Source organism: Lepisma saccharinum, chromosome 8 (assembly GCF_977018435.1).
Source record: "Lepisma saccharinum chromosome 8, izLepSacc3.1, whole genome shotgun sequence".
In the NCBI taxonomy this organism is placed as follows: Eukaryota; Metazoa; Arthropoda; class Insecta; order Zygentoma; family Lepismatidae; genus Lepisma; species Lepisma saccharinum.
In genome coordinates this window covers 54,017,696-54,161,874 of record NC_139236.1, presented here as the reverse complement: position 1 = coordinate 54,161,874, position 144,179 = coordinate 54,017,696, and the positions used below count along the sequence as shown (strand labels likewise).

The window sequence follows — 144,179 nt, the reverse complement described above, 5'->3', positions numbered from 1 at the left end:
CATCCGGAGAAAAGGTTCCTGGAGTGTATTCAAATTCATCCGGAAAAAAGGTTCCTCGACCGATTTGAAATTCATACGGAAAAAAGGTTCCTCGACCGTATTTAAATTCATCCGGAAAAAAGGTTCCTCGACCGTATTTAAATTCATCCGGAGAAAAGGTTCCTGGAGCGTATTCAAATTCATCCGGAAAAAAGGTTCCTCGACCGTATTTAAATTCATCCGGAAAAAAGGTTCCTCGACCGTATTCAAATTCATCCGGAGAAAAGGTTCCTGGACCGTATTCAAATTCATCCGGAAAAAAGGTTCCTCGACCGTATTTAAATTCATCCGGAAAAAAGGTTCCTCGACCGTATTTAAATTCATCCGGAGAAAAGGTTCCTAGACCGTATTTAAATTCATCCGGAGAAAAGGTTCCTGGAGCGTATTCAAATTCATACGGAAAAAAGGTTCCTCGACCGTATTTAAATTTATCCGGAGAAAAGGTTCCTGGACCGTATTCAAATTCATCCGGAAAAAAGGTTCCTCGACCGTATTTAAATTCATCCGGAGAAAAGGTTCCTAGACCGTATTTAAATTCATCCGGAGAAAAGGTTCCTGGACCGTATTCAAATTCATCCGGAAAAAAGGTTCCTCGACCGTATTTAAATTCATCCGGAAAAAAGGTTCCTCGACCGTATTTAAATTCATCCGGAGAAAAGGTTCGTAGACCGTATTTAAATTCATCCGGAGAAAAGGTTCCTGGAGCGTATTCAAATTCATACGGAAAAAAGGTTCCTCGACCGTATTTAAATTTATCCGGAGAAAAGGTTCCTGGACCGTATTCAAATTCATCCGGAAAAAAGGTTCCTCGACCGTATTTAAATTCATCCGGAGAAAAGGTTCCTAGACCGTATTTAAATTCATCCGGAGAAAAGGTTCCTGGAGCGTATTCAAATTCATCCGGAAAAAAGGTTCCTCGACCGATTTGAAATTCATACGGAAAAAAGGTTCCTCGACCGTATTTAAATTCATCCGGAAAAGAGGTTCCTCGACCGTATTTAAATTCATCCGGAGAAAAGGTTCCTGGAGCGTATTCAAATTCATCCGGAAAAAAGGTTCCTCGACCGTATTTAAATTCATCCGGAAAAAAGGTTCCTCGACCGTATTCAAATTCATCCGGAGAAAAGGTTCCTGGACCGTATTCAAATTCATCCGGAAAAAAGGTTCCTCGACCGTATTTAAATTCATCCGGAAAAAAGGTTCCTCGACCGTATTTAAATTCATCCGGAGAAAAGGTTCCTAGACCGTATTTAAATTCATCCGGAGAAAAGGTTCCTGGAGCGTATTCAAATTCATACGGAAAAAAGGTTCCTCGACCGTATTTAAATTTATCCGGAGAAAAGGTTCCTGGACCGTATTCAAATTCATCCGGAAAAAAGGTTCCTCGACCGTATTTAAATTCATCCGGAGAAAAGGTTCCTAGACCGTATTTAAATTCATCCGGAGAAAAGGTTCCTGGAGCGTATTCAAATTCATCCGGAAAAAAGGTTCCTCGACCGATTTGAAATTCATACGGAAAAAAGGTTCCTCGACCGTATTTAAATTCATCCGGAAAAAAGGTTCTTCGACTGTATTTAAATTCATCTGGAGAAAAGGTTCCTGGACCGTATTCAAATTCATCCGGAAAAAAGGTTCCTCGACCGTATTTAAATTCATCCGGAAAAAAGGTTCCTCGACCGTATTTAAATTCATCCGGAGAAAAGGTTCCTAGACCGTATTTAAATTCATCCGGAGAAAAGGTTCCTGGAGCGTATTCAAATTCATACGGAAAAAAGGTTCCTGGACCGTATTCAAATTCATCCGGAAAAAAGGTTCCTCGACCGATTTGAAATTCATACGGAAAAAAGGTTCCTCGACCGTATTTAAATTCATCCGGAAAAAAGGTTCCTCGACCGTATTTAAATTCATCCGGAGAAAAGGTTCCTCGACCGTATTTACATTCATCCGGAGAAAAGGTTCCTCGACCGTATTTAAATTCATCCGGAGAAAAGGTTCCTCGACCGTATTTAAATTCATCCGGAAAAAAGGTTCCTCGACCGTACTCAAATTCATCCGGAGAAAAGGTTCCTGGACCGTATTCAAATTCATCCGGAAAAAAGGTTCCTCGACCGTATTTAAATTCATCCGGAAAAAAGGTTCCTCGACCGTATTTAAATTCATCCGGAGAAAAGGTTCCTAGACCGTATTTAAATTCATCCGGAGAAAAGGATCCTGGAGCGTATTCAAATTCATACGGAAAAAAGGTTCCTCGACCGTATTTAAATTTATCCGGAGAAAAGGTTCCTGGACCGTATTCAAATTCATCCGGAAAAAAGGTTCCTCGACCGTATTTAAATTCATCCGGAAAAAAGGTTCCTCGACCGTATTTAAATTCATCCGGAGAAAAGGTTCCTAGACCGTATTCAAATTCATCCGGAAAAAAGGTTCTTCGACTGTATTTAAATTCATCCGGAGAAAAGGTTCCTGGACCGTATTCAAATTCATCCGGAAAAAAGGTTCCTCGACCGTATTTAAATTCATCCGGAAAAAAGGTTCCTCGACCGTATTTAAATTCATCCGGAGAAAAGGTTCCTAGACTGTATTTAAATTCATCCGGAGAAAAGGTTCCTGGAGCGTATTCAAATTCATACGGAAAAAAGGTTCCTGGACCGTATTCAAATTCATCCGGAAAAAAGGTTCCTCGACCGATTTGAAATTCATACGGAAAAAAGGTTCCTCGACCGTATTTAAATTCATCCGGAAAAAAGGTTCCTCGACCGTATTTAAATTCATCCGGAGAAAAGGTTCCTAGACCGTATTTAAATTCATCCGGAGAAAAGGTTCCTGGAGCGTATTCAAATTCATCCGGAAAAAAGGTTCCTCGACCGTATTTAAATTCACCCGGAAAAAAGGTTCCTCGACCGTATTTAAATTCATCCGGAGAAAAGGTTCCTGGACCGTATTCAAATTCATCCGGAAAAAAGGTTCCTGGACCGTATTTAAATTCATACGGAAAAAAGGTTCCTCGACCGTATTCAAATTCATCCGGAGAAAAGGTTTCTGGACCGTATTCAAATTCATACGGAAAAAAGGTTCCTCGACCGTATTTAAATTCATACGGAAAAAAGGTTCCTCGACCGTATTCAAATTCATCCGGAGAAAAGGTTCCTGGACCGTATTCAAATTCATACGGAAAAAAGGTTCCTCGACCTTATTTAAATTCATACGGAAAAAAGGTTCCTCGACCGTATTTAAATTCATCCGGAGAAAAGGTTCCTGGAGCGTATTCAAATTCATACGGAAAAAAGGTTCCTCGACCGTATTTAAATTTATCCGGAGAAAAGGTTCCTGGACCGTATTCAAATTCATACGGAAAAAAGGTTCCTCGACCGTATTTAAATTCATCCGGAGAAAAGGTTCCTGGACCGTATTCAAATTCATCCGGAAAAAAGGTTCCCCGACCGATTTTAAATTCATACGGAAAAAAGGTTCCTCGACCGTATTTAAATTCATCCGGAGAAAAGGTTCCTTGAGCGTATTCAAATTCATACGGAAAAAAGGTTCCTCGACTGTATTTAAATTCATCCGGAGAAAAGGTTCCTGGACCGTATTCAAATTCATCCAGAAAAAAGGTTCCTCGACCGTATTTAAATTCATCCGGAAAAAAGGTTCCTCGACCGTATTTAAATTCATCCGGAGAAAAGGTTCCTGGAGCGTATTCAAATTCATACGGAAAAAAGGTTCCTCGACCGAATTTAAATTTATCCGGAGAAAAGGTTCCTGGACCGTATTCAAATTCATACGGAAAAAAGGTTCCTCGACCGTATTTAAATTCATCCGGAGAAAAGGTTCCTGGACCGTATTCAAATTCATACGGAAAAAAGGTTCCTCGACCGTATTTAAATTCATCCGGAAAAAAAGGTTCCTCGACCGTATTTAAATTCATACGGAAAAAAGGATCCTCGACCGTATTTAAATTCATCCGGAGAAAAGGTTCCTGGACCGTATTCAAATTCATCCGGAAAAAAGGTTCCTCGACCGTATTTAAATTCATCCGGAAAAAAGGTTCCTCGACCGTATTTAAATTCATCCGGAGAAAAGGTTCCTCGACCGTATTCAAATTCATCCGGAAAAAAGGTTTCTCGACCGTATTTAAATTCATCCGGAAAAAAGGTTCCTCGACCGTATTTAAATTCATACGGAAAAAAGGTTCCTCGACCGTATTTAAATTCATCCGGAGAAAAGGTTCCTGGAGCGTATTCAAATTCATACGGAAAAAAGGTTCCTCGACCGTATTCAAATTCATACGGAAAAAAGGTTCCTCGACCGTATTTAAATTCATCCGGAAAAAAGGTTCCTCGACCGTATTTAATTTCATCCGGAAAAATGGTTCCTCGACCGTATTTAAATTCATCCGGAAAAAAGGTTCCTCGACCGTATTTAAATTCATCCGGAGAAAAGGTTCCTCGACCGTATTCAAATTCATACGGAAAAAAGGTTCCTCGACCGTATTTAAATTCATCCGGAAAAAAAGGTTCCTCGACCGTATTTAAATTCATACGGAAAAAAGGATCCTCGACCGTATTTAAATTCATGCGGAGAAAAGGTTCCTGGACCGTATTCAAATTCATCCGGAAAAAAGGTTCCTCGACCGTATTTAAATTCATCCGGAAAAATGGTTCCTCGACCGTATTTAAATTCATCCGGAAAAAAGGTTCCTCGACCGTATTCCAATTCATACGGAAAAAAGGTTCCTCGACCATATTTAAATTCATCCGGAAAAAAAGGTTCCTCGACCGTATTTAAATTCATACGGAAAAAAGGATCCTCGACCGTATTTAAATTCATCCGGAGAAAAGGTTCCTGGACCGTATTCAAATTCATCCGGAAAAAAGGTTCCTCGACCGTATTTAAATTCATCCGGAAAAAAGGTTCCTCGACCGTATTTAAATTCATCCGGAGAAAAGGTTCCTCGAACGTATTCAAATTCATCCGGAAAAAAGGTTCCTCGACCGTATTTAAATTCATCCGGAAAAAAGGTTCCTCGACCGTATTTAAATTGATACGGAAAAAAGGTTCCTCGACCGTATTTAAATTCATCCGGAGAAAAGGTTCCTGGAGCGTATTCAAATTCATCCGGAAAAAAGGTTCCTCGACCGTATTCAAATTCATCCGGAAAAAAGGTTCCTGGACCGTATTCAAATTCATCCGGAAAAAAGGTTCCTCGACCGTATTTAAATTCATCCGGAAAAAAGGTTCCTCGACCGTATTTAAATTCATCCGGAGAAAAGGTTCCTGGAGCGTATTCAAATTCATACGGAAAAAAGGTTCCTCGACCGTATTTAAATTCATCCGGAGAAAAGGTTCCTGGACCGTATTCAAATTCATCCGGAAAAAAGGTTCCTCGACCGTATTTAAATTCATCCGGAAAAAAGGTTCCTCGACCGTATTTAAATTCATCCGGAAAAAAGGTTCCTCGACCGTATTTAAATTCATCCGGAAAAAAGGTTCCTCGACCGTATTTAAATTCATACGGAAAAAAGGTTCCTCGACCGTATTTAAATTCATACGGAGAAAAGGTTCCTGGAGCGTATTCAAATTCATACGGAAAAAAGGTTCCTTGACCGTATTCAAATTCATCCGGAAAAAAGGTTCCTGGACCGTATTCAAATTCATCCGGAAAAAAGGTTCCTCGACCGTATTTAAATTCATCCGGAAAAAAGGTTCCTCGACCGTATTTAAATTCATCTAGAGAAAAGGTTCCTCGACCGTATTTAAATTCATACGGAAAAAAGGTTCCTCGAACGTATTTAAATTTATCCGGAGAAAAGGTTCCTGGACCGTATTCAAATTCATACGGAAAAAAGGTTCCTCGACCGTATTTAAATTCATCCGGAAAAAAGGTTCCTCGACCGTATTTAAATTCATCCGGAGAAAAGGTTCCTGGAGCGTATTCAAATATATCCGGAAAAAAGGTTCCTCGACCGTATTTAAATTCATCCGGAAAAAAGGTTCCTCGACCGTATTCAAATTCATCCGGAGAAAAGGTTCCTGGACCGTATTCAAATTCATCCGGAAAAAAGGTTCCTCGACCGTATTTAAATTCATCCGGAAAAAAGGTTCCTCGACCGTATTTAAATTCATCCGGAGAAAAGGTTCCTAGACCGTATTTAAATTCATCCGGAGAAAAGGTTCCTGGAGCGTATTCAAATTCATACGGAAAAAAGGTTCCTCGACCGTATTTAAATTTATCCGGAGAAAAGGTTCCTGGACCGTATTCAAATTCATCCGGAAAAAAGGTTCCTCGACCGTATTTAAATTCATCCGGAGAAAAGGTTCCTAGACCGTATTTAAATTCATCCGGAGAAAAGGTTCCTGGAGCGTATTCAAATTCATCCGGAAAAAAGGTTCCTCGACCGATTTGAAATTCATACGGAAAAAAGGTTCCTCGACCGTATTTAAATTCATCCGGAAAAAAGGTTCTTCGACTGTATTTAAATTCATCCGGAGAAAAGGTTCCTGGACCGTATTCAAATTCATCCGGAAAAAAGGTTCCTCGACCGTATTTAAATTCATCCGGAAAAAAGGTTCCTCGACCGTATTTAAATTCATCCGGAGAAAAGGTTCCTAGACCGTATTTAAATTCATCCGGAGAAAAGGTTCCTGGAGCGTATTCAAATTCATACGGAAAAAAGGTTCCTGGACCGTATTCAAATTCATCCGGAAAAAAGGTTCCTCGACCGATTTGAAATTCATACGGTAAAAAGGTTCCTCGACCGTATTTAAATTCATCCGGAAAAAAGGTTCCTCGACCGTATTTAAATTCATCCGGAGAAAAGGTTCCTCGACCGTATTTAAATTCATCCGGAGAAAAGGTTCCTCGACCGTATTTAAATTCATCCGGAGAAAAGGTTCCTCGACCGTATTTAAATTCATCCGGAAAAAAGGTTCCTCGACCGTATTCAAATTCATCCGGAGAAAAGCTTCCTGGACCGTATTCAAATTCATCCGGAAAAAAGGTTCCTCGACCGTATTTAAATTCATCCGGAAAAAAGGTTCCTCGACCGTATTTAAATTCATCCGGAGAAAAGGTTCCTAGACCGTATTTAAATTCATCCGGAGAAAAGGTTCCTGGAGCGTATTCAAATTCATACGGAAAAAAGGTTCCTCGACCGTATTTAAATTTATCCGGAGAAAAGGTTCCTGGACCGTATTCAAATTCATCCGGAAAAAAGGTTCCTCGACCGTATTTAAATTCATCCGGAAAAAAGGTTCCTCGACCGTATTTAAATTCATCCGGAGAAAAGGTTCCTAGACCGTATTCAAATTCATCCGGAAAAAAGGTTCCTCGACCGTATTTAAATTCATCCGGAAAAAAGGTTCTTCGACTGTATTTAAATTCATCCGGAGAAAAGGTTCCTGGACCGTATTCAAATTCATCCGGAAAAAAGGTTCCTCGACCGTATTTAAATTCATCCGGAAAAAAGGTTCCTCGACCGTATTTAAATTCATCCGGAGAAAAGGTTCCTAGACCGTATTTAAATTCATCCGGAGAAAAGGTTCCTGGAGCGTATTCAAATTCATACGGAAAAAAGGTTCCTGGACCGTATTCAAATTCATCCGGAAAAAAGGTTCCTCGACCGATTTGAAATTCATACGGAAAAAAGGTTCCTCGACCGTATTTAAATTCATCCGGAAAAAAGGTTCCTCGACCGTATTTAAATTCATCCGGAGAAAAGGTTCCTAGACCGTATTCAAATTCATCCGGAAAAAAGGTTCCTCGACCGTATTTAAATTCATCCGGAAAAAAGGTTCCTCGACCGTATTTAAATTCATCCGGAGAAAAGGTTCCTGGACCGTATTCAAATTCATCCGGAAAAAAGGTTCCTCGACCGTATTTAAATTCATACGGAAAAAAGGTTCCTCGACCGTATTCAAATTCATCCGGAGAAAAGGTTCCTGGACCGTATTCAAATTCATACGGAAAAAAGGTTCCTCGACCGTATTTAAATTCATACGGAAAAAAGGTTCCTCGACCGTATTCAAATTCATCCGGAGAAAAGGTTCCTGGACCGTATTCAAATTCATACGGAAAAAAGGTTCCTCGACCTTATTTAAATTCATACGGAAAAAAGGTTCCTCGACCGTATTTAAATTCATCCGGAGAAAAGGTTCCTGGAGCGTATTCAAATTCATACGGAAAAAAGGTTCCTCGACCGTATTTAAATTTATCCGGAGAAAAGGTTCCTGGACCGTATTCAAATTCATACGGAAAAAAGGTTCCTCGACCGTATTTAAATTCATCCGGAGAAAAGGTTCCTGGACCGTATTCAAATTCATCCGGAAAAAAGGTTCCCCGATCGATTTTAAATTCATACGGAAAAAAGGTTCCTCGACCGTATTTAAATTCATCCGGAGAAAAGGTTCCTTGAGCGTATTCAAATTCATACGGAAAAAAGGTTCCTCGACCGTATTTAAATTCATCCGGAGAAAAGGTTCCTGGACCGTATTCAAATTCATCCAGAAAAAAGGTTCCTCGACCGTATTTAAATTCATCCGGAAAAAAGGTTCCTCGACCGTATTTAAATTCATCCGGAGAAAAGGTTCCTGGAGCGTATTCAAATTCATACGGAAAAAAGGTTCCTCGACCGAATTTAAATTTATCCGGAGAAAAGGTTCCTGGACCGTATTCAAATTCATACGGAAAAAAGGTTCCTCGACCGTATTTAAATTCATCCGGAGAAAAGGTTCCTGGACCGTATTCAAATTCATACGGAAAAAAGGTTCCTCGACCGTATTTAAATTCATCCGGAAAAAAAGGTTCCTCGACCGTATTTAAATTCATACGGAAAAAAGGATCTTCGACCGTATTTAAATTCATCCGGAGAAAAGGTTCCTGGACCGTATTCAAATTCATCCGGAAAAAAGGTTCCTCGACCGTATTTAAATTCATCCGGAAAAAAGGTTCCTCGACCGTATTTAAATTCATCCGGAGAAAAGGTTCCTCGACCGTATTCAAATTCATCCGGAAAAAAGGTTTCTCGACCGTATTTAAATTCATCCGGAAAAAAGGTTCCTCGAACGTATTTAAATTCATACGGAAAAAAGGTTCCTCGACCGTATTTAAATTCATCCGGAGAAAAGGTTCCTGGAGCGTATTCAAATTCATACGGAAAAAAGGTTCCTCGACCGTATTCAAATTCATACGGAAAAAAGGTTCCTCGACCGTATTTAAATTCATCCGGAAAAAAGGTTCCTCGACCGTATTTAAATTCATCCGGAAAAATGGTTCCTCGACCGTATTTAAATTCATCCGGAATAAAGGTTCCTCGACCGTATTTAAATTCATCCGGAGAAAAGGTTCCTCGACCGTATTCAAATTCATACGGAAAAAAGGTTCCTCGACCGTATTTAAATTCATCCGGAAAAAAAGGTTCCTCGACCGTATTTAAATTCATACGGAAAAAAGGATCCTCGACCGTATTTAAATTCATCCGGAGAAAAGGTTCCTGGACCGTATTCAAATTCATCCGGAAAAAAGGTTGCTCGACCGTATTTAAATTCATCCGGAAAAAAGGTTCCTCGACCGTATTTAAATTCATCCGGAAAAAAGGTTCCTCGACCGTATTCCAATTCATACGGAAAAAAGGTTCCTCGACCATATTTAAATTCATCCGGAAAAAAAGGTTCCTCGACCGTATTTAAATTCATACGGAAAAAAGGATCCTCGACCGTATTTAAATTCATCCGGAGAAAAGGTTCCTGGACCGTATTCAAATTCATCCGGAAAAAAGGTTCCTCGACCGTATTTAAATTCATCCGGAAAAAAGGTTCCTCGACCGTATTTAAATTCATCCGGAAAAAAGGTTCCTCGACCGTATTCAAATTCATCCGGAAAAAAGGTTCCTCGACCGTATTTAAATTCATCCTGAAAAAAGGTTCCTCGACCGTATTTAAATTCATGCGGAAAAAAGGTTCCTCGACCGTATTTAAATTCATCCGGAGAAAAGGTTCCTGGAGCGTATTCAAATTCATCCGGAAAAAAGGTTCCTCGACCGTATTCAAATTCATCCGGAAAAAAGGTTCCTGGACCGTATTCAAATTCATCCGGAAAAAAGGTTCCTCGACCGTATTTAAATTCATCCGGGAAAAAGGTTCCTCGACCGTATTTAAATTCATCCGGAGAAAAGGTTCCTGGAGCGTATTCAAATTCATACGGAAAAAAGGTTCCTCGACCGTATTTAAATTCATCCGGAGAAAAGGTTCCTGGACCGTATTCAAATTCATCCGGAAAAAAGGTTCCTCGACCGTATTTAAATTCATCCGGAAAAAAGGTTCCTCGACCGTATTTAAATTCATCCGGAAAAAAGGTTCCTCGACCGTATTTAAATTCATCCGGAAAAAAGGTTCCTCGACCGTATTTAAATTCATACGGAAAAAAGGTTCCTCGACCGTATTTAAATTCATACGGAGAAAAGGTTCCTGGAGCGTATTCAAATTCATACGGAAAAAAGGTTCCTTGACCGTATTCAAATTCATCCGGAAAAAAGGTTCCTGGACCGTATTCAAATTCATCCGGAAAAAAGGTTCCTCGACCGTATTTAAATTCATCCGGAAAAAAGGTTCCTCGACCGTATTTAAATTCATCCGGAGAAAAGGTTCCTCGACCGTATTTAAATTCATACGGAAAAAAGGTTCCTCGAACGTATTTAAATTTATCCGGAGAAAAGGTTCCTGGACCGTATTCAAATTCATACGGAAAAAAGGTTCCTCGACCGTATTTAAATTCATCCGGAGAAAAGGTTCCTGGACCGTATTCAAATTCATCCGGAAAAAAGGTTCCTCGACCGTATTTAAATTCATCCGGAAAAAAGGTTCCTCGACCGTATTTAAATTTATCCGGAGAAAAGGTTCCTCGACCGTATTTAAATTCATCCGGAAAAAAGGTTCCTCGACCGTATTTAAATTCATACGGAAAAAAGGTTCCTCGACCGTATTTAAATTCATCCGGAGAAAAGGTTCCTAGACCGTATTTAAATTCATCCGGAGAAAAGGTTCCTGGAGCGTATTCAAATTCATACGGAAAAAAATGTTCCTAGACCGTATTTAAATTGATTCGGAAAAATGATTTCTGGACCGAATTGAAATGCTTTACAGATAAAATGTTCTCTACGGTCCAGAACCCATTTACGCTTGCTGATTTTCTCTGCTGGACTGGAATTGAATTTATTTAAAATTTCTGGATCTTTAACAACCCTGGATCCAAGTATTCCTGGCGGATATAAATCTTCATGCCTGTCAGTGTCTCCTTGTCGCACGGGTTCGATCCTAGAAGGGCATTGCCACTGTGTGTCGCCCTAGTCGTTTCGACTAGATCGCACTTTCTATCTCAGGCTGATCTATGATCACGTTCCTTGTGCGAGAATCTTGAGATAGATAAGATGGGAGGAAAAAAAGCTGAGATAGATGATAGAAAGAGCCGAGAGAAGAAAGATAAGTGAAGCACAGCAAACAAGAGGGAGACTGCGCAAAGCAGGATTATGAAAAAAGTAATTCAACTGTTTTCTCTTCTAAAAATACATTAAAACATTACAAAAAATTAGTACAGGAATCAAGAGGAATACGGTGGTGAAACAGTCATCGTTTCTTGAATCCCTTAGGCAAACACTGGTAATTTATGACTTGCATATAATTCTTCCATCAGTCTTCTGTCGCAGAGAGAAATAAAGAACATAACTCCTGGGCATTCATTTCATAACTTGAGCATAAACTTCAACTCGAACGCACTTAACCAGAAATTATTTTTCAACCAGTGAAAGTTATTTTCTTGACGTCAGATGAACTTGATTGTAGTATTGTTTCTCGGTGACGAACATCCTTGTACTGCTAAGAAACGAAGCAATTGGAATTTTGATGAACGTGTATGTACAGTCACCAGCAATAGAAACGCCGTTGACTGGGTTTAATAGCAAATTTCCAATGATAACTTCTACCACCGCCTTAGAGTTAGGCAACACACATAATGCCTTGCAGAGAAGCGAGTATTTCAGGAGCTAGGTGTCCATTTTTCTTGCCGGTGACTGTACGAGTATTGCATGGCAATTTTCCATGACAATCTTCAATATTTTTCTCCTGTCCTCTACGTGTTTTTAAGATATGGATATTTACGTATGCTGGTGCAGCTGTTCTCAGCAGATTGATTGCTGCTTTTGTTTCAATTCTTGAAGCTCTCATTGCGTGAAACGAAGAGAAAAAACATGGAAAATTTCTTTGGCAATACGTATGCGTTACACTATACGTAGTCACTTCCCTATCGCAAACACAGTCCAGTCATTTCTTACACCAGAAATCCCCGTTCCTTTGAATTATGCATCAGTTCAATTGCAATCTTCCGTATAGTATAAATCCCTTTTAAACCAGCGGTCGGGCGTTTGAATCCCGGCGTGGACATGAATGTTATTTGTGAGTTATCTTCATTAATTTCATCATATCATCACTCATCTTCGCGATTAGTCAAAAGTGGCAGAAAAGCTAATTAAATCAAACCAATCAATCGATCAAATCCCTTTTGAAAAGTAACGTGTGCCAACGTTTTTACATATGAACCTGATCTGTACTTCTACAAAGGTTAGCTGTACAGTCAGCCCTATAAGTGTTTAGGGGGGTGACCTTTCGGAAAGGCAGCCAAATGCCAACACCCCTTCCTTACCCTCTGGAGAAACTGCATTGTTTTCAGGCTAAGGAGACTGACGACTGGAACTACAGCGTACATAAGGCTCCGTGGATTTTGAGTTCTGCCATGTAATGTTTGTGATGATGTAATTGTAATCTAATCACCACACACCCTCATCGTCGATGCCGGAGTGGTAACGTAGTAACGCCGTCGCCTAGTAAACAACAATTTCTGGGTTTGAAGGCACATTGCCCAATGTTTCGGATCTCTCTATAAACTGAAAGTCCATTGTATAAATTGTTCGTACCATATCCATTTTAATGTCTATTGTCAGTTTTAAGCTAAACGTAAACATAGGCTACTTGAAAATCATTTTTTTAAGGCTTTCTCCTTGTTTTACAAATAGTATCGCTTTGCTGAAATTTCTTTTCTACAGGCTGCTCATCTGAAATAAGGAGTCCCATCAATGCCTTTTGGTCATCCTTAAGAACAAATGCTCCCAAATAATGTACAGTCACCAGCAATAAAAATGGGACAACTAGATCCTGTACGGTGGTGGTAGAAGTTGCCTTTGAAAATTAAATATACTATTACAATCCACTTACCGCCGTAGTTAGGCAACACACATAACACGCCTTTCAGGGAAGCGAGTAGTGTTTCAGGATCTGGGTACCCATTTTTATTGCTGGTGACAATTAGTCGTGCCACACTAGACTTATTTTTGTCATATTTTGAGTGTAAAATGGTCAATGTTTAAGGTAGGATATTTTAAGTTCCACACAAATAACGAATCACTACATTCTTCTCCAATGTTCAAGGTTACAAGTATTTTGTTTGTTGTCTTCCCTCATAACATTTTTGTCAAGCTGCACAACTGTACGTACATGCAAATCCCAAGTAGCTTATATTTTCATGAACTGAATGTAAACACAATTTGGTAACAATCTTGTATATTCCAGGGCCATCGCCGTTGTTAACTAACAGCAACATCGCAAAAAATAGCGTTCGACTCTCCATTACATAAGAAAACGTAAGACATCAAATCTCAAAACCTGAAGTTGCTTTCACGATGCTGTAATGAGTTGCTGTGGCCATCAAGTATGCGTTAGCACGTACGTTCACAAATTCCTCAATCTTAACCTCAAAACGTGCGTTGTGCGCTACCTCAAACAGGCTAAAGAATCGATCCTTTAGTTTGTGTTTATCTCGTCTTGCAAATGCGTACTGATTTTTTTCAAAAATTAAATCCCCAACATGAAGATACACGAAGGATGTCATTGTACGTTCAACAAGTATAAACACTTTCACTGTGCATAGAGATTATCAAATATGTGTGTGTATATATGGCTATATACAGGGTGACCTGTAATTAGATGTATTCCCTGAAAGGGGTTAAAGTAGAGGCAATTTGCAATAAATTTGACCATATGAAACTCGTCCGAAAATTAGTAGTTTTCGAGATAATCGAATTTCTATTGTTTTTTTAAATGACAATTTTCCACATAAAAATGCGAATTGAGAAAGAACAGCTCATTGTATGGCACATATTTCAGCGTTTTCTGATAACTAGCAAACAAGTGGTTGGTTGGAAAAAAAAATTGTCCCAAATAACAATCACATGTAAGTAACGGGTGGGTCTAAACTTACAAGTGATGATAAAAATATGCACTCTTAGTTTACTTGGCAACGTATTAATAACAAAAATGATATGACACGAAGCGTACAAATTACTTAAATTACTTCCTTGTGTCATCAACTATCCAACAAGGTACAAATGTTGCTAACATTTACATTTGTGTACAAGAAATAATACTTCATTCATCTTCATGTGAATGAAATCAATGAACAATACAATTAAAGAACATTACACGTCTTGTTCAAAGTGGGCACCTCCGTTACGAATGCAGGCACGCAGGTTTTTACGGACATTTGTACCCTTAACTCGTGATGTGATGGTGTCCTTGATGTGTTGACCAGCTGTTAAGATCCTCTCCCTGAGCACTTGTTGCAAGTTTATCGGTGTCTTGTAAAGTAAGTCTTTCATGTGGCTCCAAATGTAAAAGTCGCAAGGCGTCAAATCGATCGGGGGATCGAGCTGGGCAGCCATCATGCTGGTAAATCATGTCACGTCTTGTAGCTAGAGGCACATCCTCCATCCCGTTCCTCAAAAAATGTTCATAAGTGATGTCATTTAAGATTTGGGGCAGGAAAAATGGCTCGATCAAATGATTGTTGATGACGCCCATCCATACTTCTGCCTGGGCGCGCGACAGTGGCTGGATGAAAATTACCCAAAGAAATTGATTGGCCGAGGCGGGCCGATTCCCTGGCCGGTTCGATCCCCCGATTTGACGCTTTGCGACATCAGCATTTGGAGCCACATGAAAGACTTATTTTACAAAACACCGGTAAACTCGCAAGAAGAGCTCAGGGAAAGGATCTCAACAGCTGATCAACTCATCAAGGACACCATCACATCACGAGTTAAGGGTACAAATGTCCGTAAAAACCTGCGTGCCTGCATTCGTAACGGAGGTGCCCACTTTGAGCAAGACGTATAATGCTCTTTAATTGTACCTTGTTGGATAGTTGATGACACAAGGTAGTAATTTAGGTAATTTGTACGCTTCGTGTCATATCATTTTTGTTATTAATATGTTGCCAAGTAAACTAAGATTGGATTTTGTTTATCACCACTTGTAAGTCTAGATCCACCCGTTACTTACATGTGATTTTTATTTGGGACAAACGTTTTTTCAACAAACCACTTATTTGTTAGCTATCAGAAAACGCTGAAATATGTGCCATACAATGAGCTGTTTTTCCTCTTCGCATTTTTATATGGAGAATTATTATTTTAAAAAAAGACAATAGCAATTCGATTATCTCGAAAACTACTAATTTTCGGACGGAGTATCATATGGTCAAATTTATTGCAATTTGCCTCTACTTTAACCCCTTTCAGGGAATACATCTAATTACAGGTCACGCTGTATACGTAACCTATATATATATATATATATATATAATATGATAAAGGTACTCCTGTGCATGTTGTGCACGTTGTGCACACACACACGTCATGAAGGCATATGGGGTGACGTGGAGGTATAGAGCTCCACATATTATTGATCACTGTCATAGTTGGGGTGATGTGATCCGCATCACCACCGGTCGCCTTTAACCCCTAGAGTTGCCCCCAGGTACCCATTGTGATTTTCTACGAACCTATTTAATACACGCAATGAATTAAAACAGGGAGACACCACATCAGAATATAAAACTGTGATTGTATGCAAACCAATAGATATACGTATGTGAAACGTGGAGACTAACATAAAGTATACCCTGTCTCAGTTATCTCTGGAGCAAGGCCGCGCATAGCAGCAGACAAGGTGGGGGATCGATTGGGCAGAGCGAAGCAGTACACGCTGCTGGGAAGGCTGGTAACTGCAGTCGCTTCCCCCCTCATCGCAATCCTGTTCCGTCTCACGTGTTCATTGGTGGAGCCGTCTCGCGTCACTGCTTGCGCAGAGACGTTCTCCTACTCCAGAGATAACTGAGACAGGGTGTAGTGAAAATGAAGCATTTGAGAGAAAGATATTTGGACAAGTAAACGAATGAAATTAATGAAGAATAAGATACAATATGGAGCTTTACCAAAAGTATAAAGACAAAGATTTAACATGGCATATCAAAATTAGAAAACTACAGTGAACAGGACACGTAATCCGAATGGGCACAGCAAGTATCCCAAGGACATTCATAGAGGGAAGGATATTATCATGTTACATGTTATCGTATTGACCGTCATTTCTTCAAATGGTTTTCGCATTTAACATTGATTGTGTAACGTTATGATTCCAACCCTCTTAACTATCTTTTTCGTGTTATTATTTATATAATACCATTATTTCATAATTCTTATAAGGTAAAAGAGATAAGTCCTCATTAATATTAACACTGAATTAGCTGTAAGGGAAATGTAACCTTTGTTTATCATGATATGCAACACTGAAATATTGTGCCTTTAAAACTTCAGAAATACAGATTTTACCCTACGTTTTCAGTTCTTAATTAAAATTGCGTAACGTTTTAAATACTATGGTAAGCAAATTGCATGATTATGCAATAAATTAAATATTTTATGAAACGTTGCATGGTGCTAAACAAAGGTCATTAACACCCATGAATTTAGAAGGAAAATCAAGGTGAGGCTGTGATTACGGCACCAGGTGTCTAATCCTGCATAGCCTACATGTTTAATCAATATTTAATTGCTATTTCTTAGCAAAGCAACTTGGTTAAATATCTTGGCATAGCTTTGGAAGAACCCGAATAACAGATATGGCTATCGTTAGATATCGCGTTATGTCTATAACGCTATCCAGATATGGTTAATGTTTCAACTTAAAACGAATAACAGGTAAGGACCCAATTTTTAATTGGGTCACGGACAACCCTCCGAGAAATATAGTGATCTTACATCGCCAAGGACTATAGCCATCCTGAAGTTTTTCTGCACATCTATTTACAGGTCGAATTGTTCCTAATCATAGGAGCACTCAGGATGGGTTAAGGGGAGGGGGAAGCACTTAACCCACGCAGTCTCCGTGGCAGAGTGGCTGGCACAGCCTGGTGTCCCATGTTCGAATCCAGATCTAGCCATGGATGTTCTTTGTGAGTGTCGCTTCATCAATTTCATCTTATCATCACTCATCCTCATCTTCACGATTAGCCAAAAGTCACAGAAATGAACCAAATCAATCAATCCTTCGCCAACCTGCAATAAGGAAAAACATGTTGCAGTAGCTTTCCCCCTCCATGAAATTCCGTTCCCTTTCACGTGTTCATTGGTGGAGCCATCCGCGTCACTACTTGCGCAGAGACTTGTTTTCGTTTACTTGCTCCAGAGACACCCGGGAGAAAGTAATTTATAAGCTTTATTCGTTTCTTCTCTCTCTCTCTCTCTCGTTTCTTTATATCCTTTTCATTCTCTTTGTGCCCCTTTGTCCCCGCTATTTCTTTCCTTTTCTCTCTTAGACACTCTCTCTCTTTTCTCTCTCACACACGCAAACACCCCCCCCCCCACACACACACTTCTCCCCACTTCTTTCTCTTTTTCTCCAATATTTTTGTTTCTATCTATCGTCCTTTTTTATTTCTTTTCTTTCTCTCTCTGTTTCTCTTTTTCCTCGTTTCTTTCATTTACTTCTCTCTCTCTCTCTCTCTCTCTCTCTCTCTCTCTCTCTCTCTCTCTCTCTCTCGTATCTTTCTATTATTTCCTTTCTCTTTGTTTCCTTAAGTCACCGCAATTTTTTTTATTTCTCTCTCTCTCTCTCTTTTCTCCCCGCTTATATGGCTGTTTCTCTTTTACTCTTTACATCTATTTATTCTCGTTTCGCTCTATCCTGCTTCTTTATTTTCCCCCTCTCTCTGTTTCTCTGTTATTTTCTTTTTCCCGTTTCTTTCCTTGTCTTTCCCCTTCTCGCTCGAGTTATTTTATTTATGACGTCACACGGTTTTCAATACGATCTCGTGTGGTGGAGGGTGTAACTTCAAGACATAACTTGATTTTGACCCCCGTTAGAAAATTTTCTGTGGAAGACTATGTTCTTTATGTATCGAAACTGAATTATGTCGTTTGCTGAAGGAACAATTCATGATTTTTAAGCATATTTTAGCTCAGTGACATGTTTACAGTTTTGTTTGGGGGTACTGTATTTTACTGCAGGAACACAAACTTATATGTCTCCAGCAATGATTAGATTGAAGTTTTAACTCGAGGCACGAGAGAACTTTTCAAAATAATACGTTCTTAGTCAACATATAATGATAACCATAATGTTCTCCTGTTCGACAACGATCCGGGAAAAGGAGCTAATCCCCAAAACTTTTCTTTAATTACGCTACATTTTGGAATCATATTTTTACCCGAGTTCTGACAGTTATGAAAGAGCATCAACATATTAAAACTAAGTAAGTATTGAAGCTTTCCTGGCAACAAATGATTGAAAGATTCTCTCGGGCTATCGACCAGGTGAGTTGTGGGAAAGATTCCAAGCTTTTGAGAGCTTACGTCACTCTCATATTTAGGGTAGAAGTGACGTTATTCTTTTCATAATATCCAATAGTATACACAAAATTGGACTATGACTACTACATTAATATTTCCCAAGTTAGTCTTAAAACGTTAATTGATTTTGGTTTCTTCACAGATGGAAATAGAAATATTTTTCATATTATTATAAATTTTGTAACTGAGGATTTTTTGTAAAAAGGTTCTTATTTTGACCTGTCCTAACACTGGTCATAAGAAATTTCAGGAGCTTCTGCATAGCCTTATGACTAGTACTTCCACCTTTGGTGCGAAAGTCCCAGTGTTGACCCAGCATCGTGCGGTCAATTGATGAGCTACATGAAGCAATATTAGCGGACTCCGGTCTCGAAAGCGGCCTTAGGACTTGAAGCCCTGATCACATGACACCTTGTGAAAAAGGCGCTTGGCAGGCGCCAGTGGCTAAACTGCCCTTGGCCCCTAGTTTTGGCACCTTGCCCCCCCCCCCCCCAACCCCCCGTTTTGGAAGCCAATCGCCTCCACTGGCAGGCGCTGACTCACAACGGGATGTTTGCACCATGGAGTTTGTTATATAAGATCCAAGAAAGAGATTTCTGGTCAAGCTGAATGACATTTAGATTAGAGCAAATGGTGAATTAAAGCATATTGAAGTAAGTTCATTCCTGGTGGGGCTTGCAATATTTGAATGCATTTTTATTTATTTATTTATTTAATAGAAGATTCTAAATACAGCGTTAGCCATTTTACATTGGAACGATTTTATGGAACTTAAGGACAAAAATAATAACATAATACAACAAAAATAATAACATAGAAAAATTACATGTGGTTAAGAGACTTGCATACTTTTAGTTAACTTCTAAAACTTTCCAGATTTTCAAAAATGTCTATTTGGCTTCCTATATTATTATATTCACTGGGCAGTCTATGTAATAGAGAGCGCTGGATGAGGCACAATCTCGGCTTCTGCGAAGCAAAAAGTTGAGTGCTTCTTGTTGAGCAGGCAGGCAGACGAAAGTGAATTTCCTGAAGAAGGCGGTCACTTCTGATGTTGCAATTCACTATTTTATGTAGAAATATATGGTCAGCCAGTCTATGTCTCTCTTGAGGAGTTTGGATATTTAACATTTGCAGGAGGATGGATTTTTTTATGCTTTTGCCAGTATTTTGTGGACGAAATTCTGTGTCGAACAATGGCCAGGAAGAAATTTAGGACGGAATTTAGTCTATCTGAATTTGAGGGGCATGCCATAGACCAGATCGGAGAACAGTATTCAATTTTAGGTGACACAAAAGATTTGTAAAAGGTGCTGAGGGCAGTCAAGTTGTTTATTTCCGTGAAACGATAGAGAAGACCCAGCATACGCATTGAACCCATTGTGACTGCAGAGATGTGCTCAGGAAAGGAACGTTTCTCGTCAAATATGACGCCCAGGTCCTTTTGTGCGGCAACTCTTTGAACACAATTATTTTTTATGAAATATTTAGTATTAAATGTGTTTTTCTTTAAGGAGAAGGTCATCATGGTACATTTTTGAGGGTTGAGTTTTATGTTCCATAATTCACACCACTTTATTAGAGAATCTAAATTCTTTTGCAGAAGTGTCATGTCACTGAAATTGAAGATTTTACTATATATTTAGCAATCGTCAGCAAACAAGAGAACGTCTTTGTATGAATCGGAAGATATTCTGGAAGATCATCAAGGTACAGGATGAAGAGAAGAGGTCCAAGAACACTGCCTTGAGGTACACCAGAAGATACAGCTTGATAAGAAGAAGACATTCCGGAAAGAACAACTTTTTGTTGTCTGTTTTGGAGGTAGTGCTTGAGCAGAGAGAGAAAGTTTCCATGAATATTGAAACGGTGGGATAATTTATGAAGCAGGAAATTGTGGTTTATAGAGTCAAAAGCTTTCGAAAAATTCAGATATTACATCCAGTTGAGAGTTTTCAGGTATAGAGTTGATAGCGTCAGATAATAAAATGCTTAAGTTGGTAAAGCAGGAGCTGCCTGGTAAGAAGCCGTGCTGTGCTGTATTTATATATGGAGAGGTAAATTTGTAGAGTCGGTCCTTTATTATCTTTTCACAGGCGGTAGAAAGTGGTGAAAGAAGGGAAATAGGCCTATAAGAAGAAACAGCACACTTGTCTCCAGATTTATATAATGGCACCACGTTAGCATTTTCCCATGAATCTGGAAATGTACCCTCATTGAAGCATCTGTTTAATAAAATAGAGAAGGGAATAGCGAGAGAGGAAGCAGCGTTTTTTAGGAAAACAGAAGGGATTTCATCAGGACTATTGGCGCGATTTTGAGGCATTGAAGATAGGATGTGTTGCACTTCTTCTGGAGACGTGGAGAGAGACGTTAGAGAGTGACAGCAAACTGGACGGAGGTTGGGAAGGGATGAAGTCGGTGAATTCGAGGTTGTATTTATGGAGAAAAAAAGAGTTAAAAAGATTAGCTTTGTCAGGGCCGTCTGCGCATACTGAGTCATATTTTACTTTCAAAGGTATTCGGGAATTTTGCCTCCTTGAGTTGATTAGTGACCAAAAAAGTTTGGGATTTGATTTGATATTGTTTGTGATAGCACCGATGTATTCCCTGTATTTGGTCTTCTGCAGTTGTTTAGAGTGACGTCGTAAGTCGGTGAAAGTTTTCCTTGTGTATTCATTAGGAAAATGTTTCGAGAGATCCCAGGCCTTTTTTCGGCTTCCAAGGGGCAAGTAAGAGCTCAGAGTCGAACCAGGAAGGGTATTTGCTTGATTTCGTTTTTTTGAGTGGCACATAATCCTTCATCACTGCATGAATCACATAAGTCAGCACGTCACACGCTTCGTCGACACTTCCACTCTCCAGGATTGTCCAGAGAATGAAATCCAGAACCGAACGGATGTCACCCCAGGGTGCTTTGCGCCAAACAAGGTATTGGCGTCGAGGGGAGAATGTAGTCCAGGTTATTGTCTTTTCGTGTATTGAACATATTCTGCTGTTGAAGTCTGAGGTCATGTATGAAGTGATCCATGAAGTACGTGTCGTTCTTGTCTTTTGTAAAGCCATGCGTGGAGTCTGTCCATGTAATTGAGAGATTGAAGTCTCCGAAAAGAATTACGTCGCCCATAGAGGATGCCGACAGCAAAGAATCGTAGCAAGCCTCCAGAACTGCTACGGGGCAAGTTCTGTGTGGCCTGTAAAAACAACCGATGAAAAGTTTGTTTTTCTTGCCGAGAAGCACCTCAACCCACAGAATTTCACAGTCACGATCCAGGTCACTTCGCACCACACTTTTCCATTTGTTATTTATGCAAAGCATCACTCCCCCGCCCCTTGAGCCTTGAGCCTCGGTCTTTCCTGTACATAGTGAAATGTTTTGAAAAAGGCATTGAGCCACGTTTCAGTTATTGCAATACAGTCCTGCTCCATAAATTCTCCCAATTCCGAAGTGCAGTCAGAAAGTTTATTTTTTATGCTCTGTGCATTATGATAGTATGCACTGAATTTGTTTTCCATTGGCCTGGGACCACACAGCAGCACAAGGAAAAGAAAGTTCAAGAGCCGGTGAGGCGGGTCTTACCTTGGCCGCTGTCCGTTGCACGTGTCTCCCTCGGCGAAAAGAAATACTTCCCCATAAGACTACTGATATTAACACTCTATGGAGGAAGTACGTTTGTCCATGACTGTACAACAGTCTTTTAGTATCATGCATTTTTAACAGCGTAAAAATAATCTTATAATTTATTCCAATACTGTTCATTATAATCTTTAGTCCTTTGCATATCTTATACTGCTCCAATGTTTTTGTTGCATTATTTTGTATACGCCATTTCCCTTTCTCTTATTGGGTTGAATAATGAATTCCTGAAACGACAGGGAATAACCAACACATAAATCTATTAATGGCAATACCTGGCATCGAAGAACAGTAATTTATCCAAAATCCCCCAATCACCCTACATTTGTTTTCCACAGTCCCGATTTATTGCCATTTTGGAACCAAAATTAGCCTTAACGCCTCTTTAAGCTTGCATCGCAGATTAAGAATGCTGCATAAACATCACTCGCTGCGTATGCTAACCAATGAGATTCTAGCAGGAACGTTTAATACAGAAAGAAAATACGATTCAAGCTTGGAAGACACGTTAGTTTATAAACAAACTTAGATAATCCAATACTTTTTCTATGTGTTTTTGTGCGGAATATATTTATTGCTTTTGAATGTATTCCCTTCATTGCTTGAATTAAACAGAAAATGCATCTATTCATCAGAAGAATCCCTCCTCTTTTTGGTTAGAAAAAAATGTACATCATCTTAACCATTATTGTTATTAATATTAACTATTAAGATAGCAGACAATAAAAGTAATAAAAACTAAATAATTAACTGAATTCTCTACATAAATATATTTTTCGAAAGTTACGTTAATTGTTTTTTACTTGTCAATAATTTTTAGTGTATTTTGTAACACGTGTGTTAATCACTTTCTTCTGCAACAAATTCAGCTTTTTTATATAACATGCATTTAAATAAAGTTGCAAATTTGTAAAATGATTGGTGTAAAAAGTATGGAGATTAGTTCATCAACCCCATATATTTGTGCAAGATAAATCCTTGAATATAACAAAATGATAATATTTGTAATATTGTTGATTTTCTGTCTTTAAATTTCTTGCATTATATATAGGTGTATATATTAATAGAATCCTTTTCACACACCGTTGAGCATATCTTAATACTATTGAACTGAACACTTACTTCAGGGATGGCGTTTGAAAGCATGAAATGATGATTGCGTCATGAACAAGATTAAGCTTGTAATCTTAATGGAATTATTTAGGTTTAAAAATGTGAATGTTATATTGTTATGAAAGGGATAAAAAAAATCATCCCTGTCAGTGGGGAGGATGTCTCTTGCAGTATAACCCCCATCTACATTTGCACCTGCTTTTGCTAGCATTAAGGACATAGAATAAGAAAAATGTACATATTGCAAATAAAGAAACCTCACATATTTATACAAAAAGAACAACTCTCATTTATTATGCACACGCAGAAATACAAAAGTTCGTTTCTACACACATAACGCACTATATACAATGTATCACAATAACTGTTAGAACTACATTAATTCAACGGTGAATTACACACATGCACTATTTCGTTCTTGCGGGGAAAATTATTCTCAACAACGACACAACGGGGAGCTCCAAACATATTGACAAGATGGCTGCCAAGGCGTAAGAATAGGTCAGCTGACCGTAGAAAAATATTCTCTGAAAAGAAGCAAATTTTAAACATTTAATATTTACGTTCGTCATTGTTAACGTCATTATTATCTACTATTGAAGTTATGCAAGGCAGATGTAATTTTAACAACGTGTACTAACAAATATTACTGATGCTGAGGTAAATGGTTAATATTGCACCAAGTTATAATTAATGGCGTAAGTAGCATAGCAGTTTTTCAGAAACTACGGTGCTACTGTTGAAGGTATGCACAATTAACTATTAACAATCAATTCACAACACATTATCTGCATCTATTTGTATTTTAGTAACTAGTCAAATTGGGAAATTATTAAAAGTTAATGTTATTTAAAACTAATGTCGATGTGACGCTCTGAGGTTGCTATATGTATTGGTTTGATTGATTGAATTGTTGTTTTAAGTCCACTTTATGCACAGAAAGGCTAATCGGGACTGGACGTACTGTTTTAAAGTGGGATTCGGACCACTGTGTGCCTCCACCGGGTATCAAACCCGGGACCCCTTGATTACAAGGCGACGACGCTACTACTGCGCCATCGGGGAGGTCCCCATATGTATTGGTCTGTAATTAATCGCGTACTGTTATTATACTCACAAACTGTTATTGTTACTAATGTAAATATTATAAATAGGCCTATACCATAATTGTAAATATTATAAATGTAATGTAAACATTGGAGTAATCACTGTAAATGTCACTATACCAATTAAACACTAAAACAGAGCGTCACTCACGAAGTTACTTCTCTGTTCTGGCCACCAGAACAGAACATTCATCTCACGTAATATATCGCGCACTCCATCGTGTCTCGACATAAAATATCTATTTTTGATTATATATATTACATATTGCAATCTTACATGTAACAAATAGTTAAATAAAGGCGGGGGAACCGTTCATATTCATAGCAACTGACGTCCTGGCATATTCTTAGGCACCAGGAAAACAAGCATATTCTCGAATGTATGCGTCTCGAGGCGGGCTTACGTCGGCGGTTCCCCCCCTTTCCTGTACTACTATTCAAGTTTTATAAATGGCCTGACCCCCCTTACAAAAAATTCTGTCGACGACCACCATTTGCGTGCGCAGACGCTCTGATTGGGGTTGGGGGGGGGGGCGAAGCCTTGATTAAAGTTTAATCGGAGAAACAAAAAAGGTCATTTCACCTCACTGTTTTGTTGTATTAATGGGTATGGAACAGGGGCGTATATGTGTCCAGACCTCCGAAAATTACTGTATTAGAAGAATTCAAGCGTCTGCGGCACCAATGTTCTTTGCCCCCCTTCCTTCATTTCCCCTTTCTGCGGTTCAGAGGCTATTTTACATGTAAGCATGGTTTCGTAGAGCAGATGCAAAAAAACTAAACATAATTTATTCATTTCCAATAGTGAATGCGATTAAGGGGGTTTGGGGGGGGAGTTGCCCTCCACACTTTTTGCCCGCGCACTATGGCCTCCTAATGCTAAGCCGTGTCTACAAAGAAAAAGTAAACTGTCCTTGCCCCCCCCCTTCCACTTTTGTCACCCAATCGCGCTATTGATTTCCAATGTATGGGCAATTTATTGTGCAAACTCATAGAGGTTACACAAATAATGAATAGTGTGAGAGTGTTAATAACAAGAAATTTGCTAGAAAACGAAGTTGGATAGTTCACATAGAAAATAATGCTCCTTCCTTTCCCCTCCGCAGTAGCTCGGAACAATCGTCGGCTTGAAAATACTTGCTTTTTTAAAAAGAGCATAACATTGTTTATAAATGGTGATAAGATTCCTCTATACACAATTTCTAAGTGATACAGTATTAGGGGACGCAACTGCCCCCTCTTGCCCCCGTGCGCACGCCTATCACGCCCACAACCAGGTGAAATTACTTCAAAGCAGATTCTGTACTCGAAATTCCCTCTATATGTGCTGGCTTACCAATGTTTCCGCTGACAGATGCACTGCCTGGTCTCTGCTGATGAGCATGACCCTAAGAGTGAGAGGGTGGATCAGGTACGCGCAGAAAGTCAGTCTTGCGAACGGATACATCCCCTTCCATGAAAGGACGTTGTTGAAGAAACCTATGGAAGTTAAGAACACAGTCAAATAAGTTTTATGAACAATATAAAAGCATTTCACAAAAAGTTCACCTGAAGGTGAGAGAAGAGTCGTTCTCTCTTGAAACACGATGCTACAATTTAACTCGCTCAACAATGAAGCAATTAAAGTGGCATAAACAACTGCAAATGTTAAGATTTCTTATTTCTGATATCTTCACTGTCCTTCGCAAATATTTCTTTTCCAGTTCAAGTTTTAATTCATTGATTATTCCGACGTCATTTCTATGGTTAAAATCACATATGCAGTTTAGGCTATCCCACGTGGGGGTTAGTCGTACTGACCACACGTCACCCCGTAACCGATTGGTTGATCTCCCACTTCGGCACGTGAGAGTAAGGCCGGCAGTCGGTAAGCAGGCCACGGGCTGTTGCGCCAGGAGTTATTATTATTAGTAGTAGTATTCGGATGTCATTTCTCTGGTTAAAATCAAATCACATATGTAATTTTGGCCATTCCACGTGAAATTAACCAATGAATAGGCACTTTTCAACCTCACATATCTTGATTCATTTGAAATTTGGCATTCTGGAAAGACCGCCTAAGGTAGGAAAATATGCAAAGTTGTAGATCCATATCTTTTGTGTTGCCGAAATTACAGTGGTGCAAACTGTGAGATTTTTGACAATTTTGTTTCAACATCTTGTTAACTTTAAATTGCAATATTTCGACATTTTTTCTTTATTTTCTATTATTTTTTACATATATTTGAGAAACTACAATAATAATACACACGTGCTGCCATCTGCAATAAGCCTTGCCTCAACAGATCCACATGAATTGCATGCTAACAAATTAAGTATTGTGTGTAATAATTTATGTGGTATTTTCGAACCTGGCAGTGTAAGGAAGCTTTATGAGGTTTCAAAATAGTCACAAATCAGATGCTCTTGTGCAATTTCGCGGAATGCAGCTAATGAAGAGCTAGCTAATATGATACATTTACGTCGACCAATTTGCATTATAATTTACCCAACCGATGACCAAGCTTACCTCCGAATCCAGTGCAGCAGGAAATGATCATCCAACCGACGCACAGCGACCAGACGGAGCGGCTCAAAGCAAGGTAAATGGCAGACGTTAGCCTCGTGTGGTCGACCACGTAAGGCAGAAACATCACGGCGAACATGCTGGACACCGTCAGGACCCAGCCGCATGCAGCAATCGCCTGGAAATATAAAGTGCAGTAATGTATAAATAACAAAGACTTATTCAGAGGGGGCAGTGGGTCCGGAACTGCGTTACGAAAGAGTAGAAAATAAAAATTAAATGTTTTATTTTTTTCCCCTTAATATCATTAAAATGGATTTGTCAGCACTAAAATTAAGTAATCAATATACTTGTATGGCGTTTATTTAGTATGATATGAAGTTTATTTATTTCCGGCGAACTTACATGAGTACAGAATTCGATCAAGACGAATAGGTTTTGTATTGACAGGGTGTACGAAAATTGATGCATAGTAATAGTACTAATAATCAGGATTTTAAATTTCATCGGATGGAAATAAACTTTTTGTTACCGTATACAGTTTGTATTTTTCATTTTTTTAACATTATATTCTTTTCGAATAGCAAGCAGCTTTCTTACACAAGTATCTATAGCTATTCCTAACTAGAAAAAAGCTAGAAAATGAATGTCTGGGGTTTTTATCTCTACTTTTAAGCCATCTTTTTTACTTGTTCATGTATAATTACAATAATAATTTTATTATTAATAATAAAATGTTAAAAATAATAATATGTACGTTAGTAATATTATCTATATTGTTATTATTATTATTGCATGTAAGACATTTGGTGAGCCTGAAAGGACACCTCTTGAAACATATGCTTGGGAAGTACATAGTAAGCCACTATGTAGTACACAAAGCTAAGGAACCAATTTTCACCTGTTGTTGTAATTGATCAGGTTAAGAAAAAAAGTAAAGTGCTGCCCTGTGCTTTCCACCACGCCATGAAAGCGTATAGGGGGTGTGGAATTAGGGCCCCACACTTTCTTGGTCAAGGTCGAAGGTGGGGTGATGTGATCAGCACCACGGGCCTGGCCGCCTTTGCCCCCCAGAGTTTCCTCCAGGTACCCACTTTATACGACGCTTGATCAGGTGAATTCCCTTTATTGTTAATTAAAATATTACCACCCTGTATTCCCAAGTACAAAGTTGTGCATAATTATTTTGTTGCTGCCTCACTGTTATGTAGAGAACTTATCCTGCGAGCATATGATTATATCCCTTTATGTCATGTAGCTATGCAGTTAACTTGTGTAACGTGATTTTATGACTAATTTAACAACATCTTTGCAAATGACCACCTACCCTGTTCATGTTGATCTTGCAGTTTGTCTTAAAAAGAATCCAGCCAGTAAGCATTCCGATTAAATACGGACCAATCCTCGTCCAAGGTCTGCTGTAAACCACGTCGAAATGAAGAATCTGCTCTTCTTGGCTGCAATGAAAGATTGTGATAATTACACGTGCTTTTCGAAATTGCAATGCAACCATTACACAAAGATCCATCCTGTCCATACAAAGAAAATTGCCAGCTGGGAAGGGGGAGGAGGGAGTACCATCCATCCGCATCTCCTTCAACTTTGAGCACTGGACCTATCTTACGTTCCTTTCTGTCACATTAACTCAATGGCGAAATCGCCAGCAGTCAGGATGCCAATATTATACCCATAAAATTACAATGGTTGCATCAGAAAAAACAAACAAAAAACAACAATCTCTCAGTACTCGTCCATTTAGATTTGTTTACGTGAACTAGCTCAAACTTAAATAGCAGGTTTCAAGTAAATTTACTTAAGTAATTTTTCTATTTTTTAACAATGTGTACTATTGATGGCACTAATAAATGTTTTACAATTCTAAATTATGTTTATAAATTATTAGTCAGCATGTGAAATATTTGCAAAAGAGAAGTTGAATTCACTGTTTCTAACCCCCTTTATTTATAGTGAACCTATTGTAGGCGGATACAAATGGTGAATCACCAGTACGTTTTATTGTCACATCATTGTAAAGTTACAGATTTTTTTATTATTATAATTACTTATCTTAATGGTGTTACAATTGAGCCAAGCAGTATTTTCTTTAAACAATATTAATGCAAATAATGGCTTGATGAACTATATAGTAAGAAAACTACAAAAGAAATCTGTAAGGATAAATTGCAAGAAATTACATGAATACATAGGATGTTATATAGCAAACTTAAATCAGAAAAAATAGGATTCATCGCATATATCGTTTGAAAAGAAAACTAAATTCGTGAGCTCGTTAGAAGGAGGCAGAACTGCGCCTTTTTGGTACACTGTTCATTAAAGATGTAAGAAATTGCAACCGATGATCGGTGATAAGAATGGGATTGTTCTAGAAAATAGAAATATAAAAAATATACTTACCTCGGATCTTGTTCATATAAATACGAAATATATCCTGTGACGCACCAGGAAGAAATTAGCAAAGTGAGACCGATTACAAGTGCCAAAGCCAAGGAGCTGGAAAAAGAAGCGTATATGGACTATTAGACATGTTTACGTGCATGAATTATATTCTATGTACTTGAATATTTCATCCGAGCATAACGGCATGCAAATATAACATCAACACAACGATCCACATTTTGAATTATCTACCTTCTGTTTAAATTCTGCTGGTATAAGTCTTGGTAACTGTGGGAAAGTATTGTATACAAAGGCACTACCGTACGCAGGATTTTTTTTTCTGTAGGGGCTGGAATTGTAAAGGTGGGTATATCGGCCCCTGCATTCTAAGGGACCGATATACACATGAAGATATTTCGTATTTTTAGAATTTTCCACTTTCAAAAATGGAAATCGGATGTCATTTTAAAGAAGGTTTGCATTTTGTAATTTTTCCCCGAGTTCTTAACTGCATTAATTTGAAAATTATAGCTTCTCAAAATTTCGATGTGTCTCCGCTCCGGTGCAGTGGTAGCGTCGTCGCCTTGTAATCAAGGGGTCCCGGGTTTGATACCCGGTGGAGGCACATAGTGATTCGGATCCAACTTTAAACTGTAGGTCCAGTCCCAATTAGTCTTACTGTGCAAAAAGTGGACTTAAAACACCAACTCAATCAATCACAGTGCAATGGTTGTCAGCACGGATAAATATGACTCGAAATTATTGTTTAATTTTGCTTTATTCTCAGATAAACTAACACGTACAGTTCAAAGTGGAATTCGAACCAGGGATCGAACCCAGAACCTCTTGATTGAAGGCAACAGCGTTAACACCACGGCATCGGGAGGCCTGTGTGTGTTCAGTTGAAATGTTTAGATGTTTATTTTATGACAAGTAAAGCATTTACTTCAATGCAAAGTTACCTTTTTTTTTATGAAAACCAAAATTAATCGTAAGGTGTTACTATTTTTAATATTTTTCCCAATTCCGACGCGACGTCAGCTTCCTGTTCAGTGTTCATTACCACACACATTGCATACACTTACGCTTGGATATTGCCATGAGAGATTTTTCTTGGCGTAACATTAATGGTAAAAAAGAGAGGTTATGCTAATTTAATTTTTTTTCAGCAAATGAGAAATTAAAAAACACTATAAGTAATCAAATTATTTTCACCAATTTTATGGGAACCTATAAGTTTTAAAGGTATGAGACAGGGGTGCCCACAGGGGGGGGGTTCATGACGCGCCTGCGTCATGGGAATTTTTTGGGGGGGACAAAATTTTATACCAATTCTATATGTATCTTCACACAAAAATTTGGGGATCGTATCAGTTTGATTGACGTGTTATGGATTTTTAGTTTTGGTTATTATGTATAGTTTTTCTACCTACCTGTGGGTGATCGCGGCGATAGGGTTGAAATGAAACACCATGTCTTATGCCTTTAGAATCTGTTTGGATGGAGGGGGGCGTGGTATTCGCATTAATACAAGGTTAGTCGAACAGACAAACTGTGCAGAATGAGGTTGACTGCCAATGGCAGTGAGCCTAAAATATCTAAAGTAAACATATATTGCTTAAATATGTCTGTATTATACAGTGACGCAAACACAGGCGGGGGCAGGGGGGTCATTTCCCCCCACCTTCGACGGAAGTCAATTGTAGGGGGCAAGTGGGGACAAACATTGACGGCCAAGGGCACCTGCAAGGGGGCACAGAGGAGCAATTACCCCTTCGATTTCAAATTTTATGCAAATAAAAATTCATTTTGTAAAATTTTCTTGCTTGCTTCGCTCGCATTATCTGCTTTCTCGCTTTCGTCAAGTTCAGAGCTGTAGCTAGGAGCGGCGGGAGTCGGGCATGGGCGCCGAATGATCTAAAAAAAAAGTTGTAAAATAGAGAATGTCATGGCGTCCAGTGAAATTATTTGCGCACTATTAAATCAATATTGCTTTCAATTACAAAAATTGGATCTAATTTTTTTCTTGTTCGCTTCGCTCGCAATCTACTTGTTTTCTGTAATGTCATGTATTTAAATAATATGTGTTGTGTATTTGTATTGAATAAGCTTAGGATACGTACACAATTTAGTGTTAGCTTGTTGAATATGTATATTCTTATTTTATGTCGCTCCATGTTGAATATGTGTAAAACATATGTTGTACATGAAAGTTACACATGTAACTTCGCAATACATTCATCATTTATTTTTTTCCATTCGAAAATACAGTTTATGTCCTTGTTTTCCATTATAAGCGAATGTGAAATTGACGGTGTTGAAAAACTATTTCAAATAATTTGTTCCAAACAAATGCTTTAGCACAGACTTCTACCCCCTTTTTGCGTAATTTATTAGGATAATAATACTACTACCACTACTACTGGTAATAATAATAGTAAAGCCATTATTAATGTTATTATTATTATTATTATTATTATTATTATTATTATTAATATTGGTACGTTTATCCTGGTACTTGCCCCCCCCCGACAAAAAATTCGTGGTTGCACCTGTGGTATTATATTTTTCCGCAAATTTTGTCTGACAAAAATAATTTGAGTAATTAATTCGACATAAACGGGGGGATGTTTTACCTTTTGGGGGGGGAGTTCAGCATGGGCCTTGGGGGGGGATGGGCACCCCTGGTATGAGATGTAAGAGTTTTGAAGGGGAGCTTATCCTTTCGGACGCACACCGTAATCTAACCATGTCATAATAATGCATCCAACTCACCTAGCTGCCACCATGAGAAGAGCGGCTCCAATCGCATAGAACAATGTGTCGTTGGTCAGGTACCAGCTCCATCGCATGCACTGAAATGGCAAACAATATGACAAATACAGAGTACCCTTCTGAATGAACAATTATGTTGTACAGAATAAATTACCTATATAATGAATGTAATAACGAAAGTGCATGTGAACGCTCTAGAAAGTATGTAAAGATATGTAATTTATCAGATTTTGGAATATCAGCTGCTATTAGAATGTGTTTCGTGGAGGAAACATCTTGACACAAGAAAATCTTATGGCTGCTTACGAAAGCATTAGTCTGACGTCAGGTCAGAAGACGAAATGCGGCTTGACCAAGGAGGTGCTTGAGTTTTGTGCGACAAGTGAGATCAGGTGATCGCCGGGGACTTTTGATATGCTGTTAATGCTCCTACAAAGAGATTATTTACCGAATTTTAGCTTGCTATGAATTAGTTCCTTTCTTTCAAGAAAATTTGTCTAATATGAAAGCGCTACTAAGTCGCATGTTATATGGCATTAATACTTTCAGAAAGTAAAAAATCAATATTATTGCAAATCATAAATATTATTTGCGTAAGACGTACACTAATAATCATTAATTCTGATATTGTCTACCATCTTTCAGCTTACTATCAGTCTATCGTGAGAAAGTATGTAAGAACTATTAAATAAAGTTTCTGTAATCTGCTAATCGAATAATGTTTTATTTAAGTTTCCAAAAAACTACACACTACTACCATCTATCATACTCTTGCGTAATGGCAATGCGAACCAAGTTGAAGCAAACGTTGGCAGATGGCACTCTTTGCCGTGTGCTACGCCTGCCACCTACCGAAAGCTGCACGAACTTCTTACATGCTTCTTCAAATGCTGATAGATGATTTTTCTTGAGTGACGAACTGAGAGAGGGGGAACAAGGGGGACAGTAGCGGATCCAAAGGTTATAGTTTGGAAGGGCGAATCTCAGTCGGGCACCTCACCTCATCAAGAATCAATCCTTACCTACACTTGCACTGTTTTACTGTAAACAGGAACCACCAAGCAGATTTGCATATTGACTTTGAATTGTTGTTTTAAGCCCACTTTATGCACAAATAGGCTAACCGGGACTGGACCTATAGTTTAAAGTGGAATCTAACCACCCCGGCTATCGAACCTGGGAACACTTGATTACAAGGCGACGCCATCGGGGAGGGCCCGAAAACATTAATTCCTGCCATTGTCGCGGTAAACTTAACAATCAAATATGACGAGTAAAGTGAATAAACGAAGAAAATAAAGTGTTAAGTTCGAAGGCATATTGCGCAGTGGTTGAGATCCACATTTAAACTGTAGGTTCACTTCCGATTAGCCCATCATGAGCACAAAGTGGTCTCAAATCAAACTTTATAATAATATTCTCGAGTCTGTTAAACTTGCTGGCGAAAGACAGAACATTTTAGTAGTTAAAAATATTAGTCATAATTATAAATCTAAAAATCTGGCAGTTGGGAGGGGCGATCACCCCTGTCGCCCTCCCCGTGAATCAGCGCTTGAAGGGGGACCACACCTATTCGACAATACCACCTATTTTACTGCACCCAGCAAGCAAGTAGAACTATTGTATATTTAAAGTGCTCTTTTAAGCCATATGTATGCTTTTATTGCGAACATTCAATATGATTGCACCCCTAAAAATATTCTCACCACCTTTCTTTTGCCACCCCACTTACTTCCTTAATTTTTTGTGGCTTCGTTAATGTTCTCACTCAAGAATGTATAATTGTAGTTCCTGATTCAGATGCCAAAAATCGGAAGAAGAAAAAAATATTTGTGCTACAACCTTTGAAGTTTACTTAAGGTTCAAATAACATGCTACTTGAAAGAATTAAAACTTGGGAACCCAGGTTAAGAAAATATTAACACAACCGCTGGTTTATTTTCTCTCTTTACATACGACAGCGGGACACGCCGTGTCCATGCGCTAGGGCATGCTACTGTCACGCGGGAAACCCGGGTTGGATTCATGATTTCAGGAGAGAATTTTTCCAAATAATATCCTTTCGTGAAGCAGCTCTGGGACACACACACACACACACACACACACACACACACACACACATAGTGTGTATAAGGCAAGAAGGCCAGCTTATTGAATTTAAAATTGTTTGCCCCATCATCTACATGATCGCTGTAGCGTAGTGGGAATCCCCTCTCCCTCCCTCCAGTAGAAAAAATATGCGGAAACAAACAAAGCAAACTTTTCTTGTCCTCATGTACAGTGACGGATTAAGGTTGGTGCTATTGATGCTGCAGCATTAGCCCCAGATGAAAACAGACAAGAATTTTCCGAAAGCTGAACAGTTTTCTTTTGCTATATCAACCTGAAAATAAATCTTAGAATGAAATTTGGAGCCCCGATTTTGGACACCTCGTTACTTTTTACACTGTTACTATTATTCAGCAGCATCAAGCCCAATTTCGTCTTAATCCAGCCCTGCTAATGTATTGGTATCAGGCAAGACAATACACATATTGAAACGAACTTGTTATGAAAGTATGCGTTTTAAGAAATTATCCAGGACAATGTAAGAATCTTACTTTAACTTGAATGCCAAAGCAGAGAATGAAGTTATCTTTCACTGGACTTGTGTGTGTCTCTTCATCTATTTTGTCACATCATCACTCATCCTCATCTTCGCGATTAACCAAAAGTTGCAGAAAAGCGAAGTAAAATAAACCAAATAAATCTATCATTAAATCAATTAAACCTTCAATTGTATATATGTGAGGCATTCCGTTGAATTTTCTGGTATATTTTCTACACTGCTACGCCAATGTTTCGTCGTTCAGTTGTTGAGGCCAAGAGGTAGAGAGACAGCGTCAAAAACCACAATACATAATGAACACGTACCATTTCTTTGTCCGGAAAAATGGTGTTGACGAAGAGCAAGTTCCTCCACCAGTACTTGGGGCAATTCTCCTGAGCCCCCGTGTAGTCCTCAAACACCGAGCTCTGATGCGCCCACTTGGCGTACAGCTCCAACGCCCCCAGGACGAACATATATGGAGGGGCCAATCTGCAAGACAAAACACCCAAAAATGCATTCGAAACTCTTTCAGTTGTGCAGTACATACAAAATATTAGAAGCGGGAAAATAAGCTCACAGAATTCAAAAATGGCGGCACATCTTCATAGTACCTATCTTCACCGCCAGGCTCCGCTACTTTCAGAAATGGCGTTTCCCAAAAAGCTCTTGTGCAAGGTTGCCAGAAGTTCCGATTTAATCGGGACAGTCCTTTCCTTTTAATCCCTGTTTTTCTGATCGCGGCCGGGACGTGTAAATGTCTTTCTTGTCAGCACATGTTCGGACATGTTCTCTGTTTTGGTTATACGAAACACTTATATTTATTGTAAAATTATTTCAATTAGTTCTAACACATGCTGGTGGAGGAATGAACTATATTTATTTATCAGTATAGCTTGAATTCGGTATGTGTTTTTGCTTCCTTACTACAAAGAAAAAACTGTTTTGTTTGTTTCTCTATCTCTCAAAAGCAGTCCTTCTCTCAAAAAGTTTCTGTCTGACTTCATGTCTGTTTCTTTCTTTCTCTCTCTCTCCGTCATTCTCTTCCTGCTTTAGTGACAGATTTTCCCTGTCTATCCCACTCTTCTTCCCCTGAAGTTTCCTGCCTTCTTTTTCCCTCATTTTCCTATCCTTCTCTCTCTCTTTTACTGCCCTTCTCCCTTTCTATTTCTCTCTCTCTCTATTTTACTGTTCTTCTCCCTTTCGATTTCTCTCTCTCTCTTATTTACTGCCCTTTCTATTTCTCTCTCTCTATTTTACTGCCCTTATCCCTTTCCATCTCTCGCTATATACTATATATTTTACTGCCCTTTCTATTTCTCTCTCCCTCTCTTCCTACCGTAGGCGCACCCAGAAATTTTCAGGGAAGGGGGGGGGGGGTGTTGAACCAAATGAAAAAAAAAAAGCTGATGTGGTTCTAATTCTCAAGCAACAACTATGGTACGGGATGAATTGAAAGTCATACAAAATGGTGCAACAATTGATAAATGCTTCTGTACCGTTCCAAATAGTGATCTTGTTATTTCAAAATGATACAAGGATGAGACGAGACATTTAAAATTGCAGAGAAAAGTAATTATCTCTACAAACATGATGGCCCAAACTTGGGATTTCTGTACCCCATAATCCCCTCTTCGGTGCGCCCATGCTTCCTTCAATATCCCTCTCTCCTTCTATCTATTTACCTGTCTATCCTCCACACTGTCTATCTCCTCTCCCCCCCCCCCCCCTCTCTCTCTCTCTCTCTCTGGGGGTTTAGAAGCTAAGCCAATTACGCCTCTGCTTTTCCTATGAATCCGCTATTCAAACGCCGGTTCGTACTGGGGCACACAACATCACTTTATCACTCTTAATACCAATAACGGAAACAACACCAAGTGAGGAAAATGTTTGCATCCAGAGCCCCCGGTACACGTGCCTGCTCCCTGACTTTTCCAGGAAGAAACTGTGTCAGCTCCAGTGGAGGGGGCTGACTGGAAATTTTGTGTCCGAGATCGATTTCGGGATCTGCCAGCACCAGTCTCGGGAACTTCCACAACAAACCCAGTTAAAGGATACAGGATTGGGGGAAACGTGTCAACCGAGCTGACAGAGGCAGTCTTCGATAAGTGAAGGAATTGGAAACTTTAGGATTAGAAACGAAACAACTATTGTACAATTCTGCTGCTGGAAAGTCTAGGAAAATAATAGGAGCTTATCCGTAAGATCTATTAATCAATGATGAAAACCACTACTCCGAATTCACCTTACCCAACCAAAATTTAAAAGTAAAAGGGTGTATGTTTACTAGAGACAAAGACAAATATAAACATATTAACCAAAATGAAAATAAAAATATGTTTATTGGACATAGGAAAGTTGTATGATGCATTATACTATATTTTTACCTTTTTTATTACATTTATTTTTAAAAAGTTATTAAAAGTATTGTACAGGGAGTCCATAAAGTCCTGCAAAAAACTAAAACTCTATAACTTTTTAGATGTTGCATTTAACAATACACATTTTTTGGATGAGAAGGGTGGAAGTTAAAAGTTTTGTTCTGGCCACAATGCTCAGTGACACTTGCACTGGTAATCACGTGATCATGCGACTTAAGATGGCGTCCATCCAGGAAAAGCCACAGTGTGTTCTGTGGTTTGCAGAGTTAAAATGTTGCGTTTCAGTGCGGAGAAAGTTCCAAACAAAGTATGGGAAACCACCCCCAGCAGACACAAGTATCAAGAGATGGTATGAAAAGTTCAAGGCAACGGGAAGTGTGTGGAAAGCCAGGAACGAGTGACGATGTGATTCAGACAGTGCAGCACAGCGTAGGCCGGAGTCCAATGAAATCGCTTAAACGAAGATCCTTGTAACTGGGAATATCTAAGTCAACGTTACACAAGATCGTACGCAAAAAGGAGAAGGCCCGGCCCTACAAGTTAAAATTTGTACACGAGCTGATAGACGAAGACTGTGACATGATAATGAAATTTTGTGAATCAGGAGAGATGGATTGGCTGAAGAGGACCCACACTTTGGCCTGCAAGATCACCAGACTTGACACCTTGCGATTACTGGCTGTGGGGACATGTAAAGACCGAGGTGTATTCATAGAAACCAGCTAATCTGGATGACCTAAAAGAAAAAATAATAAGAGATGTGATTCTGAATATCCCAGGAGAGCACCGTCAGCACGCAATTCTCGGTTTAACAAAAATACTGCAACAGTGTTTGGACAATTGGAGGTTTGGCGATGAACCTAACAAGCAGGAAATAAACTTTGAACCTTGCTGTAAGTACACACAAAATATTTTGTTAATAAACTTAAGAGTTTTCAAGTTATGGAGTTTTAGTTTTTTGCAGGACTTTATGGACTCCCTGTATATAGTAAAAAAATCAAAAAGGTAAACATGGAAGTCCTTCAAAGTATTCGTAAAATGTTTATTCTTACATAATAGATGAACTTACTTTTATTTCTATAATGTTTTCTAAAGGCCTCCGTGGCGGAATAGTTAGCACAGCGCGCTACAACACCAGGGGTCCCGGGTTCGAATCCCGGCATGGATGTTTGTGATTGTCCCTTCATCAATTGCATCATATCATCACTCATCCTCATCTTCGCGATTAGCGAAAAGTGGCAGAAAAGCGAAGTAAATTAAACAATCAATCAATTTTTTTTAATATTGGAAATAGTCACGCTGAAGAATAATTGAATACACTAAAGTAAATAAAAATAGTGATTTGAGTTGTCAAGAACTAGTTCAAATGTAGCCGAACATATGCGAAAATAATAACCCATTTAATTTAATTGACACGTTATGTCCATAGCTTGCTCAACTTTTCCATAAGCTGCTTCGAAAATTAGTCTCCTAAATTTTCCCTCTGCACTGTACAAATCCATAAACATTTATACATCTCATAGGTGCCTCTTTCAATGCATTTTATTAAATCGTCAAATTCTAAATAATTATACCTCTTCAGAAAATAACAGTACTTACCGCAATATTCTCTGTAGTACCATTTTAAAGAATTTCCACAAACTAGCATGTTTATTGGTAGCATTAATTTTGCTTTCCTTCGCAGTCCTTTGGAAGTGAAGCAACGTTAGCAAAAGACCACTGGAAGGGAATACAAAAATAAATCTAAAATAAAAACTCACAACATTCAAAGATAATCTTGTAAAACTGTGCATATGTAAACAATATGTTATAAATTTAGGGAAAAGCTTTACTATTTTCTATGTATGTCATTGATTAACTAAAAATGTTAAAGTTTACAAACTATTTCTCTACTTCCATATGTTCAATCCTCCATTTTATGAAACACCTTGCTATTAGATCTATAAAAGCATTATGAATATCCTTATATAAGTGTTAAGTACATGGTTAAAACTTCCTTTAAAGCCACCTTCTGTGAAAATCAGTAATTTAATAAACATTCAAGTTTGGACTACAGAACAAACTTTTCTTGTTCCACGAATCAGTATAAAAAAATTGAAACAAAATTATCTTGTGCGGTATCCAAAAAAAATGTCTGGAATACCCCCCCCCCCTTCTCCCAAAAAAAAGGCACTGGGAACCAAATATTTCTTTAAATATCTGACAAACAAATAATTAATTTTCTTTAGTTATTGTGACCAAATCAATTTCATTTGCTTCGAATTACCAAAAATTTAGTGAAAATGACCAAGTCTAGTGAAGACTATAACGTTCATCTTTATTTAAAAAAAGCTTTTTTTAAAAGAAAAAAACAACATCGATTGAAATAAATCGTTTTTTTTTTCAGTATAGAGATCACCTAACCTCCAAATCATGTAGGTAGAGGGATTCATATTAGGAATTCAATTATTGTTTAAATGCACATATTCATATTAATTTGAATATATTTTGTAATAACCTGTTAACCTACAGAAATCTGATTTTCACTTCAAGACTTAAAGGCATTTCATAACTTCATAGTAAGGGAGCATTATCGTACCTGATAACAAAAAAGTTGTCCACCGCAAGAGGTCCACTAGTCAAGCAACGCACAACAAAACCAACGTTTCTATTCCTACCGCTTTCTCCGTTATCTGTAATAGTAGGCCCATTAATTAATCAGATAATAAATTATTGCTACGTAACTCCGAAACGAAACATTTTTTTCCTCTACAATTTTTAGAATTATAAAGGCCCATACAATATTTAAAGATAATTTTATAACAATAAAAGACCGAGACAAAATGCTTAATTGAATAAAATGTATCTCTGACAGACAATATTATTATCATTCTTCAGCTCAATATCCTAAATTATTAAAAAATTATGATTCATTCATCGGGTAGTTATTTTTTGAAACATTAATTTGTAATTTATTGTTTTTTCTAACTTAATAATATTACTTTCTAAATTTTTTTCCGTGTTACTTTTCACTGATAAACGAACACATTCTGTAAAGTGTGCCAGATTTTCCTCCATTATGTTTATATATATATATATATATATATATATATATATATATAATATAGGTTAACTGGTATCCAAAACACTTTTCGTAAGAAATAGAAAATAAGGCTACTTGTTTTATTTGTTAATGAAAAACAACTAACACTATAATAAATAATACATTTAAATGCAATACCAATTACTTTCTTCAAAATTAGTAAGTTTACACATCTTACATTATTTAGTTATGAAACGTAGGAATACCTCCCAATAAATATAAGTGTTAACATATGAATTACTTACTTACTTATGAAATGTAGGGACCCTTTTTCAGAAATGTTATAGTGAGACAAAACTATTATCAACACCAAAGATAGTAATACTAATATAAGATATTCATTGATAAATGTTGGCAGATTAATTGAATTTAACTATTAACGGTCTTCGAAAGTGTGCCTAGTAAGTTGAAGAATTAATATACAAGTTCATTTCGGAAAGTTCCTAACTATTTGATATTGCAATAGTTCAGTTTAATCTCAGGAAAGTGCAAAAAGCTCGTCACATGAAAGTAGATATGAATTTACTTTCTATTACAATTGTTTCGTCCGTAATACTGTTAAGCACTTATACGGGTGAAGTGATATTATGTTCCCCGCCCATCCCCTCTATTGGTATTTTCTGAAGCACAAACCTGAAAATATGAACGGCAGTGAACAACAATGAAACGCCACGATCCATGTTAAACTCAAAACTCGGAGTCCATCCAGAGGCATCAGGTTAGAGTCCTTGACTTCCACAAGTTTCTTCACGTTTGATGGGATGGAGAACGACAACAATATCCTGGACAAAGTGTCTAAAAATTGAAAGCAAAAACTTTAGTTAAATTGGCACCCCTGTTGGCACTTCTCTATAGTTTTAAAAAATGCAATTTTACATCAGACAGTTATTTACATGTTAATTATTTTAATAGCAAACAGTTTCTGACACTATACACATTGGATCACTGTTTAGATTGATCGATTTGGTGTTTTAAGTCCACTTTATGCACAGTAAGGCTAATCGGGACTGGACCTGCAGTTTAAAGTGGGATTTGAACCACTATATGACTCCACCGGGTTCGAACCCGGAACCCCTTGATTACAAGGCAACGACGCTACCACTGCGCCATCGGGGAGGCCCATCATCACTGTTTAGAATCTTTACACGTGTCCAATATGAAATTACACTTACAATATTTTCTGTAATTGATTCAGTAAACCGAGGAAACAGAAAATCGCAGTTTGTGACTTATATGCCTTTCCCGAACGCCCTAGACGTTTGTTTCGACAGGCTCAAGGATGGACGATTTTATTTGGTTTGACTCTGCTTTTGCACACTAGCGTACATAGCTACTATCTAGGGGAGCGGTATACACAATAAGATAGTTCGTGTTTTTAGAACTTTGTACTCTCAAATATGACAATCGGGGGTCATTTTAGGGTGGATTTGCATTTACCACTCTGTTTTTTCCCGAGATCCTCGCTGTTTCTATTTGAAATCTCAAATTTTATCTCAACATTTCGGAGGGGACAGTAGCCCCATCAGCCCGAACCCTTTTGCTTGGCTTTCGGATAAAGATGGTAAGTTCTCTTTCTTTCTATCTTCGTTCCCTCTTTCTGTTCTCCCTCTCTATCTTTCTGTCTTGATCTTTCTTTCTGTCTTGCTCTTTCTTTCTCTGATTTTCATCTTTCTTTTTCTGCCTCTGTTTGTCACCCCTTCTCTATATCTCTCTTTCTTTCTGTCCTTGTTTCCCTCTTTCTTTTTTGTTTCTCGTACTCCCTCTCCCCCTCTCTCTCTTTATTTCTTCCTCGTTTTCTCCTATTTTCTCTCTTCCGTTCATTTCTTCCTCTGCATCTCTTTTAGTCACTTTCTCCTTCTTCAATTCCGTATCCCTTTCTTTTTATCTCCTGCTCTCCTACACGTGTGATTCAGCTCTACTCTAAATGGTTCTGAGAATTTCTCATGCAGGCAAGGGCGCATTTAGAGGGGGGTCCGGTGGATCTTGACCTCCCGAAAGACTTATTATGTGCATAATTAAATATGCAACATACTTGTTTACTGTTGAATAATATGAAGTTGATTTATTTCCGTAGAACTTACACAAAGGTAAAGATTAGATTATAGTTATTCAGATTTGCGTCGACAGTGCCCGTGAATATGTATGCGTACCACTACTAATAATTAATATGCATGAGAATAATGATGGAAGACAGTACTCTCATGAGCTAAACCTTACAACCTTTTTGGTATTCAATAAATGATCCTTTTTTTACATTAATTTCTTTGATAGGACAACTTTTATAGTAAAAAATATAGTGATCTGATCGAGACATTAGCTACATAACAACTATCTCTATTCGTATATAATCTGTTCATGTAATAATAACAATAACAATAATTATTAATTTACCTATTTTATTCTTATTAATTATGAACTTTATTATTATTATTATTACATGTGAGATACTTGGTTGAGAACCGTCCCGAAATATAGAATATAGTTCTAGATATTTATTTATTTAATTGAAACACAACAGGTGCATGCCCAGTTGCAGTGTTCAATATGGGATAACACCATTACATAAACAAGATCATAACTAAGAAAATTAACAAAAATATTAATAACGCAGTATACATTTTATATTTAATAACAATCGTGAAAAGAATTCGATTATTAGATTATAGAGACAAAGGGAACACAGAGGCAATACAATAAAAATGATGCTGAACTGTTGGATATAACCTTACAAGCTGAATGAAAACAAAAAAAATTCTATGAACAAAACAAAACATAAAAAAATTCAGTGAGTAGATCTAAAGTTACATTTAAATAGGTCTAAGCTTGCGTTAGTCTTAGAAACTGAATTAAATAACTTGCACATTCCCCTCATGGGTTCAGCTTCGGCCATTTTTGTTCTTCCAAGGGGGATTTGAAAGAGGTCAGTTCTGGGCCTTAACATACTGTTTGTTACGTAAAACTTTAAATTCAACAGCAAATGAGAATAATCTATTTTACAATTAATAAGTTTGGAGAGGAAAGTTAATTGACTTATTTGCCTCCTTTCGTCGAGTGACAAAATATTCAGGATTTCGCGTAATATGTTGTTAGGAGTGAGGTTTGGATATGTACCATTAAGTTTAAATAGTAGATATCTGAGAAATTTATTTTGAAGTTTCTCTAATTTTTCGATATCTTTCTTGAATTGTGGGTTCCAAACAAGAGAGGCATATTCGAGTTTAGATCTGACGAGCGTATGATACAGCAATATAAATGTTTCCTTTTTTCTAAATTGATTACCCATTCTCATTATAAATCCCAAATTTCTGTGAGCTTCACTTAGAATGAAGACAATGTGTGATTGGAATGTTAACTTGTGGTCAAAAGTGGCCCCTAGGTCAGTAACGATATTCTCACTTTGTACTAACATATTAAAAATATGTGTATCAATGTTGAATAGGGTGTCTGTTGTGGCTGAATGATACGTGTTTACATTTCTTTAAGTTCAGGCTGACTTTATTAATTTCACACCACTGAAGCAAGTTATCCAGTTCTTCTTGTAATATTGTACAGTCATCAATCAACATTTACGATATTTTTATATATTTTAACATCGTCAGCAAAGATTGATGTTTCAGATTTCGTGAGTAACTCTGGCAAATCATTTATAAGTATAGCAAGGGACCAAGGTTCGGCCCCTGTGGGACTCGTGAACTGATCATGTATTCAGTTCATCTGCAGCCTTGATACATGACATATTGTCGGCGGTTCTGCAGGTAGGAAGACAGAAGGGTTATAAGTGGAGGAGAAAGGCTATTTTTGGATAATTTCTGTATTAATATATCATGGAGAACTGTGTCGAATGCCTTTGAAAAGTCTGTATATAAAATGTCAACTTGCCCTTTATCATCTATACTGGATGCAATATACGTAGCTTGTCAGTTCCACAAGATTAGTTACGGTTGAGCGCTTTTGGACCAATCCATGCTGATTGGGGAAAAGAATGGGTTTAATACTTGTATATTATCTGCTCGAAGAGTTTTGCTGGTACTGACAATTATGCAATAGGCCTGTAGTTACATATGTCAGCCTTATCAGCGGCTTTGGGAATCGGACAGATTTTGGTTGTTTTCCACATTGCTGCAAATTTCGAAGTTTCAATAGCCAAGTTGTAAAGGGTGTGAAGAGGGTACTTAAGAATTTCCGAACATCCTTTAATTAGATAATAGGGGGATTGAGTCAGGGTCGGCGGATTTTTTAGGTTTAAGTTTCTTGATTGCTTGCTCAATTTCATTGAGTGATATTTCAGAAATATTTAAGATACTAGGACGTGAGTTCATGTTTATATTCGGATGTGGATCTTTGTAGGATGATGGTTCTTTGGAGTATACGGATTCAAAATACTTTGCAAAGAGTACTTTCATTATCGTCAATGGTTTTATCATTATTAGTTAGCTGCACAGGAGGATTCTTTATTTGATTTTTAATATGTGCCTACATGCAAGCTATTTGAGAAGAATAAATGTGGTGTGACTATTTTACGGTGGGCTAGTGCCCCCTCGCGCACCAGTGGCGACGCCCCTTCACAGTGTGTTAGCTCTCACTTCAAACTGTACATCCTGTCCAGATTATTATATCTCAGCATAAAATGTGACCTTAAGTTTGGCAAAAATATGTAATTCAAGAACCATAACTCTGGCCAAAGATTTCCTTCTAAAATATATGATTCTAATTACATACTTATACGTACCGTTTACTTTACTCATGACTCCTGGATCCATCTCTTTCTGAATATCAATTTTCACCCCTGCAGAGTATGTCTTCGGAGCATCACACAAGGCCTTGCACCAGGTGGCAGGGGTTGCGGTGTCGGGTTTCTTGCATTTGATGTCAGCTGACCTGTTCCTCCGGACGTCGTAGAAAGTGCCACTTGCCATCAGGAGGACCAGGATGAAACAGCATCCGCTGAAAGATTAAGAGATGCATGCAGTTTCGAAAAGAGCTTCTATGTGAATTTGTTTCCCTGCTTTTCTGCCTCTTTAGGCGAGGAGTGGCGACGAGGATGAGTGAATAGGAATGAGAGGATGAAGGGACACTCGAAACGAAACACCCATGCCACGGATGGGGCTCGAATCCGGAACCATCGGTATCGATCTAGTGAGTCGGCCACTCAGCGTTCCCGATTACAGAGACTGTTCACGTAAAACAGTAACACTGAATTACAGTTTCGAAACGCTATGTTAATACGCATTCCTGTATCAAATTATATTGGTGATGCATGATTTTAGTATGGCCTAAAATGAATATGATACGTAGCATATGAGTCTTTTCCCTACGTCACTGGACTCACTGACATAATAAAACATTCTCTCAACGCTACATGAAAGAAGTCAATGTAAGCAAGTGCACTTGACTTCTAAGAAATCTTATTGGTTCTACGAATCTTGAGCGTAGGAATATAGTGCATGTGATAAAGCCATAACAATCAAAGTAGCTGCTATATTGAAGTTGTGGCGCTGTTTTCAGCTGTACAGCTAAGATCAATGTATTCATGGGCAAAATACCAGAACTAGCACATAGGAAAGGAACTATTTATCTTAAATGACGTCGTTTTGTGTATATTAACTTCGTTCTTGCAACGGAATGAGAATGAATTCAAAGTATCCCATTTGCAATTGTGATGCTGTAATCGTGTTGCGATCTCTGACCTGCCACTGATGACGTAGTACATGAAGTATGAGTCTCTACACCGGCCTTGTTATAAGAAGGCTTTGGCTCTGTAACCTCTCGCATTTCAAGTCACGATAAAGCAAGCATGATTTTGTGCGTTAAATTTCACATACTCCGGCAGTAACCACAACGAGCAGTTATGAATAAGCAATTACGAACGTGCCACTTTGTTTAAAAGACGGACAGCTAATCAATGACCAAGGTTGACCATATCGATTCGTTCCTTTGTCGCGTTGCTTCTGGGTGTTTCATGGTTCTCCAAGCAAGATCTTCACTAGGGGGCATAGCTTAAAACACTGAACATACATTTCTCCGTTGTTTTCTTTTTTATGTACTGGCGTACGCAGGGGAAAGCTGATAGGGCTACAGCCTCTTCCGAAATTTTGAGAAAATCAAAATTTTTCAAATGAAAAACAGTGAAGAATTCAAGAAACGAAAGATGTAAATGCAAACCCCCTTAAAATGATCTCAGGTTATAATTTTTATCATCGAGTGCAATTTTAACATAGCGAAAAGCTCCAAATGTACGAAATATGTTATTGTGTATCCCGCCCTAGAAGGAAGCTATGTACAGTCATGGACACTTCTGGGTTGCAGTGATCCCATTCAAAGCCAATGGGATTGATAAAATCCAGAAGTGTCCGTGACTATACTGTCCAGCTTCACGATTGCAGCCCCTCCCGAAAAAGAATCCTGCGTAGGTCAATGCCCGTTTAAGTAAATATTTTGGCATTAATTATGCAAGCAAACCTAGGGCATGTCAAGAGGGGGTTATGGGGGTTCAACCCTGATAATAAATATCTTTGAAATTTTAGTACTGCTAATATAGCACGAAAATTGCAATTCTTTTATATTGCAATAATCAGCAAAGTTTCACTTCCTATCTACAGATGGAGTAGAAATCTTGACTACATTGTGCTGTACTGAAACGTATTTAGGGGTCCAGGGGGTCCTGACCCCCCTCCCTCCCGAAAGGTTTATCAAGTACTAAAATTAAATAATGAAAAATATATTCGTTTAGTCTTTGTTGTATAATTTCCTCTGAACTTATTGGAAGACAAGGATTATATTGGGATCATACGGCTTTGAATGACATTACAAAGAAGATTTATGTATACTACTAATCAATATGCATAAAATATTAATCAGAAACTTATTTTTCTCCAACTCCATGTAACATTATTTTTGTTATTCGATAAGTATTCAATTTTTCATCTATTTGACATTAATTTCATTGCCAGGGCACATGTTTTTATGTAAATTATTCCGATCTTAACTACAGGTAAGCTATGTAATGAATATGCGCTGTTATATCTCTATTCTTATACAGTCTTTTCACTTATTCGTGTAATAATAATATAATATTAATTTATGTACTGTATTTAGTATTAATTTTATTTAATATAATTATTTTAATTTAAACCTTATTATTATTATTCCTGAGACACTTGGTTCAGACCCCCCGAACCGAAACATATTTCTAGATACGTGCCTCGCTGTAATGAACATTTTACTTAACGTTTACTGCAGTGTATTGTAACCAAAACATTCTTCAACTTTAACACACTCAAGTAACAAGAATGTAGCTTGAAAGGTTCCCCGGCTGTTGTGGGGTAGTAGTACAAGGTAAGCGAAAGCTTTCTGCACAAGTTGGGGAGAAACTATTATCAGTCTATATAAAACATTCAAATTTCAGCTATAATTGGTATGTGGACTTCGAGTTGGACACAGTTTTCAATCAACACTTTACATATTTCTTATTATCTTGACCTGCAGCGTAACGTCGTGAGAAATAGCACAATGATCAGTACACCTACTACAATTTACATTCTCTTCATATATCCCACATGTTGCAACACGACTGCACGGTATGTTTCAAGACTACAATATAATTACTATTCGATACAATTATTAATGTATCGGGTGATTCAGAAATGATTGTACACTCCTGTTCACAAAAAAAGTGGTACACCACTTTATATAGTTGACAGTTGAAGCATGTGCCACTTTACCTGAACAGGAGTGTACAAACTGTAAAGGAGGTTGGAGGGGGTTACATTCTAGGAGCAGCAAATAAACCACAGTAAACATGGGTCAGAAATGAACCGTTTGTGATAAAATGGCGTCAGCCACTGACGTGTTTGCTGATATTGCGGTAAATTCTAGCAGTGTAGACGCACTCACAGTGCCAAATAGAATTTTATCTTCGTTTCAGTTTAATTATTCAGTATAAATGACTAAACAGATTAAGCAAATCCATCAAGATCCACGCTGTGCAATGAGAAACCCACCTTGCAACACTCCACACTAAAGTTTGTTAAGTGGGGTTTCTTACATTGCATACAAATTCTTGAAAATATCAAACGTTCTCTTTTTAGATTTCCTGCTGAATCGATGTTCTTACGGTTTTTCAAGCATGGTAAAATGACCTAAATGATCCGTTATTTTGTTGCAGCAAGAAATGCTGGTGCCTCTATAATGCGGCAACAAACATGAACTGCTTCATGACGTATAGGAAAAGACAACTTTCGACGGACAAATACCGAGACGGGTGTAAGTTGTTACAAGAGAAGAAAACGAGGAGCGAGCTCTGTGCGTGATGACGTAGGCTAGGGGGACTGACGCCTAGGGCGCTATTCAAAGCTTTTTAAAGACAACAAAGTCAAAGTATGCGACTTGGAATCTTTGTTTCCTCATTTCATAATTTGTAGGAATCATATATTGCAAACCATGGTGTGAGAAGAAAATATCGAAAGACACACATGAAATGTCGGTAGACCCCTACTTGACATTGAGAGGGTGCGCCAATCAATAATCATGCCTAAGGGCGCCAAAATATCTAGCCACGGGACTGCTTCTGTGCTAAAGTGGGCTTAAAAACAATCTCCCATTTTTTTTCGAATGCGTGAATTCTAGGTTATACTTTCTGCTAAAGAGTTGACAGCAGAAATAACTGTCCAGGACCGTCAATTCCCGCTACCATCCAACCACCGTAATAATGATCACGACCATTTATAAAGTATCAACAGCCATTCCATTGTTAACGCCTAATTAATGTAATTTTAGTAATTCAATTATTAAAAGTATATTTATGATGTTCGGAACTGCAATTCATAATCATTTTTCGGGCCTTTGAAAAATATCTGTATGCATCAAGCTCCGCACCCACCTAGGGCCAACCCTGGTTTACACTCACCCCATGATCCTGAAAGTGCCGTCTTGCCAGAAAGGGTAGCTCTCTTGAAGTACCCTCACTTTCACCACATCCAGCGACAACGGGAACCATTTTGACTCTATGGAGGCTGAAAACTCAACGATGCGTCCCACGTCACCGGCAGAGCACACCTTTGGGAGGCAGAGCCCGAGGTGAAGCTCACGGCTCTGTAAGAACAAGAAACAGGTTGCTTTTTCAGATAAATAAAACAAGATAGACGCAACGACTTGCTTTTTAGTGTCTGCCTTCTTCAGCTAAAGCTGAAACATTACACCTATGATAAAGCCGTGCTTGTCCAACAGTATGAACTATCAATATCTCGAAAACTACCACAACTACAAAGGCAAAACTTGGTGCAATGATAAACCTACCAAATAATAATTCAATGCAACATAAATTAACTGAATCGGACTTCCTGTATGACCGTGGAAGACAACAGACCTGTCGATTTCTCGATTGATTTGCTTTATTTTACTTCGCTTTTTGTGCCACTGTTGGCTAATTTGCGAAGATGGGGATTAGTGATGATATGATGAATGGACATTCACAAACATCCATGCCCAGGCCGAGATTCAAACACGGGACCCCTGGCGTCGTAGCGCGATGTGCTAACCAATCCGTCACGGGGGCCGTTCTGTTCTAAAATTTTGTTATATTGAAGGCTTGTCATTTTTTTTATAGATTGATTGAAACAAAATTTTGGATGCGTTAGCACTAAGGCTACCAATCACATTACAGCTTACCATAACTATAATCCTTGCATGTTTATGAGCATTAAAATCTCCTTACCCAGGTTAAAAGCTGAGGCTGTAAAGGTATATAAGGACACTCAGCACATATAAAGACAAAACAAAAGACAACACACTCCCCTACATAGGATTATACTGTCCGTCACACACCTTATCAAATTTCGGATAACATGATTATTTCGTTTCGTTCGTCTGTCAGCTTGTGGCTGAACGTTAACAATTTATCATTTTTTATATTGCGTTATGTTCCAAATTCTTCAAGCTATACTCGTATATACGAAATTTAGTGAGCTGAATGAAATGTAAATTATTAAGTTGATCGATATGTATGTTTTCTCGATTTGGCAGCCCATTTACTTATTCCACTAAACAATATAACTTAATCAATACTTAAAAGTTACTAAAGAATATATCATTCAAAGATAAAATTTAGTGAATTGAAAGAACTAATCGCTATAGCACGCAGGACTTTGTTTCGGGAGGGGCTGGAATTGTAAAGGTGGATAGCAAGTATCTGCTTTCTAGGGGGGCATCATACACAATAAGATATTTCATATTTTTAGAACTTTTCACTGTAAAAATGGCAACCAGGGCTCATTTTAAGGGAGGTATACATTTACCACTTTGTTTTTTGCCGAGTTCTTCATTGCTTTTATTTGAAAACGTCGATTTTCTCAATTTCGGAGGGGGCTGTAGCCCCATCAGCCCCCTTCTGCGTACGCCAGTGGAACTAACAGTACTAGATATCCAGACAATCCAGCCCTTTTGGGTTACGAATTTCAAATCACCTTGATTTTATGGTTTTTAATGAATAATATTAGAAATGAAAAATTGATACCTACTATAGCTTTACTGCGATATTGAAAGCATGAAAGGTATTAACTTATTTTTAATTGTGAGTAATAACTGTATTGATTTAACTATAATATGATCTAAAATAACTATAGACAGTAAATGTTTTATCCCCTTCGTCTTTCAGAATAAATTTCCATTGAAAATATTTTAGTTTAAGTTGCCATCTATGGTTTACAATTAAAGCTTTGTGAGATTGGACATACTGTACCTTCAGATCACCTATAGTGAAATTAGCCTTCGCTCTGACAACATAAAAGGCAACCATGTAAGGGGCCTGGGATGAAGTCCTGTTGTGTCGCACATCCTGGCAGAGGTCGTAGGACCCTGTGAGGAATTTGTTACCCCAGAGGAGGGACTCGAAGTTGTGGGCGCTGGCTCCCGTCACTGAAAAAGAGAAAAAAGAAAGAGTAGTTAGATATAATTGAAAAGTTGACGAAACAATATATTTTCTCCATACATCGAAGCAACAGGTTTACCTTTTTGGTTGCCGGTCCCCGTGGCGGAGTGGTTAGCACGGGTACGAATCCATTCATCAATTTCATCATCTCACTCATCCCCATCTTCCTAGGGGTCCCGGGTTCGAATCCAGGCTTGGGCATGGATGTTTTTGAGTGTCCATTCATCAATTTCATCATATCATCGCTCATCCCCATCTTCGCACAATCAATCAATTACCTTTTTGATTGTTACTTCTGTTTCTACTGGATAGTTATTTAACTTCGCCTTTCTCTCTTCTTGGCTTATCGCGACGATGAAAATGAATGGACTAAATAAATGATGAGACACGCATTCATGTCCTGCTTACAGTGTCAATGCCAAAGAGGGGCAGTGTGGACAACTGCCTCTCCAGAAAAGCGGCTGCAATGAATATGAGCCACAAATTTATTTTAAAGTGTATCTTATTATCGATTACTTTACATTATTGACAGCAGAGAGAAAGTCGATATCGTACGGGTTAATATCGACTTACCAGTTGCGTATTCTCCCATGTTATCTGGTTTACCGGCGGTAGATACAAACTTTTTTTCACATATATTAATATACGTATATATAAATTGCTGGAAACTTTAAGTGGTCGGACTTCTGTTTATGTTGTACTTGCATGCCTGCATTGGTGTTTAATTTCTAATATGTCTAATTAATATATAATAAACATATATACAATAAATAAGGATTGTTGCGGGAAATCAGGTGAAATTTTCAGAATACGCCACTCCGACTTACTTCTGCTGGTGACTGTACTACAACCTGCAATTTCTTTATCTTAACCCTTAAACCGAAATGGACGGGTCATTCATTATTTTATCTAGTAAGAGTGAGTGTCAGAAAAATGTCTCCCAACAAACTTTTGCAGTGATCTTTTTTTCTTATGTTGATTACGCCAAAACTGACAAGAATTAGAAGGGAAGGAAGTACCTACAATGGTTTAAGGACATGTTTTGACCGGGCGAAGGTCATCCAAGGTATTGATTCCCCGTTTCACCCACGCCACTGCACCGAGCGATCCCGAATGTGCCACAAACCTAATTTCCATTGCGCAACTCGTCCAAGGAGGAGAATCACCAGGATCTAGCAGAAGAATCACATTCGAGCATGATTCAGTGTAGAAAGTAGACAGCGCTCCCTTGTTCCGCACACGCGAATGCGAGAACACGAGGGCCAGTGTTGCCAACTTGTAAAGACGCATATCAAATGGATGGTATTTTTGTTACATTTCACGAATTCCTTAATGATGTGTGTGTGTGTGTGTGTGTTTGTATGCAGTGTCATACTGAAAGTATTGTTATCGACTTTGAACATGTCGCACGCAGTATGAACCTAACTTTCAATCCGTCGTCTCCTTCAATTTCAGCCGGCCCCCGTGGCGAAGTGGTTAGCACATCGCGCTACGACGCTAGGGGCCCCGGGTTCGAATCCCGCGCCTGGGCATGGATGTTTCAATTTCATCGCGTCATCAATCAATGATCTTCTCAAATTAGCCAAAAGTGGCACAAAAAGCGAATAAAGAAAATCAATCAATCAAAAATCCTTGAAATCAAAGATTCCCGGTTTCGATACCCGGTGTAGGAACATAGTGGTTCGGATGCCACTTTTTAATCTGTATATCAAGTCGCAATTAGCTATATGTGCCTAAAGTGGAATAAAAACTAAAACTCGAACCCAAGCATTCAACTTTGTAATTGTCGTCGAAATATTGATTTTTATATTTAGCGTCGCTGTTCTTCCAAGTTTGGCTAATCGCGACGATGAGGATGACTGATGGCATGATGAAATTGCTGAAAGAATGTGTCTTTTTTTTCTTTGTGAAGGAATACGAGAACCCCTATGCGGAAGTATTCTCCATCATTCACATTACTTACACTTATATCAATTGGTCTATATTCTCGACTTTTCTCAGGACAGACAAACACAAATACCCATGCCTTACCCGGAAACACTGGCGTTGTAGCGCGCTGTGCTAACCACTCCGCCACGGAGGTGGTCGGCTATCTGTCAAAGGATTGACTGATACATTACTTTGATCTACTTTACTTTTCCCATGGCCTATTGTAAAGATTATAATTAATTATGTTAAAATGAAACTGGTGAAAGCGCTACGCATAGACCGATACAACACAGAGGATTGCACTGAATGTGTGTACAGACGCCAGAACCTCGTTAGTCTGCAACAATGCAGTTGAAGAGGATGACGCTGTGAAAGGAAAATCCTTGAATTCCAAAGTACGGTTTGTTGCATTATTGTTTTGTTTTCTTTTCGATTGTTGTAGTTTCTGTTTGTATTTCCGGCAATTATTTCAAAGACTTTTGGGGACTATAACAAGACCTTAATCGTTGACGTACTCTTGAGAAAATTTCCGATGCTTTCATCAAAACTAGAACTTTTGCACCGTAGTTCATTAAGTCATCATGCTGTTGCTGTCTTCTCAATAGGCCCTATTGTACTGTCTGGAACATTACATGAAATTATGGCACATGTAGCGTCAAGCCCGTACGTTTGGCAACACTGAGCATTAGCGACAGTGGTTCCCTCTGGGCGAGCGACAGGCGTAAAAAATCCATATCGTGTGCCTCCGTAAGCGAACGGGTTAGGTCCACCGCAGGGTGCTGGGAGAAAATAATAAAAAGTGTTGTCAATTCAGATTTGTGCGGAAATCCAGGGTGCGTGGGTTGAATACAAAGGCCTGATGAGTACAATCACGTAAAATACGGAAGTTCCAACGTCGCGTTAACATCAACAGAACGATCAATGCACTCTAACAGGAACAATATATTTTCTTAATGAGGAATGGCCGTCACTTCTTTCTATATATGTTTTCGCACATTAACCTCTTCATATATTACTTTCAGTGCTTTTTATTTCTGGGAAGAAAGGTTCCGCTGCTCTTCAACTTGGTTTGTTTTTGTGTTCATCAGAAAAACTCATGTGTGTTCGCAGAGAGAGTCGAGGAGGGGTCGCCAAATCTCTTACCCTTTGGAATAAGGCAAATTCCTTGTTGTCTGTTTCTTTCCTTGCATCCTCTTTCTAGCTTTCAATCTTTTCCAAGTTTTCGTTAGTACTCTGTGTTCTCTTGTTTACTTTCTCTCTTCTTGACCATTTCTTTTACTATGTTTCCTTCCATTTTCTGTTATTCTCTCTCTCTCTCTCTCTCTCTCTCTCTCTCTCTCTCTCTCTATCGATCTTCTGCTACTCTTCTTCCTTCACTCTCTGTCTCTTTCTGCCTGCTATACTTCTAAATTTATCTTCACTTTCTCACTTTTTCTATTATCCCCTTCTCTCTCCCTCTCCTATCTCACGCACACCACTTCCCTATTCTTTCTCTCTCTCGTATTCTATTTCTTCCTGTCTTCTCTGTTCTTTCTGGCTTCTCTATTTCTCTATCTCTCTTCATCTTCAAATAGTAAAAAAATGACCCGTAGAAATAGGAACCCAACCACCGAGATTGTATCGTTAAATTTATTCACAGGCTGGATTACGCAAGAAGTTCATGCATTAATTTCCTTCGTTATATGATTTTACATATATGTACGAGTATATATGAGATGCAAGAACCGGTTCTCCCTTCACGGAAATCGCTATCCATCAACAAGCAAGTATCTGTCGTGGAGAATAACAACCGCTTCTATCTCGTATGAACAACGCATAATCCCTTTTGTCACGAATAGGGAAGATGTATTCCCATCCCGCAATTGACTACTTCGAGATGTGTCTATTCAGAATATGTTGACTAACCGTTACATCTTACAGAACTTTCGCTACGACGAGGAAAGAATGCTGGGATCGTAAGCTTACGCGCTCAAATAGATTCAACCCAAGGAATTTGGTTGAATCGGTAAGGTGTCGTACGATTATTCGGAAAGTCTGAGGTTCAAATCTCAGGGCCGGCCGACCATCCTGACTGAGATTTTCGACATGAGTAGAATATAGAAAATAAGATTAACTTACATTCAACTGGAGATATACGGACCTTTTCCACTGCCTGTGCCAGGCACGTAGCCGGAGGGGGGCTAGGGGGCTGAAGACCCCCGAAATCCTATAAATATATTTTAAAATAGTGTATAGTGGTAATTAATTTTACTTCCTTAGTAGGATTAAACATTAGATCGAAAAAAAGATTAACGTTTAATAGAGGAAGGAGGTTAAATTTTCATATTCTACCATTTAATCCAAAGAATAAATGGATCCGCAACTCTCAAAATGTATAGTTTTCTTTGTGAGAGGTCCCACAATATAAACTTTGAGTAAAATTTGGGCCTAACCTTTAAAGCCTTTTTTAACAACGGAATGTGTAAAGCTTAGTAACAAAAATACACTAACTATAAATTTCAGTACGCTAATTGTACTGTAAGTAATGTAAGAAAAATAATGGACAACACTTGTGTTGGATATTCACTCATCCGGTGGATCGAGTAGCAAAGTCTCTCCTTTTATATGATAAAAATGACAATAAATTTGGATTAAAATTGGTTTATTTTGAATAACTTATAATAGTTATTATTGTATAATGAAAATTATTACCGTGGTAATAATTATTGTCATTATTATTTTCACTAATCAAGTTTTATCAGTGGCCTGTCCCTCTACAAATATTTCTGGAGACGCCTATGCTGATACGGGGATGAGCCCCTCCCCCCCGAAGTAAAATCCTGGCTACGGGCCTGGTGTGTGCGGAAGTTTTTAGTGTCCCCTTACCTTTATGTTGTGCATGTCCTGTTCAGGTCGCTTTACAACCTTGCACTCTTAACCTTCCTCAAAGCGCTTTAGCATCCATTGTTTAAGCCGCTCCACGTGGCGGAGTGGTTAGAACATCTCGCTACGAAGTCAGGGGTCCCGGGTTCGAATCCCGGCCTGGACATGGATGTTTGTGACTGTCCATTCATCAATTTCATCATATCATCACTTATCTCCATGTTCGCGAATTAGTCAAAAGTGGCACAAAAACCGAGGTAAAATAAAGCAAATCAATCAATCAAATATTCATTGCTTAACTTTGAAGTAAGGATTTTGTATAAGGGGATATTTCCTCGTTGCGTCAATGGACATCTGAAAAGTTTGTTTTTCAGAGAGAGAAAAGGAAGTTACAAAAAAAGAGACTGTTCTTCAACGTCCAAAAATGGTAATCATTGGATCTCGGGTTGTTTCCCGACTGATGAGCGTTGCACAGTGTTTCGTATCCCACCGAAAACTGTAGGTCCATTCAGTTCCCATCTGAGCGTAAAGTGGCTTTGCCTCTGTTAGAGATGCTTGTATTTGAAATTCTAACGTTTTGCTATGAATGAAATTATACATTACGTATGAGGTACGTAATTTTCGACTACGCACGCTTTCCTCTTCTCCTTTCGCAGTGACAAAGTTTGCTAAGGACTTTGGGGTTGTAGAAATGCTTGGGAAAATAGCACGAACTGATCATTTCTCTCTCTCTCTCTCTCTCTCTCTCTCTCTCTCTCTCTCTCTCTCTCTCTCTCTCTCTCTCTCTCTCTCACCGCTTTCTCAGTCCCCCTTCTCTCTCAGTGTCAATTATTAAAATATCCAAAGCCTCCTGGACATAGACAAAAGGGGGCACGATTTATACGTAATGGATTCTATAATCTTTGTTATTATGCATGGCGTTATGCCATAATGACTACTTTCCGTTGCTATCCGATTCTACACATAATCACGCACTAGATTTTCGATTTTTTTTCTGCATGTTCGTAAAGAAGTCAGGTTTTTTTCCACGTTCGATACTCCGTGGATACACATTCGTTTGGATTCCACTTTAAACTGTACATGCAGTTCCGAATAGCCTCGACTTAAAACAAAAAAGCTCAAACTCAAATATAATGAAGTTCCAGTAATGTCTAGTATTTCTTTGTCAAGTCCTTCTTGTCTTGTCTGATACCGAGATGACACTTTAATAATCGAGACGATAACGATATACACACACACACACACACACACACACACACACACACACACACACACATTATGTATATATACTGTATACTTCCCATTGATTGTATAGGCTCCATCAGTACGCATAGGCTGTTACCTGAAAAGAGCGCTAGATGGTGAATGCATAACAGACGAGAAAGAAGGTCAGAGAAACGATGTAGATCATCCCAACTCTGGCTTTCATTTCGTGCATTGGCCGGGTGAAAGTGTTGGAAAAGTACTTTCTTTTGATGTAAGGCTTGTTATATAGCTAAAAGGCTTCTTTGTCACAATGTTGGCTGAATTTGTTCTATTATATATGTGTTGACTAGAAATTCTTATACAAGAAATAGTGTTATGTTCTAATATTTATGACATAAACAGAAATAAACATCTCAAGATTGGAACTTCATAATTAAATATATTCAAACTTGTAACAAGGTGGATTACATTATTAAAACTTAAATCATCCATAAGACACATCAACAAGATGCATAATCGTTGCTAAGCACAGACTATGTACATTGGCCATAACTGCTGTTCACTATATATACTCGTAATAATATATTTTATAATATATATCAAATAGTTATAGGTATTTTATTAATTATACCCCCATACAACGAATATCTTCAATATCCCCCCATAACATGAATTACTGCCCCTGCACATAAAAATAACAAGGATTTAAATATAGCATGTGAAATTTTATTTAGAGCAATAATTTACCGTTTGTATAATTCTTAAATTCGGAACCTTAATGTAAGAGAAATCTTTTACCTATCATTCCTACATCAAGATGTGTAAAAGAGATAATTATGTTTTCAAAATAGAAATATACTTTGATAATATTCATGTTCAATTGAATGGTTCTAATAAACTGCTATCAAATTTAATTTTAATCTGGTGATAATTCCCATTATGAGTTTTAAAACAAGGCTCGTGTATAATTACCATTCTGTGGCATTGAATTCTTAACATCTGGTGGCAAATATCATCATTATTGAAGACTCTCAATTGGAAAATTGGTAAATAAATTTTCGGTGTGGATGAGGAATGTGGATATATTAAGTATACAGAGGAAACTGTGCAAAGAACAAATTGTAAGAAAGACATTTGTTTGCAATACAAGTACGAGCGTTCTAAATAGCCCTTACAGGAATTCAGACAAGTCGTCTCGTCAGAATTACCTAGAACGACTGTATAATACTTAATCGTGCATTTCTCACCTAGAAATTAGTAGAAAACACGATAAAGCTAGCTCTTTTAGTTGTAGAAATAAATTAACTCTCTCACTCTCTAGCCTTCTTAAACCCGAATGTTTATGGCTGCAGCAACAAGTCTTCCATCTGTTCCTATTTTGGGCAAGATCAATCCAATCTTTTCCATCCTTATCAATTTCCTTTAGGTCCATCTTAACATTATCCATCCATCTTCGTCTTGGCCTTCCTACAGGTCTCTTACCATCAGGTTTCCCAACAAGAACCCTGTAAACTCTCTTTCCTCTCCCATTCCTGCCACATGGCCTGCCCCCTCTGTTTTCTTGATTTAATTATTCTAATAATATCCGGACATGAATCTACATATTATGCAGTTCTAAATTATGTAACCATCTTCAATTACCTGTCTCCTCATCTCTTTAACCTCCAGATATTTCTCTAAGGATTTTATTTTAAAATAATAAAAAAATAAATGCTATGAAAATTTTACCAATGGCGGATTAATGACTTTCATTTTGGAGGCTGGGTGATACGAGGGTCACTATTTATATTTTGAGCCTTGGCAACACCGATTGAAGTTAGGCGCGATTTGACGTTTGCACGGAATCGTCTGGCATTATTGACTATAACGTACTTCAAATGTTTTGTCAATAGCTTCATTTGTGTTGTTTATGTTGCCTTGGAGATTGCGCGACAACAATAAAATGGAATTAACTCGTGAACATTTTCGTGCGATGATTTTTTACGATTTTCGACGTGGATTATCAAGACAAGAGTGCATCGATCAACTTACTTCCACATTTGGCGATGAAGCCCCATCCTTTACCACTGTGAAACGCTGGTATAACTAATTTAATCGTGGCCGCCATTCGCTCACCGACGAGATTCGCGAAGGTCGTCCAAAATCAGTTGTTGTTCAAGAAAACATTGATGCTGTGCAAAACCTAATACTGCAAGATCGTCATGTGACATACTGTGAGATTGAGGCAACCATAGGCATTAGTTCCACCAGCATATATAAAATATTACATGATCATTTAGCTGTGAGAAAGGTATGTTCTCGTTGGATCCCACACAATTTGACAACAACTCAAAAAGACGCTCGCGTCAATTGGTGCAAACAAATGCTCAATAAATACAATCGTGGTGCTTCAAAAGACGTATATAAGATTGTAACAGGTGACGAATCATGGATATATGCATATGAGCCGGAACGTAAACAGCAGTCAACTGTATGGGTGTTTCAAGATGAACCCAATCCAACAAAAGTTGTTCGCGCTCGAAGCACATCGAAACAAATGGTCGCCTGTTTTTTCGGGAAAACTGGTCATGTGGCAACTGTGCCTTTAGAGGAACGTAGAACGGTCAACTCTGAATGGTGCACAACAATTTGTTTGCCAGAGGTCTTCGGTCAAATACGGAAAACAAACAAACGCCGTCGGATCATTCTTCATCAAGACAATGCCAGCTTTCACACATCTCGTCTAACAACCGACTTTATGAACATTCAAAAAATCGAATTGATGGGTCATCCGCCGTACAGTCCTGATTTGGCACCCAATGACTTCTTCTTGTTCCCGAATGTGAAGAATAAATTGAGTGGACAACGATTTTCGTCGGCGGAAGACGCCGTTGATGCGTTCAAAAACCATATTATGGAGGTGTCTCAAGAAGATTGGAAAAACTGCTTTGACAAATGGTTCGAACGAATGCAAAAGTGTATTGACCATAAAGGAGAATACTTCGAAAAACAATAAAGCAGTTTTCAATGCCAAATTCCTGTTTTTTCATTGTTAGGCTCAAAATATAAATAGTGACCCTCGTATTTCCTTTCTCCTGATTTTTCACTATTAATGTACTCGTGTTTATTTACACTAGAGATTCTATTCACGAGACTATCCTTATTGAATGTTTACTGTTTATTTTTAGACTGGGTGGGTGGAGTATGAAGATACAAGATTTCTTGGCAATCAGGATCAAGTGGAAATTACCATCTGGGACAAATTGTGCAAGAATCAGCCACAACCTGCTAAAATTCATTTCTGGGGCAATCAAGATGGAAATATCTTGTCAGGCGTTCTGGGGTGAGCTCATTGCGCTGGAGAATGTGTAATGAGAGGCTTAAGCCTGTGTTACGCAAAGAACACGACCTACCTCGGATCCGACGTTGAGCAACAGGCCTTCCGCGTACACCCCGACCGGAACAACCAAGCAGTCCTTGTCCGACACCGCATCTGCAGAAACCGGTTGTAGACATTGCGTAAGAAAGATCTAAGATCCTTATGGTCCTCGCGTTGCTAAGAAGAAGGAAAGCGGAGAGTTATGGTTTGTCTGTGATAATCCAAGAAGAGCTCGCCTTTCGCAGTCAATAAGAGGGGGCAGGGGCACGGCCCCTCTTTGGAAATGTCATAGCAAGTCACATTCATTTGTTTTCAGTTGAAATTCTTTCAATTCTATTAACAAAAGCTATGTTATATGTTTTAGAAATTACAAAACATATTGACTAGCCGTGATGGTCCAGTTCGTATGTCGATCACAGTGGTAGAGTGGTTATCGCAGCGCGCTAGGACACCAGGGATCCCGAGTTTAAATCCTGAGTACGCTATGGGTGTTTGCGTTTGTTTGTCCTTTTGAATATTGAAGAATGAAAGTAATAAGTTAAAGTATAGGAATTAGTAAAAATGCACGAAGAAGTCATCAGTGGTAGATTATGAAAGCACAACAGGATATATGTATGTTCTTTGCGAGTGCCTCTTCAACAATTTCATCTAATCATCATTCATCCTCTTCGTTGCGAATAGCCAAAAGTGGAAGAAGACGTAAAATAACAAAAATGCAAAATACAAATATAACACGATAGAATCACACGTGCAAATGTCTATTGATTAATCGAGAAATTGTCATAGTTTGAACGTGTAATAATTACAGCATGGTCATATCGTGTGACTGTGATGCATATTCCTCGAATACTCTATGACCTACCAGTGATCACGTTGCATGCGAACAAAGAGTCTGTGCAACATCTTTTATAAGAAGGCATTGCTCAAGTGCGATAGCAACTCTGATTAAAAAAGCCACCAGCAGTGGTATCTGTTTGACTCCGGAAACGTTTACACAACCTGGCGCTTCTGCCTGCCCTTGAACGTGAAGCTTTCCTGCACAACCTGTAGTTTGCCGTTTGCAGTTCTCCAAAGGGGTTGTGATCTCATGACCATGTGACGTCATTCCTTGCTTGATATGAATGTGCGAAAGCGTGACGTAGCATGAAGCAATTGCAGCTTAGATTCAAACGTACCGTGCGTACCTTTGACTCTCGCGTAAATAGTGTGAGGGTGGACAAGGAAGAATCCTGCCTCCGATTCTTGGATATAAACGTGCACAAAGACAATCTCTGACGTAAGCAACTTGCTCTAACTCATTTGATAACATAAGAGGTTAAAAGCGATGATGCGCTAAAAAAGCAATAACTATCTTGTACCACTGGCGTACGCAGAGGGAGGCTGATGGGGCGAAATTTTGAGAAAATAAAAATTATCAAAACGGATTGATTGATTGATATGGCGTTTTTAAGTCTACTTTATGCACAGATAAGCTAATCGGGACTGGACCTACAGTTTAAAGTGGTCAAAGAATGCAGTAAGAAAACTCGGGAAAATTCAAAGTGATGAGTGAAACCCCGCCTTAAGGTGACCCCAGATTACAATTTTTTGTCTTAGAAAGACGAAGCTTAAAAATGGTAATTGTGAAATACAGTGTATCCAACCCAAGAACGCAACTAAGTAATATCCACCCACCTTTACAATTCCAGCCACATCCGAAAAAAAAATTCTGCGTACGCCAGTCCCTTCCACATTCATTGCCCCGATTCACAGAAGGGTATGTAGGTGGTTTTACACACATTCTCTATCTCGGTCATAGTGGATGTTATGTTATCAACACCACGCTCCCTATGGTCGCCTCCAGATACACATTGATTACTGGCTAGGTGAGCCCCAGAGCAGCTTTATACAGGGACAGTCGGCCTGTCATCACCCACCCCAAATAATCGATTGAATTGTTTCTTATCTCGCTTTTCTACAACTTTTGGCTAATCGCGAAGATGAGGATAAGTGATGATATGATGAAATTTATGAAGGGACACTCACAAAGAATACCCATACCCAGGCGGGATTCGAACCCGGGATTCCTGGTGTCGTAGCGCGCTATGCTAACCACTATGCCACCTAGATGGGCCCCATTCGAGACCTTCATCAACTTTACATAATCATCATTCATGCTCGTGGTACGATTAGCGAAAAGTACATAGGGAACTCGAAATGCATCAAATCTAGGTTAATGCATTTTTGGTCAATCAATTGACACGGTTAAACGTGTAGTTTTGGTTTCTTTATAATGATCGTGTCTGGTCTTCTCAGTCAATAGATGCATTTTAGAGCATCAAGTGGAACAGCAGCTGGTAAAAGTACCCTTTGGTACATTTCTGTTTGTATTTTGATGCACCAAATTCCATCATTTTCAGTTTATGCACTTGTGTCAATATACTTATGCAAATTGATAATGCATTTGAGTTCTGTGTGTTGCAGAGAGTAAGAAACATACCCAAAAAAACATGAAGCTAATTAGTTTTTAAAATATTGTATTTGGATTTTTGGTGCACCCTGTATCAATGCATTTCAGGTTGGCTATTATTCTCCGCACCCAAAGAAGTTGGTGCAGTGCACTCTCTGCCGCGTTTCGAAAGGTGAACGGGATTTTGCAACAAAACACATTTGTAGTTTTTGTAGCAATTACCATGACAAGAACCGCGTGTTGTTCTCATTACCGCTTTTTGACGCTTCATTTGTTACCACGCTTTCGCCACATTTCAGTTCCTCTTCATTACCGCTATTCATTTCCGGCTGAGTTACAGTCGGCGGGCTTTTGTTTACAACATACTCGGTCTGCCTGGTTTGTGTCGCCGAATTCTTCGTTTCGGGTGGACTCAAAAGATGTTGGGGTCAATGTTTTTATGTGAACTCTGCTTCTGTAAGCATGCTGTTCTTCTCTCATTCTTCCTATTTTCCTCTTCTATTTATTACCTTTTTCTTTCTTGGTGTCCTCTTTTCTAATTCTTTCTTTCCCTGCCTTCTTCTCCTTTCCTTCTGTCTTTCCTCATCTTTCTCTTTCTTCATTTGTTATTCTCTTGCTATTTTCCTAACTCTTTCCCCTTTTGTCTTTCTTCTGTTCCTTTTCATTATTTCTCTCTCTTTTATTTATCTTTATTTTTACCATGTTTCTTCCTTTCTCTCTATTCCTTACTCCGTTTCTCTATCGCCATTCTTCCTTCCTTTCTATCTTATCTTTCCATTCTCTCTTTCAGTCCTCTCCCTGTTTCTTTATCTTGTGTTCTTTTTGTTTCACATTCTCTCTCTTCATTTCTATCTCATTCTCTGCGTTTGCTATCTTTCTAGCTTTTCACTCTCTCCTTATCCCTAGATATGGGTGTGTTTACATATCTGCACGTTTGAAAATTTAGTCGTTTCGGGGAACTGCGTTGGAATACACACCTTTACACCGGGAAATGAAAACGGCTCTGTTGAACTTTCCTTGGGTTCCCGAAAGACATTCATCCAAATCCAGCGGAAAATTATGAAATAATGTCATGACATAATTTTGAGTTAATTCTGGAAACTTCCCCAAACGGTGGAAAATATTCATGAACAGTGTGTGAATTAGTTCCCATCAGGTATACCAGGCGGCAGCACAAGTGCAAAAGTGTGTAATATCTGCCAGAAGTGTGTAAGCCCACCCAGCTCATTATGAAATGAAAAAGAGGATCCCCGAAATAAGGTGCAATGTCAGGATTCTCGATTCTAAATTCTCGCGAAACATTGTGTGTGTGTGTGTCTACTCTAAATGATTCTAAACGATTTAACGATTGACGACACTCCCTCTCAAGATGTACAAAAGCGATGATAAATAACCAAGTATAAACTTACGGGTGTGTTGCTTACACACTATTTTACGCTCTACGATACAAGACATGTGACAGTACGGATAATGACAGAAGAACACAACACTGTCATTGAGATACAACTTTCCCACTGTTATTTATTTACAGGAAAGCTCGCATTCCTTATGACTCATCCTTTGTCCTTGACCACCTTGGCTCGCGGAAAGACTTTGTTATTAACTGAGCCACGTAAGGGATTATTTTTGCCTTGCGAATTCCCGCCTGTCTCTCACGTCCCAGAATGCATTGCGACAGAAATGAAGACTTCACAACAGCTTCATTGACAACCTTGTGCTGCTCGTGAGATTTACACATGATACTAAACAACGAAACTTGCTCGTTAAAGTTGTTATTATTTACAAAACAATGTTGAGCAAGGCACAGGCTAGAAGAAAGGTTTGCCAACAGCAGTCGGACTAAAGCACTCTAAGCAGTGGCGTAGTGAGGCCCTGGGCGAGGGCCCATTCCTTCTTTAAATTTGAAAGCTCAATGTGATTCGATACAAAATCTTCAGGAATACGTCAGCAGATTATCATATTTAAATAACAATAATAAATTATTTATTATTTAATAATTGAATCCACCCTGAACATGTATTTTTCTGCTTCCCGGAAGCTGAAATCTGAAGCTGTAGGTAGGAAGGAAAAACTGCTAATATTATCCATGTCCTCCTTGGGTTGAAAACAAGGCAAGCATTTAAATGTCACACTGCTTCGTGGCAGTTGGAGGTGCCTTATTGTTAATATATTAAAATTGGGGAGTGCAAGGTCTAGAGAAATAAGAAGAAACGAGACAAAGTGCTTTCTATTCAAGAAAAGAATATATGGGTAAAATGTCCAAGTAAGTTATCGTGAATTTTTGCGTAAATGTTTCACATGAGAAATACGACGATAATTTTTACTTTTTTCGGGCCTTCTTAGGCTTAGGGGCCGCCCGCCTGTATGTTAAGCTCCTGATTTAACATATTCATTAAAATTATAACGTTTAACTAGAATTTAAAGCCAGATATAAACCGAATGTTGTAATTTTATTGGTCACAAAAAATTAGCCTTTTCCATTTTTTTTAAGTTCTACTGTATTTATTACATTTTTCGTATAAACCCCATGGGATACCAGACCCCTTCAGGCGCGAGGCCCTGGGCGGTCGCCCATTTCGCCCACCTCTTGCTACGCCACTGACTCTAAGTAAGATTTATCTGTGAGCTTTGCTGTGTAACCAGCCACTTACAATATGTCATTTAGAAACCTAATCACCATTAAAAAAAATCAGAATGTTCTTATAATGGTTTATTTGTCCCTTTTTTCAGTACGACTTAAATATTGACTTTGCAATCTGAATCGTATTGCACGTTCAGTGAATTGTCGAAGTAAAACACTATTTGTGCGTGTGAAAGCATTCAAGCAGATTGAAGAGCGCGGCTATCCAATTTTCAGCTCTGTGATTACAATCCGCAACCAACCGCTTCATTTCCCCTCTGGACGGCAAACCGGCTTTCTAGCTATTTGTGCAGATAGGATGAAATATGTTCCCCAACCGTGGAAGTATTGATTTATTTGCGGATATTTACGATGTGGAAAATGAACTCGCAGGGAAGATATCGGAAAAAGAGAGAAAGACATTTCGTCCTTCCATCATGGAATGTCCCAGAAAACTAACTTCAATCGACTCTTCGATATAGTGAAGGTGGTGTGGTCAGTACAGCGCTCCCACTGCAACTGTCTTTACCTCATAGCTGCAAGATACATTATTCATGAGAGCCTAGATGAGCCCTAGAGTTTCTAGATATCGTCTTTAAGTTTCATCTGGGACCAACATCTCTGGAATAGTAAATGAATACAATTACGGACATAAAAGTAATCAAGGACACCAGAGCAGTAGCGCATACCCCTGAATGTGTGTGTGTGTGTGTGTGTCTGAGAGAGAGAGAGAGAGAGAGAGAGAGGGAGAGAGAGAGAGATATTAGATTAGATATTTTTAAATAATGCGTTTCCATTACAGTTACTGATGTAATATCAGTAGCTCTATAAAAACATAATTTATGAAATAAGAAACGCGTTACGTAAACTCTCAACTTTACATTGAATGGCTTGTTTGCAGAATAGAAAGAGGAAAGCCATTTCATCATGTACAACGCTGTTTTCCTATTAATGGAAAGGCGCTATTCTCCTGTTATCGTTCTTTGTCGTACTACGCATGCGTACAATAAGGAAAGAGAATATGCTATAAGACACGCTGTGACTTCCTTATTCCTCAGCTCTTCGGAATTACCTTGATACTTCCGTGTCTGTTGTTACATTTCGCATTTGTTATCCTTTCTTCGGAGGAAGGGAAGGTGGGAGGGATCCTTATTCATTTGTTAGCTTATTAGATGAGAAGGTGTTCCTGCCAACCCACTTGTGGCATAGAAAGCCACAGAAGAAAAGGAATGGTTCACCTAAGTGAATGATGGGAACGTGTAGGCAATAGAAAAAGATAAATAATGGTGCAAGAGTGAACTGAGCAAGTGTGCACCAATTTGTAGCACCGTAGTTGAATCTTGCTTTAGGCATCGTAAAGAACAAAATAGTTATCCCCTATCAGTCGACTACACTAATGGATCATCTTTTACATTTTGCGCCGAAAATATCAAACGCATTATCAGCCACTATTAAACTTACAATTATTACCATTATTTTCAAAATCAAAGTTAAGGGATTGCTTGTGCAGGAACATTGATTGATTGCTTGATTTGATTGATTTTATTTCGCTTTCCGCCACTTTTTGGCTAATCGCGAAGATGAGAATGAGTGATGATATGATGAAATTTATGAAGTGACAAAGGACACCCATGGCCACTCCGGAATTCGAACCCGGGACCTCTGGCGTCCTAGTGTGGTGTGCTAACCACTCTGCCACGGAGGACGACGCTAAAATGTGGATGAGTGATGATATGATGAAATTGAACACCCATGTCAAGACCGGGATTCAAACCCAGAATGTCTGGGGTCCGAGCGCGCTCTGCTAACCACTCTGCCACGGAGGTCGGCTTGTGCAGGAACGTAACAAAATAAAACAATGGCACGTACTGGAAGAAAATTAGCATTTCATCAAGCAAATTTAGCACGTACATTTTTTTTATTATAATTATTATGTTTAGAACTTATTTTATTTATTCTTCAAGAGTGTATACGCTTGTTTCTTTGTTGTTATGCCTTCCCTACATTGCTTATTTTTTCTGTATTTGCATGCCATTATTATGCTTAAAAGTAAGTTTATGAGACTTTTAATCCTGTTTATATTTATATCTATGGATTAAATATTTATTTTTCTATTAACTATTTGAATGTCTTTTTTTCCTACGTATGCTGTTACATATAGATACTGGCAAGGAATACATGCTAGAGGAGACTGTATTTTAACTTCGCTAAGTAATATTATTTCGGTTGTTGAACCAAATGTAATAGATTAGCAAGAAAGATTAGTATTTAATGACATATGGGAAAGAATAACAGAGGGCTGAACATCAAGAAGGACACTAAGTTCCTTAAGAAGCAAGGGAGGGGAGAAAAATATTTCAAAACATAACTTGCTAACGAAAATGCATATTTCGCAAACGAGTCTCGCTCACTTTCATTTCATTTATGAGAATCCTCCTGTTTTTATAGTTATTTTGTACATTTAGCTGCCATAGCTTTATCACTACACATTCCTACTCTCAAACAACTCTGAAGGACCTATTTTCATTTCTGTAGGCGTATTTGCTCCTTGCAAACTTTCTCATGCCCTAATTCTGAAACGACCAATTTTCCGGACCCTTCCCACGTAGACTTTCTTATCACCGGACATCCTCTCAAAGTCCACCCTGACTTTATGGAACACCTAAAACATTCAGCAAGTATATCCATTGGTAAGACAGTTGAAGTTTTCATATTTTTTACTCATTGTTGTATTGGTGTCCAAAAATCAATGTTGCCAGGTACTCGTTTGATATTCTGGTTAGTACGCCACTGACGATACGAGTAAAACATATGCAACGAATAAAGCATTCGAAAGCGAACCTCAGAAAAGGTAGAGTTACATTGAGTGTTCTTACTTGGTTAGAGCTGGTAAAATACTAAACATTTTTTTTTCTTATTAGAGGATGTTGGCCTCTTAAGCCTCTTGAAATGGAAATTCTGCTTGTGGATGAAGTGAAGATTTGATTGTGTTAACTCCATTGCTCTCAGGTAGCAAGTAGCACAGTTTAGCACATACTGTGTGACACATGTGGCTGCTTCCACAGTCGGTTTCTCATTGTAATTTGCACACCCTGTTATGCTTTCTTTACATGCCGTACATATGTGTGCTGGAGTTCTAATTCACCGAAATATTTATCTTATTGGCAATCATTTATACAGCCAACTCTGCTTACAACGAACCCTTACGGATTCAGATAATAATTGGTTCACTATATCCGAAGTTCACTAAAATCGAAATGCTTCCTCTTAACCGGAATTCAGGTTAGTAGTGACAGAGGAATTAAAGACTTAAGCAAGAATAGTTTCATCTTCATGTCTACTTTTCAAAACTTTTAACTTAACTGACGAACACGGCGCAGTCACTATGAGTCACAACCGCTCAACCTCCTCCTGTTTCATTTCAGTCGCTTTCTGCTTGCTACATAAACAAAAACAGGTAGGAAAGCAATTTCATCAGCTCTTAGAGTTAATATACGACGATAATACTGCGATACTAACAATGTTAATTTTTCATGGGCATTTCAATTTTTAGTTTCACTAAAACCGAAGATCAGCAATCACTATAAACGAAATGTGTAATGTATTTAGGCCGTAACTTGTGATATAGGTTAACTATAGCCTAATGTTCTCTACAGCCGATTTCGCTAAGTACAAAATAGGCACTAAAATTAATTAATATTGACAGAATTTTCATCATTTTTCCGGAGTAGGCTCTCCAAAAAGCGTTTCTACGCAACAGGCATTTACGTTAAAACAGGCCAAAACGGTCACTATAAAATTCATGTATTCCTCTCAGAAATGACCTGAAAGGAATTTTAAATATAAAAGCCTACATTTTCTGGTAAATGAACGAAAAAAGGGATTTGAGGGCAAATTCCTACATTTGGCATATATTAGTACGTAAAATTATGTTTCTCAAAAGTTGGAGCTACTGTCCCCTTCCATGATCGCAAATAGTTACGAGACGGGCAAATAGAAAGAGAGAGTCTAGTCGAAATGGAATATCAATGCTTGCAGAACATTTTTCCAATGCTGTGAAAAGAAAAAAAGAAAAAAGTAGAAAGCTTACTATTTTATTTGGTTCTTCAGTATTGACTCTAACGTCAAAAAGAGAAATCACGAATGTCGTTGATTGCCTTGTTCTGTTTGTTGACCTTTAACAAGGGTAAAAGGGGGGGGGGCATCTGAAGAAAGATAGACATGGTCAATCAAGCTCGACCAAAGAAAATTTTCTGAAAATAGGAGGGAGGGGGAAATCCAAATAAACCGTGTGATGTCCTGTTTATGAGTCATCTTAAAATAGAAATCTTTGAAGAGAAGCAGAGAGAGACAGAGAGCGAAAGCAAAAAGACAAAGATTCTAAAACAGGGATGCCAAAATTATTTTGCATAGAGCGACAATAACTACTTTAGCGATTCGTCCCAAGTCATATTGCATCCTATTTACCCTGAAGTTAATGCCTCAAAAATCAAATTAGAAGTGTTTTGAAGTACTGTGGAGGGCCCGATGTGGCTGTAGTTTGGATACAGTAAAGATGACGAGAATCTACAGACCCAAAGACTGAAAAACAGAAGGATGGGAAAATGAAAACAAATGCATGAAGAAATTAATAATAAGTAAGGAAGTTTTTCATATTAGAGATAAGTCACAAGTGAGCCTCTTTCACCCCCCACCACCGTATACTGTGCTGACGATACGAGAGTTTATTTCTTGATATTCGTTTAACCAAGTTGATGTGTATACGTCAGTAACAATATGAATATGAATAGACTGATAGACGATGTTGTAAGATTGAATGAAACACCCTCCCTTGCCCGGGAAAAACAAATGCTACCACTACCTAAATAGAGGCGGCAAAATCTCCCTCGGACAAGCGAAATAGCGTTACGGTCCAGGTTAAGTTCGTGTGTAGGAACCGGTGACCAACAGTGCATAGTGGTACGCCATATCGAATAAAAAACAAAGACATATGTACTTTCAAATTACCACCTCTTTACCTGTAGCCGGGAAGCGGCTAGCTGCATACCTGAAAATCACGGGTAGCGACATGCATACGAAAATGATATAGCCCAAAATTAACATGAAAATAAAAAGTATATTCTATTCATAACCAACAAAAATGGAATCATTACAGGTCCCCACACTTGCACTCTCACATTCTCTCTCAGATTCAAACCTCATGGGGTCATCGACACAAGAAATTATACATGACATGTACAGGTTTTATGACGACAAGCCCTAATTATTGTATTCTCAATTAATTTTACCTTACTTTTTGTCTAATCAGGTCATTTGTGATTTTGCTCCAGTGCTACTTAAATCCTAGCCAGCCCTTACTTAAGTTCACCTTTTGTTTTTAAAAAAGAAACTAGTCGGCGCGGTGACCATACATTACTTGACCAGTATAAACAAAGGCGTCTCAACGGCAATTACATTCACGTGGGCGGACGTTTTCCTTTTACAAGACCTCACGTGGTTCCATACATAACAAATAACCTCCGTTGAGCGGCTCAAACAATATACTCTCTAGCAGGCGGGACTTGAACACTTCGCCGCGACGAGCAATTCACATTACCAGGCAAATACTTTAACAAATAATCACATATGCGACCGGACATAGCTAGCAGCGACACAGCGCTGACACATAAAAATGAACAGACCTCGAGTAGAATATGCAATTAAGCGGGCGGCGCTTTACTCTAATAGTACGCACTTTAAACAAATACAAAGGAGCACAAACAACAATGAATTTAAGATCATAAAAAAAATATCACAAGGAATAAGAAAAATTGACCTGAGACGAATAGATTACAAATGACAAGCGCGACGGGAGTTCGATATAACATTTCGAGTTGAGTGAGCGTTTGCAAAATGTCGACGAATTTCAAGGGCGTTCTCTAAATCAATCGGGCAGTCACGTGTTAAGGTTCACACAGATGAATACTTTACCATCTCTCAGCTTCCGGGGTGCATCCAGGCGTCTTTATGGGCGATTGAAACACATAGTATCCACGCGAAAGGTTCCTTTGGTCGCGACGATGAAGATGCGAGAAGGATTCAAACACCTAGTTTCCCGGCTCCTCTTCCTCTCGGGATCGGTGGATCTCCGTGGTATGGCGCGGTTCGGACGTCGCATCTGAGCGGTCGTTGTAGGCGTCGTCGGGGCGTCAACATCTCTCTCTACGTCTCTCTGTCGCGGCTGGTAGGCGTCGTCGGCGTCGTCGGGGCGTCAACGTGGCGGATGGTAGGCGTCGTCGGCGTCGTCGGGGCGTCAACGTGGCGGATGGTAGGCGTCGTCGGCGTCGTCGGGCGTCAACGTGGCGGATGGTAGGCGTCGTCGGCGTCGTCGGGCGTCAACGTGGCGGATGGTAGGCATCGCCGGCGTATCAATAGGGCGGCGTTCGACGTTCTCTCTCTCTCCATGGCGGCGGATAGGCATCGTCGGCGTAGCTTCTTCTGACATCAGGCGAATCGACGTAACGCCCTCATCTCTCTTCTCCCTCTAGCCCGCCATAGTTTCCGGTGTTCCTCGTTTCTCAAAAATTATAAATGGCGTAAGGTAATCACGGAGACAGTTTCGCTTCAACTTCCCCCAGCGGTTGAGGTAGGCGCACTCGTGTAGACTTACTGCCTATCACACACACTGGTGTTCGCACAACACGACAAAGTCCACTGTACACGAAAGGTAGCACGAAGGTGCTCTCGTTCCAAGAATCGCGGCAAAAACTGTATATGGAGAGGTAGCACGGAGCTGCTCTCCCTACAAAGATCGCGGTAAGACTGTGTGTCGAAAAACCATGTCCTTCGTTTTATTTAGATTTTGAAAAACGACGCTATGCGATCGTTGAAGCGACGCTTCCGAAGGGGTCAGTCCACTTTGCTCTATTGTCTCCAAACTAGGACGTACCGTGTCTGAAGTTGACTTGTGCGGATTAAGCTTCCGCCTGGCTGTCGCCCATAGCTCAATAGCAATCGCTGTCCACAAACTGATCAATTAGAACCGATTCGATCTGGCGTCCGTAATTGTCGCTTGATCGTGACGAAACTCCACATATCCGTCCTTGCACACATGCCGCTGCGCTGGTATAAGTTTCACATGAATCTGACCGTTGGAAACCGAGATATTTGAATGTTTGTCATTACGGTCGAATTTCCTAAGCTTTAGACGCATAGCGTGACCCTTCAGGTGCTCACCCTTAACACAAGCGAATCTCCCGTTCCTCCCGTCGGCTTGGCAAAAATCAAATATGTAATCTTACAAATTAAAACACTTAACACTTTGAATAAACACGTCTTTTTACCGCTACATACATGAATAATAAAGATAATAAATGACGGTAAATCTGACTGTCATAATGTTTGCTGAGAGTCTTGTGTCCATCATCTTTATGTAGATCAATTGGCTAGTTTGAATTTTATGGATGTCTACAACGTTGAATAACTTCACTATTCCACTATGTACTAAATGTAGAGAGGAGATGAATAAATAGAAAAAATAAAAACATACAAGCAAATTATATTAGAATATACTAGAGGATAGGAAGTTAACATTTAATGAAATTAACAAATACAATTATATGTCATTTCCTTACGTTAATTTCTGGTTGTAAGACACCCAGACACTCCCTTCATCTTAGTACACCCTGTACCTCAATTTGCAGACCAGCGAGGCTCTGGCGACTATACTCACAGCCTGTATACTCTTCTGTAGCACTTACAACTGTATGTTGTCTCGTCCATATAGTGTTTGTGATTGTCCCTTCACCCATCTCATCTTATCGCCATTCATTCCCATCTTCGCGATTAACCAAAAAGTGTCATAAAAGCGAAGTAAAATCAATCAAAACATTACGTTAAAGTCGTTAAATTTTGAGAAAATATATTTTTTTAAAAAAAACACGTCTGAAGTCACCCCCAAACAATTGGATGAAGGTTTTCTTATTTGTCATTTATATACACAATAATATTGCAACTCATCTGTTACAAAGTAATTTGTGTTGCAATTATTTCCAAATTAGACCATTAGTGTTGCGTTGACTCTACTAGACAGAGCCCAAGTTAAAGATTTCTGAGTTTTTGTTTTAAGTCCACCACTTTTATGCACAGATAGGCTAATTGGGACTGTATCTACAGTCTAAAGCGGATACCGAACCACTATGTGCCTCCACCGGGTATCGAAACCGGGACCCCTTGATTAGAAAGCGACTACCACTAGGCGTGGCGAGAATAGATCTTGGCGCCCTCTGCACCAAATGACGTTTACAGAAATAGCATTGCGAGTGAAGGGTTCAATCGCATTTGTTTGTAAACTGACAATAATACTTGTATTAATATAGAAGGGCTCCAATATTTTTACAGGATTCCGCGACATTCTACTCTTTCAAACTTCTTTCTTTACTCGTTCGTTGCCTGGGGCTACTGCTATCCCTGCTCCCCCTCCCCCTGTCGCTACAGCTCTAGTATGTTATCAATATTTCTTCTTTTATTCCACGTCCGCTTGCGATATCTTGAAAATAACTTCTCGGAAGTGCCACTTGTTCTGGTATTCTAAATTGTGGATGAGAGTTTTAAATTCCTCATACATCTTATATAATCTTAGCTGTTGTCTAGATATTTGTAATAGTAAATAGAGACTTGTGTCGTTTACGTCTCTAAGACAGCTAAAAATAATCTATAGTTGTAGGATTTATAAATTCAGCTCAGTTGTTCGGAACAAGAAATGCTGTTAGAAAATAAACAGTCATTGAAGATAGAGATGCCAACACTTTAGCACCAAAGTTAATGGGGGAAAATGCCCAACCCTGTGGCCGAGTGGTTAGCACATCGCGCTGCGACGCCAAGGGTCCCGGGTTCGAATCCCGGTCGGGCTTGGTTGTTTGTGAATGTCCATTCATCAATTTCACCATTTCATCACTCATTCCCATCTTCGCAAATTAGCCAAGAGGCACAAAACGCGAAGTAAAATAAACTAAATCAATAAATAAATAAATAATGGGGGAAAATAAAAGTTGGCAACCTTGATCAAAGACAAGGCCGCATTCCTCTGCTTGGATAGCAAATTATTGATCGATCAAGCGCGTAAGAGAACTGGAGATAGTGTCCTGATTTGGCAGATGATCAATTCAATCCAATCGTTCACCGGTCTCAAGGTCGACTTCGGAATCGTGCGTCTTGCAAGAGATTATCATAATAAAGATTTTTTGTTTTTCAAGAATCAACGTATAAGTGGTCTGAAATGAAAATTAGAAAATTCTTCACATTAGCACGGGATTATTTTTACGATGTTTCAAATTCTCGACTCACAATATCAACATCAAAGGTTCCAGGTTCGAGTTCCTCCTACCTCACAAGGAAAATGACCCTAGCGCTGTCGCGTCATTCAGATTTCTATGTAATGTGTTGGCAGGCACGTAGGCTATCTAGAAATATGTTTCGGTGGGGGTCCGAACCAAGTGTCTCCGAAATAATAATAATAATAATAATAATAATAATAATAATATAATAATAATGTTTAAATTAAAATAATTATATTAAATCAAATTAAAACTAATTACAGTACACGAATTAATTTTAGTACTTGGGAAGTCTTTCGGGGAGTCCGGACCCCTGGACCTTGTCTTCCAATACGTTCAGAGGAAATTATACAACAAATGCTAAACGAGTATAATTTCATTATTTAATTATTATACTTAATAAGTCTTTCGGGCCCGACCCTGTGGCCGAGTTGTTAGCACATCGCGCTGCGACGCCAAGGGTCCCGGGTTCGAATCCCGGTCGGGCTTGGTTGTTTGTGAATGTCCATTCATCAATTTCATCATTTCATCACTCATCCCCATCTTCGCAAATTAGCCTAGAGGCACAAAACGCGAAGTAAAATAAACTAAATCAATCAATCAATCAATCAATAAGTCTTTCGGGTGGGGGGGGGGGGGTCCGGACCCCCGAAATACGTCCTTCGTGTCCTTCATAGCCGTATGATCCCAATATAAATCCTTGTCTTCCAATACGTTCAGAGGAAATTATATACAACAAATGCTAAACGAGTATAATTTCATTATTTAATTATTATACTTAATAAGTCTTTCGGCTGGGGAGGGGGGGTCCGGACCTCCTAAATCAAAGCCGTATGATTCCAATATAATTCTTGTCTTCCAATAAGTTCAGAGGAAATTATACAACAAGTGCTAAACGAGTATATTTTCATTATTTAATTATCATACTTAATAAGTCTTTCGGGCCCGACCCTGTGGCCGAGTTGTTAGCACATCGCGCTGCGACGCCAAGGGTCCCGGGTTCGAATCCCGGTCGGGCTTGGTTGTTTGTGAATGTCCATTCATCAATTTCATCATTTCATCACTCATCCCCATCTTCGCAAATTAGCCTAGAGGCACAAAACGCGAAGTAAAATAAACTAAATCAATCAATCAATCAATCAATAAGTCTTTCGGGTGGGGGGGGGTCCGGACCCCCGAAATACGTCCTTCGTGTCCTTCATAGCCGTATGATCCCAATATAAATCCTTGTCTTCCAATACGTTCAGAGGAAATTATATACAACAAATGCTAAACGAGTATAATTTCATTATTTAATTATTATACTTAATAAGTCTTTCGGCTGGGGAGGGGGGTCCGGACCTCCTAAATCAAAGCCGTATGATCCCAATATAATTCTTGTCTTCCAATAAGTTCAGAGGAAATTATACAACAAGTGCTAAACGAGTATATTTTCATTATTTAATTTTCGTACCTAATAAGTCTTTCGGGTGAGGGTGGTCCGGGCCCCCTAAATACGTCCTTGTGTGTTGGATAGACGATATCGAAATATACATACCACAAAATTCAAAGCTGCTACGGACAATAAGGCCTAGGAGCTATGAGCCTCGAAGGACAGACAAGAAATGAATCTGCCTACGTATTGATTACGCCACTGGCTGAACGTTATGGACAGACAAGCTAATGGTTCCAGGTTTTGTATGCATCGGCTGTACCCTTCAGGGAATTTTGTTCTCTCTTTTGCTGGTGATGGAGCATACGAAGAACTACTGCTTTCTTGACTATCAACTAATGTTGGACTTAGTTGCTCTGGAAGTGACTCTTTTCCTACTTATAAAGCTGGATCATCGCCGAAATCACTATCAATTTCTTCAACATCAGTGCCTTCTTCGTCTATCATAAGTGTGTTGAACTCTTGAACAACAGCGTCTTCAAACAGTTGTTTATCAAGCTGTTCAAAATCTACAAGTTATTCCCTCGTTGACGTTTCTTGTGAAGAAATCCGCTAAAAAAAATTACCTGCCATAGCTTGTGTCATTGGGTAGCTATAATGCACATAACAGCTTGCACCCGCGTACAACGTACAAACTAACAGAAACCGTTCAGTATCTCTTCGTCTTCTCTTCCCCTATATCCGCGCATTTCCTGCTTGGACATCCCGCCTCCCCCTCTCCTTCCTCCACCTGTATTTCATACCATGTTAAACTTAATTTCTTCAACATGGCTAAACTGGTCTTGTTCATGTATCAGCGATAGCCACATGGACACTTCCTTGTGGACACTGAGCATAGGTGTTCTCTCTCAAGTTCCAGCTAATCACTTTTTCCTTTTATCGTCACGATCATCCTAAGGAGGTAGAATTGCGACGTAAAATAACAAAAAAATACAAGTACATAAAAGAGACAAAGGTAGTATGAAACTAACATTTTGAAATACATATCTGAATTGATTGATTGATTGATGGTTTTATTTTATTTCGCTTTTCTGACACTTTTGGCTAATAGCGAAGATTAGGATGAGTAATGATATGATGAAACTTATGAAGAGACACTCACAAAGAATACCTATGCCCAGGCCGAAGTATAGTATCTGAAGTAAACATAGGATAGGAGTATTGTATTTAAAATGCTGGAACAATGTCAATGACTTATTACTCTCTATACACCGGAATTGAGATTGAAAAAACAGATGAAAAGTATGATTTGTATAGTGGTGGAAATTGGCCAATGGAACGAAGTCAGATAAAAATACAATAGTTTGTCTTTCATTTCAAACAAAGTGTTCAGGAAGCGTTGATCAATTAATTACTTGCTGTAACCGAAAGTGTTCAGTTTTTACTTTTTTTCTTCTTTGTTTCGCAGCTGGACAAGATTATAGCTTCAAGTTGATAATTAGTGCCTCTTGTCGGCTGACCATTCTGCCTATTCATTAACATGCACTACGAAGCAGAAAACGTAATTTGTTATCTGACTTGAAAGTCGCTCTACGTGTACTCTTATAGTAGTACGTAGTAACAAATCCCTGTGGTAGTATAAATTTCATCTAACAAAATTGATTATTTTTTAATCTGATTTTCTTTCGATTGTTTTATATCTCCTTTCATTCATTTTCTTTCGTAATTTAATTTAAAATTTTAATTAATTCGTAACAGCTTTATACATTCTGCGCGTTCAATGTGCTCGACCACCAAGCAGGCTAAACGTTATATAGTAGTACTGATTATAATAATTGGACTGTGATAGGATTAGAATTGCCATATTTTTAATTTGTTAATATTTCAGAACACTGTATCTTAGCCAGTCATAAAAAGAGGTTTCAAATCATGGCTGTCTCCCCCTCGTCTTTGGAATTCGAAGTTGTGTCACTATAAATTCAACTGCCTATATATAACGTAATCATTGCGCTCGAAACTGTAATGGTACGTATGACAAATAGTATTCAGTCTTGAGGCTTTCAGAATTGTGTTTTGTGTAAAGATGTAGTAATGTTGGTTCGCGTGCAAAATGATTGGAGTCCTCATGCACACGGACATGCATTGATTTCCAATCAATCATTGGGATCTGCGTTCTCCGGGCAGGAGTGCTGCAATACACAACCAAAACAAAACAGGTATTTGGATTCGATACTATCATATTTCGACACCCCCATGATCCTGAAACTTCAGTATTGCTTATTGCACTACTTTCAAGCACACTTCTCTGACACACTTGCAAATTTACCCCAGCACAACACCCTTCTGAAATTCTCAGAGGTTCATTTACTTCGCAAGGGAGTCAGCGTAATTTTCATTTGGAGTTTCCTAAATTCAAATCATCTGATATAACTTGGCCAATGACGTATTTAGGGAAGGTCCAAGGGGGCCGAACACGTCCGAAAGACTTACTAATTACAAAAATTAAATAATGAAAATAATAAAATTACTAAAATTAAATAATGAAAATGTACTTGTCCTTTAATCGAGGGTTATTTATCTCCACCAAACTTATTGGAAGGCAAGGATTATAGTGTAATCTTACTACTTTGAATGACAGTGGCAAAGTAGATTTATGCAAAATTTATTAATTACTTGTAACGTAACATTCACAAAATATCATCAGGAACTTTACTTTTCGTGAACCGGATCTAACAACCTTTTTTTATATTTAATAAATATACAATTCTTTATCTATCTGACATCAATTTCCTTACGAGGATAGTTTTATTTGTTCAAATTTTCCCAACCTTAACAACTCGTAAGCTACATAATGAATACGTGCTGTTATATCACTATTCTTATACCGTCCTTTTACCTATTCATGTAATAAAAATATAATATTAATTAATTTGAATATTTTAAATAATTTATTGTAATAATTATTTTTGTTTAAACATTATTATTATTTAGAGAGACTTGGCTCGGACCTCCCCACCCGAAACATATTTCTAGATACGTGCCTGAACTTGGCCCAACAGTTATAATAACTGAAATCAGTTGATAGTAGGGTGGAGTAGAAAGATATTGCCTCCACAATTGTAAATCCTGGCCTGAGTAACAAAGATAACAAAATGTTTGCCAGTTTTATGTTGTTAGATTCATGTTTCATGACGTAAATGTATTTGGTGCTTAGATCTGCAAGTAAGATTGAGACTACAGTGTGTACAACAAAAATAAATACGTATTTTTTCCAACCATAAAATTTACTTTCATTGTCCCACAGTGCGGGACAGTTAGATCAGAAATGGAGATTGATGCAATAAAGACGCAAATATCTTAACTTTTGTTTCTGTGAGAGCTGTCAGCTATTTATTGCGGTATTCCAGCTAGCTTCGGGAAAGTACCAGTGTAAAAGTCATTGACCGTTTGTAATTCAATGTTGCATTATTAACGCTTATGCGAAAGCTGTAATGCAGGAAAGAAATAAGCCGTTTCTAATAATTCCACCACATCTCGCATCTGAATTACCAATTTATAATTTAAGATTTACGGAACGTCATTGAAACTTGAGATCCTCTCATATCGTGCTTTGTGTACTTCTGGAAATTCTACAAGGAAAGTTCGAATTTAAGAATTTCTGGCAACTTAAACATTTTACCCCATTTATTGCACATATCCGTGCTGGATATAATATTACCTTGAAATTTTTGATACAGCTGTTTTGATTAAACCGTATAGCAATACCATTAAGTATGTAATAAATGCATAAAGTATGTATCCAGAAGTACTTGGCAGCCCTTGTTAAGTCGTACAACTTTACGTACGCGATATCGCTATGTAATCAGGTGTTCTTGAATTCCACACTAAGAACGCACACAATATGCATGGTTAGAAACCCACTTGTAACTATATATTCAGTTTCAATTCACCTCTCTGCGCAAACAGTTAATTTAAACTTTACCAAAGCGTTACGTCGCTCACTTTTACTTCACATGGTATCCAGATATTCATTTGGTAAGATGTTGATCTGTTGCGAATCAACTACTAACATGGATGTCTGCGTATGAAGAAAAAGAAGAGAATAGGAAGTGAAAGAAGTTGTAGGGAAAGGGAAAGAGAGAGAGAGAGTAAGGAAGAGGAATAAAAAATAGAAACAGAGAGAGAGAGGGGGAAGACGAAGGAGAGATAGAGAAAGGGGGAGAAATAAAGAGCCAGGCAGAGAAATACAAAGACGATTGATTGATTGATTGACTTGCTTTATTTTACTTCGCCTTTTGTGCCACTTTTGGATAATTTGCGAAGATGGGGATGAGTGATGATATGATCAAATTAATGAATCGACACTCACATACATCCATGCCCAGGCCAGGATTCGAACCCGGGACCCCTGGCGTTATAGTGCGATGTGCTAACCACTCCGCCACGGGGCCGGCAAATACAAAAACGAAACAGAGAGAGGGAAAGTAATAAAAAGAACAAGATAAGACGAAAGAGAAGACAGAGACAACTAAATAATCAAGTAGAGTGGAAGTAAAGCAGAACGAAGAAGGGCTAAGGCTAGATAAAAAAGCAAATATCTAGAAATATACAGAAAGAAGATAAGAGATGCATATAAGAAGGAGTTGGGCGATATTAAAACAACTCCCAAGCGAATAATCTTCTCTGAGTCCAGTCATGTTCTGCGAGGCAGTAAAGTGACTTAAATCAGAGGCTGATTAACGACTATCTCTTGCGATGCGCGGAAGATTATTTTTGTCTGTAACCCGCTAAGTTCAGTAAAGTTAATATCCGAAGGTGATCACTTAATTTTAGAAGCCAATGGGTGTCGCTATCGGATCTTAATTTAGCTGGTGTTTTATTTTTAGTTGTTTCGTATGTGATAGGTTATTCATGACAGGAAGAGAGGGTGATAGCCTTATTGTAGACTTTGAGAAGAGCGATCGGATGATTTTAGACATCAAGTGAGAGCGTTTGAGTCCACCCATGCACAAAATATCATAAGCAAAGTAATGAAAGATAAAAATGAGAAGGTATCTCTCCTCAAGTGCTTATTTAGAATGTTTAGATCTTATTGTGTTACTTTTTGCGTGAAGTAGAGGTTTAGAAACTTCACCAGAATCCCTATTACGTTAATTTTTCGTGCTTTACTTCCACGTCGTGGCTTCTTGGAAGCATCCCACACACAGTTCTCAGAGCGTTATGTAACCTTCCCATAGCACCCAACTTACGTGAATCAAGGTGGAGGCAGGAAGAGCACGAAACCCGCTTGACCTAATCAGTGGACTTTCTTTTTATCTTCGTAAATGGTGGTTTCCCTCGGTTCGCAGGCACTACCTATGATTTCCCATATTTGCTCACACATTCCACTATGTCAATCTGCGCCAAATCTTGCAAGTCAAGCAACACGCCCGTTTCAACTTTCTCCCTTTTAAAAAGAAATTGTGCTTGTTCAAATAAACGGCGGAAAAAGGGCACGTTGGAAATGTCGGGCTGGTGTTTTTCCGTGGATGCTCTGTGGCTCACTCAACCTCAGCGAGTAATCTGGAGCAGGCGCGTGGAGGGCGATAGGGGCGATGGCCCATTCCAACTGCCAGGCTTTTAAATGAATTATTCTGCCTAACGTATTTTTGAACACTGAAATGTTCTGTTTTATTACCAAGCTTAACAGTCACGATAATATATTTTTTTAATTTTGATTTAACTCCACTTTATGCTCAAAGTACGGTGCCTATATATGTGTGCGCGTGTGTGTGTGGTGGTGGGGGGAAGGGGGTGATATAACTCTTAAAATTTCTTATAGTTCTTTTGAAACCTTTGCTTTTAACGATTGTACCTAATCAGTAGGGACATTGAATTTTCGCGATGCGCGAAATCGCGAAATGTGAAAAAAGTTGCAATTTTGAACATTCTGCACGTAACTACACCCCCAATGATGAAATATGCATGAGTTTTATTCGCAAAGTAATGCGAAATGTGTGCTTTTCCACGAAATGAACGCTTTTTCGCGAAATAACCGTGAAATATCATCAAATTAAGTAGAAAACAAGCAAAAACCGGCAATCGATGTTGTGCGCGCAAACTGTCGATTTGTAACGAAACGTTTGCCTAAAGTTTCCTACCACTTGCAGCTGAAGAACGTTTTATCTTCGATCACATCAGGAAGACGCTGCAAATTGGAATTTCCCATGCACAGAATCTCAGTTCGAAAACTTCGCTCCCTGTCAAGCTGCATTCCTTTGTTCCCCCGAATGTCTACTCAACTTCCAGTTTCATTGAACTTGCTAGCTGTAGTAGCGATAAGATTAGTCTGTTCCCGCACATCAAGGGAAACAATGGTGTCATTTGTGTTCAGTCATGAATACATTTTGTTTATCATCATGTGATTTTCAACATGTGTTTGTGTATGTGCAGTAGTGATTATTTTATTTGTTGGACAGCAAGAATATCCTTTAAATACATACAATGAATAAATCACTTGAGATATGCAATTTAGAAATGAAGTGATTTTGTGTTGATGTTTTCTTTTTGGTTGGACAGCTAAGTACTTGTGTATGTGTACATTATATACAAATGAAGTAGTTTATCAATTTATAGCTCTTTTGTATGTTGTTTCCTCTCATAATGAAAAAGTGTGTGCCAATTTCTTTTTCCACCGCTGGTATATACCGCTGATCTAACATTTTATTTACCGCTCTCCTCAGTTTTTATTTACCATAAATTTGTCTCCCTACTAATCAGTATTTTTCAGGAATTTTGAAGCATTTTAAAATTTTTGAAACCTACTTCAGGATTTTCCGAAATTATTTTATGATTTTTAGAGTCTATTTTTGGAACCAAAACCACACTTTTTAGAACCTAAAAATCCTAGATCTAATGATAAGACAAGGACAGGATTACCTAATAACTCCAGCTGGCAATGCGTGCCGCTGACCACACTACCACGGAGTCAGTGAAAAGTTGCCCCCCACACCCCCCTTAATCGCAGCCACTGTACTTTGCTTTAGCTTTATCATTTTACGAATTCTTGATACATCTTTCTGAGCACGTTTCGCTACGAATTATGTCAACCCAGGGTCTTTAACATCAACAATTGCAAGTCAACAATGTTCAAAATGTCCATTAGTAGGTTGCGAAACATGTTTGGTAACAATACAAACAGAGTGCTATAAGGAACTGCTCTCGTCCTATTGTTTACCCATGTGCATAAAGACACGTAAAGTAGTAGCTTCTACAATCCTTTCCTGATATGGAGAATTCTTGCGAATATGCAAATTTCGTTTTCATAATGGCGTCGTCACCTTTGGCATTCAACACCTCATTAGCAGTTCACCTTTCTCTTATCTGTTTTAACCTTGTTCTATCACTTTCTCCCAAGCCTGCACAGCGGAACGAGAGCACAGGAAGGCGAAACAGGAGTTTTCTGTCCTCTTGATAAGAAACACATCAGCCGCGTTGATGTCGTTTATCAGATTTTGTTCCAAGCTTCGAATCTAATCCCATCTTCAGTAGTGCCAACTTTTGAGAAACATTTGGTGGGCTGAACTCGGAGATTTATTTTATAATTTTATGCAAATAATATTTGTCGTAAGCAAGGGCGGCTGCAATGGGGAGGGGGCAGAGGAGTCACTTACCCTCATGAGAAATCTGGAAAAGTTTTTGTAATTCGAATGATGAGCTTCGAACGATATTTTATTACAAATAACATTCTTTGCTGCAATTAGTTGCAATTGTTATTTCCAAGAAAATAACAAAGGGATATTTTCACCGGAGGACAGCGGCGGTGATTAGGGGGCGTAGTGCGGCAGTTGCCCCCATGGACGTCCGGAGGGCCCCTCCTGGAAAACGAATGTCCACCTAAAATGTACATATTTCACATATAATTTCATTTCAGTCACAGTAATTTATGTTAATTATTATAAGAGTGTTGAAGGAACATGATAATTTCAGTCAGTAGCATGGTTTTTTGAGGGGGCATCACTATTATTGTGGAAAATGTGACTCATTTGCTCCCCCTGAAAAAAATGCATTGCTTTCCCCTTTCTGGAAAAAATCCTGCGGACATCCATGGTTGCCCCCCCCCCTCCTTTTTGCCACTTTTGCCCCCGCACTATGCTAAACCTTATTTGCCAACGGAAAGTAAATTGTCAAATTTAATGTTGTTGAATTTTTTGAAAACGAAGCAATGGGGAGATGGCACTCGGGCACAAGAGAAGAGAAGCGGAAGCGAGAAGAAAAAAACAAGTGACTGTCCACTTTAGTTCGTTAGTTTTTGCAGGGGGGTGTTCTCATCTTGGTAGATGTGTACTTGACTCTGGGGGAGAGGTGGTAGACGACACGCTCAAGACAGCGCTCATCCCGAAACGATGGTATGTCAGCCTAAAATACATTTCACGCATGTAATTTTTTTCAGTCACAGTAATTGGCGATAATTATTTTGGGGATTTACAAGTTAGTTCTATAGAGGAACACGGTAACTTCAAACTGAAACATTGTTTTTGGAGGAAGGAGTTCTTTGATTCTACGAACGTCTCCTGGTACGACCGTACATATGAATGAATATTCATAACTTACATTCGTAAGATTTAGAGCAGTCATCTTGATGGCCAAGAAAGTTGAGTGCTCGACTCCCAATATTACGATCGAAGGTTGTGGGTTCCAATCCCTGTCTGGACATGCAATTTTATTTGTGGTATCGAGACGTGACCAGACTTGGCAGAATCTCGTCTCGTCTCATGAGTAAGGAAGTCTGTATCGTTCGCGGTAAACACACGTCTCATTTTTGGGTCGAAATACATCGTATGAACAACATGTAGTGTTGCTACTGCATAAACTTTTGCAGCCTGTAGAGGTGATTAAGGGAAATAATTACACTTTGTAAAGTTTATCTATTTGACGCCTCATTTCGATGCTACGAACCCTCTTAAAATTGAATTTTACCATAAATGTATACAATCATGGTGCAAAGGTTCAGAGTTGCAAAAAATTAATTAATTTTGCAATTACGATAAACAAAATACATAATTCATCCATAAATAATATTCGATTGACATGTTAAATCCAATACATTATAGAGTTTATCCAAGTCTAGAACGAGACCGAGAGTATCAGGCATTATGTCTCGTCTCGATTTTCGAGATGTCTGTCTCGTTCTCGATCTCGTCTCTTGTGTTGGTACATACCATGAGTGCCCCTTCATAAATTTAATCTATCGTCCTCATCGTCACGATCAGTTAAAAGTGGTAAAATGGGACAAAGTTGTTTCAAAAATACAAAGAAAACCAAAAGGAGATAATTCTATGTAAAAGCCCACCTCCCGCCCTCATGAAGATACTAATAAGCATGCATTAAATCAACGCGGAAGGTTGCTAAGGCAATTGACGGGTGGTGCATTTTCTCTACTAGTATGTTTCCCAGAGGGAATGCAGGATTTCCGCATGCACTCCTTGCTCCAGCCAATTTTCCTCTTCGAATTTGGAAGAATCGATTCTGGTTTGACTGGTTTGTTGTTCAGGATAATTTGAATTGTGTTCCATCACAATGTATCACTCTCACTTCATTGCCTGTTCACCTTCTTTTAGCGAAAGAATTACATCCTTCAGTAAATGCGAATATTATCCTAAAGCAACGCTAATCTATCCTAACAAGATAGAAACGTTTTAGGGAAGAGAGAAAGGAAGACATGCGAAAGATGTAAGATAGAGTAAGAGCGGTAAAGGAAGCAAAAGAGGGAGGGACAAGGGGTAGAATAGAACAACAATAAAGAAACGATACGCAGAGAGACAAAATAAACGAAATGCAAAAAGTGAGACAAATAGAAACATACGTAAAGCAATAATTCTTTTTTATTGATTGAGTTGGTGTTTTAAGTCCGCTTTATGCACGGTAAGGTTAATTTGGACTGGACCTACAGTTTCAAGTGGGATCCGAACCACGCCGGATTCGAACCCGGGACCCTTTGATTACAAGGCGACGACGCTACCAGTGCGCCATCAGTGAGGCCTAATAATTATTTTTAAAACATATTCAAAATTAGCTCCCTGTAACCATGTTTTAAGGGCAGAATAGGTCAAAATTCATGTTTAAGTGCAGATACGTGTTTTAGGTGCAAATTGGGGGAATAATGTACAACGGAATGGGTCTACATGGCGATATGTAAGATGCGAGACTCCAGATATGGAAGCGTCCAAGATTATTTTTTGTAGGTGCATCACCTAAAGGTCCGGGCTTTAGTAATCAGCTATTATTCCTATGTTTATAGCATCTTGTTCCCGTTGCTTCATGCCCAAAGCTGCACGACTGTAGGACTAATTGATTGATTTGTTGTTTTAAGTCCACTTTATGCACAGATAGGTTTAATCGGGACTGGACCTACAGTTTAAAGTGGGATCCGAACCACTATGTGCCTCCACCGGGTATCGAACCCGGGACCCCTTGATTACAAGCCGACGACGCTACCACTGCGCTATCGGGATACCCTACGTGACCGTAGGAAGATGGAATTTAGAAACATTACACACACACACAAAGATGTCGTCGTACGACATTATTTCCCAGCTTGTAGAAAACATCAAGACAAATTTTCTTAGTAAATTTTTTCTCATTAACGTCTTGTTTCGACGCTACGAGCCCTCTAAAATAGTGATGTTTCCTATCCTGTATGCAAGCAGCCACGCAGCACAGATACACGGTTGCCACTGGTTTTTATTCTTTCTGTCGGATAACACACTATAATCGATGCTCGCAGACATCGCAAGTATGACGTCACTGGGTTTCAACAGTATAATGGATGTATCACATTCTATTTCATGCTGTTGCATCAAGGAAGTGTTTCATGTATTTTATCCAGAAGTCTTTACATTCTAGAGGCTGGCCTATTTCTTGATTACACACACTGTCTGTCCATAGCGTATGGTAAAAATATTGTCGTTTTCAAAAACAAAAAATAAATGTCAGTGGCAACCCTGAATGTGCCAATTGGTTGCATGCATACAGTGGGGAAAACTTTTTTTTAGATCGCTCGTAGAGCATCAAAAACATAGGTATTTTGTTCGTCTTGTCCTATACGCGCTGCGAAAATCTGTGTAGTATAGACACACACGGAACTGAGCAGTCTTTTTCGTGCAATTTATTACACACGTCTACGTAAATAAGAAGTAAATACGAAACGGAAGAACGACACTGTACTTAGTGATTGCGAATACTCTAGTGTTCAACCCATTGCTAGTAGTACAGCGTTTAAAAGCCATTTGCATTCTGAGACGTTACAGACCTCTTGCCTTGATCGATCAGACATTCAGATAAAGAGTTCAGAACACGCACAGAGCAGGTACGTACTCTATACTACAGTTATTCCCAACCTGCGACCCGCGGAATGCTAATGGTCCGTCACAAAAGAGCTTAACAGTTGGTAATAACAAAAAGGTCCTTTCTCAATCAGTAGAAGATTACAAGCAACAGTTAATTGTTTCCAACTCTATGAAAAATGCGTGAAAAATTTAAGAAGCGTTCTCTTTGCACACGCAACCACAGCTACTCTGTATCATTGTGGTATATTTTAAGAATGGAACGGAATATCAGTTGAGTTGGCAACACTTAGACACCGATTAATTCTTGAAACTTTGATTGCGAGGCCCCGCCCTAAGCTTAGAAGCTCATTTTCTGAATAAACTTTACCCGGCAGCCAAGAAAAAATAATGTCCAAGGCAAAGTTAGGAGATTGTGCATGATTAAGAACGAAATAATAGGGGGAGCAGTAAACCCTTGTAAGTGTTTAGTTTCATGGAAATAAATGTTTAACATCTACGCTACTATAACACACCATACCAATTGGCCGTGGTGTACTGTTTTATCTTGTAACTTTCTGAAGTGAGGTTTTCCCCTTTTCCCGATTAATACGAATTTTGCCAAAACTGCGTAGAGACATAAATTTTAAAGAAATGAATAATACTCCAACATTCGAAAATTTTGGAAATGAAATTTGGCGACAGAGATTGTTTTGCATATTTCACGGATCATATTTTCATGGCACTCTGTCAGGATTTATCTGATGGTCAATTAGTATGGATAGATGTATGATGTAAATGATTTTAGCAAAATTATCTTTCTTTTAAAATATAAGATGAATAAAAAATACTGTAGAATATAATTGTGACTACGTACACATAAATTCTTACCTCTTCTCATCATCTCCTATGGTAACTGGATTGCTTATTTCAGAAACCTCCTTACTCCACAAATTTACGTATTGAGAACCAACAAAAACTATCCTGTTTCTTCAAGTAAAGTTAATAAATAATACAGTATATACCGGCTTAAAGAATAACAATAAACACAATTTTATGTACTTGCTATGTAGATTTTGAATTTAGAAAAAATTAAATTTTCCAATATTAGTCGATACGGGGGTTGTGGGATAAACGATTTATTTCTTGGCACTGTGGTCTTTGTAATCAAGAGGACATGAATTCGATTACCATCGGGGCACATTATAATGGTTCGTTCATTTATTTCGCATCGTCTTTATGTTACTTTTGGCTAACTGTTGCAGTGGTTTGGATTTCATTTCAAACTATAAATACTAGGCTAGCCCACCGGATTTGCATTAAAATCTCAGGTCTCTTATAGGTTCAATCTCCAACACCGGTAAAAAGAAATCATTCACCTGAAGAAGAGAGAAGAGGTGCTCTCTAGAATGTAGTATAAGTATAGTTTTAAGCACTAGACAATGGATAATGTCCAATTAACATTGCAAGCTATACGTTTAATATCTGCCAGTCTTTTTTATATGCGTAAAAACGAAATAAAACAAACTATGCTCGTAGGAACGCTGCTCTTTTTAGAGGAAGAAGTGTAGAATCTGGAAAATAATCGTTTGGCAATGGTAAAGATTGATCCAGTGCTAAGGATTTGTCCTATAAATGTATGTTTCTTTACCTTATCCAAAAAATGTAGGCTTTTACATTTAAAAACTGTTTCAGTCCATTTATGAGAGGAATTCATGTATTTTATAGTGGCTGCTTTGGCCTATTTCGAAGATAACTGCCTAATCCCTAAACATTATAAAAAAATCTGTCGATGTTCATCCCTTTTAGTGTCTATTTTGTATTTTTCGTTGCTTTTTGCCTGCCTATTGGTCCTCATCCTGCTTAAAGCAATTACCCTCCCTTACTGTCCTACTAACGATGACCACTAATAGTGTAAATAATATAAACTAACTAACTAACTCTCTACCCTTCTTAAACCCGAAGGTTCACGACTGCAGCACCACAGGCCTTCCATCTGTCCCTATCTTGAGCAATATCTATATACTCTTTTCCATCCCTACCGATTTCCTTTAGGTCCATCTCAACGTTGTCCCTCCATCTTCGTCTTGACCTTCCTACTGGTCTCTTACCATCAGGTTTCCCAACAAGAATCCTGTAAACTCCTCTTTCCTCTCCCATTCGTGCCACATGGCCTGCCCACCTAAGTCTTCTTGATTTAATTATTCTAATAATATCTGGACATGAAAACAAATTATGTAGTTCTAAATTATGTAACCTTCTCCACTCACCTGTCTCCTCATCCCTTTTAGGTCCAAATATTTTCCTAAGGATCTTATTTTCAAATGTATAAATAATATAGCACACTGAAAGGTAACATATTGAAGATGTAATAAATTATTATGAAATATTTTGATACTATTAAATTCTTCAAGTGTGTAATAGTGATATATTTTGTTTTCTTAAGCGCAGGTGCTAATAATAGACAAACTATTGGGTGGGCTCGAGCCCCACAGGACCATATAATTTGGTGCCACTTTCCGAAGAACCAGAAAGACAGTGCTTCCTTGATAAGTGTCTCCAAATAGAACTTCAGAAATGAAAATGGTAAGGTAATAATGTGAGTCATCCAAGGATGCGAGTAAGCAAATACCATTAAGAACACCCCCCCCCCCCCCCGATGGAGTACTTGTGTAACGTTACGCTCAAGGGAGAAAGTAGGTGGCTTCGAAAGAAATGTCACTGACATTAACCTTCCAGCAACTTCTCTCTCCGCTCAGAGTGATACACGGTATAACACTGCTTGAGCATCGCTGTTTTTTACTAATTTTACTTTCTCTTTCAACCATCTACCTTGAAAGTAAACGGTCCTGAAATTAGGATGCATATGTGTGAACATGCCCCACTCCCAGCTCTCGGTACGCTTGAATTCTTGTTCCCTTTTTCTTGGAAATGGGTAGAAGAGAAAGTCCGTTTGGCGAATAGGGTCTGCGAACCTCAATTCACAATATCCTTGGTTCAAATCCTACTTCTCACGACAAGCGAAATATGGTTTCATAACACGTTACAACATTTTTCTTGGTGCATTAGATTGTGAAGAAACCTCTTGTCTTTTAACTCTAATTACTACATATTATGTATTTTTGTTATTATACTTCGCTTTTCTTCCACTTTTAGCTAATCGCGACGATGAGGAGTGATGAAATTGATGAAAGGACACTCCCAAAAAACGCTCATGCCGGAAGTCGAACCCGGGAACTTCGGTGCAAGACGAAAGTCGACCACATAACGCACTCCGCCACCGAGCCGGTTGTAACTACTACGTATAGTGGGTAATATCTGACCCCACTGAATGCATTAAGACTCCTTTCCGTTTGATGTTGTATGAGAGAAGTTTTATATTTAAACTTGAAACTTTATTGCATGCATCTTTCTTAGAATATGTATCCGACACATGTCATCAGCCAGATTCTAGAAAACACATATTTTAATACACACACATACACACACATACACACTTTCTCTTCTGTTTCTTTCTGTCTTTATTTTTATTTCTCTATCTTCATTCCTTTGCTTCTATTTTCTGTTTCCATCGTCGCAATTAGCCAATAGTGACACTAAATAACAAAAAACAAATCAAAATAAAATTTTGATTGTCTCCATCTTTCTATTTTTCTTTCCCTATTTTTTCCCCTTTTCAGTCTCTCATTTAGTTCTATCATACTTCCTATATTTCTTCATCTCTCTCTCTCTCTCTCTTTATATAAATTTTGGGGTTCCTCTTGACCCCACCACAGCTAGTTACGTTGTTGAGAAAGAGTTGTAGTAGTTACTGATTAACCCATTAAACTAGACATATTAGCTGGATGGTTCTATCCGTCGAGGGGCAAGCAATGAATCCCCATCCCTCTAAAAAACAGTGCTGCCTTCTCAAAAAACACAGCTCGAGTTTCAAATTATAGCGTTCCTGCAACGGTCTGTTCTAGTTACTTTTAATTATCAGCTCAATTAACGCAAATTACAAAAACTGAAATGAAATTATATACATATGTGTGTGAATTTAGGTTGAATTTAGATTGTGAGGAGATATCGTCCAAGTTTATTTCAGCGTGTCCGGAACTATAGCTTGTAGAGTATGAGCAAAGTATAATTTCATAGGTTATGTTACCTTTTCTGCAAATCAGGACAAGAGATATTTAATAAGTATTACGATTGTAAAGAAAGACGAAGAACGAGAAATGGTAGAGAAGGTAACCGATAAGAAAGAAATTATCTGAAGTCGAATTGATTGATTTAAAAGTTTTGGGTGCATCGGCACGTGTGGCTATTTTGCACCGTTCAATGTATGTATGGAGGAAAAGTCCCTTATCTAAAACTCTTACCTTTTGGATTAAAGAAAGGGGTGTAAAGAGGCCCTTGAGAGAGGTTAAAGTTGTAGAGGGATCTGCATGAGACAAACCCAACACATTAAAAAAGGCAAGGACAATTTAAGACCTACCTCAGAAACAATGGAAGAGGTCTGCTCTTCTAAAAAAAAAACTAAAAACATTGGCTAAAGTACTGTCATCGTCGCTCAACATAGCTGACAAATCGTTGGGAACGCTAAAACCCTGTCTGAGGTAAATTAAATCGGCACATTCAAGAAGAATGGGCACAGCGGAGGGTCCAGCCCTGGCAGTAAATGACGATGTGTGAGACGGCTGTGTCCGATTCGAAGCCGCGTTTATGACTTCTCAGCGGGAGGGACGGGACGATGAACGCCAATTACCAGTGGTGGACTTGATAGCGCGAAGCTTGTTTCCCCGTAGCTCATCGCACTCTGTCACCTCTCAAGAAGGGAGCAACGAAAAACAATTCCCTGGCAGGCAGAAGATGGACGAGAACGTCGCCGTCTGCATCGTCTGCGTCGTTCCCTTGGCTGTGGACCCAGCAGAAGCAGAACGAAAAGATAGGAATGAAAACAAAAGAATGGGTAAGAAGAGAAAAGAAGGATAGAAATGGCAAGGGCAGAAGGAAAGGAACAAGGAAGGGCAAAGAGAGGGAGGGAAATAAAATGGATAGAAGAGGGAAATAAAGGAAATGCAAAGATAGAAAATAGAAAAACAGGATAAGGAAAGGAGAGTCAAAGAAATTAAAAAAGGAAATGGAAACAAGAAAAGAAAGGGAAGAAAGCCAAACGAGAAAAAGTAAGTGAGAAGACAGGGAAAGAACAGGAGAGGAAAAGGAATAAATAAGAAGACATGCAAGGAAGGGAAAGGAAATGCAAGAGAAGAATAGAAAAGTTAAGCTAGAATTTCGAGAGATAACCGAGACTTGTCGTTTATTTGACATACTGCAAAACGACGACCCCTGTGTTCGATTCTGAAAAACCTACACATGTGGAAAAAACTACGCAAATAACCTTACACTAAATAAATGCACTAAGTGAATAGTCAGTATCATAGATCTCCTTGCTGCACATACTGAAAATAACAACGATGTGATGTAAGCATATAACCGTAAAAATCCAATTTAGTAGTTTAGCAATTGATTTCTACAACACGTTTCTCAATCGTAACAGCAGAGAGAATTCACAATAATTATGTGAGAGTCAATTTCACTGTTCAAAATGCATGAAGATATAACAAGACTTACATGAAGCATGACACAAAAAATATATGGACTAATATACAGTAAAAAGAACATATGTTACATCACGAACTTACCTCATTAATCTTATCAATTATGACACCGCAGATCTTATCTCATCGTAATAAATAATTACACGAGGTAATGGTCCTCGAAAACGACTGAGCAAAAGCCTAGATGAAAGAGGATTTGTTTTTAATAAGGATTGAGTTTCGACTGTGAATTGACCTACAACATAGAACTCTCTATGTCTATTCTAAGGGTGACGAATGAAAAGTTTTGTGTTTCCTTTGGCGGTCGGGGGAAGGGTATCCATGTTACCGCGTTTACCAACTTGTTGTTACCAAATGTTTCTCTTGGTGATGAGAAATCCAGGCCCAATTTTCGGTTAAGAGGGAAATATTTATGAAAAATATTGAATTTGCCGGAAAAATTGAAGTTGTCAGACTCTGGTTTTTGTTTTACTTGCGTGTTTTATTTTTATTATTTTTTATATAATTTTCTAGATTGGGGATGTATAATATACAATAGATAAGAACCAGTTCAAATTTTAACGATACGCCACTCGGATGAGGGGAATGAGATAATAACTAAGAAGTTCCAATGTGTCAAGATGCAAAACAAATGACAACAGGGTGTAAGCCTACAGTACAAAAACTCAAATCGTCTTCCGTGTACCCACAAATACAAATCACACCCTGCCATTGTTGAAGATATGGAGATAGGATTCCATAAACCTTCAATCTCGGCCATAGTGGGGATTGTGTGATCGGCAATACACTCCGGTCCACTCCATTTGGAAGTTTTGAATAAAATACCGAATGTGATTGTTATTGAAAATGGTTATTAGTGGTATCCTTATACATTTGGAAATAATATATATATATATATATATATATATATTTCGAAATGGCATCATGCTGAAACGAACGAACACAGGGCAATGGTAATATTTTCGCTAAACGGAATAAATGTGTTTCACACATCAGATAATACCAAATTTCAAGAAAGCGATAAATGTTATTTGAAACATGAAATCTTTTTGGCAGAATTATGACAACATTATATTACTGACAGTATTTATAACGTTGTTGGGGCACTTAGTGCGCTATGAAGCTATAGAGATCCTAGGTCCGAATTCTAGGCAAGGCATGGAAATTCCATTTCATCCGTTTAATCAATTTTCCGTTCATCTTCATCCTAGTGATTGTCTTAGAGAGGTAAAAAAGCGATCTAAAATACCCAAACATAGGAAGAAATATGCCAGAATTTATTGCTGGGATAACAACAAGCCCGAATTTATTGAGGACTTGGGGAAATACAGCTGGACTTCCATCTGCAAAGTAGCCTCCAAGAGGGAAGAATTGTATTGAAAGGGACACAAAAATGGAAAAAATATATTTAAGGTTTAACCGATAACTATGTCGATGCTCTCATCGATTCCCACCAATACCGATACTTGAAAATTTAATATTAAAGGTTTATATATATATTGATTAATATTAGCGTGTAGGCAGGGCCGGCGGAATAATATTATATTATATAACTTGGAAGTTTAATATATGCCAACCCACCGTTTTGAAGGAACATATCAGTAGTCTCACCTGAAAACCACTGAGTGCCACACGGTAGGGAAGCGGATTCGATGCCTTAACTCCGTTGAGATATCAAGTGGGAGAGGTCTATGATGCGCTCCTTCAAATAATAATTGGCGACAATAAAACTGTCCAAATGATCGCACATGAGGCTCAGTGTATTGCAAACATATCAGCGCTTTGAAGAAAAGCATGAGTGATTAAAAATTTCAAAGTTTCTTAACACGCCACATGGCGGCCTGGAGCCTGGAGTATTTCGGCTATAATAAAACAATTACAGCAAAGGAGACCTTAAACTTATAAGGGGTCATGATTTTGCACCTAATGTGAATGTACAACTTTGCCGGCAAGTGGCGAACAAGGTTTTTTTTTTTGGAAATTAAGGCTAATAAAGTACTATCTCCGGTCAATCATGTCTGAAACACGCTTGTTTCCATTTTATGCAAGATAGCATTATGCGAAAAATAATATTACATGCACAGGTAAAGTTCCCCATGCATATAGCACCATGTCACATTTAGAGGATGTTGGGATAGGGCCACACACATTCTCGATCTCGGTCATTTTGGAGGTGATGTTTTGGAGGTGATGTGATCAGCACCACTCTCTGGTCGGCTTTACCTCGGAGGGTTGCCCCCAGGTACCCATTAATTTGAGGCTGAGTGAACACCAGAGCCGTATTATGCGAGGTCAACGCAGGAAAGAATTCAGACCTCAAATCACCCACGCGGCGACCTGGGAATATTACATGTAATTATTTTAAAAATCCAATCATATATCACAGACCTACAACGGTAAACATATGAAGTCAAGCCTTCATTTCTTTCCTAATAATTGTTACATTTAAGATACGTTTAAGAGAGAGAGAGAGAGAGCGAGAGAGTTTTCATAAAATATAATAATAATATAAAATTAGTGTCGCATTTTTTAAAGTATAACTGTGGTCGAGCGAGATATCCTATTGTGCTTAATAGTATCGAAATGGCGTAACATGTCGCATTATTTATTTTATAGTTTGATGTTTTACTTAGGAATATATTGATTTTCAATTTCCCGTTGCTGCGTAATGACGGGCAGGGGAGAAGGGGCTTCGAAAGAGGCGGCAAAATGACTAGCGCCGACCCTGCGTGTAGGTAGATATTCCACTCTAATTTATGTGCATCAATTTACCAAGATTTTTCCTTTGAAATATTCAAGAATGACATCACAGTATCAATTACATGTTATGCTATCACATTTTTTCACACAGTAATGGTGTAAAATGAAAAGAAGCATAATTTCAAGGATAATTAGATTCCGCGTAAGTGTTGCGCGGAATTGTTGCGAAGCCCGTAAAAAAAAATGCCAGGAAAGTATTGGCAGGAATCAGCAAATAAATTCCAACCTATAATTTCCGACACCGATATCGATACATTGGCATCGGCTCAGCCCTCGTATATACACTATACACACACACACACATACATATATACATATATATATATATATATACAGTATGTGTGTGGGGCGTGTGTGTGTGTGTGAGAGAGAGAGAGAGAGAGAGAGAGTCTTGAAATCTAACTCTTGGATGGACAAATTGGTAACGCTAGTGGAGGTAAATGTCATAATGTATAGAAATGAAATTCGACAATAATGTAGGCTAATTTAAGAACAATTTTCTTTTATTGATTTAAATTTCTGGTATTTATTGAATTGAATGCATATTATCATAAGCCTCTTTTATGTCGCTAAATTACTTTATATAATAGTTTTAAGCATGATAGTTTATACACGATGTTGTATAAAGGTGTAAATGTGTTCACAATAGCTAAATAAATACTTTTCAGCTCGATTCTATTCAATATGAGAGTGAGTGACAAATAAGATAAATCCGAACTTAGATGACATAATTCCAGTGCATCAGAGGACTGAAGCAGTCGGATCAAGTTGCGTTCGCTATAAGCAAGAAGAAGCACATGACAAGAAAACCAGAACACTTACTTTGCACTGCCCAAACTTCATCATTCCTCAGTCCAACCAGGAAGTCCCTCACGGCCGTGTAACATTGCCCGGAAACTCCGGCGTCCTGGAAACTCCACAGGGGCCCCAAGCGATAAGGGTTGTAGATGCGCGGGAAAGATTTCGCCGCTAAATCTCGAGTTTCCACACAAGAAGCGGCGTGCAACAGAAGAGATAGCACGAGAGGCAGAGAGCCCATGTTGAAATGCACCGCTGAACTGGCCTCTTTAGCCATTGCTTGATATATACACTCCCAGCTTTCACCAGAGCTACTTCCGAATGTCGGGCTGGTGCCAGGAGACTTAAAAAGTTCAAAGTTGCCTTCACTGGAACTGGACAAGCATTACGGTTTTGTGTTCTAGCTTTTTCTTATTTATTTTCTTTTTAATGCACGTAAGGTACGGTCGGAAAATGCTTAACATCTTTAGAGCTGCCCTGGAGTTATGGTTTCTTATGTAACAATGAAGACCAGTTGGTTTCCCTTTCTTAATATGTATTCTTACCTCTTCTGAAGGAGAAAGCTCGGATCAAGGTTAACAGACTGAAGTGTGTGTTTTATTAGCTATGAATGTTGAAGATGCTAAAGAAATATTCTCTATTCGCTTTAAGAACGAATTCAATATAAACAAATGCACGTGACTTCTGAGAAATCCTATTGGTTATTCGAATGACACTCTTGCGCGTAGGAGTATAGTGCATGTGATAAAACCATACCACTCAACGTAGCTGCTATATTGAAGTTGTGGACCTTATATTATGATTTGTAGTTACGACCAATATATTCATGAGCAAATAAGAGCGGAACTAACAAATATGAAAATAATAATTTCTCAAGAGTTACTCTGGTTTTGTTTACATTAACTTCGTTTTTACAGTGGATGGAGAATAGTCGATCCGTCTAGGTAATCATGCACCTTGAGTACTCACCCATGAACTCACCACAAAGGGTTCCAGATTCGAATCCCACGCGTTTGTGAGTGTCCCTTCAGGAATTTCATCTAATAATCTTAATATTCATCATCACGATTAGCTTTAAATAGGCAGAAAAGCTAGTATAAACAAACTACAAATTTAACAAATCCATGGGCGGATATAAACAGACGGCTCACCTCGTTTGCGATATCCTGAACACATGTCGGTTGTTTCAAGATATCAAAATTAGTTTACACAAGAAATTTCAGTTCTTTTCATTATCTTAGCGAAACACTAAGCTTGATTTTAATTACTCGTCTAAACCTTAAATGATTAACAGCCAGCTTCTTTGGGGAGTGATTATCACAACGCTGCATATCCACAAATTCTAGGTTTGAATCCTGAGTAAGGCATTGACGTAATATTGTTTTAGTTCCATCATCTATTTGATTTGTTTATCCTTTATCCTCGTCGTGATTCGTCAGAATTAACGACACAACGTAGCTACTGTAATATACTGTACATAGACAAATATATACAATACAATATGAAAATGCACACACGCGCGCGCGCGCACACACACACTCATACGTAATTGCATCCCATACAGCACAACATGATTTCAGATATGTTACGGATACGTAACTCGTGAAACATTGCAGCAACATTGCGAAACATTACATTTACAAACATCCATGCCCAGGCCAGGATTCGAACCCGGGACCCCTGGCGTCGTAGCACGATGTGCTAACCACTCCGCCACAGGGGGCGGCGTAATTACATGTTTGTAATTTGATTTGATTCTGAGATAATGAAGATTAAACATATCGATTGTTGACTCGATTGTTTGCCATTGATAGACAGACAACCCGATCAAAATGCTTTCGGTTATTATTAGGTAGATGTTTCTGTTCACTGAATTTTATATTTATATCTTTAATAGTTTGCCAGAAATCTATTGATTGACTTAGATTGTTTTAAATTAGTTAAAATCTAGAATAGATAAGTAAGTAGACGGACCGATAGAGAAAATGGAGATCGCTTTAGAGAATTCACGGTTTTCACCCAATTTCGTCTATATGCTCCGGAGATAACGAAGCATTAATCAATTGGTGACTTTGAATTATTCTACCCCCACAGACAGACAGACGAGCAAATGAAAATAATTTGTCCCGTTAAACTAGTATTTAGGTCTTCATTTGTAGAAAATTTTCACATTTGCTAGTTTGCGAGATAAGATATCGATGGGTCACTTTCGATTGGTTGTTACCTCTCACGGCCAGATGAATAGGTTCATCGAGTTGGTTTATGTTGCGTTGTGCTACTATTTAGAAAGTTTATCGGTCCAACAAATTTTGGTATATATCACTCTTGTAGTTTCTAAAATACTAATAGACGTAGATGGAAAGATTGACACATAAGGGTGCTTTTTACAGATTTTTCTGATTTTCACCCTACAAATGACTTGCGTACGCAGAAGTCTTTTTTCAGGAGGGGCTGGAATTGTGTAGGTGAATAGTACGTAGTTGCTGCAAGAACTGCTACCTACTCTCAAAAATAGCAATCGGGGGTTGCATTTACCACTCTGGTTTTCCCCGAGCTTTTAATTGAAAATGTTGATTTCCTCAAAATTTAGGAAGGGCCGTAGCGCCATCTGCGCCCCTCTACGAACGCCAGTGCTAATTTTTTTAAACTTATTATTTCATTTAGCGTCGTAAATCCTTAATTTGTCTCGACTCGTGTATCATTTTTTAAAAAAAAAGCGCTTGTGAGACTGTACAGCCCCCCCCCCCTCTTTCCAAAAACTGTTTAGGATTAAGTATAAATGAAAACATCACGAAAAGAATACGAAATAATAAACTTACGTGATGTAATATAAAGTTGTAAGATAGTTATCGTAAAGATAATGTCAATGCCAATTAGGATTACAATGTTGGAGATACGGACCCAGGGATAATATTGGTGATAAAAAATGACGACGGTGATGAAATTTCTACAGAAATCATGGCGTACTCAAGGAGGGGTTGGAAGTCTCAGCTCATTCACTTTGGCCCAGCCCAGCTTTCCTTTGAAAATGAATGGCGGGTTCAGGAAAATTTAGCAAACTATAGAACTGATAGCTAAAATGAAAATTCATACCTTCCCTTAGCCACTTAAGAAATTCTTGGGCACAGCTCTTCTAGCAGCACTTGATGTGGACATTGTTAGATGAGCAGATGTTTGAACGAGATTCGGGGTTACCTGGGGGAGGGAGGCGCTCCCATGTTTAACGTGGCGGCAACAAGACAATTGAGGGGGCCTCCCCGATGGTGATGTCGACCTCCGTGGTGGAATGAATATCACAGCCCGCTACGACACCAGGGATCACGGGTTCTTATCCAGGGTAAGACATGTATGTTTGTATTTATCCTTACTGAGAAAACTGGCAATTGAGTAAAAATTATACATGTGAAAAACTGAGAGAAAGACGGAGGAAACTATGGCTTAGGGATTTCTCCTTTTCTAACCAAAAAAACAACTTGTAATGGTAACGTCATCGCCTTGTAACCAAGAGATCACTTTAAACTGTAGGTCCAGTTCCGATTAACCTATTTGTGCATAAAGTACACTTAAGAAAACATACTCTCGAGACAAGCTTTTACTTGAATTTTCCTAGCCAGGGGTGGGTACCATACCATCCCCAAATTCTCCTTCCCACTTCGAACTGACTTGTAAAGATATCGGATCACAAAATATGCCATAAATATCATATTCTTTGCCCACGAAATATCATATTCTTTGCCCACGAAAGCAGTGGAGACAAAAGTGACTATGAGATCTCCTATTCGTTGATCTCTATGACAGCTATTGCACAGGAATATATCAGTGCACATGACAAAGCCATATAAATCATCTAGCCTAAGCTACTATAGTAAAGTTGTGTGTCCTAATTCGATGAGTTAAAAATTAGCAAATTGGAACATCGCGCGGCTTTGTTTGCATTGACTTCATTCTTCCTGTGTACGGAGAATAGTTTTCTATCAATATCACAGAATAGGAATAATGTTCAGTGTGTGCATTCTAACACACTTATTTTTATTGTCAAGGAAGACAAACGTTCTTGTATAGATAATAGCACGTGAAAAGCTTGAAATGTACCTTTTTTCTTTATAATCAGTAGTTACATAAGGGACAAGAAGTGGTATAACGTCATTTTTTTTGCACCACCCTTACACCACCCTGATACTGGATACACCTGCACTGCACCGAGTGTCAAAAAGTGAAGCCAACTAAACGGGGCTATTGAAGTACACGAATGCTTCAATATAAATGAAAGTTGTGTTCGCTAACGCAAGAGAAGTTACGTCAATTGCCAATTTCAATATCACGTGTATTACTGAGGCGAAGAATTTTATTTTGTAAATAAAAATAAAAACAAATCTGTAAGGGAATCGTATAACACACAATTATACACAGAACAAGATAAGAAATGCTGATAAATTTCACCTGCGGCAGTTTCCAGCTTACCAAGAAAGCTTAAAATATGTTACATCATACCTATTGATAACTTGGAAAATATCGAGGATTATAGGAAGAGAAAATATCTTACGAAAATAGACCTACCTAACTTATTGAAATGTACGTTTTGTCGACGGTTCTGTCCGTCCGTTTGAACCAATTCTCGACAGAAACTGCGAATAAATTGTCTCTAACCGCCTAACAATAGATAGCGTTACTATACAGTGTGCTCTTTAAACTTTTAACTTTCGAGGAGCGAACTAAGATGCCAAGGGTCCCGCTTTCGAATCCCGGCCTTGGCATGGGTGTTCTTTGTGAGTGCCCCTTCATCAATTTCATCATATCATCACTCATCCTCATCTTCGCGACGAGCCTGAAAGTGGCAGGAAAGCGATGTAAGGTAAACCAAATCAATCAATTGCTCTGAGGGAAAGAGGAAGGATAATGTTCGTTGATGAAGCTAGAAATGCAGGACTCGAACCCGGTTCTCTGGTATACCGTATATTAACAAAAAATCACTTGTTATACCAACTTTTTTTACATGTATAAAAAGGAAAACTCCTAAACGATAGTTTACTCAATTCTCTGTATTTTCATTGAGGTCAACACAAGCACCCATATCTTATGTGTGATTCGAATCCTGGACCCTTGACGTCTTAGCGCTGTGTGATATGTTAGGGGACGGATTCATATGTACTAAAAAAGCCGAAATATGCATGCAAATATGCACTCAACAAAGCCAAAATATGCACTTAAATTATGCACTAAAAATTTTCAAAACAACCTATTTTAAGATTCTGTACACCTTACATGCAAAGTAAATGTATCAGTAACTCACTGGACGCAATTATAGAATTGAAAATGTGATAAATTGTGCTATTTAGGATCACCAAGAAATACTAATTTACAAGTGTGTTTAGTCTCATGTAACAAAATTATTATATTACAAGCATTTCTATGTCTGGAGGCTCGCTCTAAAAACTACAATATTGCAATTACAATGATATACGTATCTTGTTGGAAACACTATGCTCTCTTCGTTTCATTAATCAATATCTCATTCTTTTACATTAACATTTCAATACACTAGACGTTATGTATCGTTGTTTTCATGTAGACGCCATCAAATATATCAATAAGTACACAAATTCCACGGACGCTATCTCAGTTTCTATAAGAGTGTCATCTTTCCCTTCCAATTACTTTAATAGTAAAATAAGCATTTCAAATCACTTCTACTTTCGTGAAGAAATCACCCAAAAATCATGTTTAATCATCACCAGTATGTTGCTTCAATGTTTAGCTGTAATCCATCGACAGACATAATCGCAAAAAGTTATTGTATATTTATTATGTCTATTTTTGGAATAAAATACGCTCATATTGCATATCTTCATCATCGACCATCATTCCCTTAGTTTCTACCGTCTTGTTATTTTGTACTCGAATAACAGAATGATCCTTCACTAGCAGCATTAAAGTTATAAGTTTATAAAAATCAGTGTCCAGGCCTACGCAGGCAACAAATGTTTTCTGTTACTAAAAATGAAAAAAAGAACACTCTGTTTGAGCATGACAAATTCCCATTTAAGCTGAAAAATAAAGTACCCTAAATTCTGAAATGTATTACATGTTTACAGCATAGCTACTTGGCAATAAGTAACTCTGCCGCCGGCAGTGGTAAACGTATCGTTACCTTCTACCTACTGTTGGGCATTTCTCTCCTTCGGCATTTATTGTCACTTCTGCAGCACACTCACAGATTTATCAACATATCACATTAACAGATAATCTTCAAATAACGCAACCCCGATGTTGTCGGAATTTGAAAATGTGACTCACATCAGATCAGAGATTCTCTGATAGGTCATTGGTTGAAGAAGGGTGGTTTTTCCTATGTTCACAACCAGACCACCTGCAAAGCTACGATATGAGTTTTGGAATGTCCTTGACCCAACTAGTGCCAAAGACTTGGCGAAGTAGGCTATTTATTAATGCTGACACAATGAACGGAAAAAATGAAGCAGACAAACTTGGAACGAACAATTACATGAAAATTGCTCCCAAATTCCCAATATATGCACGTTAAGTTAAAATATGCACTAACGTCCCAAATATGCATTTTATATGCACTATAAAGCTTTTCCAAAGTAATCCACATCAAGTGAAATGGATAAATCCGTTGAGAGCATGTGAATTTTCCTTAAGGAAAAAGCATGCAAATATGCAAAATTCCGCCCCCTAGTGATAACCACTTCGCCACAGACGTCGACATCCAACTGAGCTACCGTTGTTTTACCTGTGTGTAGTTGTCTGTCAGTGATAAACTAACTGAACTCACGTATATAATGCCAGGGTGAAAAAAAAATAATTTAAATCTTTTTGGTTTTATTTTAAAGTTCCTCTTCATCGATTTTGTTCATATATACAGGGTGTCATTTTAATGGCGCCCACGGACCACAGATTCGTATAGAGGACATCAAATCAAACAACTTTATTCAGTAACATTTTTCTCGTTGGTGTGTCGATTCGACGCTACAGCCATTCAGAAAAGACCGTTTTGCCGCCTGGATGCTGGCAACCCACACAACATTTGATCGTATCTGTGACGTCATTTCCTGAGGCGAAACAGCGCACGGCAGTGTTGCAAGGTACACACAAATTTTGTGAAAAATGACAAACTACCAACCACATTATTAACTGTAAAACGAAGCGAGAAACGCGTCCAGTAGACCAAACATCATAGCCTACCAGCCAGAAGATCAGCAGTCATCTCAGGGGAAGGGAGAAGTAACCCAACGATATGAAAAATGGTAAAAAGAAAACGTATTCAAAATTAAGTCAGTATCGGATTTTGTCTCAGCCTACATGCCAAATATCAACAACAATACATTTTATTGGACTTACAGCTTAGATGTGGCTGTTTACGCCCAGCTACATGTCAATTATATTTGCAAATCTCGTTGCAAGGTTGATATCTACAGGTTTGTGTCCAGATACCTTGTGGTACTTTTGTGCTGATAACGTAAGTATCCGAGGTTCACGTTGTTACATTACGGCTTAAACATGTACAACCACAGTAACAATCTAATGATGAATCAGTAGCGAATATACTGCCCTGTTCTCAGTTGCAAACTATTACATGTGTATCCGGTGCGTAGATAAACACAGTCCTCGGAGAGTTTGTTTTACTACTAATACTTACATCCCTGTAGTTTCAACCATTTTTGTCACTTTCCTCATAATGCCCTGAATATACATTATATTATGTGTTGCTTACCTTTGGAATTTTGAGTTCTTTCTATTTTGTCATTTGTTCAGTGTGTCACAGACAGCTAGTATCAGAAGGACGAAGTGGATAGACTGAATTGTAGATGCCAACTTGGTAACTAGATTTGAAAATATTTGACATGTAAGCTGAGGCAAAATTTCATATGACCACTTCCACTTGAATTCTATTTTCTTTCTATCATTTTTCGTATCGTTTGTTTACTTCCTGTTAGGTTACAGAACCTGTTTTCTCGTTTTGTTTTACAGTTCATAATGTGGCTGATTGTGGCTATGTCATTTTTCACAGAATATGTGTGTTCCCGGCAACCCTGGAACGCATCGCTTCACGACGGGATATGACGTCACAAATGCGATCAAATGTTGTGTGTGGTTGCCAGAATTCAGGCGGCAAAACGGGCTTTTTGGAACGACTGTAGCGCCGAAACGACGAACCAACGAGGAAAATGTTACTGAGAAAAGTTGTTTGTTTTGATATGCTTTGTACGTTTCTGTGGTCCGTGGGCGCCATTAAAAAGACACCCTGTATAATATATCCTATGTTGGCACCTCCTGAATATATTTTCAGAGTTTGATACATATAACTTTCCTTTTAAGGAAGAAATTGATTCTAGAAAATAGTCCTCCACTATGTTAGGCTCGAATTTGTTTTTGTTTTATTTAACAATTCCCGGTACTTTTTTGACAGAATATATATCAACAACCTCGGAGACGTATGTGGATCTCCAACATTAAACAGCAGTTGAACAAACTGTAACGTAAATTGAGTACCGCGGCGTGAAGCGGCAGTAGGTGGGAGAGGTGGGGGGGAGGGGGAGTAACCTCAAAATTAGCCATAGCTGGCAAGTTTTTCTTCTGTAAAAATTACACTTTCCCCTCGACTACTTTCCCTTTCAGCTTACGTCACCTGAAAAATTAGTAGCATAAATTAACAAAAATTCACCTGCATGCGAGACGTCTTAAGTATCGACTAATCCTCAGCTGAGAATAAAATCGTTGTGTTCAAGTAGTTTTACAAACTATTACAAGCCAATACTCCATTCTTACGCAGTGGCGGATTAACGACATTCTCTTGGGGAAGATGATGACTTTTTAAGTGTTATCAGTCACTCACTCGCTAGCTCTCTTCGTTCATAAAAAGTTTATTGGTGGCCTAATGAAGGAGAGTAAGAGGATCGCTGAACTTTAGACGTAAAAAAAGTAAGTTATTGCCGTTTATAATTATGTTAAATTATGGTTGCATATTTTGGGTGTCACCTTAGGGATTATTTGATGCAAACAATAAACTTTGGTTGATGCGTCATTTGAAAAATTGCCTACTTTTTCTTTCATTCTCGCTTTCATTTGTATCTACTACAGAGCATTCCCTGACATTCGCTACGAGACTCGGCGGCAAGCGGCCCGGCGTCAGCGCTTGTGTTTCCCGGTGAACGGGTCCGCGACAGTCGCACACTACAGTCTGTTTTTTCTCGCTCTCCCTGCCTTCGCTCTCTTTCCCTTTCTGTTGACGTTGCAGACTGACGCCAGTAAAATCCTCCCTCGGAAGTTGTGTTGTGTCGTGTCCGTGTGTTGAAGATTGTGACTTAATATGGCACCACAAAAGTTTACATTACAACAAAGAATTTATCTTGTCGAGTGTTACTTCGGAAAGAGGAAGTGCGACGACGTTTTGCAACGAAATTTCCTGGTGTTCCTGTTCCACATAGAACCACTATATTAAACCTCGTAAAAAAGTTTAGAGTAACAGGGTCAGTTCTGAATAAAAGTGGAAAGAAAAGTGGGGAAATCTAAAAAAATAAAGTATACAAAGACAATCCGCACACCATTCGTGAGTTAAAAGAGAGTATTGTACGAGTCTCGTAGCGAATGTCAGGGAATGCTCTGTATGTTCTTTTTTCCTTCCCTGCAGACTGTTCCGAGTTATCTTACCTCTTTTTCTCAGCCTCAGTATCTCCTTGATTGTGCTTATTGCCTTTCTTCTTGATCTTTTTCTATATCTTCCTTCTGCTTTCTGTTCCATGTTCTCCTTTACTCTCTCTCTCCCTCTGTGCGTTTGTGTGTGTGTGTCTACGCGCGTGAGCGTGTGTCCAGTTTCCATATTTATCTTGCTTTCTTTCTCTGTCTAGTATTTTATGCTTCTTTATTTCTCTTCCTTTCCCCCTCCCCCCCTCTCTCTCTCTCTCTCTCAGACACACACACACAGACACTCAGACATTTCTTTATTTCCATTTTCATTCTCTCTCCGTGAGTCGCTTCTTTTCATTCTATTCCTTCTCTTATTCTCTATTTTTTATTTCGTGTCCCTCTTTTCTCTCTATTTTAAAACTCTCTTCTGATGACTAACATGGCATCAGTGCCTCCCCGATGGCATGGTGGTAACCTCGTCGGCTTATAATCAAGAGGTACCTGGTTCCATACCCGGTGGAGGCACATAGTGGTTCGAATGCCACTTTAAACTGCAGGTCCCGGCTCGATAAGCCTATCTGTGCATAAAGTGGACTTAAAACAAAATATCAAACTTTATACATTACGGTTAATCAATACTGCGTTAAGAGCGCCAATCATAGGGGCAACTTATCCTCAGAGGGAATCGAACCCTCAACCCCTTGATTACAAAACACCAAGGCCAGCCATCTTATTTTGCTTTTTAGATTTCTCTTTGTGCATAGATTTTAGTAGACAATTTGACAATGCCAACATTGGGGTTCGAACCCGGAACTCCTTGATTACAGCATTAACTTTATATCCAATCCAAATTGATTTTGCTTCTTAAATTCCTCTTTATGCATAAAAATAATCGAAAAAAAATAGATTTTCACATCCAATATACCAACATTGGGAGTCGAACCTGGAACCTCTTGATTACAAGCTTCTAATCACAAAGATAGAAATGAAAACAATCACGTTGAAGTAACGTAATGATAAGTGGCTTCAGTGTGAATGCATTCATTTGTTGTTTGAATGTTTTAAAAATGAACATTGTGCTTCCAAGAACCAAGTAAGGCATAGCAGTTACCTCCGGTACGCGCGCGCGGTCCCTCAGATAACAACTATCTGACAGAAACTGTTTCCCATTTGGTGCTCTTACTTTTCCTGCACCCTGTATACAAATTACGCAATGCAATTAAATTGTGATTGCAGCGCATACGTCGCACGCTTGCACTTGAATTACAAGGTACATAAATATCTTATCGGCAGGAAGAATAGTTTCTTATCTCGAAACAATTTCGAGATTATTCTTCCGCTAAAAGTCGATACAAGTGCCGAATGATGGGGTGGGTCACAGGCATACGTAGGGGGCGAGTTGGTGGGGCTGCAGCCCCATCCCCCAGCCCTGGTTATATGTATAAATAGTAAATTACAATTCCTTCATTTGATTGATTGATTTATGCACAGTAAGGCTAATCATCGGGACTGGACCTACAGTTTAAAGAGGAATCCGAACTACTGTGTGCCTCCACCGGGTATCGAACCCGCGACCCCTTGAAATTACTTCATTATGAAAGTGTACGGATTTACTTCGAAAAAAGATGTGCAAAAAGTGTTTTAAAAATGTAGATAAGCTCCAATGTATTTCAAAGGTGCGCAAAAAGTGTACAGGGAAACTTCAATATCGGGTCGTACATCTCTGCCACGCTTTAGGTACACTTTAGTTCACATTCAGCGGACATTTTGTACGTATTATACAGACGAAAGTATACCAAAAGTGTGCAAGAGGTGTAATTTTTTTATAGACACGATTTTATAGACTGAAATTAAGTCGCAAACCTGAAATTTGGCGACGGCGTTGCCTTTAGCAAGAATTCGTATGACGTAACATGTTGAATAACGATCGTGTAGAAGAACGCCCTGCTGGAAGTAGAGGACACAAGAAACAGGCTACAGCTGGATTGCGCACACTTTTCCTGTTTTATCAGTGGTATCTGATAAGCCGTTGACAAGCTGTCACAATGTAAAGGATTGTGCGCAAAAAAATGAGGCGATGTTGTCAGATGTAAAATGTTCTCAAGCCGTTCTCACATCTGTTGTGTTTGTTTGTGTGTGTCTGTGGACTTACGCGTGTTTTTGCTGGAAGGGTAACATTAGATAGGCATAGAGGATGAACCTGATTGGTGGACTACAATGTAATGGTCGGTGCATCTCCGTATTTATACCGAAGATCACGAGCTTCGATTGACAGAAGTGTTTGTTGTGCAGTCATTAACCTAACCTAACCTAACTTTTGAGTTTGAGTAACTTGGTATGAAAATTGTATCTTGACTTGCTACATTTGCTGGTCAAATTATATTTTTTTATTTAATCCTTAAGAGATTTACTATTTTATTTCTAATTCCTCTCTCTCTTCTTGTCTAAAGAAAAAAAACAGTTTGCGCACAGACTTTAAAGCTATTAAAGTGGCAACGTTCGATCAAAATCTGTGCGCAAAACAGGTCAGTGAGATCTGTGCGCAATTCTGGATCTAAAGTGTGCGCAATTCGGTTGCGGCGAAGAAACAGCGTGATTGGAGTGTGAAGGAAGTTTTGTGTGTGTGTGACATTTATTCAACTTAACAGGACACCGACATGGGGAGCAACGTATTTCCTGTTTTGGTCGTTACGTATAATCTTCAAGGAAAACGGTACGTGTGGGTGGATGGATATACATGTCTATATACGTATACACACACTCGCGCACACACACACACTGGGGGGACCTCCGCGATGGCGAAGCACTAACGCCGTCCCCTTGTAGTCAAGCGGTCCCGAGTTCTATACTCGGTGAAGGAGCAATCGGATTCTACTCTGAACTGTAGGTCCAGTCCCGATTAGGCTTTCTTTGCTTAAACTGGACTTAAAAACAAATTCAAACCAAACAAGCACACACTGGGTATGTATTGGGCAAATATATAGTTTTGAAACAGGCTGATAGTTTCGAAAAGGATAATAAATTGCAGGACCTACCAATGGCAATTTATTAAAAGTATGGGGCAAGTTGAAGGGTTTTATTCTGAACATACGTGGTGCCCCACCCGGAAGATCTCTAAAATTTTAACTGGGAAAGAAAGCCAATTAAACCCTTGTTGGATAGGTGTCAAATTTCAAGAAAATATTGTAGGAGACGTGTTTTGTTATGGGGTACCTTATTTGAATAGACGGTCGAATTTGCACGAATTTAAATATGGAATAAAAATCAGGGTTTGGCCGCCCAATCTAATATATAAATAGATGGATGGGCGAAATCTTCTATTTTGATGTTTCTATAGCTTGAGCATAGCTCTATAAAATGAATAATAATTATAAATATTATATGTATTTGTCCTCTAGAAAGGATTGTGGGAGGGAGACTGGCAGCCGGGAGATAGGCCCAGGCCCTTTCGAGGGCTGTCGAGCCATGGGTTATTATTATTATTATTCATATGTATTTTGTACTTCAGTTATGAGACATCCTATGAAAATGTGCAGCATAAAGAAACACGCTCCTTCCTGTAGATGGAGCAGGGCCATGGTAAATAGAGGCCCGCGGGGAAACACGCACTTTCCAAATATAGGTATGATTTTCTTTCAAATTTTACTTCATATTATTAAAAATGCGACACTCAAAATATATGTGTAATGAATATTAATAATATGTGGATAACAATTAATAACTTATACACACACACACAGACACGCACACATATATTTAGCCTCCCCACCCCCTACTTTTGAGATTGGTTTCGGTAAATATATCACGACCCATACTTGAATTAATTATTTTTCAATTGCAAATGATTTTGCATTTGCAATTGACAGAAATGCTGTTCATCACGAAGAATCACCGAGCAATTTCTAAAGTTGTGGAGAATGTGCATTTCATGTGAGTGCATAGAAAGCTAATTATGACCTGCAAATGTCTCTGTTGCATTTTCAATACGCTGCATCCCACTTCCGTAAAAAAAAAATCCTCAAAAGCCTCGTTGCACTTGTGAAAGTAATTCTGAGCACTTCCCTTTCTTTTGACCGCAACGTTGATGAAGCAGTCCTCAAATGTCACGTGCGTGAAATGAACAGATGCGACATTAACTGAATTATACGTTGCTTCCTGTAAGGTAAATTGCCTTTTTAACTTTTATACCATTCAAGCAAGAGGTTCGCGTGGGTGATATTACCGACATATTCTTATCCTCTTCCGGTGCTATATTTTACCAACTTGTCACGTATCCGGCATTTTTTTAAAGGGAAAAGCTAGGCCAATAAGGGATAAAACCCCTATCAGCCCCCTTCCAATATGACACTGCACCTTCTCCTTTAGGAACGGGTTGTTAAAATTCTCCTCAGGTTGTCTTCGATGCTTCAAGTCTATTTTTCTGACTTTCTTCTTCCCACATTTTCCTTACATCGGTCTTTACCCTCAATAACTTTCTCGACAATCCTCTTTCCTCTCTTCCTTTCCTATTTTCTCTCTCCTTTCTTTCCCCTTTTTTTCCTTTTCAATCTCTTTCTTTCGTCTTGTTTCTGTCTCTCTTTCTTCCTTCATTTTTGTCTATCTTTTTCTCTTTCCTTCTTTTTCTTTTCTCATCCTCTCTTCTTCTTCTCTCTCTTTCCTTCTTCCCTGTTTCTGTACTTTTCTTTCTCTCCTCTCTTGGTCTTTTATCACTTAGTCCTGCAGAAATCCTGAGATTTGTTGGAGTGTACCTACTTTCATATATTGTCAGGTGACACTCAGTGATTATTGAACTTTTTTGATGCACATCTGTAACGTCACAGTTATTATTTCTTTTAGCCACATAAGAAATTACATCTCGAGAAATATGTCACCGATTTTAGTTCTGTAAACTGAAATAGAACATTAAAATTCTTTATGAAAGTGTATGAAGTGGATATTATTTGGTCCAAGGTATATCAAATTATAATATTGAGATAAGTAACATGAGTCTCTACCATTCATACCCTTCATGTGCAAAACAACTTGGATTTGCCTTTCCTACATAGCAAGGTATAAAATGAGTCAATAAGAAGAATATAAATTTATTCTCACGTATAAAGAAATGCTGGTGATTTTCTGGTCACTTTGAAGACGTTGGTGAAATAAGTAACATGAGTTTCCCCGCACCCCTGCCTATTTATTGTCAGGTGGCAAACAAATCAGATTCCTGGAGATTTTACTTGGTATGTGCAGTATAATTTGGTATTATTGAAATGCATATCATGAGTTTCCAGCACCCATGTCTACTAAAAAAATGCAACTTTCTAGGTGACAAGGAATTTGGATTATGATTATTATGTTGGACATAATGAGGCTGAAACGAGTCCAGTATCACATTATCTCCAGAGGGAAAAGTTGGGATTATCTTTGTTTCAAGTTGCATTTGATGATGTTATTGAAAAACTGTCATGAGATTTCGACGCCCCTGCCCAATAAAGGGGCAAATTCCCAACTGGCAAAAACTTGTATTAGAATAAATTACATATAATACGTTTCCTTGAGGAATACGTACGGGATTTTTGTTGGCATGATATTCTAGAATCCCCCATTTACAAAACGTGCAACTCAATAACTGGCACACTTAATTACAGGGCCTCCACGATGGCATAGTGGAAGCATTCTCGCCTTGTAATCAAGGGGTCCCGGGTTCGATACCCGGTGGAGACCATGGGCGTCGGCAGGGGGGGTCCAACCGGTCGGTCGAACCCCCCCTGGAAATTTCCATCGTGTTTTTTTCAATTTATAGCAATTTATAAACGAAGCACTTTATTTCACTTCATTTTGCGTCATTGTTTAAAAATGGTCTTGAGATATCGAATTTGGTACGAAACTTTCATAACACTGGTCTACATATGAAAAAAAGATTTCTGCTGACTTAGATATTTTAACTGATTCTATATAATTTGAGGTCGCTGATTCCAAATATGTAGTCAGAAAATGTGTATCACGTCACAATTTTTCACAAATCACATTTGAAAATTTTCACAATATTATAATACTGGGCTAAACTCCAACAATTTTTCATATTGATATCTGCACATAATGAAATTTCTTTTTTCTGTTGACTTAGATATTTTAACTGATTCTATATAATTTGATGTCGCTGATTCCAAATATGTAGTCAGAAAATGTGTATCACGTCACAATTTTTCACAAATCACATTTGAAAATTTTCACAATATTATAATACTGGGCTAAACTCCAACAATTTTCCATATAGATATCTGCACATAATGAAATTTCTTTTTCTGCTGACTTACATATTATAACTGATTCTATATAATTTGAGGTCGCTGATTCCAAATATGTAGTCAGAAAAAGTGTATCACGTCACAATTTTTCACAAATCACATTTGAAAATTTTCACAATATTATAATACTGGGCTAAACTCCAACAATTTTCCATATAGATATCTGCACATAATGAAATTATAGGACTATACATAAGGTGGCGGAGCTGATAACAGGTATTAAGTTGCATTGTTTGACAAGTCATATTTCAAAATTTTCAGAAAATTATATCCGGCTACATTCCAACAGCACTTGCAAAGAGAATGCGACGTAGTCAGATGTTCAATCAGAGTATCACGTCACGTTCTTTAACAAACATACGTTTCTATTTTCTCAATAGGGAGTTCTTAATGAACAAAAAGTTTAGGTAATTCCGGCAAATTGATCAATTTGTTTCACGAGCACATACAGTCAGCACCTGATGCCTGTACTTATGCTAAACTTAACATACACCACAGAATAGCACAACATGCATACCTACTTAGGCAAAATTATTCGTTTCTTTGATTTTCTGGAGTACGTGGCCTCAGGAACGTCACGCTGCAAGCACCAGCAATAGTCGGCCATCATGTTTTCATTCCATCTCCTCTGATATCGGTGCTCCGTGGCTTTTATGTCTTGGTTGGAGCGTTCGCCCTGTTAGTAGAGATTTGACACCAGCCACTCAAAGAAAGAGAAGAAAGAGAGAGAGAGAGAGAAAGAGAAAAATGAGAAAGAGGAAGAGAGGGAAATAGACGGAGATAGAGATGGGAAGAGAGAGAGAGAGAGAGAGAGAGAGAGAGGATATGAGAGAGAGAACACACACACACTGAGAGAGAGAGAGAGAGAAACAGACGGAGATAGACAGAGATAGGAAGAGAGAGAGAGAGGGAGAAAGAGGACATACGAAAGAGAGAACACAGAGAGAGAGAGAGAGAGAGAAAGAGGAAGAGGGAGAGGCAGAGAGAGAGAGAGAAACAGACGGAGATAGACAGAGATAGGAAGAGAGAGAGAGGGAGAAAGAGGACATACGAAAGAGAGAACACACAGAGAGAGAGAGAGAGAGAGAGAGCGAGAGAGAGATTTCCTGCTCAAGATGTTCCGTTATGTGCTATTTAAAAATCTATGACGTTGATGGGAGTTATGTGGGTTGGTGTATATAAAGTACCACATGTTCTGTACAGTTAGTGTGTTCATCGTGAAGTAGCAGGAAAGAGAAGAGCAAGATGGAGAAAAGCGGTTCTGCCAAGTCAAGAAGAGTGCAAAGATCTGGTGGTGCCGAAGTATCTGTAGTGTCCAAATCTGCAACAACACGTTCGGGAGGAGTTACTGCAACGTCAGCTGTAGCACCTGCATCTCTACAGGGAGGAAAGGTTTGGAATGCGAAAAGAAAACTTAATTTTCAAGGGAATAGTTATGTGCAGCAGCAGTTAAATATGCTAAAACAGCTCTCTGGAACCAGCATGGAGGAAAATGGTGCCCAGTCCTCTTCCACATGGAAACCACGGAAGCAATACCTGTTGGAGGTATGTTACCCTTTGAGTAAAACTGCATTCAAGAGTGCGACTGTTGGATTTGATGTGGACAACGATTTTTCTGTGTGTGTGCGTATTGCTCGCCACAACAGCCAAGGAATTGTGTTGTGTATGGAAGAATGGTGTACACTGATGGAGTTGGGGGGAAATATATCTAATTATTTATCTAGTGAAGAAGAGTTGGTTTTGTCGCCTGCGTTGCTAGGTGAAAAATACATGCTTTCTTTTGGCAAATTGTACAATAAGAAAGTTATTCAGTTTGTGGATATTTTTGATTCGGAAATACCAATGACAATGATGTTAACTACCTGGACAGAGCTTTTACGATTGTCTGATTGCATATCTAAGATAACTAAAATGTATTGTGAATATCAGACCCAAATACGTGAATATTACGAGTCTTATATTTCATTATGTGTTGGATCAATTAAAGATACTTGTTATGGTTGTACTAATAATTCAAATGATCATAATTGTCAGGATATTACCAATATAAAAGATCAAGTAGAGCGACATGAACTGCCGATATTTGATAATTGTGTTGAATTTTTAAGTGAAAGAGTGAAATGTGAGTTGGGACTATTTTTTCGCGATGTATGTGTGGAGGTTATCACTTCTAAACTGAGCAAGTGATGAGAACTTTTGGTAAAGTTCAGGTTGTAATGGTGTTGGGAGGTTATTTGTGACAACTTGTAACGGTGTTGGGAGCTTATTGACCTGAAAATTTTCTCTTCTTGGAAAGTTATTTGTGACAGACAGTTATGTGGAAAGTTCCTAGTGTGTATATATATATAAAAGATGTGAGATGTCCACTATATCACTATGGCAAGTCAGAACATACAGAACGCTTCAGCTCTGGCTGACACAGAAGATATCGAACATATTATTTTCGAAAGTTGTGGATGCTTTTCTGGCTTCATTGACAAGTATTGTCTGTTAAAAAGACTACATACTTATGTACCTAAGTATGCTGTTATTTGTGATGGTTGTTTTACGAATGCACCAAATCAACTGGCTCACCAGTGCTTGAGTAAGCATTATTTGGAGTGTGATAGTGCTGAAAGTGCTGACGAATGCGAACGCTGTTTTACATGGAAGATTTCCAACCTAAAAACTTATCTTAGGGAGCCGGATAATTTTTATCACATTTTCTACCATTTTATGGATACTCACCCTGAGATTGAATACGATCTTGAAACAGAGTCGGACGCTTATTTGCTGCTTTGGACTCTAAGTGATGAGAGAGATTTGATGCACAATTTAGTTCGGTGTATACATCAAAACGAGATACATCACGGGGACAATTTCTGCTGTGAGTAGTTGCATTAAAGAAAAAAATGGCTTTTATAATTGATGTGCAAGGTTTTAGAAGTAAAGACAATAGTTTTCTAATTCGTGAAATTTGTGTTTGCTCAACAGATTTAACAATTGTATATCATGCTTTTGTTGATATTGGAAAGTTTGACTTAGATTACAAACAATGTAAGTGGTTAACATATAACCACCATGGTTTGTTATTTGCAGAACCAAAAGGTTATGATATCAAACATGTGAAGGTGTTTTTTAGTGAGCTAAAGAGGGAAAATACAATATTTTACTGTAAAGGGTTGGAAAAATCAAAGTTGATTCAAAATGTATTTAATATTGACAATATTGTCGATCTCGATACAAGGCGCTGTCCATCATTAAAAAATCTTGTTATGTATCAGGGTGGATGTTGTTGTTACCATACATCAAACGAACCATTTTCTCAATCAGGCTGTGCTTTTAGAAATGTTCAAAGACTTGTTACTTGGTTCAATATGAAATAACAAATATCAAATATGTTGAGATTTTATGCAAATTAATTTTATGTATATATTAATGAATGCAAAATAAAGTTTAATTGTGAATTTTGTTGTTTCATTCCAAGAATATTTTAAAGTATAAAATCAAAAACAAATATGTGAAATATGATTTTTATTATTTTTGTATATATATTTACACCATATGGAAATGAAAACAAAGACAAAATATAAAGTATAATTTTTATTATTCTACTATATATATATATATATATATATATATATATTTACAATTGTACATACAACACCAAAATAATATATACAAAATTGTAGATATTTTAAGATAACAATATTTTCAGTTGATTTAAAACAATGTTGTCGTTGATTACAAAGTTTGTTTTACTGAACAAATTGACAAAATCCAATATTGTGTAATTATTGGTAGAGTAGTAAAGAAACATTATACAAAATACACCGCAAAACACTGATTCTGAATGTTGAATCTGTTGATTGTTCCAAATCCAACGGTAAGTATTTCTGTTGAGAAAACGTTTTACATTTTCGGAGGGTGCTTCTCCAAAGGAGTCGAAATATATACCAATTCCATTTTTGTTAATGTACACAGCAACCCAATGACCATCAATATTTTCACTTGTGCTTGTATTAATGATTAAACCTGCTGGAAATTTTACTGATACCGGTAACTGGTTATCAGCATACACACCAACGAATTGAACAGCAGTTTTACAATCTTGAAGTAAAATATAAATTATGTCGTCAGTCCACATATTTTTGCTCTTGCGTTTTTTCGCTGGAACAAACTGTATGTATATCTGAATAAATATTATTCAAACTAGGCGTTGGTATATATGGTGAAATGACACCTGACTGGTACCCTCTTAGTTCGTAGCAACGAATGTACTTGGCATACACTTTGCACTCTTTTGCTGCACAGCGAAATTCGACGAATCTATGCGATGGATGACAACAATTTTCAGCTGGAAATCCAAGCAGGCAAGCCTTCGGACAAAGCAAGTCTTCTAAATTGATGATGGTGCGATGTAGAAGGTCTCCCAGGAAGGTACAGCGCTCGATGCCATGAGCATACAACGCTGTAGCATGTTCTGTGTAGGATGTCAGTATGTTGGCTATTTGATTGTATTTTATATACCCATGATTCCATTCAAGACCATGTGAATTTTGAGATGCATAATTGTTTAACTGGGTAGAGGTCGATTCTAATTCACCGTACGGAAATGGTGGTAAAAATATCCAGGAGTCCGAACTAAAGTTATCAATATTGACAAGTGCAAGCTCCTTGACTATAATTTCACTTTGATTGCCCTGGAAGGCAGTGAAATGAATAACAAATCTCATCCCGGCAAACACTCACAAAGATACTAAAATCTATTTTGTAAAGTCGGGATATATATTTCTGTTTTTGTCCACCTGAAATAGCGAATCAAATTGTGCGTAAATAACACATGTGACAGATGACGTCAAAGAATTTGCAAATTGTATTTTGAGAGTAACAGGCGAGTCACGTACCATGTCCCATGTATTGTCATTCAAAGAGTTTGTAGGCGAAAGAATAAACGCGAAGAGGGTATAGCCTAGAGGATAATCTTTTCTAGCAATACAATTTCCACTATTACAATAATACATTCCAGTTCCAGAAAACAATGTATAGTAGCTTTGAATGTAGTTATTTTTTGAAAAATTTGGTGTTAGAGGGGTGGAGGGATAAAATTTGCAGCCGACTTGTAGTTGTAGCCGGTTAATGTTGAAATGTTCAAAATGAAATGGATTCAAGTTGTTTTTTCCATTGTATGCAGCATTCGAAACAAAGCCAACAACAAGAGCTTTTGGAACATTACCCAAAAATAGATTATCTATGTTATAAGAAGTTATATTTTGAGGAATGGTGTGAGTAAGAGTTTCTACTCTTGTGATAGGTAATTTAGCTGTTTCACGCTCCATTCTAGTACTGAGTTGCATTCCAATATCGGGAGAAACAGTTATTCTCCGAACCCATAAAGTCACATCTTCTAAATGCACAAGATAAGACGAATTTTCAGCATTCATTAAACAAAAGGAATCTTTACTTCTATGAAGTTTCACGCGCATTCCCACTTTATTGGGCAAAACACGGTCCAGTCCTACAATATCTGCATGTATTCTTCCATACATGTCAAAAGTAGCACTGTTTTTAGCGAACTGGGCACGAGATGTATATCCGGTATTTCCATTTCCCAGAGTGTTAAACTGTCCAGGTGTATCCTTGAACCAGAGCGAAGATGTTAAATGTGTTTTTTTGGCGTCATTAGAAAAATTCAATAAAGTTTCAAAATATGCTCTGTAGGGGTATGAACCTGAAGACGATGTGATCAGTTTGTCATTAAGTGAAATATCAACTTGATTGAAAAGAGAATGCAAAAAATTATTGACAGGTGCAACATTGTCTGAATCGTCAAGATCCTCACCATCAGATTTTGTAATTTTACACTTTACGTAAAGATAAAGGTATCCAGGATGAATAAATTCACCAGTTTCACCTAGAATATGAAATTCTACAGGTCCCCCTGAAGTTAAAGTAGATATAGGTCGATACTCTACATTATCTGTATGCTCAATTATAGTTTGTGTCATAGGAACTGAAAACAAATCAAAATCGCTTGTGCAACATGGTTGACTGCAAGGATGAATGTTAGACATGGTCGCTCAATCGAATATGTCCTTTCTATGTCTACGACGTTTAGCCGAGTGTGACTGTAGCGAAGGAGGCCCTATTTTTATAGCTTTTCTTTTGACTGTTTTTTTTCTTTTTGTTTTTCCATTACCTGATAACAACTGGTTAATTTTTTGTTCTGCTTTGTCACGTAAATTTTCTTTGGCCTGTTTTATTCTTACACGGACTGATTCCTTGATAGGTTTATTTTCCAACATGTCACCAGCAACTTGCATTCCGGTACGCAATACCTGACGTCCCACACTTTTAGCAACAGGTTTTAATATAGGTAGAGCATATCTAAAAAGACCGCGAAAAAATCCCCCAAGACCATGACCCTGTTGGTACACAGGACCAGCAAAATAGGGTATTCCACGACCTGTTTGTCGATGTTTCATGACCGTTGAAAATGAAGTGTTATGTTCACTGTACCAGATTGAAATGATAAATATCGACCTGCATGGTCCTTTAAAAGGATTTCTATTGTATTGAAACAAAATTTTGACAATGGTAAATAATGCATAGGATTGAAACAAACACAGTATGTTCGACCATAGTTAATATTTTCTATGCTGGCTATACGCAATAATGGAACTTTACTGTCTCCAACCAGTTGATACTGTATAATATCGGTGTACACAAACACCTGCTGAGGATATCCAATATTCAAGTATGGACTCCGCGATCCATTGATGTATTTTGTGATGTTAGTGTACGGTTCATATCCCAACTGTAGACTCAAAACTGGTGAAAATTTAATTGATTCTACACGGAAATCGTGACTACAGTGTATATTGTTTGATAATTTGCGATATGTGAATCGAAAAAGATCTGTTTTTTTATTGATTTGTTCCAGCACACTATCTACAGTGTGATAATACCCAGACGGAATTTTGAATTTGTGGGCCTCATAGAGATTTTCTTCGAGACGCAAATTATACCAGATGATATTTTGATCTTCGGTAATATTATAACATGTATTGGGTATTTGAATTTCGGCTAATGCAATTTTCCAATCAGACTGTTTGAGACGAATTTCGCTCTCCACCATATTCACAAAATGTGATGTTGTGTTGTGAGGGAAATGTTTGTGCGAGCCATTCGAAGTAACAGTAATGTAAAAATCATTTTCTGTGCCTTCACTGATCATTTTCCTGTTTGCTTGAAATGTAGCTTAATGTACGATGAACCGAACCGAAATGGTAGATTTTCCCATGTATGTCCCTTTAAGTCTATCTCGATTGTGTCAAAGTAGTGTTTTTCGACTTTGATATATCGTGGTATATCGAATGCAAAGTTCTTATTTCGACCATAGGTATAATGATTGATTCCGATTTTTCGTAATATATGACCATGCAGTTGAGGTTTTACAATGTCTACGCAAACATTAATCTCTTGGGGGAGAAAATAATTCAAATTACAAACATAAGGTGCTTCTTTGTAAAATAAGGGTTCGTGATTCACCGCAACCACCACAGGTTCTTCTGTTTTTGGTATATTTTGAGCATATCCGAAAATACACATTAGAGCAGGTGTTACACCTATCATGATTTGCTGAATGGACGTGTCAGTTTTAACAAATACACGGTTTATGTACTCGTCATAATGTATGAATTGTTTCATTTTTTCTGGAACACAATTCAGAATATGTTGAATAGATGCATAAAAACCAGCAGGAATTTCTACTCTTTCTTGAATAACTTCCGAGTTGTCTGCGCGCACCGCTTTGATAATAATCTGTTGATCTGTTGGCACATTATAAAAACTCCATGTACAACTACATTCGGCAAGACCGACCACCCATTTAGAATCAGTGAGATCAATAGGGTGAGCTAATTTTGTTGTATAACAGGTCGAGGTGTTATTTTGGAAAATATCGGAGCTTGCATTAGACGGGAGCGAGAGATAAAATTCATTCACACGCTCCATCACAAAGCTAATGAACTACAAACACAATGTGTCACTCTTTTTAACCCAAGAATTGAAGATATTTGAGTAACCGAACCATTTTACATAGAGCCAATTACCTTTTCTACGTAAAATTTTCTCGATTCTATGGACAGTATTTTTATTTACGTTAATTTTCTGTAACTCTTGTTCGTAAAAAATACCTTTCACCATTTCACCGTTCCAATCTTTAATGTGATATGTTACCGGATTTGATTTTATGCATTTGTCTACAATAAAAATTTCCCGAGACCATTTTGCTAAATAACCTTTCTCAAATTTCATTTTTGTTTTTGATATTCGCACATAATCGCCCGGCTTAAATTTGCTACTTTTTCGAAAGTTTTTCTTTGATCCGTATAATGTATACCATACTTGATTCATATTTTCATCGCTAACTTGTGCTGGTGCAACTTTGATAGTTGAATGTTTAGAATTATTATAACTTTGAACTAAATCTTGCAAAATATGAATATATTTGTAACTATGATTTGCTGTAAAATACTTATAAATTTTTTCTTTTATTGTACGAATAAACCGTTCGCATATCGCAGCTTTCATTTCCGAATAAACACTGTAGTGATTTACATTGTATTTTTTAAATATAGTTTTAACATGTTTATTGTAAAACTCTTTGCCGAAATCTGTCTGACAATTTAACGGAACATTTTTGTACATGTGCAAAGCTTTCTCCACTGCTTTTGCTATAACGGGACCAGTTTTGTTCTTTACCGGAATGCAAAATGCTAGTCTGGAAAATATGTCTATAGCACACAAAATATATCTATAACCACGATTGAATTTTGCAACATTCTGCATATCGGCTAAATCCATTTGCACAGTTTCGAAAGGACCACTAGCATAATATTGTTTTCTGGGAAACTTTTTATATGCAGGAGCATGCAAGGTATAAGCATCTTGAGATTGTAACCAATGTTTTATTTTAGCTTTGGAAATTTTTTCTTTGGCTGCTTTATACAATTTAGACGCATTTGATAATGAAGCTGGATTTGTATTCGCATAATAGAGTTGATGTAATTTCATGTTTACTACTAATATTTATATTCTTTCCACTTTTCAAAAAAAGATAATGGTGACAAAGCTTCCCTTCTTTTTGGTGATAGTTTCGATAGTGCTGCAGGTCCAAGAAACTGGTGTGGAATGTTCATTGAACGAAGGATTCTGACAAACTGATCAAGTCCAACAGGATTTTGACTTTTTCTTCGTTGCCTAACCACATCATTCACTAAATCTACAATATTGGAATTGGGATATATTTTACCGTACATAGTTACGGTGCCCGTTGTATCCCAAGATATATTGTGTGAACTTAAAACTTTTTTTAGCAATAGCTCTGTATTTTTTCGAAGCATTATTGGAACTGTTTCAATAATTTCAGAAATTGGTAATGTACCGGGATTGCTTTTTATAGGTTGGTATTCCTTTGTTGCAACCGCTTCGTGTTCAACAATAGGTATTTCTAAAGGTTTTTGTGCATGAGGTACAGATTTTAAATATTTGTCCAGTGCTTGTTGGTACAATTTCCATTTTTCATGAATATTTATATCGTTTCTAGATAATACATGGTGCATTTCAGAATCGAGAAGTGATTGAAAATTTTGTACTGATTGGACAGAAGCTTGAACTTGACCGACTACATCTTCTGGTACAAGTATAAGTTTCCTTAATTGCGAACTCATGATCCACCACCACCACCGGCGACGGCACTTGCAATAGCGCTAATAATAGGTCCAAGCAAGAAAGGTAAAAAACCAGCACCTTTACGCAGTAATAGATTACGTTTCTTTTTCAGAGACACACGTTTTTGAGCTAAAGCACGCAAGATGTTTTTATGTCTTCGCAATCTATGTTTCTGACGATCCGATAATTTAACATTTCCTTTTATAGCGTTGTTAGCAACTTGAGAGATAGTACGTATGACATCTCCAGATGCCTGTTGTAGCATAACTTTACGTTTTTTGGGTTTACATTTACAAAGTGCGCGAAGCACATGGAAGTGATGTTTCAACTTCTGCATTTTTACTAGAACTGAATATTAAAGGCTTTGAACATGTCTTTTTGTTGGGCATATACATGCATAGTTTCTCCCGGGAAAATATTTTTGCGTATTCGCAAGGCATCAGGGGTAGATTGCGTCATATCGAATAGTAAATATGTGTGAGGATCACGCGTAGCATCTTCAAATGCTTGAACCACAGATTTGCTAAGATGTGGCATAATCTGACGGGCAAGATATTGAATTTGTAATTTATCCCTAGGATTTTTGAAGCAAATGACATAATGTGCATTTAGACTAATATCTCTTGCTCGCTTACTTTTTGGGAACAAATTTTGCAAAATAAAAATAACAGTTAAACTTTTGTGATGAGCGTATTTTGTGAAGAGATTAGCCACATCATCGTTCGTTTCACCCATGAGGTCGTCAAGAATAATTAGACTATTGTTTTGAATTTCAAAGCTATCCATATTGGGAATTCCTGGATGGAACCGTATATTTTGACTGTTTGTTAATTTCGGAATCACAGCACCATAGCACCATATAATTTCGTTAAATTTTTGGGTGAACATTGAATTACAATTTGATAACAACTTATTTGTGAATTGTGTTTTTCCGGCCCTGGACGGACCACTGATAATAATGGTACACGGGTGATTGAACGGAAGCATTATTAACCACTGAGCAAATACAACAAAAATCATTGCCTTTTTATACAACTGACGACCAAAAATTGTTCATGCAAGCCAATCAAATACCTCTCTCTCTCTCTCTCTCTCTCTCTCTCTCTCTCTCTCTCTATCACACACACACACACACACACACACACAAACGCCCCCTGTATGTTCTCTCACTGTTTCACATATCCATAGGGCACAGTCATCCAAGACTCCTTCTCCGCGATCGGGTCCAGTTTTCGCCGCTTACTTTTCACAACTTGATGTGTTTTTTTCTCGGCGCGACTTACTATGCGGAACCCATCGAGTCGTGCTATCTTCCTTGGTTCCTCCAAGACTTCCTTAGACAATGTGCCTTTTACTAAATTATAAAAATGCTCATAATTGACAATTAATCTTGCTCTGTGATTTAGTGAGACCCCCCTAATTTTGTAAACATATCGCAATTCCCCGCTGGTAAGATTCCGCAATTTGTAGGCATAGTTCTTGGGACCAAGTCCTATAAAACTTACAATTTCCCACCCCGCATCAACTTCGTCGGTTAGATCGCCAAGGAAGGGACCACATTGCAAAGGGGGTTCCCTATTTCTGTCCACCGTCATAAGCAAACTGTCAGTGTCGGTGTACAGTAAGCGGTCGGGCTCTATTTTCTTTAGCAGCGTCCATAATTTTACACGAGCCCAGGATGTTATAAATGCTGCTAGAATTATGTTTGAAAACTGGTTTGGGGTGTTTTTGTTTTGAATATCTTTGTATGTGAGTAAAAGTGCACTCTGCCCGATAGGTATAACCGTTTGAACTTCGAACTGAGTAGAGTAAAGGTAACTGAAAAATGTTTTACTGTCTTTAACAATAACACTTTTTGCTAAGTCTGTTCTCTGTCCAAATTTTCCATACAAAGAATTCAAGAATAATTTTGCAATAAATCTTAAACCAGGGTTATGTTGAATTTTGTCTTCTCTCAGCTCGATAAGTTCATGACGCTTATATTCCGCAATGTAATTTAGGCGTTCCGCATCCGTTTGACACGAAGATGGAAAACCTGAATTCTCTTGTTTTATTCTAAGAAAATTTCTAACATATTTTTCAAAAAGACCCTCAGAGACTCCAGGTTCAGGTTTTAGAATTTCAAATTCCCAAAATTCCTCAATTTTTATAATTTTATACCCAAATTGCAATGCCAAATGTAGCTCTGGGGTGCAGAATGTTCCGTGCAATGCGCGTTGGTCCTCAGAATGCGAGCAATCGTTTTCACTCAGTTCATCCATGCAGGTTCGACATAAACCGAACATAAGCCGCCCATTACTTGAGTGTGGTAGAATGGGAATATGCAGATTGGTTGGAGGCAAAACTTTGCATTTGACAATTCCATGTGTGTTTTCCACATCAGGAAATGGACCCATATGTATCTTGGGGGTTTTGACAGGCAGCGGTTTGGTACTCATAACATATGGGTACAAGCTTGTTACATCCAAATAAGATATAAAAGTGTCATGGCTGTCACATTCTTGGAGGGATTTGAAAACTTCAGTTCTGCCACCTCGATAACAATCTTTTGGGATCAGAGGTGTTTTTAAATTTAGACAGTGGTCTCTGATGAATTGCTGAATTTGTTTATTCTCTTTTACTTCTCTGTCCCAATCACATTCCCATTTCTCGTTGACGGTATACCCGCGTAATTCCAAGTACTTTTTGCGGGCCATGGTACACTCATATCTTCGTTCCATGGAATCACCACTATCATCCAAGGAACGATGGCGTTGCTCTCTGTAACATTTCGGACAACCGTGAAAGTAGCAGCCATTAAACGATAACAAATTTTGTGTACCTTTTTCAAACCCGTCAACCTTCTTACGCCCGACCCATTTTTCACCACCATTAGCACTATGAGAAATATTGCGCCCACACACTTTTTCCATATAGCTAAGCCAACGAAGAGCTTTAATACTTTGATTGTCACGTTCCCTGTAGCCATATGGAGGTATGATGGCGATTTTGTTTTCCTGTAAATAATGAGTTCTGTAAACTCTAATTGCAAGACTTGCAATTGTGGGGGCTACAATGAAAGGTTGCAATCCGCTAGTTTCCTCTTCAATCAAATTGGAAAACTTAATAACTGCGGCTGTCAAAATTTCTACATCGTTTTTGCAATATTCCCTCAGTTCTTTTTGAAAATCGAACTCTTTGTTTTGTGAGACACACTCTTGGTGCCATTTAATAAGCTCTTCCCGATCTTCGGGGTTTCGACTGTCAGGATCAAAATATTCAAGATCCGGGAACGCACCTACATAGTCTTTATGGTCGGGCGTATTAAAGAGATACGGAAACTCGCCCTTCTTCATGCATTTTTTCAGGGCTAGGGTTTTTGGGAGTTTGGATAATTTGACCCCTAAAAATAAATAAGTATCTCTAAAAGTAATTTTTGGTGTAGCTTTCATCTCAACAATCTGATGTCCCTGTGTTATAACTGAGGGAATTATTTTTTGTTTCTCGAGCAACGCCCTAGCCGCAAATATATTGTCGAATTTCGACCCGTTGTGAGAGAGAACAATAATTTTCTGAAACTTCTCTCTCGGCCGTAAAACATATTCAATAAATCCCTCCATACTATTAAATTCATGGGTACGTTGCTTGCATTCTGTACAGAATGTAATGTCATCGGAATCTTTACAAGCATGACATCTTTGCATCGCTATGACCATGTTGACAACATGCTCACGTTCTCCTTTTTCATTGGGAGGTTGAAGCATTGTCTCCACATCATATACAATATAAAGATATCTCTCAATGTGTTTTAAGTTTTCCTTTTGAACAAAACATTCGTGCTCTGGACCAACATGCACACAACACATTTTGCAAAAATGCTCATCACATCGGTGTCGAACATTCTTGCGTTTTCTTTTGTCTACCAGAACAAAACAATCGGTGCAAAGTTTCAGTTGCTCACATACAGATTTCCCACGCGAAGAAGCAGTCTTATGTTGATTGTAACATTTCAACAAAGGAAAATTTCTATTGCACTCGCTACAGTGGTTTTCTGTGGTTTCGACGGGTGGTTCGTGAATTTGTTCGCAATAAGTACAATTATACTTACACTTGTGCGATTCTTTGGAATTGTAACCATCCAAGCACATTGGACAATAATATCTAAAATTTAAAAATGACTTTATAGCCAGGATCGGAGAATAATGTTTACTCTCGAAAAGAATAAACAACTGTTTTGGAGCATAGTTTCCCTGAAAAATAATCTCAAAAGTTCTTGTGTGTTCGCTTTGTTTGTACACTACAATTTGATACTCTGGAGCAAAGTAAGTCTGAAATTTCGCCACATCCTCCAGAGTACAACCGTTTTGCGCATCAACCTCTACACCTGCAAGTCTGCTTAATTCGATGGCCCTGTTCTTTTGTGTTTTTCTGCCTGGGTTTTTAAGGTTTTTAAGTAAATTCAAATTTTTATCTGCCTGCGCCTTTGCTATGACCAGAGCTCTTGGAAGACAGTACACATCTTCCTCTTTAATCTTAAACAAGCACTTTTGGTGTTTCATACCATCGAATATTTGATTCAAAGGCGCATACTTTATTAAGGCACGGGCTCTCCCTTTCCCTAACTGAGGATCAACAATACAAATATTAAAGGTGACCCTGTCGGCTACAAGAAAGTTCTCGTTAGAATTGAGAACTTTTTCAATGTGCCTGAACATAATCTCGGTGTTGAGATTCTTGAGCCTCCGCATAGGAATGAAAAGAGGTCTTTGAATTATGCTGGCGGACGACTCAATTTGCAGACCGACATGTGACTCAGGGACTACGCCACTTAAGACCTCCTCGAGCACAAATTGGAAAAGGGAATTGACATATTCCCGAGGATCATCAAAACGATAGTTCCTCGGCTTTACCACTACTATCCTACCTTCCGTAGAAAACTTTGGAAAGTAGTGCGCCTCTTCACCTACAATTTCAAAGCTACCACTGTCTGTTTCGCCACCCTCGGTTTGGGCACCAGAACCGTGTTGCGGGACTTTGAAACAGACATTGGAAGGGCCAGGCTGTGGAGAAGGTGATCTAGCATCCGACCGTTGGTTGGATTGACCTTCGTACAGTTTCATCGCTTCGATTAAAACATCGTCTTCATCGGACAGAATGGGAGATGGTGGCACAACAGCTTGTCTTAACCACTCTAACATTTCATCGTCAGAGGGTATGTCATAGATTGGTGACCTGGGTTCAAATCCTGATGCATCTGGTGTTCGATTTTCCACAGCACCAGCAGCAGAGCGTGGGGGTGGTAAATTTGGAAAGTCGCGATCCAAGTTAAACAACTCTGCTGCTGCCCTGTTGTTACCATTTCCATTCCTTTCATCATCATCATCATCATCATTCTGTCCGATATTCCTAAATATCTCTATATCCTCTTCGCGGCGGTGGTCTCTAGTTTCATCCCGTTCAATATTTAGTTCCATATATTTCCAGAATGCTTCAAAGTGATATTTCTCATCACGAAACATTCCAGCCATATACAAATCTAAAATAAACAAGGACGAACAACAATGATCTAAAACTTGACGTGGTCTTGAATGGAATTTCCGGGCAATAAATTTCAAAAAGTTACTCACCGCTTCCTGGGAGACCCCCACACGCTCCTCTTCGCGCACGGCCCTGGATAGCAGAAACAGAGCTTCCAAAAGTTGCCTCTCGCTTGCCTGCTCGGGATTCTCAATTACATTGTTTGCATTGGTGGCCATTTCCCTGAAAAATGAAATCTGGATAAGTCTCAAAGTATTTTTTTTTTCTTATTTTATAAATTTACTATATATAATAGAATTGCTATCAATATTTTTCCCCCACTGTAATTTGCATTTAGTCAACTACCCCCTCCCCCAAAAAAATATATATCCACGCAATATTAAATCCGTGCCCGATGCGTGTGTGGCGATATGGTTTCAATTTGCAAGCAAATTGAAACCACAGCGCCACACACGCTTAGAAATACTCACGAAAATTTCCGCAAGGGGGCGCCCTCTTCGAAATTTCCGTGAAGGTACATACATTTACATGGTTGACACAATATTATATTCCGATGCACATAACCTTGTGCCAGAAGACAAGATTCCCAAATATCTTGCCGTTTGGTGAAATGATTAGCACAGGGATCCTGGGTTCAATTCCCGGTTTTTGTATTTTTGTTCTTTCATCAATTGCATCATATCATCACTTATCCTCACCGTCGCGGTTACCCAACGGTAGAAAGAAACGACATTAGATTACAAAAGTTATTTTTTAACAACGCTGGCGCGCCAAAGGGGTCCCTTGTTCGAATCCCGAATTGGGTAAAAATAATAATTGTAAATATCCCTTCATCACATCATCACTCATCGTCGCGTTTAGCCAAAGGTGGCAGAAAACTAACATGAAATTAAAAAAAAAAAAATCTTGGTACACATCAAAATAAATAATCTTAGGTTCGAATCGTAAATGTGCAATTTTCTTCAAATTTCTCTGTTTTGCTAAATACAAATACCTATCTCTTTCAAATAACGCTAGCTTCTTGGGTAGTAAAGAAAAAATCCTCACTGTAATACAAACTGTTCTATTGTGAATGTAATTAACACATTTCATCTTCCACCGCCCCTCAATACGCTTAGCAGTAACCTCCGAAGCAACATCACTAGTTTTCATAGTAATAAAATAATTATATGCACTACGCTGTAACTGAAACTATTAAAAATAAAACAAAAAATATTGTTCTTGTTTAAAAATTACTTACCGCTTCGTATTATCAAATGCACTTCAAACAAAATAGAAAACAGGATCCGCACGAGTAATCTGAAAAGAAAAAATAATATTAGTGTTTTCGGCACATTGTTCAATTAATCAAAACTCTAATAAATGTAAACAGATTATAGTATGCAACAAATTGTATTTGAAAATTATTTACATGCATTGCCAACATTCTTCCAGGCGGGGAAGTTAGCTACAAAGCATAGAATTCAAGATCGTTAAAAATGTCGGACCCCGTGGTCGAGTGGTTAACACATCGCGCTCCGACGCTAGGAGTCCCGCTTGGGCATAAATGTTTGTGAATGTCCATTCATCAATTTTTCATCCCATCATCACTCATCCCCATCATCATAAATTAGCCAAAAAGCACAAAACACAAAGTAAAATAAAGCAAATCAATCAACCAATGAAAATGAAAATCGTTAAAAATAGTTTGCGTGCTACAATGCCAAAAGAATCTAAGTTTAAATCCTATTTTATGTTTGACTCTTGATACTCGATGATACAGTGATAGTTGTGTTGTGTGTCTTGGTGTAGAAACATTGCACACAGATCCAGTCACAATTATCCTATGCGAGCATAAAATAAACTTAATAAAACAGTTTTAATCTTGTCAACATTCAGCCTCATCGTCGCGATGTATTCAAGGAATTCTCTGTGTAGAAAAATATTGCATACTGACTCGTTTTTTCAACTTAGCAGTAATGAATGCATAGAAATAATATAAATATATTCATTGCAATGTTCACTGAATCATTAATTAAAATAAAATAGTGTTCTTTTAAAATTTACTTACCGATTTTTTATTTTCAAATATAGTTCACACAAAATAGAAGGGCGATTCTGCAGTGCTAATCTGAAAAGAGAAAAAAATAATATTAGTGTTTTCGGTAAATTTTTCAATTCATCTTTGCTCTAAACTAAAATCACAACAGGCCTCCCCGATGGCGTAGGGGTAACGTCGTCGCCTTGTAATCAAAGGGTCCCGGGTTCGATACCCGGTGGAGGCACATGGCACAGTGGTTCGGATCCCACTTTAAACTGTAGGTCCAATCCCGATTAGCCTTCCTGTACATAAAGTGGACTTAAAACAACAAATCAATCAATCAATCAATAAAATCACAACAAATTTTATTTTGAAAGACATTCAGATGTCTTGCTACCATTCTCCGAATCGTAGCGGTTGGTTAACATAATACAGTGCCAAAAAGTTCCAAGTTCGCATCTTTGTGGCGTTTCCCACTCGTGGACCCTCACTGCGACCGATGTCTTATATTAAAATATCGGTCTAGAAACAGCACTGGTTCGGATCTTAATTTAAAATATAGACACAGTCCTGATTAAGCTATCCGAACATAAAATTATTTTTAAAATTAAAATTGTCATAATCATCATCATCATCGCGATTAGTCTAATAAAAAGTTAACAAAATGCACAAAATTCGCATTAAACTTTTATCTCAAATACACAATTCAATATTAATCAGTAAACATTGTAACAATTTACTGCAGTCTTACCTGTTATTAATTTAGAGATACAAGTCGGCAAATACAGCTTGCGTCTTCTTGAGCTTCTTTCGGAAATGTGACAACTGGTGACAATCATCTAATTTTATACTGTTGTCGATACAGTGGCTACTTCAACGTCATCAGTGCACAAAATTTTCCGCAAACACATTGTCCATGTTTGTCCCCATTATTAATCAGACGACACCAAATTTGGGGAAGTCAATCTTCCGAAATAGTGCGTCTCCCGTTAACACTTAAGGATATTAACAGACAATCAACATCAAAATAGAAAATTCACTTCTTGTCAATGAACGGTCATAGATCCAAGAAAGTGTGCCATTACGGTATCTTTGAAACACCTTCCTGTTAGAAACCAGTTAATGTACTGGAGAAAGGGTGTCACAGTCCTATTCTAGCATTTTGAAAACATCGGGCATTTCCTTGTTTGGAAAAATTCAGGACACAACAACAGTTCCACGGGGGATCAACTTTCTTGCTGATTCTTCCTATATTCTCAATAATCATCTTTGGTTTCGTTCTCGCCTTCAAACTGACCACCGGGCTCGACTCCCAAAAAAAGCATGTTTTGTGTGAGTATTCTTCCATCAATTACCATTTAGTCAACTCTCCCTCTCTCTCCCTCTTTCTCATTTTTCTCTTTCTTTCTCTCTCTCCCTCTTTCTTATTTTCTCTCTCTCTGTGTCGTGTGAATATTCTTCTATCAACTAGCACTTATTCAACTCTCTCTCTCTCTCTCTCTCTCTCTCTCTCTCTCTCACACACACACACACACACACACACTCTCTCTCTCTCTGTCTCTCTCTCTCTCTCTCTCTCTCTCTCTCTCGTTCTCGTTCTCATTTCTCATTCTCTTTCTCCTGTTCCTCACCTATGATCTCTCACTCTCCACTTCTCTTTTTCTCCTGTTCATCATCTATGATCTCTCACTGTCTTTATTCTCTCTATCTCTGTATATTCCCCTCTTTTATCGCTCTCTCTCTCTTTATCGTCATTCTTTGAGTGGCTGGTGTCAAATGTCTACTCCTGTTCTTTACTTACGGCACCAAGATTGGACGGAAATACATCTAAGCGGCTGTGCAGGAAGTGAAGCCTGACACTCATATTTACTCCTAACTTTTGAAACGTCACCAACAAATTTTCAACTAGAACCTCGTAGTTGTGCGCCCTGAAGTTTCCAAGAAAGTTTGTATTGACATCAGAAAATGCACAGCATACATCTTACTTTGTGTGGTTAATTGTTTGTAAGAATTCTTCATCTTCCATTAGCATCCTTATCTGAGGACCATCAAAATACCTGCTTTTACTTTCTCATGCGTCAATGCAGGACATTTTGAGCAAATGTATTTAAAGCAAGCCCCATTCTTATCCAGAGCTTTTACATACTGCTTCATTAATTCCAACTTAATGTGCAGTGGAGCAAGTAACACTTCCTTAGGATCAACAAGCGGCTTGTTCTGGATGTTTTTCGCCCCGACTTCAAAGCTTTTCCTGGCAGGCCACGGTCTTCGTACCCGATGTTCGTTCCTTGCTCGACTGTCCCATAAATACAAAAAGCATGGATATTTCGTGAAACCTGCTTGTTGACCAAGTAACATTGAAATGACCTTGAGATCTTCACACACAAGCCAACTGTCATTTGCATACTTTTTTTCTTTCGAAGCAGTTCTTTCATTGTTTCGTAGCTTTCCTTCAAATGTACGGAGTGGCCAACAGGAATGGATGCTAACTTATTGCCATTATGTATCAACACACACTTCAAACTCCTCTTGCTATCAAAAAAAAGCCTCCATTCTTCTGCATTATACGTACATCCCATAGCTTCAATTAGTCCCTTCACATCTGTACAATACACATATTCTTCGTCCCTTTGAAAATATCTTAATACATGCCTATCTCTGTCCAGATACATGAAGGTTGTTCCAGACGCTAACATATTTCTTTCCTTCTTTTCTACACAGGTCCTGCATACTTTATGAGGTGCCCAGGATTTATCTTGGTCACCCAATTTAATCCCGAAATATGCACTATACGCTTTCCTTACTAAGTTAGTAATATTTGTCCTTTGTTTTGAGGTTAACAATGTTCGAATAACTGATTTAAATAATAATCACTATAATGTTCCATGTGCTGCCATCTTGTGACCTCTTTACGGACTACGTTGTTTCATTGCTCTAAATATACATCCCTAATATTAGATAATTTTCTATTTTCCTCCAAAACCTGACGTGATAGAAAAAAACGGATTTCGGTTTTGGATTTACCACCCTCGAATTACTAAAGAACAACCATCAGACTCCAGTCAGCAAAATGGACGTAGACCAGTGTAATTTGCAACACTGAAACTCTGTTAATTTGTAACTTTCACACTTTCTGAAGCACAGACTAGAAATGATGCTTATACTACTGCATTTGCTGCTGCTGCTGCTGTTACTACTACTAATATATAATAATATATATAGTAATAAAAATATAATAATAATAATAATTTAAAATATCGATAATGCATTAATTGTAAAAATGAATCCCCCCTTGACAAACTTCTGCACATGCCACTGGTCTGTATCACAATATTTTTGAGGGGAGGGGGGTGTCCTCGATATCTTCGATTCGACCCCCCCTAGGAAAATTTCTGGCGACGCCCATGCTGGAGGCACATAGTAGTTCGGATCCTACTTTAAACTTCAGGGAGCGATATCCCGGGGGGCAGGGGAATTCCCCCCCACCAACGAACTTGTCCTAAAATTTCCCTCCCCAAACTTTTCCGGGGGGGAGAGTTTTTGTTGTAACAACAGAGGCAAACCTTGTTTAAGTCGAATATATTTTACTGGAACAATATCGAAAACACATACAAAGAACGAACAGCATCTCTAAGGACACTGAACCCAACAATCCCCAGACCATAGAAAATAGTGGGACTTGTTATTTCTTCTTCATTTCTCATCGCCTTTCGTCAGCTACCGCAAAGTATCTAAATATATTAATGAAGTACGTAATAGCATTTAGATGTGAATTTTATACAGGAAACAATTATCTTCTTAATGTCTTAATTTTTGCCCCTCTCCCTAGTCATGCAAATCACTTTTCATAGTATTAGTAGTATACAATCATACAAATACATTCAAGAAGGATGTATTAAAATCTTAAATTTGCAATCGAATTTTGAATAATGGAGAGTCCTTATAATATATATTTTATAATATAAATTATTTAATAATTGACATTATATATATATATATATATATATAGTGTGTGTGTGTGTGCCTGTTTGTCTGCTCCTTCCCCGAAATCAATCTGCAGTGATTTCGCACCCTGCTGTAGGTCCAGTCCTAATTAGCCTCACTCTGCATAAAGTGAACTTAAAACACTAACTCAATCCATCAAAAACTTGAATTACATTCTTACATAGACATATTTATAATGACATGGGATATGATGTTACATGGAAATGAGGTGTCGTGAGGTGTAAGGGGTACCCTTTCTCAAGACACACAAATGTCAACCTCACTTCTACGTAGTACAACCTCGATTGCATTTTGCAGACTAACGAGGCTCTGGCGTCCGGATCCATGGCTAGTGTAATCCTCTATGGGACTTGTGTTGTGTGCTGTGCGTATGTGTTTGTGGTTGTTCCTTCATCTATTTCAACGTATCATCATTCATCATCATCTTGGCAATTTGCCGAAACTGGCAGAAACGCGAAGTCAAATAAATCACACCAATCAATCAAATTTAAAAATGTGTCGTGTCATAAATTCCCCAGGGGAAGAAAGATGGTTTAGGTTGATCCTACTGTGATCTGATAATGTTAGGGATAAGACTACATATCACTTATACAGATAGGACACCGATAAGATTTCGTATTACTATTCAGTAAAGCTTAAAAAAGTTCCAAGAAATCTCATTTGAACATTTTTGCCTACTTTTCACTATAAAAAGTTATTATGAAACGAAAACTATTGTTCCATCTCAATTACAGATTTCTTTTTTTTCATTTTATTCTGAAATTATGAGAAAATTGTTGCATCCAAAGGTAAAGTGCCGGTAACCTTTTACATTCAGTATGACGTAAGGACTATCTTTTGTAAAAATGTTAATTTGCGGAATATTGTACTATTCGAATCAGTAGCGGCGATTGAGTTCCAAAACTGGGGTAGGGGAGGGGGGTAAAGGACAGTTTACTTTATCTAAGTAGAGAAGGCTTAGCATTAAAGGCCGCCGCCACTTCGAATACTTCTGAGAAATTAATGTAAATGATAAGCACCAAACTGTTCGCCCTGTGGCAGCGACTTCGTTGCGGTTTGTTTGTCGGGTTCAGTGATATCTATCGGTGGAGCTGATGAGGCTGCAGCCCCTCCCGAAATTTGGAGAATATATATATATATATATATATATATATATATATATATATATATATATATATATATATAAAATGAAAGCGGTAACGAACTCCGAAAAACTGAAGTAGTAAATACGAACATCCATTAAATAAATCCCGATTACAATTTTTGTCTGAACAACTTTTAAGTCAAAGGTTGAAAGTGGTAATTACGAAATATTATACAGTGTATCCCGCCCCTACCTAGAACACACCTATGTGATATCCACTTTTACAATTTCAGCCCCCTGCGAAAAAAAAATCCAGCGTACGCCACTTCAACTCTGTAATCGTACGTACGTCTAGCTGCAATACTGCTTCAACCTTTCGGTTCTTCTCTTTGTTCCACATTATCGGATCTGCCCCCAAGCCCCTCAAAAAATTCTGGGTACGGGCCTGACCCAAAAATCAGAGCTCTCCTGAAAATATTTTGTCCTGACCAAATTCTCTGGCAACGACACTACAGATACTTCCCGAGTGCACCCACGGCCGATATCTTATATCCTCTTTTCTAACTGCATCCTAACCACATACGGATGCAACTTGCTCACACCGGCTGCATCTAGTTATAATTAAACGCTGTTGCTTTGTAACAAAACAATAATGTTTTGTCCACTTTTATCGTTGTAGTCTTGAACACTCATGCTCGAAGGAATTTTTATCACCGGCTTGTATCGCAATCCACGCCAATTACTGTTTCCTTTTCGTTGACTTCGACACTCTCTTGTTTTCCTCGCATGGACTGCTGTGAAAACAAGCCCAAGCTATGAGTAAGATCATCACCAAGGAGCCATTTTTGTAACAAACATGACGATACATCGAGAGCTACGAAGGAAATGCACGCATTGCACCAAGAAGGAATGTTAGGTTTGCTCTGAAATTCATTGTATGTAAACCAGCTTTTTTGTAAATAATAGTTTTATTTATTTGCTGCTGTAGAAACCGTAGATTTGAAAAATGTGTATGCGTATCCTTCCTAGATACGCGTAAATCCATCAATAAAAAGTAACCGCCTCCTCAAACTATTAACGTATCTATGAAATAAATAAGAAATAAAAATCGCGTTCAAGCCAACTGAGGAACCAAACTTCCTGTTGTGTGGTGTGGGTGACTTTGAAAGATTCATCTTCGAAGAAAAGTGTATTATTTTTACATTAACGTTGTTATTACATGATCGAACAAAGATTTACGATAAAAATAATAGGATGTATAAATCCTGGAGTAACGATACAATGTACCCATGCACCTCTCCCCGCTATCTCTAGGAAGGGGTACAGTGCCCCTTAAATTCTTTGATTCGACTGGTACGTACCCCACTGTTGAACCCCCTCAAATAATTTGACAAGATGCTGACTTTCAATTGTTTTCTTAGTGGCTAAATGCAAAAAGTTTCTTTCATCCCCCCCTTATCTATTAGAATTCAACCCCCCCCCCAATTAACCTATTATACTACATTGTAGGTACACTTCATCTGCGCTCTTGGAACATTTTATTATAAAATGAACATTGCTTAAAATGAGTGCAAAAAGATCCAATTGAAGTCTAATGTACATGTTTCTAAAAGCTGTTCAAATATTTTTCAAAAATTCAAAATTGTTTTGTAAATATATTTTTTCTTTTGGCAGTGCAAATAATGTAATAGGTAAGAAAGCAAGAGATAGAAAGACAGAGAAACAAAGAAATATACGAGAGAGCGATAGGAAGAGAGAGAGAGAGAGAGAGAGAGAGAGAGAGAGAGAGAGAGAGAGAGAGAGAGAGAAAGAGAGAGATTTATTCAGGGTGCGAAATCGCTGCAGATTGGTGGGGGAAGGAGCAGAGACACACACACAATATATATATTTATATATATATATATATATATACATACATACATACATACACACACACACACACACACACACACACACACACACACACACACACATATATATATATATATATATATATATATATATATATATATATATATATACATACATCTCGGCCGAGATCAAGAAAGTGTGGGGCCCTAACTCCACACCCCCTATACGCTTTCATGGCGTGGTGCAAAGCACAGATGAGCACTTTACTTTTTTAACTTTATATATATATATATATATATATATAACGTCATTAAATAAGTGTCAATTATTAAATAATCAAATACAATATATTATATCTACTATCAATTTAAAATTCGATTGCAAATTTTAGATTATAATATACTACCAATGCAATGAAGGGGCAAAAATTAAGAGAGATTAAGAAGATAATTGTTTCCTGTATAAAATTCACATCTAAATTCTATTACGTATTTTATTAATATATTCATATACAATACTTTGTGGTAGCTGACGAAAGGCGAAGAGAAATGAAGAAGAAATAACAAGTCGGACTATGTTCCAGGAATTGCTGGGTTCAGAAGTGCCCTTAGAGATGAGGCTCTTTGTTGTCCGTTCTTTGTGTGTTTTAGATATTATTCCAGTGCAGTATATTCGACTCCCAAACTAATTGTTTAACTGTCGTTACAACCAAAACTCCCCCCCCCCCCCCGGGAAAAGTTTGGTGGGATAAAAATTTCAGGACAAGATCGTTGGTGGTTAACCCCTGTGATTAACCCCTGTCCCGCCCAGGATTTCGCACCCTGGCATTTATTTCAATCGAATAACTGAATATATCCAATTTAGCTGCGAAAAAATTAGAGAACCTGTATCATTTTTTTCTCCGATAGACCAGGCCCTGTAAAACTTGAATTCCATAGGACATTTCAAATTTATCATCTTTACCTTTTACATTAAAAAAATTGGCATAATTTCGTAATATCCTCTCCTCCCCCTCGCTATTTTCCTTGTAAATACGGATACTTATTCGCAGTGGCGTGCCCAATGGTGTTTTGATGGCGGTCATACCTCCCCTTTGGCCCAGAATTTTAAAGAAAGTACGTCAAAGGCAAGAAAAGATGGCAAAATAAGGGCTGAATAATAATAATAATAATAATAATAAATCATATTCCCCTCCTTTCGAATATGCTGGTCACCCCACTGCTTATTCGTTCCTCGTTGATTATTTCGCGACTACCAGACGTGGAATTGGATTGTGAACTGTTTCTGGAAATCTCGTGCTTTCTAAAGGATCGGTATCCCACCTGTGATCAGTGATGTGCCGTAGACTATAAGTTTACGTCTACATTCGTTGTCGCGTAGATTACATTGGGTTGTAGTTTACATAGACTCCGTAGACAATCTAAAGTACATAAAAATTAATTTTCAAGGGTTTCATGAAAGGAAAGTGACATTTTCAACTATATTGGTTCCTAACGAAATGAAAAGAATCCTACTTACAACAAAATTTATCTTCTCTTCTATCATCAACTATGGAAGAAGATAAATAGTATGCAAAAAAGGCAACGGATAGCAGTCGTGAGGCAAGAGTGGTCTTTTTCCCAAAAACACTAGAATATTTCTATTAGGTTTCTTCCTAGGTGAGAAATTGTTCGAATTTGGAAGAAAGAGTATGAAAAGTTCCCTTCACACATCAGCAACTGATACGCAGTTATAATTTTATTTTAATTCCGCGGCGTCCTTCGCTAAGTTATCACCTTTCGCAATGTTGTTTACATAGATTACGTAATCTACGTGTATAAAATAGCCTACGTGTAGAATGTAGACTATCGTTGTTTACGCGTAGACGCACATCACTGCCTATGATCCAACTCAGAGGTGCCCACAGGGGGGGAGGGGGATTATGGGGTAGGCTGAGCCATCGAGATTAATAGGGGAGGATTTTTCCCCTTCAAATAATATAACATTAATTTTACACCTTTAATGCACCAATTAATCCAATAGATGAAGAAAAGAAAGTATCGAAGAGGAGGGGGGAGGGAAATATCCAACGTTTACATATTAGGCGTTAATTGACACTTGGGTTCTGGGGGGGAGGGATAGAATCCAACTCTAGGTCTTAGATTATGGCGAGTATTTTAGTTAAATGGGGATTGTGGATTGAGCGTTAAATTGAGGGGGATATCCAATTCTTGTGTATTATTATTACGGCTAGGATTTTGATGCAAATGCATATTTTTTTGGTAAGGCAGAAACATTGCATAAGTAGATAGAAATGTGTTTTACACGTAAGTGAATTAATTTGGATTCCTTTGTTAGGGCATTTTTTTGCATTTTTGACCCTTTTTTAGAGTAAAGGTCATTATTTAAACTTTTTAACCGTTTAAGTCGTTCCTCGGCCTTTTAAAAGTAATTTTATTCATTTTTCTACATTTTGGTGAAAGAAGGGGCATTTTGCATGCAAAAGGAGATAGGTCCCCGCACAGATTACTCCCGACTCTCGTCTCATTGCCTTCAGCGCAGTTCTGAATGACTTGTGTTTAAAGAAACAAAGAAATTCTGTGCAGTATTGTTGACACAAGATGTTGTGTAATAATTCAGCTCAAACAATGTGATTTCCCCCTCTATCAGTAAATATATTGTCGCCAGACGGATTATTGTTAAAAAAAACCAGGGGTACAAAATTTTGTGCTCTGTATCGGACATTTTTGTCAGGGAAGCAATTTGCACTCAATGGAATTGAAAGTGACTTAACAGCAAGTGCTATTGTTCATTTCAAGTACGCTCCTCTTGTATCGGTGGAAGTCGAGAGAAATTTTTCCGTGTACAAGGCTCTCTTGTCCGAAAACCGACTATCATTCACTTTTGAAATAAGTTTATAGGGCATTTTCTTCCATGTAATAGGCCATGAACGCATTTTTTAAAGGTCATTTTTTGGCAATTTTAAGGTCAACAAAATCCTAGCCCCAATTATTATTGTCTTAGACTGTTGCGGAAAAAATGGTGTTCAGATTGAGAATTATTTTTTTGGAGGAGGCAATATCCACTCTTCAATATCAACAGTAAGTCTAAAAGTTGAATGGAAGTTTTGGTGGTAGGATTGGGTTCTAAATTTAAAGTGGGGATAGGAAGCTCTTGATAAAATGTTAAATCTTAGATTTCTGCAGTGGAGAGAGAGTTCGAACATTAAATTAATTTTGGAGACTGTATTTAGCGATATGGTACCCACACGTGCCCCGAACGTATCAAAAGAGTAGCTGGAAAAGACTAAATATCTCGGGATCCGAAGAAAGTATTGACACCCTATTAAATTAATATTCTTGAAAGCCTGCAAAGAAATGGATGTAGAAATTTTCTTACTCGCTTCACTCGCAATAATGAGATGCGAGAATGCGTGTGTGCCTCTTTAGTGAGGTGAATGTGAAGTTTTATAGTAATTATAGCTACATTACAAGATATTCATTAATAACATCATTTCTTAAAATATAAAGCTTAATGTAAAGCAGGTGCATCGTTTGGAACAAAAATATAACGGATCCGCATTTCTAGCTAGGGTTCTGTAATGTCTCGTGAAACAATAATTGAATCGGTCATATGGTTGGAGCATGTTATTTGGTTTGCCAAGGTTGAATGTTTTTACCTCTATCTTAAGTTGTGTTAAATACTCAAATTGTGAGTTTTATAAACCAACTCACAAACACTTTTTATATGCAAAATTAATATTTACATAAATAAATTTATTTCATTTAACCAATGAATGTGCTAACTTCAAGTTTTTTTTTTCGAAAATCGAACAATCAGTTTAATATGGTATTTGATTCAAATAGACATCAATTATTACGTATTAATCGAAACTATTTTGAAGAGGATTATGATGAACGATTTTAGGGGCGGTCTTGAGTAATGGGCACCCCTGTTTAGGGAGGAGGGGCAGATCAAGTATAGTGTTCAGTAAAGCTAAGATAAAAGTTACTTTCGGTAGACACGCTGTCGAAATTAAATACTTTGTGGGGATTACGATATGGTTTGAGGGCACAAATGACATGATTTTGTGAGGGATGTTCCATTGACCTTTGGGGGGATGGGTACCCCTAATCCAGCTTGCTTTTAAAACAGAGAGCAAGATGTCCGATGCCAGTGACCAGGGGTTTAACCGGGATTTTTCATCTGGTAGGGTGTACGCTTTTCATTAGGAGGGTGCAAGGATATATTTAGAGCCGAAACGACCATAAATTCGGTTCTTGTAAAAAATTGTAGGGGGTGATGAGGAAATTTTGGGGTGGTGTAGAAGACTGTTGGGGTTGTGTGTATAAGGCACTGACAGGCGGTGACTGACATTCTGGTATGAAGGGTCACTTTATATCTGTCAAAGATTTGGATGGGCCCCATATCTAGTTCAAAAAAATATTTTGATATTCACACCCCTGCTTCGGGGGTTCACCCCATTAAATAAAAGATATTCACATTGTTACTAGGTGATAAAAAGATCTATTATTCAAAAATAGAAAATTCAAATTTTGGACTAAAATGTTGCATTGGAAATGTATTAAATGTAAGGTTCGATTATATGTCACATCATGATACAATAATCACAAATTGTATCAGCAGTATCATGTGGTGATGGGAAATACAGAAAAATATTAAAACAGTCTATCTAAGACAGTGGCGGATCCAAATGTTACAGTCAGTAGGGAGGGACGAATCCAGGCCCGTAGCCAGGATTTCTATAAGGGGGGGCATACATACATATATGTGCATATACATATATCTATGTGTGGGGGTATACAGGAGAGGGTGGGTAGAGAAATTTGCTCATTTTGTTACGAATGTTTGAAGAACAGCATTTTCTAACCTATATGTATGCAACCACGTGACAAATATTTGCAGTTGACACTGACATTTGTTTCTGTCAGAGAGTGAAAAAAAATGTGTGTTGAAGGTAGACTACATGAGTGCATAGTGCAAATAATTCAAATAGCCTACGAAAAGTAACATAGGCTATGTGTGTGGGGTTGATAGATGAGGATTCACACTCATTTTGCAACTGTGTACATTACACATAACTGTGTAATGATTTAACATGCTAAAAAATAAGAGTTACACTTCAACTTTGTAAGTTAATCAAATGAATTACGTTTGTTGAACATTTTTGAAACTAAATGAAATATTAAATGAAACAACCTTTTTAGAAGCAATATTACCCAAAAAAGAAGATTGTTGGGGAGATAAAACGAAACGTGTTTCCGGTTACAAATTCTGCCAAGCAAAAATCATTTAATTCCCCTGACTTTTCCAGGTTTTTTAAGCTTTTTTTAAAAAATAATTTGTTTCCAATTACCTCAGTCCTAGCATTGTTTTTCCTGACTCCTCAGTGTGAAGTGGCAACCAAAAAGCTATTAAATGGGGATGCATATACATGTGGGATAGAAAATGCTATTATCAACGGCTCGTAGCATCGAATTTTTTGGCCTTGATGTCTTCTGCACACTGTGAAAGTTGTCTGTTGTACGGTCACACACACCACTGTGTATTTATGTTCAAGACAATTACAAGTAGAAAAGAAGAAAAGTTGCAGTAAAACAAATTCGGATGGAGAGAATTTCGTAAATAATTTCTTAGTGTGTTTTGGACAAATAACAATATATAAGGCGTTTCGGATACGAAGGGCGAACTCAACAAACGTGCATTGTGGGAGAAATGAGTTTCAAGTTGTCAAGCACAGTGCGAACTCCACAAAAACTTTGGAAATCACGCATGAAACATTCCGATCTACTGTTACCAAGTTTTTGTGGAGTTCGCACTGTGCCTAACAACTTGAAACGCATTTCCCTCACAATGTACGTTTGTTGAGTTCGCCCTTCGTAACTGCAACGCCTCATATGTTAAAAGTACTTCAGGCAATTTTTTGCCCCAAAAATCTAGCAACGGTTCTGCTGTGAAGTGGATTCTCCTATTTACATAATATTAATTAACCCTAAGCCATTGAGTGGCAGAATGGACATCAGTTGCAGAAAAAACTCCGATGTCGGGGAAAGAAAACAAAGTTTTTTTTTTTTTTATCCTTCTGCTCAGTGGTGGCGAAAAAAGCGATCACAGACCTTGCGGTGCGGGTGGAGAGCTAAATGTCCCTCATATGGTTGGTTTTGTATTGCAGTCATTGAGGAACCTTTCTTCCATAATGTAAAGAGTATAGAAAATTCCCCTCTATTCTAATTATGTAAAACATTTGTGACCGAGCCGAGGCGAAAAGGTCGGGACATGGATTAAAAGGAACGGACTGTCCAGACTAAATCGGAACATTTCATAGCCTTGCACATAGGCGCCGACTCCATGTTAATGATGTGGGGGCAGAGCCCCCCAAATAATTTTGCTTAAGAGGATCTAATGTATTATCTTGCATCTCTTGTAAAGTTTACTCTGAATTCTGCCACATGAACTTAACTTTAAATACACATTTGAAATGTTCTAGACCATCAACTTTGGAGGGCTGAGACCGCTAAACCATCAACTTTGGGAGGCAATGACCAGAGACAGCAAAACACATGACTTATTACTATATACTAAATATGTAATTACGAGTATTGTTAACATTTTTACTAAAAAGAGTTTTAAAAGTAGATGTGCATGAACTAGGGTAGTGGATGGGACGTTCGGGCTACAAATGGCTCTCGCATGACATTCAGAACGACATGATTGATATATCAGGGAGATCTGTTTTGAGCTCCGTGGTAGCAGATATTAAAAGTGGGGAATATTTTACTATTATGGTTGACGAAACTTGTGACATATCCATCCGTGGACAATTAATATTCTGCATTCGAACTGTGAATAAAAAATTGGTATTTTTGAGGAATTCATGGGATTTTATGAGATTCCAAACACTGAGGCCAAAACTTAAAAAAGGGAGAGAGTGAGTCATTCATTACATAATTTCAGTGATCAGTCTCTCCCCAATAATTTTGACAAGTCGGCGCCCTTGGCCTTGCATCAATGGTTATAGAACTAAAATAGCCCAATATTGCAGACTGCAGACTTCTAGAGCCTGTCTCTGTCCAGAAACAACCAATTTATTTATGCAAGGACAAAATCGAAATTCATGCAAAATTTGGAAAACCATCAACTTTATTTTTGTATGTTTTTATACGTTCAAATTTAAAATTTTCATGGCTCGAGGAGGCTGCCGAGCTCT

At 38.2% G+C, this 144,179-nt stretch overlaps 1 protein-coding gene across 1 annotated transcript; it reads right to left on the bottom strand.

Annotated features, from left to right (window-relative positions):
- Nucleotides 1–23,808: 23,808 nt before the first annotated feature.
- On the bottom strand, nucleotides 23,809–97,209 carry LOC145991469 (O-acyltransferase like protein-like). Its single transcript, XM_083127476.1, has 14 exons — nucleotides 96,871–97,209; nucleotides 51,087–51,262; nucleotides 49,257–49,441; nucleotides 45,081–45,295; nucleotides 40,985–41,146; nucleotides 39,848–39,941; nucleotides 38,869–38,988; nucleotides 35,215–35,380; nucleotides 32,302–32,381; nucleotides 29,545–29,640; nucleotides 28,457–28,586; nucleotides 27,133–27,307; nucleotides 25,960–26,102; nucleotides 23,809–24,044 (listed from the first exon to the last, which is right to left on the bottom strand). The coding sequence occupies exons 1-14, from the start codon at nucleotides 97,121–97,123 to the stop codon at nucleotides 23,925–23,927; spliced, it is 2,115 nt and encodes a 704-aa protein (XP_082983602.1). The 5' UTR covers nucleotides 97,124–97,209; the 3' UTR covers nucleotides 23,809–23,924.
- Between the last annotated feature and the right edge of the window lie 46,970 nt (nucleotides 97,210–144,179).

Bases quoted from the DNA above. Each gene is read 5' to 3' on its own strand.
- LOC145991469 (XM_083127476.1), bottom strand. From the start codon at position 97,123: ATGGCTAAAGAGGCCAGTTCAGCGGTGCATTTCAACATGGGCTCTCTG. The intron at 51,263-96,870 runs GTAAGTGTTCTG...TCTCTTTTTCAG, and splicing joins TGAAGTTTGGGCAGTGCAAA to TGACGGGAGCCAGCGCCCAC. The intron at 29,641-32,301 runs GTGAGTTGGATG...TTCTTTTTCCAG, and splicing joins CTTCTCATGGTGGCAGCTAG to CTCCTTGGCTTTGGCACTTG.